Source organism: Stegodyphus dumicola, chromosome 3 (assembly GCF_044657685.1).
Source record: "Stegodyphus dumicola isolate Sdum_Otavi_A_Nest chromosome 3, ASM4465768v1".
NCBI lineage: Eukaryota > Metazoa > Arthropoda > Arachnida > Araneae > Eresidae > Stegodyphus > Stegodyphus dumicola.
In genome coordinates, this window is record NC_140770.1 from 88,461,687 (window position 1) to 88,605,865 (window position 144,179).

The following is a 144,179-nucleotide window of genomic DNA, read 5'->3' on the forward strand; positions in this document are numbered from 1 at the left end:
TATTTTAGCAGGGTAGTCTTGGTCTCGGTTTAGATTCGGAATTAAGTTTCAGTTCTATTTCAGTTCTTTACCTCGCTGCTGCTTTCAATTGTGTCTTTTTTTTTTTTTTTTTTTTTTTTTTCCGTAAAATTACAACTGGCGCTAATGTTTTCTTTAAAACACATCTTTTGAAGCAAATGTGATTTATATGTAAAAAGTACAGTGATCTCAGTAAGCTTTAAAACTGCTTAATTTTACTGATTCCTTATGCATTTATGCGACTGCTTGATATTTACGGACGAGTAATTTAAAAAAGGAACTTTAAAATACAAATTTTATTTTATTCATTTATTTATAAGTCTCGCGAATTTTTCGGTAACAAAGGAAAATTTGAACTGCCAGATATGTTGCCATTACGAAGTAACTAAACTTCTGTAAATGTTAACGTTCGTCTTTATCTTTTCTGAAGATAAGCGAAACTAAAAATGTTCATTAAAGAATGTTTTAGCTCAAATTCGAGTGTTTTCATTAATTAAATGTTGAGTCAATTCTAGATTATCCGCAAGCAAATTAATTGAAGTTGCGTATTAACTGGGTAATGTCTTTAAAAAAAATTAAGTCTGTAAAATTATACTTTTATTTTTTAAGCAAGTTTGAAGTCAGTGACATACATAATTCAAGTTCTTTTGCAATTGTTATTCTTTAATGTGATTTATAGTTTATTTTCTTCATTTCTAATAAATTTATTCTTCTGTCATTTACATTTTTTTAAAAGCTGATAAAATTTACGTAATCAAGTGAACTTTTTTTCCAAATTAAAAAGTTTGAAAATACAAGATTTTGTCAGTATAAATTATAGATATAATTTTTCTATTAATTATAATATGGGTTATTCATTCTTCTTTACTGTATTTCTTAACTCTCACGGTTAATGCGTAACCGTGATTTTGATTTAACCGTAGACCTTCTCTTCTGTGTCACCCGGCAGTCGCATACATTTTAGAATATTATGGAATCTTTGGAAAAGTTATTTTGTTTTAGCAGTCTCAAAAATTTAATTGTAAAATTCATATTGTTTTCATTTACAAATGAAAATCATGCTTTCAGAACTATATTATCACTCGAATTTTGTTGAGAGGACTGTAAACATGAATCATGCCCTGACATCTGTTATCAGTGTCAAAAGAAATGTGAACTTTGAGAATTCTTTTACACGCACGTTTATATAACGAACTGTTGCTCAGCTAGTTTCCAGTCTTCTCTTTTTAAGTGGCAAGCTATATTATAGATGTTTGACTTTCGTAGTTTGTTTTAGAGAATTTACTTGATGTTCATGCTTTTTGACATAATTAATTAGATAGACAGGCGTTTTTTTAATAATTTTTCTTGGAAAAAGTGTACCTTAAAAAAAAAAAAAAAAAAAAAACACGTTTGAACTTTTTAAACTCGTCGCCAGCAGATGCATTGTTGTAGTATTGAACGTAACAAAATAAAAATTCAGAATCAAGTTTGCGTTCAAGCTGCGATGCATCTGGATATGATTTATAATTGTATAAATACTATCTGGATACGATAAAGTATATGAAGTAAATAAATTCTTTATTATATCAGTTACATGTGTTATTAAAGAATTTAAGGTGCAGAATATGAAGTTCATTTATTGCTTTTAAATCGCCCCTTTTTTTAACGAAAATACAGTTATGATTTAAAATTTATATTGAAGATCTTACTTCCCGTCGAACGGGGCAACTTTTTGTGAGCTGGATTTGTTTGACAGTCCGTATGGAACTTAAAATATTTCACATTTATTGGTACAGTAATATTTAACAGGTCGCGTGATATATGGATGCCTTGGTAACGTTAGCATCCACAATCTGGAGTAATCTCATTATAGACGTTTCTAAAGATTTCGCATAATAAAATATTTCCCATCGTCGAGCTTTGTTGTACAGATTTCACTCATTACAGTAACGATGGTAGTTATTGTCTAGTTTCGACGTTTTTGATATGTTGATAGTTTTAAAAAAAATCTTTGATTTTTCTTCCTAACTTTTATTATTGTTATTGGCAAACCTGATTCGCTTTTGTTTATGAAGCTAACGAAAATACAGTCGAATTGCAGTACGTATCAGAAAACATCCATTTTGATGCCTTTCCTTCCACGTACAGCGAGTGAAATAAAAAACTGACTTTTAAAACATAGCATTTTACATATACTGTACACCAATGTGTGAAGAAAAATCTCCGCTTATAATAAACTGTCAGCGAGCTATTGTTCGAATATCTAAAACACACGCTTACACTTCATTACCTTTTAGTTCAGCTCGAAAACCAACTACATGTTTATAACGTTCAGGAACAATGGAATTCCGCAATGCTTGGGCGATAGTGAGGGAACTATTTTATAAACATTGAGGAAAGAAAGGGGGGAAATTGTTGCTTGAATAGAAAAGAAAGCATTTTGAACTTATGAAGTGCTTTGAACTTTTGTCGTTGAATTTAATGTTGAAGTAAAAGTTTTCCCTTGTTCATGTATTTTAAAATAAGTTTCTTAATGTTTTCCGCGTGGTACTTCTTTTGAGAATTTGTATCATTCACGCATTTTATTATGCGTTCTACAAGAATTTAATGTCATACAATGCACAAAAATAAAAATCTGAAAGCGTTCAGATTTTACATTACGCTCAAAGGGAGCGCTTTTTGACGTTCTGTGTGTTACCTTTATTAAATATCATGTTCCGCACTTAAACCATTAAATTCAATTCAACAGCAATATCTCAAAAAGTAGCATATCTTTAGAATTTTAGATATTTTTTAGAGTTATCTTTTTTTCGTATTGTCATTCCTCGCTTTGAAATAGTTGAGTTTATCAATCAAAAATTATTTAACGTGTGACAAAATATGCCATAGATAATAAAAGAATGTTTCCAGATGCCCATATTCGGTGGAGGATTACGTTATTCAAAATTGGACTATCACAATGCAAGAAACATACGTAGATTTATGCAGATTCTTCATTATTTATTTAATTTCTTTAAATAAAATACAGGGCACTAAAATTTGGTGGCAATAGTTTGAAAAGTAAATCAACGCAAAACATCAAAGCGAAATTAATAGCCGTTCTGGGCTAACGCCCTTTGGGCTAACAAAACAAAAAGATTTCTCGAGTACCTGATATAGTAAATTTATAATTAAAATTATTCTAAAACACTATTATATTAAGAAGATTACGATGGGAAAGTTTGAATTTATACAAAAAATATATTAATTTTAATTCACTTGATTTTTTTTCCTATAAGGCAGTACTGATATTTATAGGATAATCGAATGCTTGCCTAACTTCTAATTAGAGCTCTTGCCAACTGAAAAACTTGCCTAAAACTCTAAATATTTTAAACTTTTTTATTCCTAAATATGTTTATTAACAACACCAATTATTGGCAAATTATATGTACTGTGTAGAATATGAATTTCAGCTCTGGTGTGTTGAATTATTGTAGTTTATTATTATTTAACTTACATTTTATATGATAATGTCAATTGTTTTGGAATGACATTAGTCATGTGTCATTCCTATGTATTCTGGAGCTCATCTGCCAATTTGGTTGTTGTGGTTCTCGAAATTCACAGTTGCTGTTCTTTGTAAAAACCAATGTTTATAATGTATTCTTCAGTATAAAAAAGTAGGAATGTTATATTAATGTGAATGTAATTAACCGTTTGTAAAGAATTTCGGTTATATACTAAATTTTTAGCCCAAATAGGAGTTAGTTCAGAAGGGCTATATTGGTCTCAAAACGGCATTTTGCGTTCTATCACTATGAATGTCTGAATCACTTTTTCAAATTGTTCCCACCAAATATTGCCGCCCTGTATTATATTTCAAGAAATTAAATAGCGAAGAATATGCATGAATGTTCCCCCCATTGTGAAAATGTAAAATATGTATATATATATAATTTAAATTAGCAATAGCCACTTAATTCCGCTTTTTTTATTTTGGTATTTCCCTTCTGTTCTAAAAATAGTTATAATATATCTGGACTGCGTCATTTCGAAATCACTCCATATCATATAACTTGCATGACTCTGATGACTTATCTCTTTCGGAACCGAAACCGAAATTTTCTCTTAATAAGCTGCCATACTAGCTAACTGCGCACTTCGCCTCTTCCTGTATTGTCCTTAAGACGCTGCTTGATGCATTTCTTCCTGTTGTAATAATATCTAAAATGTAACCGTTCAGAAACAAGCACGGTTAAAGTGCCAAGTGAATATTGTGGCGCAAATGTCAATTGAAATAAAGATTAATATTTAGTATGCGTCGGTTGCCAATTTTGCTCCTAATTACGGATTCAATATTCTGCATTCTGTGCTGTCAATGCTTCTACAAGATTACATACAAGTTTATTGTTTTATCACAAATATCTGCTTTATTACAGCGAACGAAATGCCATATTTCTCCATTTACGTCATGAACTATTTCTACATTATCTACAGCTAAATTTCTTTCATTACATATATACTCACAAAACTGATCGGAGATGATAAACATACGAAGAAGTCTGATAATGTAAGATTTCGTTTAGAATTAATAATACTAAGCTAGTAATAATAATAATATTCTTTATAAGTACATAAGCTTCTTATAGTTTTAATAAAGAATTAAAAAAGTCCACTTTATATAAAGAATTTAAAGAGTAGGGTATTCCAGTAAGGAATATTGGCAACGTTATCTTAAATTACGTTCCATATGCGTTGGTTATTACCAGAAAAAAAATGTGTGGGAATAAAATCACATCTTTATCTTTTATAAAAAGTGCAACCCGTTAAACAACGTATATTTTCTCTTAAAAATGCACAACAGCTATTTTTGAAATTATATTTGGTGCGGTTCTCGAATATGCATTTCTTCATGAGATCGTAAAAGTTAAGATTCAATAAAAGAAAGAGAGGCCTTTTTAAAATTTCCGTAAAGGAATTCAGTAATTCCTCCCCCCCCCGTAGAAACCGAGAAAAAGTTTTGTTACAATGTGATTTGTCCCTGCAGCCTGATATTTCCAAGATATTGGGTTAAAATGATAACATTCGTGCGGAAAAAGAAAAGAACAATTGTGAACCCAAGAGTATTTTAAAATTTAGTAAACAAACACTGAAACAGCATAGCTCATAGATATGTATGCAGTAATAATGTATTAACATCGGTCCGCTATGACTAGAACATACTCGTAATTGTCAAATTATTGAAACGGAATACAATAAATTCTCTAAACATGTGATATTTTTCATATTTTTTTATTTTAATTAACCATTTAACTACCAATGTTCCCTGTTGAGAATAACAACATTTGTGAAAAGCTAATTATTTTATACAATTTACGTAAAAATTTTCTCTTTCATTTATTACTTGAGGGGAAATGATTCTTCACAGTCGAAAAATAATGTTATTGTTATATTTATTTTTTTAAATTTTGAATATACGTTAATGTGCAGTTATTCATAATTTATTATGAAGAGACGCTTTCGGGTAAATTTAATTTTCTTCATTCCTTTTTGTTTTACTTTGTAAACGATAGAAATTAAAATAATGAATTTAAAATTAAGACTAATTAATTACTGGATGCTTTCTTAATAAGAAAGTTATTTATTAGTGGAATAAAATATGTGTGAGTTAAACGTGGCAGTTCCCAGTTGGGAACAACGTAAAAATAAAATGTGTTACGAAAAACAATGTGCAGTAAAATTTTTAAAAAAAGCGCGTGGTAGGTAGGTTGTAAGTTTATTTCTTTCACGATATTTATATTTTACCTCTGATTAGATAATTAAATTCCCAAAATAAACAATTTAATGAAAGGGGGGAGGGAGAATAGATAAATTCTAAATGTGCCTGAATTTGACTAAGAGACTATGAATCTGTTCAAAAGACTTTAAAAAGATTTTGTTCTTTTTTATGATTGACATTTACCAATTTTTATGTTAGACGTTTACCAATTTTTATGTTATTTATGCTTGTTCTCATTAGAATATTTGAACTTTCAAATCTCTTCGCGATAAACGAAATGCAACAGACTCTGCATATCGTAATGGCTATTGTAATTAGCTGTCTTATAACTAATGTATTCTAATTAGCTGTCTGGCTGTTGTAATTAGCCGTGTGACTAAACATGTCGTCTAGTCTTCGTGTGAAAATATATGTTAAAAGCATATGAGGTATTTCTCTCGCCTTCTTAGCATGCTTTCGTAGTGTAGTGGTCAGCACGCTGGGTGCGTATTTCAGAGGTCCGTGGTTCGATTCCCGGCGAAGGCGTTTCTCATTTTTCATCATTCCTGCTTTAAAACTAACCTAACGACTCTACAGTGGCGCCCGAACTAAAATGATGGTGGATGAAGATTCTCCACACCCAGAATTTGGCGATTGGGTCCCCTAAAAACTTTAGTCACCCTTTAAAAGGGGGAGTATATAAGGTATTTTTCCCGCCTTCTTAGCATACTTTCTTAGTGTACTGGTCAGCGCGCTGGTCGCGTATTTTAGAGGTCCGTGGTTCCATAACCGGCGAACGCGTTGCTCAGTTTTCATCATATCTGCTTTAAAAATAACCTAATGACTCTACAAGCATAGCGTCGCTTGAGCTAGAGTAGAATATTCAGTTAAGTTCTACGACTGTATTTTCCTTATGAAATTCATTACTAGCAGGTATTTTCTTTGTCTTCAAAGTTATTTCCTGAAGGGAGTTAGCTATGAAAATATGTATTAAAACATTCGGTCGCAAATACATAGCCGACAACTGTTAACCGGCCGGCTAAATGTCCTGCTAAAACCTACTAAAATGTCGTTTCGGATAAATGTACATATCAGGTAACAGCTGTCGGCGTGTCAGAAGCTTCAGTAGTCACAGTTTTCTTCTTGTTTATTTTTGTCTGAATATCAGTTTTCATGCCTTGACCTAGCTTACTTATCAGCGCTGAATTCTGTTGTTTTGTTTTCTGAAAATTTACCTGTCAAGATAAAATATAACGTTTTTTGAAAACTTCAACCGTAATTCGAGATGTTTTATGTTTATTTTAAGATAAATTTATTTTTATATCAAAATGCTAAGCCTGCTATGCCTGACTAGCTTCTGTTTCATATGATAAATTCGAACTTGAAGATCAGATTGATTGCTGTGTTATGATTATTATTTCTGTTATTTTCTTGAGATTCGACACCCACATAAATAACATTTAAACAAGTTTCGAAAGAGTATATGAGTTATTACTAAATACGAAAAAAAATTCTGCTCTATTTATTTTTCACCTAATACTGTTACTCCACATTTTTAAATGCGTGGTAGATGCATAGTGGTTTTTCTTTTTATTAGGTTTAAATGCAGTCGCTGAATACCGATGAAGTTTATCACTGCTGGAAAGCTGCGTGTGCTGAACCCAAAAAATTAATTAGTGCGCGATGTGGATTTTAATTGCTTAGATTTCGAGGAAAGTTAAATTACTGTGAAGCAAAATTTCACACTCTTAAGTTGTTGCTTATATATGACAATGCCTCTTTTGTATTTTAAATTATGAATTCGACTTTGGACGTTAGCAGAGGCTTTCCGATATTTTGGGCCGTTATGTTACGTTATACGGCATTGCCATATTTATGACTTATATTATTTGGCGAGTGTTACCATTGCATTAATTTGCCTTTCAAGCAACATGGCTAATGTATTGGCATTCAACATAACATAATAAATATTAAATTCAGCTTTCACATTATAACTACTTTAGAAACAGCGATTTAAAAATCGTAAAATAAATATTTTAATAATATATCTAATTAATTAAAATATATTTCGTTATAATATAACGAACTGGTAGTTATGAACATGCGAGCAATTATCGTAACTGAAAAATGACATTCCAGGCGCTGCATATTACGCAAATAGTTTAATCTAGAAAATCTATTCATTTAGTTACAAACAGTAAATCAGCATTTGAAACACAAAGAGTTCATTGTATCACTGAACAATAAATAGTATTAGAATTGAGGAGGGAGGAGTATTAAAATATGAGTGACATTCGAGGACGATATTTACAAGAAAGCTTTAAAAATGGAGTTAAAATTTGCATAAAAAGGGTCGGTTAGAACTTTTTATATTTTACTACACGTTGTTTTTATAATTCGAATTACGTAAAATTATGTATCGAGGACAAAAACAATTCTTAGATAATGTGACATCGTTGGCTATCACTGCTTATTATCCTGCGAATTTTTTTTTTTTTCCTTTTTGGATTTTCCTTTTGATGATTTTGTGATTAGTAATTTTTCTATCGTTTTGCTGTAAACGAACATTTTTAGTTCTACTAAAAATATCCTAGACTACTAGAACGAAAGACTACTAGTCTGGATCGTCACTTTCGCGTAATTCACTTTTTCAGCCAAAAATAGTTCATACATAATATGTAGGATCAGATTATATAGTATGTATGATCAGAAGTTTTACCAATATTCCCCAAAACATAATGATCATACATGTAATGATCAGATGATCATACATATAATATGTATGATTTGACGATGCACAACATGTATGATCAGAAATTTGCACTTCATATTTTTATCTAATACACATATTATATGTACGATAAAAATCTTATTTTTTATCTTACATATAATCTATATTTAACTTACGTATACATCTTTGATTGTTATAGATTGTATCTGATATATGTATATATTCTTTATCGTTGTGACTTATATTATATATGTAAGATAAAAAAAAGGTTGTAGATTTTATCTTATATAACAAAGTTTTTTTATCGTTGTAAATTTTGTATCTTATATATTTTTTATCTTGCATATATATGTAAGATAAAGAATACGTAGAGCAAACTTCTAATTTTAATTGGCAATAGCTCCTTACATTTTTTCATTTTTATTTGGGTATTTCCCATTTTTGTCCTAAAAATAATAACTGCTTATAATGTTTCAGTCTAAACTGCGTCCTTTCTAAGTAACCTATATCATCCGATCTTACATAACCTTGCAATGCAGGTACGTCTTAGCCAATGAGCGAATAAGATTTCTGTGGAAATGAAAACTTTTTTAAAAACCACACTTTCCCAAGTCTTCCTGAATGATTCTTGCTTGTGCAGATCGCACCGATAAAGATGTGTGACGCGTCTCAAGAATTATTTTGTTCAGAAATAAATTACGTGAATTTACAGCAACGTTTGTCTGAAGGTTCATCATTCTGCTACGTAATTTGTGTACATGTCACCAGCACCGACAACCATGGACTATTGATTAAAATAATTTGCGTTCTTGCAATCCTAAAGTACTAGATATACACAAATAAAAGTACCGCTATGTTCTCGAATCGGTAAGTAGAATCATATGTTCTCGAATCGGTTGTTGCAAATTTCTGTAAATATTTAAGTACTGTCAATGAGACTAGTAACGCTCACAACACGTATAACACTCAAATGTGTCATATTGTCTAACGTTTACTTTCCGCACGATAACGTATATCGCTAAGAACTCTTAAAATGCATTTAATGCTTATAAAGTATTTTCTTTCCTCCTTCCAGCATGCCTTTATGGTGTAACGGTAGCACACTCGACACGTATTCGAGAGGTCCAGGTTCAAGTCCCTGGAAGGGCATTGCTCATTTTTCATGTATCCTGCTACCAGATAAACTAATGACTCTACATGTTTACAATTTATTCTCACTTTTCGTGTGTATTTCTGTGTATGAGAGTGTACCAGAGAGTTTGAAAACAGTCTGGTGCCGCTTTAAAATCATAATTGCTTTCAATTTTTATTATTATCACTATTTATTTTTATTTATATTTATTTATTTATTGACGAAACCCCGGATTGAGCCACCTCTGATTTAACGAGAGTTCACTGTATCCTTATACTACCACTGGGCCTAAAGTCTTATGAGGTATTTCTCCCGCCTTCTTAGCAGGCTTCGTAGTGTAGTGGTCAGCACGCTGGGCGCGTATTCCAGAGTTTCGTGGTTCGATTCCCAGCGAAGGCGTTGTTCATTTTTCACATCTCCTGCTTCCAAAAATAATCCTTATGTCTCTACAGCCTGTGCTATATTTATTGAGAATCAATCGAAAAATGCTGCTTTTGTTGACGCTTTTAGATACTGAATTTTTTATATAGTATGAAATACGGTTTAAGAGTTTTGTGTGGAAAATATATTTTATTATTTTGTAATATAATTCATAGTTTACTGCAATCAGAATAATGGCTTTTCTTTCGCAGACCAAGATTTTTAAAGAATATTAATATTTTGCGAGAAGTGTATTAAATACTATATTATCTTTGATGAAATTGAAAGCTGCATTTAAAATACCCACAACGGAAAAGACTTTGATTCCATTTATTATTGCGGAATAGATTACTAACGCGTTTATCGCTATAACTGAGTAAGCTGTTAAGATTAAAAGCATCGTTTGATTTCACAGTATATTTAGAATTGCAAATTAAAAATGCTAATCTTCCGTGATACTAGAGAATTTCGTGATGTTTACGAAAGGAAGTTTCAGTTGAAAGGTCTTTTCAATTTTCGTGCGAGTATGCGGAACTTTTTTTTTTTTCTAATTTTTAAATAACTCTTTAATTGTAAAATATAGAGCTACTTTAAAAAATATGTAATAAGATGTGATCTGAGACTTACGATAGTAACTGAATAATATTCATCAGATATTTTCTATTCCGGATATTGATGAAAATTTAATATAATTTCCTAATCATTTTCCCTTTTGTTTACTTATATTATAGTAGACATCAGATATCGAAACTGATAATTATGTGAAAAATGGTAATTATGTGAAAACTGATAATTATGAAAATGATAATTATGTGAATTTTTATGTTATCGAAACTGATATTTGTGTATCATTATTTATATTTTTTCTAATGCCTTCATCTAAAATTAAGATAGAAAGTATATAATGATTATAAACCGCCGTTACCAGCGCAGTCATAAAATATAAATACCATAGGCACATTTGAGCTCATCAGAGCTCATTTGAGTACAAACCATTTTTAACCATTTTAAACCAGTGTTTTAGAAAAATATTTATTGTTGTTTTTGCGAATATTGGTATGTGTAAAAACCTCAGAACACCAACAGCTGCTTTTCAGGATTTGATTTCAATGTTTATTTAGTCAAAGCACTTTTTTATTGCTCGAAAATCATTTGGAAGTAAGTATGTTTGAAATGATAAAGCGTCAGCTATTAATATAAAGTGCGAAATACCAGCTATTTATTGAAAGTTTTAAAGCAGACAATTTTTACCTTCTAGAAACAATTTTAAGGCTCTAAAGCAGTGGCTAGAAAAACATGAAAAGGTCTTAGAAGTAAAAAAAAGAGGTCTTTCTGAAGATCGATTTCTGCTCTCAATAGCTCGTCGTTACAGATAATTACCTGCTAAGCTAGCTAAGTTTAGAGTTCGAAGCCGCAGCTAGAACATTTATACGCGGCAAATTCTACATATGACGCAAAAAATGAGAGATAACTTTATGACAGACAGTCTAACAATTTGTGTCTCCCGACCTCTCAAAAAAGAGAGCGCATTTAATTGGTGCGGAGAACATCACTGCTGGAGTCTTCAACAACGGCCTTATGTCCTTTCGATGAAGAGCTAAGCATCAGAGTCAGGAATACGAAATATTTCCACTAGCATTCAAAAATATAAACCTTACTGCGATGCAGATTCTGATGGTGTGAAGGATGGGCTCTGCTGCACATATTCGACAAAGAAGGTATTGTGGGAGACTATGTGTTACGATTATGTTGAGTGACGGCAGGTAGCGCATCTGACTCCTTATAATGATTCGTGCGTTTGTGCGTTTAGTGCCTCCTTAAACGTTGTCTCTCTTAAATTTCCAGATTTATTTGTTTCATGATAGTTTCTGCCCTCTGGATTCATATTCGATTTTTTAGTTTATGTATATTATGATGCTAAGTAACACGTCAAGTAAATGCATTTCGTTTTATTCAGCATTAATGTGACAGAAAAAAAAAAAAAAAAAAAAAGAAAGAAAGAAAAAAGAAAAAGAAAAAAGAAAAAAAAAAAGAAAAGAAAGAAAGAAAGTTTATTTAATCGTATATTTTAGTTTTCTAAAATGGTAATTTCTATATTGTTAGTCTATTGATAAAAAGGCGAGAAAGTCAATATTTCTCTTAAGCTTTATTATAATCGTACTCCATATATTCTAATAAACGACTTTTTTATATTTATATTCCGTAAGCTCGGAGTATTATTTTAAATTCTGAGCCTAATGAAAATTTACTACAGCTGTAGCTGATACGTCGCGATGACAGTAATATAAAATTTAATAAAGAAAATGAATGCTTGTAGATGCGATGGAGAATCAGCGCTGAAAATACATCGCGAGGGGAAAATATAAAACTTCATTAAAGAAACTAATCCTTATGGGATAAAATACTCAACTGTATTAATATTATTTTGTTTAAATAACTGTATTACAATACCTTTTCCTGTTTTAACGTACAAAAACTGTATATACTATACATTACGTAAAACTAAGAAATGCATAATATTTATGCAAATATTTCTTGCCAGTATGAAAGAAAAATAAAATACACTCTAAAGATATTTGAAACAGTCTGATGAAAGTTAAACTATATAGGTAATCTTTTTATACTATAATGTTACATATTTGCCGATAGGCATAAATTTGGTAAAAATAATTATAATTGTATTTACACGCTGACAAGAAGTATATTAATGTGTATATAATTTGTATCTTCAGATGTACAAACTATAAAACTTAAAAGTATACACTTTACATAGAAATACTATTAAGACAATGCGAAACTGAAAAAAAATGCATTAATATAAGTGGAATGTAACATTTAAAATGAAGATATAAAGAAGATTTGGTTATATAAATATTTTTAAATAATTGTTCAATGCGTACTTCTCATCCCTGATTCCATTAAATTTTCTATGAAAAAATATAGTAACATAAAAAAATGCCATCGAGAAAAGTTGGGAAAGAGGGGAGTGATCAAAAATCCAAATAATCATTGAAGAGGGGAACGGAACCCCCAACGATCAAAAAAGACATATTGATTATTGTTTTTTAATTTAAGACTTCCCATCAGCTTTATACATCTTGATATGATATTCCGATCTCCTCCCCCACACCCTTGATGCTTTTAAATCTTTAAACGGATTGATTAAAGAAAAAAAAATATTGTAAAATGCTATTCGATATGTTAATGTGTTTAGATTAAAGTTGAAGGTCTTAACATTATTATATATAGCTTATATATTTTTTTTTTCATTTAAATGCTCATCATATTTACTTTCTAAAAATAAAAATGTAAAATCAATTTTTGAAGGCTAAACAGCTCTGAATTTTAGTTTAACCGTTTTTCCAGTTAAGAATATTTAAAAATGAATTATTTAAATCGATTTAATTCTGCTTGATAAACCATTCATTTCAATTACTGCTTGAGTGACATTTAGTTTTAAATAAATTATTCTAGATAAAAATGTACCGCTATTTACTTTTACAGGAGTTTTTGAAACATTTAATTTTTTAAAAATATCTTGACACGAAACCGCAGAAATAAAAAAAGATTAAATTAAAAATTTAAACTAATAACTTGATGATTATATAATGAGTTTATAGGAATTAGATTTATGAATGTGCAATAGAAATGAACTCTGTAGGAAAAATGCGACTGGATCTGACTTTTCACAAAATATTCAGAATTTAGTATTCCAAAATAGAGAACATATCAGAAAGATTTGGTTTTATGAGATTACGGCAAAACCTCGCGGGCTATCTGCCTAAGGAGAAAGATGCCTTCGTGGAGGATGATCCTTCTTGAAGAGGAAGAATACTGATTGCGTAGAATACTGAAATTTCGATCCACAATGAATAAGAAATTGGGTAGTTAAGGCGGTTTCTATTCCATTTATATTTAAATTAACATTTAAAGACAGTTCACTTAGCAGTGCCTATTTTAAAAACATGTACAGTTTTGAATATTATTGCGATAGGAATGAAATGGCGTCCGAGCAGCAACAGAGATACAAGCGAAGTAAGCATTTATGCAGTATGGTAGCTCACCTAAGAGAAAGGTTTTGGTTTACAGTTTCAGTTTTCAGAGTTTAGGTTCCGAAATAAACGAAATCATCAGCGTTACGCAAGCTTTGTGGTATAGATTAATCTAGAAATGTTGTTATTATTTAATGTGTCCATAAATGTTGTTGTTATTCTTGGAATAAAGAGGAAATAACCATATTAAAAAGCTATTTAAAATTAAATTATAAAGCTGATTTATATATTTTTATCTTACATATCCCCCCTTCAAAGAGAAAAAGGCTTGGAAACAGAAAAGCCCCTTTAAAAGAAAGCATTGTTGAAACAAGGGAAATACAATGTTTTTTTTTAAAGCGCATAAATTTTGATCTAAATGTTTTAAAATATCATAACCTTGTAGACATAATTTTAACAATAAATGCAATCTGAAAATGCTATTGAAATTTGGACAGTCTGCAAGTTCATTGTTCTGTAAACATACTGTAAAAAATGACCCAATTTTTTCAAGAAATAAGCATAAAAGAAACAAAAATTTTCTTTTATATATTCAAGAAAAATAAAGAATATGTAAATGATAAAATGTAATTTAAATTAGCACCGTAAATTAATTTCCCTTCTCTATTCTAGAAATAGTAATCTCTCTTTGCACTTCCTCATCTCGACACTAATCCATGTCATATGACTTTTACATAACTCTGATAATGTAAATGGAACTAAAACAACCAATAATAATTTTACAGCAGTGTTTAATCATCCAATCAAAATGCATTGAAAACCAAAACTAACTCAGTCTGAATTAAGATTTCACCTTGAACATAACGCACTTATGCTAAACTCTGCGGCTTAGAATGGTCTGCTGGCTACTGCTTCTTTACTGCGCAGTTATCAAAAATGTAAACCTCTTGAAATAGGTACGAATAATTTGTCAAGTTGTTTGTGGCTGCAACATGTTTACTGAAATAAAATGAAGACTTAATCTGCCTTGGCTGCCAGTTTCCTATTCATTATGGATTGACATTTGGTACTACGTCATTTTCTCTGCTTTCTTCACATATATATTCTGTTTGCATACGAAACTATAGATTATTTATTCATCTAATATCTATTTGCATAGAAACGTTTGAATTCAAGAGGAACAGAAATCATGATTATTCTATCTGGGGCAAAGGTATAGGGGAAAAGATTCAAAATGAAAAAAAAAATTTAGAGCGGTCGAAAATGTCAAGTTCGGCTTTCTGTACGGGAAGTTAAAATTTGTTTTTAATAGGAGTGTAATCTTTGAAATTACCATAATAATAGCAGTGAAAAAATTAATACAAGTAGTAATATAAAATGAAAAAACATATATATATATATATAAATAATGTATTAATCACCCCTTTTTAATATTTTACACAGAACTTGTCAAGAGGTAAGTATTTGAAACACTAAACTGGGGAGCTTAATGAGCACCGAGTAACATGTTTTGTTCCTCGCAACAAAATGAGACTTTAAAACGTTTTAAATAAATTTTCTATTTCTGAAAAATATTACCACAAAAAGAGTCTCATAATTTTCACTGAGCTTTCCTAACGTGTGATTCGTATTTTGAGAGTAAAACAGATAAAAATAATACTAAAAAATCTTTTTGACGTAAAATACCCCAAGATTTTTTTAAGTAAAATGCACAAAAAATGAAACGGAAAATAAATTCCAAAATTACTGTAAGGTGAAAGACAAACTTTAGAACTGTGCATAAGAACTTAGAAGACGTATTTTATTTATTTATGTATGTTATTGAGCATTTACGATTAGTCTCACTTGCAAATAAAAAGATGTAGCCAAAATTTCGTTTTGTTTGGATTTGTTTTTTATCTCTGTGCAAAGCGTAACTTATGGCTAGTACAAAATGAAATAAACTACCATACTAAATTTGGCAAATTCTTGCTTTTTGTAAAATATGCGCTACATAGTAAATAAAGCATCCTTAGATTCCAAAATCTTTAGAATGGAAGAAGGGGAAAATTGGACATTTAAGTTGCCTTTACAATATATTTTCTTCTCTGGCCCTTAAAGTCGTGGACGATTTCCTTTGCTGCTGCCATTCACCTTAAAGTAAAGTTCCCCTGAAACTAGTTTTACGGTCACATCGTCGAAGCTCATTCGTACTTTTCCTTAAAGAATGATGAACTTTCTTCCCTCCTTCTTGAAGTCAATGTGAAAAGTTTCATGAAGCATTTTTTAAAAGAGATGAAACACCCTAGTTTCGCTCATCTTTGCGCACTGCTTGCCATAGAAATGGATGATCTCATAATTCTTTCATGCAACAGACGTTGACTTAGTTTTTATTTTGGCCTGTGAATTATATCGTCTGAATTTCTCTTTGAAATAAAGTATATTTTATGTCTGTGTTCTTCTTGATTTATTTCTAAATTCCATAAATGTATTTCATTGTGAACATTTTAACCTTTATAGATACTTTTTGTCGATTCTGAGCATTTAAATTGCTTGTATCAAGCATGTGATTTTTTTCCAACATTTAAATTTATTTTTACTTTGCAGTGTTTTCAAAATTTAAACTCTATGCAGTTAGTAGAGACGAATGTTCTAGTTCAAGAAAAAAAGAATACTGAAACTTAAATTATTGCAATAACAGTTCTGTTAAAAACTTTTCAAGGACCAGGGAATTCGAATTTCTTACAAGGAAAGATTTTAAATTAAAGAGGAAGCTTAATAAAAGTAAGATGCTAGTTAGTGAACAATTTAAAAGCCACGAAGATCATCCAAATAATAATTTAAATAAGTGCATAAGTGCGAAGAACGTGATATTTTATAAGTAAAGGTAACAGACAAAATGTTAAAAAACGCCTCTTTGGACGTAATTTAAAATCTGAAACCTTTCAAATTTTATTTTTTTTTTAAATTTTTATTTTTTATTTATTATTATTATTTGGGGGGGGGTGTTGTGGCTTATCTCACGTGTCTGACAGTAACATCAAAGCAAGCCCGAGAAATTCATCGTGGTAAATGCAATTTTGCACCTGCCGTTGGCAAGAGCCTTGAACGCCATGCAGGAACAGTACGACTTTGCTCAGTTCCGCCCCCAATTTTGATGAAGAGCACTCAAGGGGGGTAATGGGTCCGACGGTCTACCATCCATCTTTCCCCACCATTAACCTCTCGAGAGGACTTCCGGCTCTCCGCATATTTAAAGTGTTCCCTTGCAGCACAGACACTACACAAACATTCATGTCTTCTTCGGGATTCGAACCCAGGCCCTTCCGTATCGCAGTCAACGTCACTAACCACTATCCCGGTAGGATAAATTATTAAAAGAGTGTATTCTTATAACTCACTCACTACTATTTCAGGCATTTTTACAGGATTCAGTATCATCAGATTATCATTTAGATTTCAGGTTCTAGTATTGAATGTTTTTAATCGACTGTGTAACTGCATAGAGTTTTTGCATTTTTCCCATATAGAACGCAAACGAGAGCCAAATTTTGTATGGTATTCATTCATATAGAGAGCGCTTGCATGCTTTGCATTAACCAGTTAACCAAGCGACTAACTTAAATAGTAAAACTATGAAAACATTTGATAAACGAAATTAAAAAGTTTTTTTGGGGGGAGGGGATTTCTAAAGTGCGATAGTTTAGAAACATATCAATAATTTATTATTGATTCTTCATTACTTTTTAGTGTTCGTAAAGCTTAATCCATTATAAACCGATATCAGCAATTTACTGTATCATTTAATTTTTATCACTTGTCTTTGGATTTGAGTGTAACCATAACGAGAGAATATTTCTTACTTTCATTTGACTAAATTATATTTTTTATTTCGTTCCATATTTTATATAAATGCATAGCTTGTGCAATGCAAATATCTTTTGTGCATGATGTATGTTTGTATAGTGTTTGTCTCTACAATATACCGTGTATTACGTAAAATTTATGTATATTTTAAACGTATAATATGCGTTAGGAAAGCAAAAGTTCATGCGATTCGTTTTGTTATGATATTCGCTTTAGATAAACTGGTACTGACACTGTAGTATCTCAGGTATAACTAACCATATTGATGGTTTCGCAGAAGTTTCGCGTTTACATTGAAAAAAAAAATTGAAAAGTTGGATTGGTCCTTATTGTTTTCATTATACATTTTCAATCGAAATACATTTTCAGTATCAGCAACTCAGTATCAAGCAGCCATGAATGATAGAGATAATATGATGAATTTCTGATCTTTCAGTGATAATGAATTTTTAGTGATAATGTGATGAATGATCAGAAAAGATATAGTCAGAGAAAGTATTCAGTTATTATTAATGATTTTAGGAAGTTTAATAAAGTTATAGAGACATTAGGTTATTTCGAAGCAGGAGACATGAAAAGTGAGCAATGCCCTTGCCGGGACTCGAACCTCGTGCCTTTCGAATATGCGCTGAGTGTGCTCACCACTACACCTTGAATACATGTTAAGAAGGCAGGATAAATACCTAATATACTCCTTTTTTTAAGTAAAAGTACAGTTGACACCTGGGATTTTTTTTTTTAAATTCTTTAATTATTTTTCATATTTAACGTAATCGCATTGTTTTTCAATCAGTGAAAATGTAAAGTATTATTATTTTTTTAGATATTTGTTTTTACCGTTTCTTTTTTCTTTATTATTTGGCAATCACTTTATAATGTTCTAAACACTTATTAAATAATTATAAAATGAATTATGAAAGGTTTCAGATTTTATATTATGTCCAAAGGGACGTTCTATTTACGTTTTGTGTGTTATATTTGTTTATTAAATAACATGTTCTTCTCGCTTAAACCATAAAATTCAGTTCAACAGCAATATCACAAAATATTTAAAAAGAGCATAGCTTTTGAATTTCCAATTGATATTCTCGCGCGTTGGAGAAAAAATGTTTTTTGCTGTACAGTGTTGCCATTGCTGGCCTTGAAATCCTCGAGTTTGTTATTTAAAAATTCGTTAATGTTTCACAAAATATGGAATAGATAACAAAAGAAAATCCAAATTCCAAATTTTGGCTTCCAGATGCCCATATTTGAGTGGAGGACTACGTTATTCAAAATTTGATGTCTTTAGGTACCATCGTTTTTTCTCCTGCAGATTCTTCATTGTTTAATTGCTTTATATATAATGCAGGGCAGTAAAATTTGGGGACAACAATGTGAAAAGTGAAAAATTATTTCTTAATTATTATAATATCACAAAGAGATTTCAAAAGTAAATAAAAGATTGTCAGTACTTGTTGAAATAGTTTTCCAGTTGGTTTTCCGTTCCAGTACGTTTTATAGTGGACGACACAAAATGAAATTAATAGTCCTTCGTGACAAACATCCCCTTTGGGCTTATAATTTATGAGTGCAAAATATTAAGGATTACATCAGAGGAAGAATGTGAATCAGATTTCTTCGAAGTGGAAAAAAGGACATTCATAAAGTTCACTACCTTAATAAAATCTTTTCCTATCGCCCTATGCCAATTTAAAAATTCATAGGAAAATTGCGTGGTCCATTAAAATCTACAAATTTTTTATACATTTCCCTTATCTTACAAAATCCTTTTACAGTAATTTCTGCTATCATATCTAACGTATTTTAATTCCTTTCTTAATTTCTTATTTCTTAATTATTATAATATCACAAAGAGATTTCAAAAGTAAATAAAAGATTGTTAGTAGTTGTTGAAATAGTTTTTCAGTTGGTTTTCCGTTCCAGTACTTTTTCCATTTGTTGAATGGTGGCACAGTTTTCTCATTCTCTTTAGTTAAAATCTGCGCGATTTGAGTTTTACCAAATGATTCGCTATAATAACTCAGTTGGTCGTAAACTTAGGCATGCATTTATCTTGCGAAAGAACAGCGAAACGTTTCGTGAGTACTTTATTATGTCTCCTATGAAACTGATGTAGGTTAATTCTAGTATAAGTCGTTACCCTTTAATCATTAGTAGACGATATGTGAATTTAATTGTAGTTGCTTGGTTTCACGAGCTTCAACGTGCAGCATAATTATTCAATAGTTCCGTCGCTCTGTTAGCTGAGTTAACGCAGTGTTCAGACTCTGTGGGTGAATCAATATTTTGCTTAAGATGACAGGGGCCGTCAAAATGAGAGAACGTAATGAATGTTTGTTCAAGCTTAACCATTCTTTGGATAGATTAAAAGAATAGAGCGTGGAAATGTTTCTTCTGTATTTATTGCGGAGATCAGTTGTTACGTTTTGTTGCTTTTGTTAACGTCAAAGTTCGTTATGTAATGTTTAAATACGGAAACAACTAAATTACTGTTCTCAATCAGTAGTTTTTGTTAAGGTACTTTAGCTAATTCCGACTGTTTCCTAAAAAAATACTTCAGTGTAAGACGTATACATTAATTAAAAATGTGATTGAAATTTTAAATTAAAGAAAAAGATTCTGAAAATCAGCGTTGATGTGTAATATCCACCTTTTACCCGTATGTATAAAAAATGTATGATAATGATGTTCAGAAGAATTTTTATCAAATAATACATCACTCAATAATTTTTATTGTAAATGACTGTCTTTATCATAAATTCCGCTTTAATATTTTAATGTATATTATAAATACTTTCAATTTATAATTCGAAACGACAAATCGTTCATAATTGCCATCAAAATCAGGAAGATAAATTGTGATTGATTGCCCACAGAAGAAAAAAATCAAAGTTTTAAAAAGTTATCTGCCTAAGGGAAGTAATGCCTTCGTGGACGACTTCATAAGGAAAACTGGCAAGTATACACATTACACATAGGGAAAACCACGAAAGCGCCCATGCAGCCAGCCCATTTGCGGTATTCGAACCCCGGACCGAACTACCAGTGTTTAGTGACCGCTCCGTCTTCACTTGAGATATAAGTAGTTGTTGCTTACATTGCATCTAAGGTACATAAGATTAAGAGGTGAAATATTCGTGCAATAAGGTGCTGAGTTTTGAAACGAGGTACTGTGAGAAAATAAATGTTACGTATCGGACTGCCTAATTGAATGTTTTCGTACCACGAGCACATGAGGGGAATACATTTATTCCTTATACTCTTCCCTATCTAACTAGTAAAACTAATATAATAGGAATTAGGAAATAGGAAAAATCAGCTATAATTAATTAACTACTCTTAGTACTTTTCTCTATTGAATTTTCTACTAATTTTACCTTCTTTACAGTTTAATTGTACTTTCTCCGCATACGTTCTTACAGTGTAACCAATGCTGTCGGGTATTTTAAAGCAAAATAACATTCGGAATTTTATTTCTAGTCCCTAATGAATGCTATGTAGGTAATGTTATTTACACCGTATGCACAGTAATATCCTGAAGTTACGTAGTAATTCTAGTAGTTTCTAGATCGATGACATTATTCGAGATGACATAAATTTGAGACATATTTTTCCATTGATGCGGGTTCGTAATGTTAATCTTCCCCCGTCCGCAAAAGCGTCCAAATAAGTTTATATTGAACATAGATCTTATTATTAATGAAATTAAAAATTTATACCAGTTGTTTATGATGTAAGGATTATTTCTGAATTTATGTATAATGAACACTATCGTGGCGACATTTCCTTAAGACGAGGACCTCTGAATGTGGCAATATTTGTAAGGACATTAAACAAATATTGATACTGAAAATCATCAATAAGTGACGATCACCTTCTCTCAAAATCAAACTCATTTGGAACCGAAGATGGTCATTTTAGAAACGGCTCACTGTAATTAACATCGTAGTTATAAAATTACTAATGTGTTCGGAAAATGAAGAAAATGATATCCTGAAGTGTGAACCAACAGAGGCCTTCTTTTTCCCTTAGGAACTTTTTTCCAAGAAGCGAGAATACTTATATCCCTTTACAGTTGTTAATTCCTCTTCTGGTGATTTCTTCTTGTTGCTTGTTTGAATCATTGTCCTCGACGAATACCATATTAAGTTTCGATTAGATTTAACCCTCCGTTTAATTTTGAAGTGGTCACGATTTTTTTTCCTCCTGTACGTTTAGAGTAAGATTCTTCAGTACACCCCCGACCCCCAAGAAGGGCATTCGACATTCCAAAATGTTGTCAAGCATATGTTCCTGGTCAGGGAAATTCAGGAGTTCTACGATTTATTCAGCATGTACTTCGAAATTAAATTCTCTCCTCATGGCAACGACTTCATCTATTAAAAGAGAAACGAGATAAGTTTTCCCCCTCCCTAAGAGCGTAAACCCCACACACAGACCCTCCTCCACAAAAAACAAAAAAAATTCTTCGTGCCGCTTAAATCAGCCGACGTAAATGCGGTGTGACGTGAGTTAAAAACAGCGTATGCTAGGATGTTATTGTGCACGGCTTGCGTCTGATGATAAAGATTTGAGACTATCAAGGAATATTTATATGACTGTCAACTGTATCTGCTACTAAATACTGATATTTATTTAGCTTTTCATATTTGCCATTGTTATTATTATTATTTACTTGTTCCGCCCTAAGGCATTACACGAAAAGGAGAAATTCCTTCGTGGAGGACTTTCTAAGAGAAACTGTCTCGTATTAACATGATACACATTGGGAAAACCACAAAAACGTCCATGCAGCCAGCCTGTTCGCGGGATTCGAACCTCGGACCGATCTACCAGTGTTCAGGGATTTTACCGCTCTGCCGCTGCTGGTCCTTTGCCATTGTTAGTGAAATTTAGTAGTTAGTGTAACAGGTATGACTTTCCGCATTCTTTCTATTCTTCCACAAAAGTCCCATGAAATATTCTCCCGTATCAGGATAGCCAAAGTAAAGCATAAAAATAGACAAAGCAACAACCTTGTGTGTGGCTTTAGTCAAGACTGTATCGATTTCGAGGGCAAACAGGTAAAGGTTCCACTTCATCAGGAGCGAAGAAATCTACCTGCCAGGTTTCTTTACTTCTGAAAATGACGGACACATTTTAAAAAGATAGAGCGATTTTTGCCTAATTTTGTGTCTGTCGATAGCTGCTAAGCTAAATATGAAACATGAAATATTCTCCCGTATCAGGATAGCCAAAGTAAAGCATAAAAATAGACAAAGCAACAACCTTGTGTGTGGCTTTAGTCAAGACTGTATCGATTTCGAGGGCAAACAGGTAAAGGTTCCACTTCATCAGGAGCGAAGAAATCTACCTGCCAGGTTTCTTTACTTCTGAAAATGACGGACACATTTTAAAAAGATAGAGCGATTTTTGCCTAATTTTGTGTCTGTCGATAGCTGCTAAGCTAAATATGAAACATGAAATATTCTCCCGTATCAGGATAGCCAAAGTAAAGCATAAAAATAGACAAAGCAACAACCTTGTGTGTGGCTTTAGTCAAGACTGTATCGATTTCGAGGGCAAACAGGTAAAGGTTCCACTTCATCAGGAGCGAAGAAATCTACCTGCCAGGTTTCTTTACTTCTGAAAATGACGGACACATTTTAAAAAGATAGAGCGATTTTTGCCTAATTTTGTGTCTGTCGATAGCTGCTAAGCTAAATATGAAACATGAAATATTCAAATCTAGTAAGTATGAAAACAAGATTCTGATTTATAAAACATTTTGTCCCGAAAGCACGACGAAAATAAGTTACGTTCAAAATGCAATATTCAACTTATGAGGGCGAATTGGGAAAAATAATCCGATTTCGATAAAAAATGATATCGAAAAGGAATTAAATCACTAAAAACACACAATCTTGAAGCTCGATTTATAATATACGGAGGAATGTGTCATTATTTCTGCAATAAATCACTTGCTGTATCGCTTTCTCGATATTGATCTACTTTTGGGAAGGAAACAGCAGCAACGAGGATGGATCAGTTTATTAGCGGTTGGGTTTTACGGTGACAAGTTGAAGTTTTTTAAATTGTGTGTCATTCTCAGAGCGGAAACAGCTCTAGTAACCTCTATTGATTTGAATCCCTTTATATGCCCAACTAGTGTCGTGCAAAGGTAGCTAGCTGTACTGTGCATTCTGCTTAAATTGTTTTGTACCAGATTTTTTTGGGGGGGTGGGGATTTGAAATGACACAAATGTTTATGTTTTGACATTTTTATGCGTAAAGACATCAGTTTTGTAAAAACTACAAAATTAAACTTTTTATATGTACTTTCTGTCTCTGGCCTAATATTAGAAAAATGTTCTGTACTCATTTTGAAAAATTAAACACAAAACGTTTGGCTTCCGTATGACAAAAAATAATTTATTAACCCTTAAATGCATGTAGTTGCCATTTGGCAACGTACTCATATTTAGTCATGTAAATCAAATCAGAACACAAATTTTAGCTTACTGCATAGTGTAACGAATTGCATACATACTGTTTATGTATATAGTTTTGAAAGTCTCAGTGTGGTGTAACGGTCATTATTGTGAGTTGATGTATAAGGCGTGGACATCATTTGCGTTTACGAATTTTAAATTTTGCGTTTGTTGTTATTTTGATGTATTAAAAGTTTTAAAATTGAACAAGTTTATAAGGTGGGGAGTATTACATAAAATTGTTATTACACATTTGCCTATCATACTGTTATTATAAAAGTTAATAATATTTTTTTCGAAAATTGAAATAAAAACTTAGTTTAGATTTTTTTAAATACTTTTCCTATTTTATTTGAAATCCATTCTAATGTATTTTTGACTTTAAAATAAAAATTCATGCATTTAAGGGTTAATTTACTATTTAATTTCAAATTGTTTAACTTAAATTTTTTTTAAGTGTTTCATTTCAAAATTTGCGATTTTTGACGTCATATTCAACATGCATTGAAAGATGTAACCGATCTTTTAAATAATAATACGAGAAATCGAGTAAATAAATTAGAATAATTCGAGGATAATTATTACCTCTTAAATGACATTAAATGATATTGTTTCGTGTTTTATTAGTCTCTTTAATTTATAATTTTGTTAGTTTGGTATGCCAAAAAAATTTCACACAAGTAATTTGTGATTTTGATGAGTCTTAAAATATGTTTTTAATTTTTTCACGAAATTTTTATTACTTAAAAATCATAATCAGCTGATACAAGAAGCTCGTTGTACTACAAATACTAACCTCAGCTACAAATGTTTTCCATTTTTACATAACACAAGTAATACTATGTAGGAGTTAGCTGCGTGCCTGAAGTATGCCATTGTTTTCTAGAACATGAATTCTCCAGTTTGAAAAACAAATCATAATGATGAAAACTTTTCACAATTATCTGCTTAGCAATGTTCCTCGTGTAATCTCTTAATACCATAAACATATTTCCAAACTGATAATTTTTTTTAAGTTACGTACACGTGCAAATATTTTTCTCTTTAATTTGTGTGCTTCCACTAACTATAATCATAATCCCCGACATTAATGCCAAAATATCTCGGAAAATTATTGCCATACGGCAGTCACACATTTTGTGATTTATTTTTGTATGAGCAATATAAATTTGCCCTAAACCTAAGCATAGGAACCGGAGAAACGTATAAAAAGTCAGATTTCGTAATTTTTACGAAACTGATTTCTTTAAATATAAAACTGTCAAAACTTGATTATTGGGGTCATTTAATACATTTTAGTAATTGGAAGTATATGTCCACGACCAACGTTTACGGAAGAAAAAGCAGAAAAACAGAGTAAGGACTTTTCTGCGACATGGTGTATATTCTATCACATAGATCACACTTACATTCTTTATTATTTTTTGGTAGTTAAATATCAAATGAGTTTTCAAGATCCTTTTCCCCAGATATCATTTTCCAATGTCAAGTTTTCAAGATTTTTGCATTTTAGATGTCGTTTTCAGGTTTTCAAGATAGGTGTTTAACAGAGTGTTTTATAGCACGATGTTTTTAGAACTTGCTTTTTAACCAAGGCGCGCTAGCTCAAAAGGGATATTAATTTCGCTCAGGCATTTTGGGTTGGTTCAATATAAGAGTATGAATCACTTTTCAAATTGTTGCCACCAAACATTAGAGCCCTGCATTATATTTAAGGAAATTAAATAATGAAGAATATTGCATGAATGTAGTATGTTTTTGCAATTGTGAGAAAACAATGGTACCTAGAGGTATCAAATTCTGAATAACGTAGTCCTTCACATGAATATGGGCATCTGGGAACCCAAGTTTGGAATTTATTTTATTGTTTATTTCATATTTTGTAAAACTTTAACGAATTTTTGATTAACAAACTCAACGATTTCAAAGCGTTCCATTAACCTTAACATTAACATCGCATGCATCTTCAAGCATAGATATTTTATGTGCGAGGTTTTTTTTTCCTCCCTCCCTGTGATTATTGCTGTTGAATTTAATTTGATGGTTTAAGAGCGAAGAACATGATATTTAGTAAGTAAAGGTAACAACAAAACGATAAAAAAAAAAAAAAACGCCCGTTTGGGCGTATTTTAAAATCAGAAAGCTCCCAGATTCTGTTTTATTTTATTCTGCCGCGATATTTTGTACGACGATGTTTTCATCTGCGTTGAATTTGTCTCGATGTTTTCACCAGCAACCGTGTGATACAATACCCTGTAGTATAAAGCATTTGAAGAAACTGTTTTTCGACCAGATGGCTTAAAAATCATCGTTCTAGATAATAATGAAGAAACGTTAAAAATCATATATATTTATCAGGCGATAAGACTAATGCACTTTCAGTTTCGTCCGTCCGCTTTACAGAAAAAAAAAAAAAACTTTTAAAGAATGCAGTCACATTATGTAATCGCTACGTTTTGTGTATGTTTCCTTTTAACGTGAAAATACAGAAAAAATGAAGGGGCGAAAAATATTTAAAAAAAAAATAATAATAAAAAAAAAAAAATCTGAGAGCTTACAGATTTTATACACCCAAAGGAGCTTTTTTTTAAACGCTCTGTGTGTTACCTTTATCTATTAAATGTCATGTTCTTAGCACTTAAATCATATAAAATTCAATTTAACAGTAATGTCCCTAAATATTTTAAAACAGCATATCCTTAGAATTACCGGCAGACAGTTTCGCGCGCGCTGGAGATAAAAATTCCTCCCCCCTCTGCAGTATTGCCATTGCTTGAAGTCATTCAGTTTGTCAATTAAAAAACCTCGTTAAAGTTTTACAAAATGTGAAATAGATAATAAAACAAACTCAAAATTCGGGCTTCCAAGGTGCCCATGTTCGGGTGGAGGATTACGCTATTCAGAATTTGATGTCTCTATGTACTGTTGTTTTTTCACAGCGCAAGAAAAATTCATGCAGATTCTTCATTATTTAATAACTTTAAATATAATACAGGGCGATAATAATTGGTGGCAACAAGTTAAAAAGTGATACGCCGTTTGTAATGAGCGACTGGCTAACGCTCCTTTGGGCTAATAAATAATTTTGATATAATTAAATGTTCATTTTCATGTATGACTCTGGTATGGAATTCAGAACTGCTTTTTGAATACTTGTACATAGTTTAATAATTAGGTTCCTTCATTATGAAAGAAAAACTCTTTAAATAATTAAAAAATTATAATTTAAAACCGAAAAATTAAAAGACGATTGATATGTGAATTAATAAATGTATCGTAGTTAGATAATAATTTATGATTTTCGATGCACAGACTTTAATTAAATGCAACTCCGAGTTCAATTGAGAAATGTTTTTTGTCGACCAAAAGCAATTTATAACGAACATTGCTTTCAAAATTCCATCTTTATTGCACACATTCTAAAACGAGGCATTAGGAAACAGAAATTTTAGCAAGCAGCTTCAATATTTCTTAAGATGACATAATCTAGGTAATCACTAATAATATCAAATGGGCCCCTTTAATGCTTACATCATCATTGTTGCTTTTTTTTATTTTTATGAGTGGTGTATAAACTTTTATGAACTATAAATTTCAATGACCGTCGTCAAAATGTTTTTTTCGGCTAATTTCATCTTAACAAACATTAACTCCGCTTTTATTTGCATATTAAAAATTTTATTAAAAAAAAGAAAAGAAAACGAAACCCATCACAAGAAACAAACCATTATAAAAGCCTCCAAAAAATAGCAAAAAAATATCGGTTAATCTTTTTTTAAAACTTCTTTACTTTCGGATCAGTGGATTTTGTGTAACGATTCATCGTAAATTATGCTGCTAATAAAAGCCCGGTGTATTTTTCATCAGTCTTAAACCATCTATAAAAATTTTCACTCTTTCATGACGGACTATTAGTGACGCTAGCGTTGCCGTGACAACGAAGAATTCGCCGCCGCCAGCCGGTTGAAGGAGGAAAAGTAGTTTGGGGAAAAAGAATTCGGTTAAAACTGATTCCGGTAGAGAGCTCTTAGAAGCATACGTTCTTTTTCTTTCGCCATAATTTTTTTTTCTTTTTGCTACTTTTTGTATTTTGTTGTTAAAGAATTTGTTAACTTTCTGAAAGGCTAATTAAAATAACTGCGCTTTCAAGTCTGCTGATCTGTCTACATTAACTATGTAATTAATTAACGTATGTATGAATTTGAAATATTTGAAATTCTATACTCTGCTTGATATATCATCATGAAGAAGATCCATGGACAAATTTAAACAACTTGATTAAATTTACATGCATGGATGATTTTAATAGGTTATAAATTTCGACTTTCTGAAAGTGCAGATTACAAAATTTGTTTAAAGAGAGATGTTTAAGAATTTTGTCATTGATTGTCTTTTTGCTAAGATTTGTGTTTGCTTTAATTCTGAAGAAAATTTAGATTATTAATAGAATTTTAATTTCTATCTAAATTGTCTTGACATCTTTTTTTTTTCTTCTTTTGATGAGAAAAATAATATATATATGTAGCATACCTTTACGTCATTTCAATTCCCTTTACCCACTTGATTGCACATATGTTAAAGAATTTATTTAATTATTTATTTAATTATTCTAGAGCATCCTTTTTCACCTCACGATGCGCGCGCATTACAAGCATAAATAATTTCACGACATGCTGTAAAGGAACATTTTTCTAATTAACTTAATTTATTCGATTTCGTACTATGAATTTAACTTACAAGATCTTCCTTTCAGATAACTGTGCTAAGTTGTCATCACTTTTTTTTTTTTTTTTCCCCTCCATTATAGTGCGTAAACAGTCCAGTTAGACAAGTCTGATAAGTCTTCTTTTGAAGTTATAAACACAAAGTAAACGAAACAAAGAGAATGAAATCACTTAATCAGTATATCTTCAGCGATTGATATTTAGCAGAATTTTTATATTGCATCTGCGAACTAAATTGCGAGATTTAACTGAGAGAAAATGTGATTAAATTTTAGGAACCTATTTTATGAAATTCTGATGTAATATAATACAAAAGTAAAACTACTTCTACTTAATTAATGACTGTGTATAAATATACTGCTAATAATAACTTACTACAAAATTAACATTTTAAGTATATGCACTTTTCTTTTGCCACAGTTTAATTATGCATTTCTTTTTCACTTCAATGAGGTACTTGGCTTTTTCTGCGACCACACCTTTTTTTATACCTGAGTCTGGTGACTGAAAGTGCTGGACGTATTTCATGAACAAGACTAAATTCTTCATAGTGAGTATAGAAGAGAAACTTCATTTGCAAATTGTAGATTTTCCACCCATGTGTGGAAACCGTTTTCGTAGTTATAGTTCGACCGTCTCAAACGCAACCTTGGAAAACACATAGACTCGTCCAAATGGGGCATTATTATTTGCTGCGACATGGAAGGTCATGTGAAACCCTCTGAAAAGACAGATTTTATATGCTCGAGGGAAAGAACTGACCCTATCCATTCCACCTTATTTTGAGAATAATTTGGTCAGATGGCGCATGCGCGCTTGCGCTCATGGTCGCGAATGAGGCGATCGAACTATACTCAGAACTTGTAAAATGTGACATTAAGGATAATGTCACAAGTGAATTCTAATAACTTTTACAGTCAGAATTGATATTTCCGTTGAAATATGACACCCGAAATTTTTCGCGATTATAATACTTCCTGTACTTCGTACAAAAGAATAAAAATCCAGATGAAATGATTTTACTTAAATAAATTAATGCTGTACTGAGCAATGCATTTACATATTGAAGATAAATGAATTACTGTATGCAGCTAACTGACAAAAGCATTAATATCACGGGTGTGATTTATTATAAACTAACTTAACAACCTGAAGAAGTTTCAATCTGTTTTAAAACTGTCAGGAAAAAATTTAACTGTGAAAAGATACAGCGTCATAAGAATGAAGAAGGAAGAATTGACTTTATTTTAGAACAGCGTTTCTTAAAATTTGTGTTGACCCCGAATGGGGTTGCGAAGCGAAACGTTGGGGCCGCAAAAATTTAATTCGGATACGTAGATTTGAAAAAAACCTTAGTTGCAATCCGCTCATTAGGTTAGTATATTAAGTTGTCTGTATAACGCAATTATACGTACGATCTTAATGCTGATTAAGTAGAACAGAGCTGTAAATTGTATTTACATATTGAAAAATACCACTATACGTATCGTAGTAGGTGTGTCGCATTGCAATTTCAGTATATAAGTTATTTCAGAATCAAAATATGCCGCTACAGTACATAACGTCCTGCGCCACATAGGCGTGCCGAGAATAATGTTCGGCGCCGCTGCGACTAGTGTAGCGATAACGCTTTTCCAGTACAGTTAGTGTTTTCTGTTTTCGTTGCAACAAGTGTGTACATCACAAGAACAATGGCCTATTGTATTTTATTGTTTAACTCGACTAAGATTTGTATTTATTTGAATAGCTATTATGAGAGATGTTTTTATTTATAGTTTAAGATAAAAGTATTTTTGCTCGTGAATAAATGGTTGAGCTCGAGTAACATAGGTAGTGAAGTAGATGGTAAAGTTAAAATGTCTGCAAACTGAAGCTAGTAACTAAAATGAGACATTTTAAAATGCGGAAACGGAAATATGATGAAACGTTTCTCCAAATTGGTTTTACTTTCGATACTTGTGATGTAATGAACAACCTCTTTGTGTAATGTGCAATAATGTTATGGCTATGAAGAGTATGAAACCATCAAATTGGAAAAGCCATCTTCAATCCAAGCACACTACGTACTCAATAAACCAAAACAGTGGTTAGAAAGAATTTTTAAATAATAGTAATACAAATTTAACAAATATCTGAACTTGTATTACTCCCAAAAGTTTTTTTTAAGCGTTTTGAGTGTTAAATGTTTTTATTAAATATCATGTTTTTCTTACATAAACCATAACATTCACAGCAATATCACAAACTATTTAAAAACAGCATATCTTTAGAATTTCCGATAGATAAGTCTCTCGCCCTGCAGATAATTTTTCCGTTCTTGCTCGCTTTAGAGTCGTTCAGTTTGTTAATAAAAAAATTCGTTAAAGTTTTACAAAGTATTAAATAAATAATAAAACAAATTCCAAATTTAGGTTTTCAGATGCCAATATTCGAGTGGTGGACTACGTTATTCAGAATTTGATGTCTCTAAGTACCGTTTTTTCACATTCCGAGAAACATACATACATTCATGTAGATTCTTCATTATTTCTTTAAATAATGAAAGGTTCTAATATTTGGTGGCAGCAATTTGACAAGTGAAGCTGTGTCATTTTATAGTGGACGATGGAAAATGCCAAAACGAAATTAACAGCCCTTCTGGACAAATTGCACTTTTGGGCTAAAAAACAGAAACAAAAATCTGAACGCTTTCAGATTTTATATTACGCACATTTTTATTATTATTATTATTATTATTTACGCATTCATACACGTGTCAAAAGCATTTGGACTAACGCCCTTTAGGGTTAAAAATTTTTTAAAACAGCATAATTTTAGAATTTCTGACAGACAGTCTCGCGCGCTGGGGATAAAAATGTTTTATTGCATACACTGTTGCTGCTGCTCGCTTTGAACCCGTTTTTCAATAAAAAAATTCTTTAAAGGGTTTGCAAAATATGAAATAGATAATAAAACAAATTCGAAATTGAATATTCGGGCTTTTAGATGCCCTGATTTTGGAGGATTACGTTATTCAAAATTTGATGTCTGTAGGTACTTCCACCCCCCCCCCCAATAGTGCGAAAACATACATACAAACATTCTTCATTATTTAATTTATTTAAGTATAATATAAGGCGATAATATTTCGTGGCAATATGAAAAGTAATTCAACGCATTTAGTGATTCGAGGCAAAATGCCGTTTCGAGACTAATAGGGTTAAAAAAAAAAGTGTTTTGCAGAAATTTATGGTTTTTAGCAAAAAATATTTACTCGCGTCATACGAAGCTCATGTCTGATTGCTAAAAAAAATGCCATACACCACTGGAGAAGATCTTGCATTACCTGCTGCTATTAAACTAGTAAATACTTCACGAGAATAAAGATGGCGATAAAGTTTAGAAAATTCCTTTATCAAACGGAATTGTTGAAATCAGCGACGGGAAATTCTAGCAACTTATTACTAATTTTCAACTTACTTGGATGAAACAACTGATATTTCATACAGCTCCGTTGTCAAATATATTTATAAAGGTAACATAGATGAAAAATTATTTTGTCGTTCCTTGGAAGAACATACAAGAGCGAAATAATAAAGTTGAAAGTTTTTGTGAAAAAACTTAATATAGAATGGGGGGAGGGATCTGAAAGGTTTCAGATTTAAGATTACGTCTAGATGAGGGGCGTTTTTTTAACATTTTGTGTGTTATCTTTATTAAATGTTCTTCGCACTTATACCATAAAATTCAATTCAACAGCAATATCGCAAAATAATTTTAAATTCAACATATCTTTGGAATTTTCGATACACAGTCTCACGCGCTGGAGATAATTTTTTTTTTTTTTTTTTTGCCATAGCTCGTTTTGAAATCCTTGAGTTTGTTAATCAAAAATTCGCTAATGTTTTACAAAATATGAAATCGATAATAAAACATATTCCAAATTTCAAATTTGGGCTTTCAGATGTCCATATTCCCAGTAGGATTACGTCATTCAAAATTGGATGGCTGTAGGTACCGTTATTTATCACAATGCGAGAAACATACACACATTTATGCAGATTCTTCATTTTTTAATTTCTTCAATACAGGGCGATAATATTTGGTGGTAACAATTTGAAAAGTGAAAAGGACATTCAGAATTATTCGGCATAAAATCTCAAAACGAAAACAATAGTCCTTCAGGGACAAAGCCCCTTTGGACTAAAATTACATTGAAATATGCAGAAAATTATGCAGAAGCGGATGACTGGCGAAAATATCAGTTTAAATCATTTGTTAAAGCTGCTGATAGTGATCATGAAACTTTTACACATTGAGTAATCTATTGAGAATCCCGTGCAACAAAAACATTAGCCGAAATTGAGCTGCGTACCTTAGGATACTGTCAGTATTATAATATTTATTAAAAAACCGTGTCCCTAACAACCGTTTGTTTTCAAATTTCTATAATGACTTGGACTTCGAATACAAAAATATATTGTCAAACGCAGAAGTAAGATGAGTGACGAGAGAGAAGAGTAAGGTTATTGCTATTAAAAGCATTATAATATTTTTAACCGAATAAAAATTTTATCTTGCTGCTGTTTTTCAAAATGGCTTATGGCTGTCAAAGCTGTGTTATATATTAGATATTTTTTGGAAAAGTAAACGATTTCAACTATTCTATTCAAGGAACAAATAGCAATACATTTACTTCGAATGGTGAAGTTAAAGGTTTTGTTATTAGAATAACATTTGGAACATTAGATCAACATTTGAAAGAACGGAGTGGAAAATAAGTCGTTCGATATGTTTTTGACAATTTTATAATTGAAAAAGATAATTTTAAAACTTTAGTTGAAAAAGTTATTATACAGATCAATTAAACACTGTAGAAATGTTTGTAAATAAATTGTTTTGTAAACTTAAATCGATTCTTGTTTTCAGAAAGTTATCGTAGGTTCAAAAGTATTTCTAATTAAAATTGATGAGATTAATAACCCGCCATGTAAAGCATAAGAGGAATTTGTTCAAGTTTCAAGGTGACTCAAAACTTGAGTTTCCACAAAAACCCTCGATAGAATTCTGGATCGGACTACTGGATGTTGTTCAGTGCTGAAAAACGCTGAAGATGCTTTACGTCCAGCAGTGTCAAATATTGCACCAAGATTTAATTTGTTGTACACCGAAAAACGAGCACAGCCGTCTCATTACAACCTTATTTTATTTCATTAATTTTTGTATACTGAAACAAATCCTAAAATTATTGCTTTACGTACACATACAGGGTCTACCGTAAATGTTGCAACAAACTTCTAGGGGAGGTAGTGCACATCATAAGGATTAAGAATTGCGCAGCAACCCATGCCCGGAAATTTTAGGGGTAAGTGGTAGCAAAGGTAGAAGATGGGAAAAGAAACAAGAATGATTAATTTGGAAACATTTATTGGACGTGAATACAAATGGTGTACGACAGCTTGAATGCTACAACAGATGCTCGAAGTTTGCACCATCAGACGCCAAACATGCCAGACACCGAATGACCATTTATTGCGGGACATGTTCAAACACATCCGGAGTTTCTTTGATTGTAGCAGCTGTGTAGGCGAGTCTTGCCACGAGATCCATTTCAGACACAACAGGATCATGATACACAATACTTTTAATGTCTTCCCACAAAAAGAAATCAAAGCCTTGATAAATCCGGTGAGCGAAGGGGCCAAAGAACTAGTCCGCCACGCCCGATCCATCGGTGCGGGAATGATCTGTTCAAATGGCTACGAACATCCAGTCCAAAATGAGTAGGGGCCCCATCATGTTGGAATCACATGTTGCGCTTCGCGTTTGGTGGCACATCGTTAAGCAAATCGGGAAGAACCTGCTGCAGAAAGATCTAATAATTCGCGGCATTTAAATGGTCCGTTGGTGTCAGGCATAATTGACGTTCTGATGGTGCAAACTTCAAGCGTTTGTTGTAACATTCAAGCTGTCATACGGCATTTGTATTCATATCCAATAAAAATGTTTCAAATTAATCACTCTTGCTTCTTTTCTCGTCTTCTACCTCTCCTACCACTTACCTCTAACATCTCTGGGTTATAGGTTCATATGCAAATCTTAATCCTTATGATGTGCCTCACCCCCTCTTGAAGTTTGTCGCAACATTTACGGTACACCCTGGATTATTTACCCAAAAATAAAATTTTTGTAAGAAAATATATATGTTTATATCTTTATTATATCTGGGATTTTTATTTTAATCTCATTCTTAAAAAAGGCCGGTCCAGTTGCTAACCATTTTCGTTAGCCTCTGTGACTTCTGGTAACAAATATTAATCGTTACAACTGCCAACTTAAATACAAAAAAAAAAAAAAAAAAAAAAAAAGACAGAAAATTTAAATCTGTCGTTTCCGAACGGCTCCCCTTTATTTTTTATTATTTCTGATCTACTATATACTTCGCCAAGCATAATGTTCTTCATTTTATTTTATTTTAACTGTTGATTTTCTTAATTTTATTATTATTCATAATATTAATTCTTTTTAGGGCACTTTTCTTATTTAATTTTTCTTAAGTTGAAAACTGTTATTTATTATGCTTTTTTTCCGTCCAGAACAAACACGTTTACTAACTATAAAAAGGTACGTGTGTGTTGAGCAAATGTATTTGCCTTGGAATATGTATATGAGTATTCAAATTTGCAAATTTGTTTAGTGCAGTGGCTTTAAACTCAAATTTCATGCTTGCCGAATCCACGATGAAGACATTTGATTTTTTTATTGTGCGTTTATTTTTTCCCCTTTATTTCTTCTTCTTCTTCGCTTTTTTTTTTAACAAAATCGGAAAACTGAAATATTTATTAAGAAATTAAAAAATATTTAAAGTAATTTTAGATTTCATTAAATATATTTATCTAAACATAGATAAACAATAATAAAAGTACTGCGAAGGAAAAAATTCAAATTTAAATTTATTTTGTATGAGAAATCTAAAGCTTTGTAGCAGTAATATATTTTTTGTTGATTACACTGTGTTATTCAAATATATTAACAGCTAAATATTAAATTCTATATATTAACAGCTAAATATTAAATTCTATATATTAACAGCTAAGTATTAAATTCTTAGACTTACATTTGTTTCAGATAATTCTATACGTTTAATTAATCATCAAATAATTTGCGTTAATAAACAAAGTATAAAAAGTTCTTAAGTTTTCAGAGAAAATTTACGAGATGAGATGGTGAAAATAAAATTGTTCACGTATAAATATATTCGCGAATAAAACAATTATTCTTCATGCAGAAATTCGAAACTAAGCTTATTTATTTGTGACAAGTACGGAGGAAAAGTTAATAAAATCTGCAGCTTTTAGTCTTTGGAAAAGATTTATATCACGCTGTAAATTAATTAATTCCACTTTTAGATTTTTCTAGTGCGTTATTCATATTTGTTTTTAATGTAAGTGAAAATAATATAAGCCAATAAACTTAACCTTAAGATAACTAAAATCTTGAAATCTTTGCAACGGCGTATTTTCAGAAAACACATAATTGAAATGCCCTCGCGGTCGCATAAAATTGCTTCTTGGGCCACCTGCAACACGTGGGACGCCGTTTTCAGAACACTGGTTTAGTGTATTTTTGAAATAGATAAACTTCTAATCGTGAAAGTAGTTATGTGCGTGACTACCAACAGGCTGTTTCATATATTTAATAAATAATATCTTAGCAGATATTATTAGGCCCTATCGTCTTTGCTATTAGTGTTCAGTAAGGCCCTACCTTGTGATCTTTTCGCCTTAAGAACAAATGTACATAAATGATAATTTGAGAACAAGTAATTTCCTTAAATGGGAATACTAGACCAGCTCAAAATATACAATCTAGTATCCTCTAGTATTCTGGTATCCTAGCATCCTATATAGAAAAATCATATCTAGAATTATGAATCACAGTAATTTGTTTCTAATCCCCTCAACTTTAAATGGCTTCCGTAGAAGTGTAAAATATCTAGAAAACTGTGCCCAGCAGTAGCCGAATGAGCATACACACTAAACATTGATACTATATGGGTTCGCGTGGGCTGACTTCAGGAGAGTTGTGAAAACTCGTGTGTCATGTAAATACAAAGCGGCTTCCATCAGAAAATCCTTCATGAAAGTATCCTTCCCATTGGGCAGATAGCTCTTGTGTGACTTGTCATAAAAAATTACACAAACAAATAAGCGTACCGTAGACGTAATGAATTATTTCTTTTTCATAATATACAATACAATACGTTTTGCTTAAAAAAGTGTTAAGGATATAGACTTTTTATTAGTTGTATAAAATGTTTATTCATTTTAATATTTGAACAATTTTTTATATTTTTCTGAAGATAGTATTTCTTTGCAAATTTTGGCAAAATCAAATTGCTTTAAGGAGTCAAAACCTACATCCTTTCATCTTATATAGTGAGGAATAAGTTCTTTTGTTATTACTTGCAACATAAAAGAATTAACTAACAAAGTTATTTCTTTCGTGTTGCATTGGAATTTCTGTAATTTTAATTCATGATTTAAATAAGCCTGATGTTCCATTAAAAATATTAAAAACTTTTTCCTTTAGGAAATTACCGAAATTATTTTCTTGTTCCACGTGATTATTATTCAAGCAAACGACAAATATTTATTTTGTCTTCAAATATTAACTGAGTTGTGTTTACTTAAAATAGGAATATCATCAATCTTCTTCATGAAGGAAAAATCGTGCAGAATTTAATTAAATTATATTTTTTAAACTTTTAATAGAAACAATATTTTAACTGTAATATTGCTAAGCATAATTTTTAGAAGCTATTTTATATCGTCTGTAACGATCACATGAAGTGAATAAATTGAAAAGTATTCGGAAATATGCATTGTTTCTGATTAGCATTTGGCAAAAGGACTTATTTCTTACGCTATGTGTGAAACATTTAAAGAAATGAATGTCTCGTTTCTAAATTATACTCTTTGCTGCTGATGAAATTTAAATTACTCGGGAGGGGGATAATACTACATTGCTAGGCAACATAATGGAGATTCTTTTCAAGATTCTTCCTTATACAATGATAGTTTAAATTTATTAAATAATTCTTGCATTTAAAAGGTGAAATAAGATCTTTGTTAATTGCGTTAAAGAACAGCAATAAGGTAATGTATAAATAGCAATCGCAGTTGCAAATTACGTAGTTTGTCTTCCATTTGGTTTTCATTTTCGGTCTAGGAAGTACGTGGTCGTCTCGGAAATCATTGCATCAGTTCTTTTAAAAATGACTGCATGTTCGTGAACTACTCAATAATTAAGAATCACACACACACTATTAAGAATCACTAACACAAAATTAATTCTGTTGATCAATTTCTAAAATAAAGAAATTTCAATTTTGTCTTGCAAAGCATTATTTTTCAGTAGTTTATTATTTAGTATTGTATTAAACTATGTGTTAAAACATCATGCATATTTATCAACATCTTGCTGAAATACTGTGTTTAATATCGTGTTTATATTGATAAATTATTTGATACTAACTCTACTGCCGTGTTGACAATGGCGGCAAAGGAGCAAGTTGCCATAACCTCGGGTGATCGTTTTTGAATCATTAAATATTGTCAAACTGAAAGTTCCCTGAAAAAGTTGTGGTAAAGGAAGCGCGGTAGGAGACTGAAGCTTTAGAGCAGGCTGATGGCATTGGACCAATGTTAGCTTGGTTTCGTTTTAGTTAGGTTGCATATTTAACTGCAGCATTGAACTCAAACATAGTTATCATAAATCTACTAGAAGCTGAACATCGTAACAATATCAACTATTTAATAAATATTTGAATGCATGGGAGTAATTATATAGATATCTTTCTAGGTAAATATAGTTATAGTCTTCGTTATGTGAAAATCTTTCTAGCAGCAAAAGTCTCCCTAGTCGAAACTTTCGGGGCGATTTATCTACTTGGGCTATCTGGAACATTCTGAAGACTAAATTGAGATAACGTTTTAATTTTTCGGTTGTAGTTTATGTCCTTTGATTCATTATAGTTGAATACGATATCAAAGGAACTGCGCAATTATCAGTTGGTCAGCCCTTGGAAACTTGAGAGCTTTTGATGACAGACGCAGTACAGATCGTTAAAATCTTCTGGCACTGGTCAGGACGTTATCACTCCTGTAAAGTCTGTAAAGTGAACAAGTTACACTTAAGAAACAAAACGTTATGACCACCTGTCAATAACGAGTTGGGCCACCTTTGGCAGCAACACAGCTTCAGCCCGCCTTGGCATGGATGCCACAAGTCCTTGATAGATGGCCGGAGACAGATTGTACCAGATGTTGTAGCAACGGTCACGCAAATCCGAGATATTGCGCATTGGTAGTCTTTGACCTCTGAGCTGCCGTCCCATGACATCCCAAATGTGTTCTATCGGATTGAGATCCGGTGAGTTAGGCAGCCAGGACATTAACTGGAAATCAGCATCATGTTCCTGGAACCACTCCAACACAATCTTAGCCTTATGACGCGGGGCGTTGTCCTGTTGGAACATTCCATTTCCAGCTGGAAAAACAGAGGCTATGTAAGGGTGCAACTGGTCCACAATGAAGTTCAGATACCCTATAGCATTCATGGTCTGTTCTACCACAACCACGGGTCCCAGAGACGCTCAAGAGAACGTCCCCCAGAGCATAATACCATCCAGGCGTGTTCACCACCGGCCTATGTATGACCTACTGTGCATTGAGGGAGCAACTGTTCGCCTGGAAGACGGCGTATCCTGACATGGCCATCGGCTTTATGAATGTCAAACCGTGATTCATCTGAACAGGCAACTCTCTCCCACTGATCCATGGACCAGTCGCGATGTTCTCGGGCCCAGCGCAGGCGCAGTTGGCGATGACGCTTGGTCAGCAAAGGCACACGAGTGGGACGTTTGCTGCGTAGCCCCATATCCAACAGTGTCCGCTGAACAGTGTGCTCCGATACTTTTCTACTTGGGCCCTGCATTGTATTCGGCTGTCAGCTGAGCCACTGTCTGGCTCTGGTTTTTCTTCACCATGCAAAACAGTCTCCGAAGACCTTTTTCTTTGACAGCGTGTGGACGTCCAACACCATGTCGTCTACTGCTGGTTTCACCGTCATTCATCCACTTTTCATACGTACTAACAACTGTAGATCGCGAACAACCCACGAGTCGTGCAGTTTTGGAATACTTGTTCCGAGCCTTCGAGCCATTACAATCTGCCCTCTATCAAAGTCGCTTAGATCCGCAGCCTTTCCCATCACACACAGAAGTAAGTGAAAGAATGATACTTCAGACTCTCCAGCAGCAGTCAAATACCACTTCCACCTGATCACGTGCCTTCCACGTCATCCAGGCGTGTTCATCGCAAAATGTAGGGCCGGTCATAATGTTTGGCTCTTGAGTGTAATGTTACTGTAATTCTAGAGGTGTAGTCTCACACCTCGTAACTGTTGATGTCGTGACTGATGATGTCGTGTTTTGTATTGTGACTGTTGAGGGAACCCACACACATGAATTTCTTATCGTTGTCTAGACTGCCGCAATACACTCAAGTCCATACCGTAAAGAGTTCTCCATCAAAATTTAGGCGAAGCGGGGCAAAAGTTTTGTAAGTTTTCACTTGTAAGACTTCAAGGCTTTGGCCAACGACAGCCCCTTTCTACTTCTTGGTTATGATGAATTTATGGAGTTGATCGAGATATATTCTCAGATCAAGAGAATTAAAAAGAACGACTTATTCGCCTAGCTTGTTTCTAGCAGCAAGCACAGTTAAATCCTTGTGATCTTATATTGCGTCACAGTATAGATTATTTTAAAAAATATGCTTTTGTGGTACTGTTAATTGTAGCATATATGTATTTCGGAACCGATATTTACAGCATTGCACAAGTAGAAGGGTTCCGCCTTCCAAGAAACCTCCAAGTCATTAATTATTTAAAAAATATATATATATGGTGAGCACCTACCAAGAGTTCAGGTGAGATGGGCTACAGTAGTGTATATTTGTAGACATGAAGCTTATTTCCTTCTTTTGAAGTGAGGTATCCTTCTAATAATCATCTTGATCGGTACAGCGGTTAGTGTTCCTGAATACCATATCGTTGGGTGCGGATTGGAATCCCATATTGCATGGATCTATGTTTTCGTACAGTGCCTATGCGGCATTGGGGGGAGGCTTTCCAAGCTGATAAAGATCGTCGTCTGTGGTTTAATGGTAGGAAAAGAGGGATGGAAGACCGTCGAACCGTTCCCTGGCGTATTCTTCATCAAAATTAGGTAGGAATTTAACGGTTAGGGTGGCGGAACTACACCTATACGACCAATGGCCCGCTACTTGTCTTCCGCCCCACTTATGCCTATACCTATACCTGTAGTTTCTTGTTTTTTATCTCTCTTTTTGAAATACTGTGTGCTGGCAATATGCTGTGCGCTGTGAAATGTTGTGTACTTTTTGAAATACTGGCATAAGCAACTAAAAAGCATAAACTGGGTACACCGTTTCTTCGGTAGGCAATAAAAAAAGAATGCCCTGCAGCATTGGAGGTGTATTAAAAATTTCTTCCCTAAGTTGGGAATCGAACTTTCTTAGCATCTTCCAACTAGACGTCTAAGTTTAGTGAATTGGACTTGTAGAATATGTCTAGAGATTAGAGCATGTTTCGTATTACGAAGACATAACGTGTTGGGCCTTGTGTTGTAATACAAATCATTAAATAGTCTAGACATAGGGCAGGTTTACTTCTGCGGAGACAGAACGTGTTGGGCCTTGTGTTGTAATAAAAATCATCTAATAGTAGTAGTTTTCTATTACCGTTTATATGATTGGATATATTTAGACACGGTTATCTTTTTTCTTCTGCAACTCCGTTTCATAATGCAAACAAGACTGAATTGTTTTCATACTGTTGAACGATAAGATGCATCAGACATGGAAAATTTTTTCTTCACGTAGATGGCTGAAAATAAAAATCGATAAATTAAAAAAAACATTCATCCAAACTATTATTAAACAGTTAATTGCCTTAGAATAATGACATAAATTTATATTACTTAGAGGCTTTATAATTACTATTATTATATCGTATAGAGAACTTTTCAATAATTTAAGGTCGTAAAACATTTTTAATTGTAGCCATTAGATGCGATTATATTTTTCTCGTAAGAAATGACGCGAATTATTTTGCATGAAGAAACAGAAAGATAATTCTCTGATAAATGCTGTTGTTGTTTAAAATTTAAAAGAAAATTCTTTAAAAGAACTTTTGAAGCTTGTTAATTCATTTTTTATCCTTATTTCGAAATAATAATAAAAACCTTTCATGCCAGTCTTAACTAAACAAATCCACGAGTACAACATATTTCACCATTAAATGCCGACAGTTTACGTCAAATATCTAAAAACGAAGCTGTCGAAAAACAAAGCTTCTTATCTTCTGCAGTTCAACTTGCAAGATCTATTGTTAGGTGTCAATATACGATCTTCTTTTTTTCCCCTTACAGCATTCCAGATGTTTCATAACGCCATGTTCCTTTATTAATTCTTTTTTCCTCGTTTCGGTTGGACAACGAGCGAGATATAATGTAATGTACCGGTTGCTTCGTGGCTTAATGAAAGGGATTTGGAAGATTTGATTTTTCCGTCCCTTCACTTCGTTCTCTGAATGCATACTTTTAGACGGAAGTTCATCTTTATATAAAGAAAGAAATTATATTTTAGTGCAATGCTGGTATAAGAATAAAACTTACATTATAATAAACCTTAATTTAGTATGGTTATTATATGATTTATATATTATGAATATCGTAACTACTCTTAAATATATTGTATCCGTATTGCATTTAGAGGGCAAGTTCAAGATGCCAGAATTATCAAAAATCTCACTCTAGCCATCTTCATTCTAGCCGTCTTTCTGTACTTTAGTATATTTAATCTCCAACCATTTTAGTTCGTATATCACAAAGGCCTTCCAAGTGTGTAGTGAAGATTCAAACTTAAATATACAGTATTACGCCATTCAAAAATACCCTGTACAGAATCGCATGGTGTATTTACCGAGCTATTAATTCATTTAATTTTGGGACAGATTCTTCAAAATGTCAGCGTAGTAGCATAATGATTAGGTTCAGTTCTGTTATGTTATTTGAATATGAGAAAGCATACAAGAGCTATCTGCCTAAGAGAAGAGTTGTCTTCATGGAGGATTTTCTAAGGGAAACATTAGGTTCGCAATGATGTAGTGAATGTATAGAATTTACTGTACTCATTATCATCAAGTTTGGGCTTTTATCATAAAAAGAATAATATCATAATTTCGATTGTTTTAAAATTTTTTAGACTTGTGAATGATTGTAACTACTTTAATAACATTCTTTTGGTCTTAAGCGTGGTATTAATATTGCATTGCTACAGACAATGCAATAATAATTTTACTTTCGCTTGCAACATACTGTTTTCTATTTGTACGAGTCAGTACTTTCTGCTGTGAATTGAAACGGACAAAAATATTATGCTGTGATTTGAATTATTAGTTTATCAACCATATAACGCTATTTTAGTAAACCTTACAGCACGGTACAAACACAACCATCACTCAGTTGCGCGTCAATATATTATTAAAAATAGAGATAGTGATAATAATAATTCAGCATCCCGATCTCCCTATCGCAAAATCCATGGATGTTCATTTATATGGATCCTTTATCGAAAAATAATAGGATTAACTTGTTTAATCGTATGCAGTGAGAAGGAAAAAAAATCACTAACAAGCATACTTTCTGCTAAAATCTCTAATCTTGTATTGTATTTATATGCTTTACCTTTGCAGAGGCTACAAGAGGACCTATTTTACATCGATCAAACTGTGTGGATCCTTTTAAAAAGATAATTTATATAATTGCTCATTTTTCATATCTCTTGCTTAGAAATAATCTAATATCTCTACAGTGGCGCCCGAACTAAAAAATGGTGGTGGATGATGATTCTCCACCACCAAGATTTGGCGATTGGGTCCCCTAAACCCAGTCGCCCTTTAAAAGGAGAAATATATATGGCATTTCTTCCATTTTCTTAGCATGCCTTTCTGGTGTAGTGGTCAGCACACTCGGCGCACATTCGAGAGGTCCGTGGTTCGAGTCCCGGCGAGGGCATTGCTCATTTTTCACATTTGCTGCTTCGAAATAACCTAATGTCTCTACCAGTTTATCAAAAGCATTTTGTTGATCTTCAGTACTGAATGTTCTTAAAAGATCCAGATTCAAAACGAGTAGAACTACAGTGGATGGACAAAAATATGGAAACACCTTGTGAAATGCATGTTTGAAAAGAAAGATTGATTTTAATGAAATATGTAGGTGGCGCTGGCGTTTTTGACTACTAACGCCACCTATACAACTTCGTAAATGTGCTAAACAGTTCAGTTGTTGTCGGAGTACTGTTATGTGAGGTTGTCATTGCATTATGTCAGAGTTAACAGACTTCGAACGTGGGCAAATTGTTGGAGCACGTATGGTAGGTGCTTCCGTAAGTAAGGTAGCCGAGGTGTTTAGTGTTTCAAGAGGTACTGTATCGAAGATTTATTCCGCATATTTGAAAAGCGGAAAAACATCATCTGCTAAATCACAACGCGGACAAAAGTGTGTCCTGAGTGATCGTGACAGACGATCATTAAGGGCAATTGTGACGAAAAATAAGAAGACCACAGCTGCAAAAGTTACTGCTGAAATGAATGTTGTGTTACCGAACCCTGTGAGTACCAAAACAATTAGAAGAGAGCTTCATAAACAGGGAATTGCTGGCCGTGCTGCAATTGAGAAGCCACTCATCAGTGATGCTAATGCCCGTAACAGGAAAAGGTGGTGTTTAAGTCATAAAGCCTGGGCTATAGAGCAGTGGAAGCGAGTAATATGATCTGACGAGTCTTCTTTCACATTGTTTCCCACTTCTGGCCGAGTTTACGTCTGGAGAACGCCATCTCAAGCCTATAATACATACTGCTTGTTGCCAAGAGTGAAACATGGCGGGGGTTCTGTTATGGTTTGGGCAGCCATATCGTGGTTCTCTGCTAGCCCCATGATAACTGTGTCAGGGCACATGACTGCCAAGACTTATGTGAACATTTTGGCAGATCAAGTTCATCCCATGATACAAACTTTGTTCCCCGATGGTGATGGTGTCTTCCAAGACGACAAAGCCCCTGTTCACACAGCTCACATTGCCCAGGACTGGTTTTCTGAGCACGAGGATGAGTTGTCCCATCTCCCCTGGCCACCACAGTCACCAGACCTGAATATTATCGACCTGAATATTATCGAACCTTTGTGGTCTACATTGGAACGGAAAGTGCGTTCTCGTTATCCACCGCCAACATCGTTATCTGAACTTGCCACCGTTTTGCAGGAAGAATGGTATAATATTCCCTTGGCAAACATACAGAAATTGTATTTATCCATTCCGAGAAGACTGCAAGCTGTTTTGGATGCCAACGGGTTTCCTACACCATATTAAGCAAAGAAACATGTTTTTTTTAAAGGTGTTTCCATATTTTTGTCCAACCCCTGTAGAATGCATTGTAAAATTGGTTGTAAAACCAAATTAAACGAATCTGTTTGATCTTATTGGCTGTAAACTGTAACTGTAAGCATAAAGGGGAAAAAAAAATATGCGCTATCCTCTGATTCAAGCTATATTTTCCAAGTACATTTATTGGATTTAGCATAATACTGGTTTTTTTATAGTGCAGAAATACATTTTTCTGTTATTGAGAAAGTTTTATAATTTTTCTCGTAATATTTAGATTGCTGGTTTGGGGGATAAAGTATTGCAATTACTGTCATTATTGTACGTTTGTTTTCGTAATACGAATTAACTTATTTAAAGATAACTTATTATAAAATACGAGTTCATTTGTATTTGATTTTTCGGTGCTTTAGCCAACCTATCGAAAGACAGACATAATTTCTGTGTTGATTCCGGAATTACTTTTGTTATTCGAATTTCTATAGATCTGCGTCTGACATGAATACAGATGTCTCATAATGACAGAGAAGACTGCACGCATCAATCATACGAAAGAATTGTAGTCACTCACTAGAACCAAAATGAATTGTTCGCTATTTTTTTTTTATTTCGTTCATTATATTTATGTTTTTTCTCTGCTTTAAATGAAATGTCGTTATATTACTCGTTAATGCTTAGGTGGGGAATGCTTGTCAGTCAGTGATTGACTGTTCATCGATTTCTATAATAAAATCGTTTTAGTTTTTATCGATTCTGTTTTAATTTGATTCATTGAGGAATCTTACCTAATGCAATACCTAATGCATATACCTAATAATTGATTAAATAATTTCCTGTTAATTTAAATAATTAACTTTCCAAATGGGACAAAACTTGAGAATAGGTAATGGCAACGTAGTCTCTTTCTTTTATCTATTAAACTTTTCTTTGACACATAAATTAAAGTAAATATGCTTATATGTAAATTACTATAATTTTTTATGTGTATGCCCCCCCCAATTTTTTTTTTTTTTTTTTTTGTATAATTTTTGTGCACTGGAGAAAAATTAGTATAAATTACCGTCATTACGGATTGTAAATGCTCATCGGTTAATCAGGCTCTTTTGTAATTAATTTTCAACTGGGGGTAAAAAACTGTTCACATGTATATGTATTCCGAAGCAGAGCAATTCTTCTTAGCGCAAAAGCTCGTAATTGAGAGTACTTATGTTTTGACAAGCACAAGTAAAAGTTAATGGAATCTGTATCATCAAAACTTTGAATAAGAGTTATATCACATTGTATTCTATAAACTGTTTCTGAAAATTTATATAAGCACAGATATGTGATGCTTATTCCCATTCGTTGTTAGTGATAACAAAAATAATTTAAACGCGGATTTCAAATAACTAAAATCTCGAAACTTTTGCAATACCATATTTGCATTAAATACATAATTATAATATTCTCGCGTGCGGTTTAAAATTGCATGGAAGTTCGCCTGTTTAAGGTCACTAAATTATAATATGTGTCTTGTTAAGCATGCGTTAGTCAAAATCGTTGTTTCTTCATGAGTAATGTTTAACAAATATACTCAAAGATATCTTTAGTTCATTTATATGTATTGAATTCATTTATATATACTAAGCTCATTTATGTATCTTATTAGCCGCTAGACGGCCAGCTTCGTCTGGCTTTTAATTGTAACGGAAAAATGCCTAAAGGGAACACCCAGAATTAAATTTAAAAACTGCACAGAATTTTACTATGCAGAAAAACTTTAAGCTCCCCCCGAAAAAAAAATCAATTAAAAAGTATTACATATGAAAAAATTTACAATGTAATAAGCAGTATCAATTAATACAAATATTAATTATCCTAATGAATAAATTTACCAACTGCCCGTTGCCTTCTCTCGACAAACGTTCAATATCCAAGAGAAATATTTAATTTAAAAACTGCACACAATTATCGCCCTCATTTTTCCCAGTGGTAGCAGTGCTGATATAATGAGAGAATTATCGATTTGATTCCATTTCATCAAAAAACATTAAAAAAAAACTCATTCGAATTTTGAAAAAGTTGCTTCGAGGTGCATTGGCTCTTGTCTAGATACACCCCTTGTACCAAATTTCTTATCTCTGGGCCTATTAGCTTACGCGTAGCATAAACGAAAGACACACACACAGACAGACTCTTCCCTTTATTATATATTTCTGCATCCAAAATGTATTCGTTAGATCATTGTTACACTTACGTATTTTACAATTGTTAACCCACGTGTTAATTTTTTTTTTAATCTGTTCTAACTGCTGGCTGTAGTGATAGACGGCGAAACAATACCATGTGACAAAAACAACTTTGGCAGACATTAATACATTGACATCAGTACAATATGGCAAAAATTACTCAAGAACAGTGATAAAAGATCCGCTTCAGCGCCAAGAAAGAACCGGACATTAAAGGGAAACGGAAATCCGAGACGGGCATCTTAGGAAGTCTTACAAGAAAGCGAACTAAAGACGTTGCGATTCAAATCAATAAATCTTAACTGCGGAAGTATAGGTCTGCAATTACAGTTTAACGTAGCAAGCTTTAACGACGAGAATATAAAGAAGTTTATGAAAAATTAAATGCTCTTAATAATGATGTGTGATCAACAAAATTAAATGTGATTAGTCACGGAAGTAGATAATGATCCAATTAATTTAATTTTCATCGCGATAAATTTAGCAGATCCGATATATGCTAATATCATCATCGATGAAAACACATAACAATTTTTGATCTCGGTTTTATTGAACAATACAAATAATCGGGAAGAGGAATCCTTTTGATAGTAATATTATACGATTCTCATACTAGATTTTTTCCCCTGTCAGAAACGCAGTTTACTTTACATCTGATTTTTTTTTTCGGTTATAAATTAAAAGAGCTCTGAATTTTGCATTTAAGAGACAAACCCGTGAAAGATGTGTTGCTGTTTTCCTGAACATTTTAATCATATTTAACGGATGATTCATTGGTGGCCTTCTATATGTATTTCAAATAGCAACAAAACAGTATAGCAAATTAAATTATAGGTAATCTGCTGTATTGCGAAAGCGATAAAACAGCTGTAGCATTTTACAAAAGGAGAGACGTGTAAAAATTTTAAGTTTCGAATTCTATTAATTGCACTGGAATGTAAAAAAGTACAATTTTTCAAATTTCATGAGACATTTCAAATCAAATTTAAGTATTTATTCAAGTATGTTGAATTAAGTGTATTGATATGAAATATGGGTCCGAAAAATAAAGGTCTAATAAATTTATAACTATATATTCGTCACTTAGAAAATACCATACTGTAATTGATTTGCTTTGGTTTAGTTGGTTACAGCAAAGCACACGAGGGTATCTGCCTAAGGGAAGGGGATGCTTTCGTGGAGGACTTTCTAAGGAAAACTGATTCCTATACAGGTTACACAAGAGGAAGATCACGAATACGCCCGTACAGTCAACCCATTCGCCGATATTCGTCTGTCGGAGCGAACTACCAGAGTTCAGCGACTTAGCCGCTCAGCCGCTGTTCGGCGTGCTATACTGTAATAATTCTATAGTGATTGTGTGTATATGTATATGTTACATACTCTTGCAGATATGAAAAGAAGAAGGCATTTTAAAAAGTAATTGTTACATTTTATATGAACAGGACATTTAAAAGTACTCCCGAAACAGATAAAAAAATGCTTCTGAAATCTTCACAAAACTCTGGTAAAAAATTTCACCGAATTATGCCACTTATCAAAGTCCGAGATCTGTGTTAACAATAAATCACGCATTTATTGCTGTTTTAAATGCATGTTGTGTAATTCCTGGATCACTGTATAAACCATTCTTTCTCACTGAGCCTCGTTATAATTGGCAGTAAGAAAGGAAAGCGAAAAGTGAGCAGTGATCCCTTGACAATCCTCATTAAATTTAATATAATTGACAAGCCTGATTGCACATTGTATCGACGGAAAACAAGCCTGCCCGTTCACGATTGAATCTTGCTGAAATGTGTGCTAGTCGTAGCGGAATAATAATTTTGTAGGAATTTGTTTAATCCTGCCAGCGCCGTAATTACCTTTTGAACTTAGTTGTATCGTTGTGTCAATCGCTTCTTGAGTTAATCTTACATATTGCAGTTCCATTACAACGATCGATAAGCAGTTTCAGTGCCTCGCTTATGCATTGGCTTGTGAAAAGAATGCCCCCGGGTACCGTTTAAATAGATTAAATCATTTCCTTTAAGCTGATATCTTTATAGTAATTAAATTTCCCGTTTGTTTGTTACTTTCGTGTAAATCTAAAAGGAAAACTCTGACTAAGCATGATAATTTCGCAGAAAAGGCTTATAAAATTCGATTGGATATATCTGCACTCCCAGTCAGTTTTCTAAATTAGCCGTAAATGATGAGCCTAGAGCATGGTAAAAATTTATCCAGATAATAACCCATTAATTTATAAATAAGTAATTGTGCTTTCATTCCGGCTATAACACTGTCTATGTAGTTAGTTTATGCTAAATAAATGGTCTTACTTTAGAGCTGAACATATACATTCGTTGAAATTGTGAGAAATTTGTCTCTTGTTTGATACCGCTTGTGTAGCAAGTTGACTGCATTTATCGTTATGGTGCTTCTCCGTATAATTTCATTCTATATTCAGTAATTTGGTGGTTAATATATTATATTGTTACGGAACATTCGAAAACTCAGATGGAACAAAAAAGACCCCAATATGAAATTTAAAATTAGTCATAAAAAAGTAACCTTTGGTTTGGCATCCTGTCGATTTCGAGGGCAGTCAGATCCAGGTCCCTCTTTTTCAGGTGCCTATTCAACCGCGAATCTCTAAAATTTTATTCAAAATCTACACCAAAATGAGGTTGCTATTTTTCCCTAATTTTACACTTGAGAACTATTTGTTTTGGAGAGAGAACAACTTTATAAACAGTGTTTTCAAAGGAAGCAAATTCCTACTCTTTTTTTCATCACCATCTGTTCAGTTATAATTATACATGAATATATGATATGTATAATTAATCGTACTTTATATAAATATAAATTGCATGGTTTGTCACATTTTTAAGAGTTCCCCCCGGCAAAAAGAATTGTTTATTTCATTAATTTTTCCCTTTGGAAGCAAAATCTTTGCTTGTGATTTAATAGAATATATTTTTATAATTATACTTTACTACTATATATATCAGGCATGGCCAGAGTGACCTTCTTTAGTCCCTTGAATGCGACTTGCGTCTTAACAAATTTTCGCCGCACCCCAGGAAGTATCATATTAAAGCGAAAGAAAAATCGAGTTACAGCATATTTTTGGAAGATAATCACTAATTTAATTTTTAAGTATATGTGTATGCATTTTAAATAATTCCAAACCGTATGCTGTTTCTATCATTTATTACTGTGTCGATACTTCTTCCAGAATTCGGAAGGGATAACGGGATAGCAGAAAAGGCAAGTTTACATTTGCGGTATACCGCATTGATGATTTACTTTACCTTAACAAAATGAAAGCGTACGTGACAGCCCAATGCATCCAGTTAAATGGTTTCTGCTTAGCTTTTTTTTTTTTTTTTTTCTCCATATGTTGGCCGTCGCCTTAGTTCTTTAGGAAAACTATACTTTTGTCTTTTATGCAAAACTCTTGCTAAGTTGGAAGCTTATTTAAAATAATATTCATGTATCGAATTGCAATTTCTTTGGACACTATTATCTGTCATCTTATTTGTTTTGTCATTAAGAGTAAATTAACATCCTCAATTTCTTTTCCTTCCGTTTTCAAATCATTGCATTATTTGGCCTTTGCTCCTAAGCCAGCTGAAAATTATAATTAAAATTAGAAAAAAAAGTTTTAAAACTTGAGGAAATTGCTTTGTCTAATTTAAAAAATAATATCTGATGTGGACAGCCACATGACTACCTTGCACGGTCTATTGAATTATACACATTTTTTGCTGCACTTCATTGAAACGTATTTCCTCGAATTATTCTAACTTGAATAACCGATTTCTCTAGGCAATTTGAAAAGTACATCAAAAATTGCAAATTTTGAAATTACATATCCAGGTCAACTTTTGGCGTACTGGATCAAATTTCTTATAATTTTATTTTTTCACAACGAATATAAAACTTTTTCAAATATAAGTATAGGCACCAGATTTTGATATTTGTCGCCAGTTAATTTTTTTCAAATTTGGCATTGCCCAAACATGAATATTTTCCTTCTGTAGTTGAAAGTATTTTACTACGACCAACGAGTGCGAAAATAAAGGCCGAGTAAAGGGTCGGATATATATATATATAATATGTGTATCAAAATTATAATATAGACTAACGGTAAACTCTTTAATTCTTCCTCTCTATTTTGAAAACCATAATAACTTCTCTGGATTGCGTCCTTTCTAGATCATTCCATTTCGCATGGCCTGCGCAGCACTGATGACGTAATAATCGGGAACTGAAACTTTTGACTCAAACCAAAACTTTTCTCTTCGTGTGCTTCCATATTGCATAACTACGCATTTCAGCTTCGCTCTCTACCCTGCTAGGATGTAATTTCGCTGCCTTGGCTGCTATCGCAATAATATCAAAAATTTAAATGTTCTGTGAATAGGCACGACTAGAGTGCCAAGTGATTATGACCACAAAAGTCAGTTGCAAACAAAAATGGAATTAAAACTGCCTCGACTACCAAATTTCTAAGATATTACGAACTCAGCATATTAGCATATTACGCAATCAGAATTCTTCCTCTTCAATCAACCGTGCTTCATCATCAGTATTTTGCTGCGTTTCCACGTCTTGGCATTCCTACATCAGTACTTCTAAATTTTGCGTTTATTATAAGTACGCACATATGTTAACTTTTTAAGAAAGCTACTTACTTTCTAGGAAAAGTACGCACATATATCACTCCCCCTCCCCCCCAAAAAAAAATTCAGATTTTAAATTACGTCCAAAGGGGCGTTTTTTTAACATTTTGAGTGTTACCTTTATTTATTAAATATCATGTTCTTTGCACTTAAACCATAAAATTCAGTTCAAGAGCAATATCGCAAAATAATATTAAATTAAGCATATCTTTAGAATTTCCGATATACACAGTCTCGCGAGCTGGAGATAAAAGTATTTTTTTTTTCTATATAACGTTGCCATTTCTCGCTTTTAAAGCATTGAGTTTGTAAATCAAAAATTCGTTAAAGTTTTACAAAATATAAAATCCATAATAAAACAAATTCCAAATTTGGGATTTCAGATGCCCATATTCGCAGTAGGATTTCGTCATTCAAAATTCGATGGCTCTATGTACCATTGTTTTATCACAATGCGAGAAATAGACAATCATTTATGCAGATTTTTCATTATTTAATTTCTTCAAATATAATGCAGGACTCTAACATTTTGTGGCAACAGTTTGAAAAGTGAACCGACGTTTATGAGTCCGACGCAAAATGCCAAAACGAAAGCAATAGTCCTTCGGAACTGAAATCCCTTTGGACTAAAAAAAAAAAACCCTCGAAATGGATGCATAAATTGTCAAAATGGACATTTTCGTGGAAATATGATACCCAAAATTTTTCGCGATTACAATGCTTTCTTTGCTTCGTACAAAGTAGTAAATAGAATTCAGTATATCAAACAAATGGTCTGGTAACAAAGCAACAAAATTATATTTGTGCTAATAACCATATTAATCATAAAATACGATATTGCTGTCAGGTAACATAAAACATTTATTTCTATTAAGAAATGCTTTTCTGCTTTTAAAACGGTATAAATATCTAGTTGTGATTTGGGGTAAATTTACTTGTGGCTCTTCAGTTTTCCTAGGGTCTTTTTACATGCGTCAAGCACTGACGCAAAGTTTAGCCATTCCTAGTAAATATTTCAACCACATCATTGTTATTACGTAATGATAACACACGTTAAACAAAAATTGTGAAGCCTCCTTAAAGTCCTTTTGATAAGCTTTTGTATATTTCAAGATATTTCATTATATAGCCTGAAGCTTGCTAAATTACAGTTTGTAAAAATATTTTTAATTGCTAATTTAAAACGAAAAGCTGTCTTGTTTCCAATTTACAGCAGTTTAATCTGTTTGAAAAAATTAATTTTTTATTTCTGAAAAATTGTATTGAAAGAGTTTTAGAAAGCGTAGTATTTAGAACTTTCATATATTATTGAAATGATGGCGAAAATTTCATAAACAATGTATGACTTTAATTATTGCTGTTATGCATTTTCTTAAATAGCTTGTAGCTTATGTAAAGCCAGTAAAATGCTCATGAATAATCATGCAGATCATTGGCGACCAATTTCTTAACCGATGTGTTTTTAACTGGTGTCTGTGGGCAGTGGGCCGCGCAATATGTTTAATGTAGTAAATATTTAGGATCACATAAAAAAGGTAATAATTGTTGGTTATTTCAAAATTCTTGTGATATTAAAAATAATCTGAAAGCTTTCAGATTTTTTATGCCCAAAGGGGCGTTTTTTTTTCATTTACATGCATATACATTTTTCGAGAGCATCTGGGCTAATATTAATATCCCTTTGGGCTAAACGTATTTAAGAATAGCATAATTCAGAATTCCCTATTGACAGTCTCGCGCGCTGGATATAAAAATGTTCTTTCCTGTGCAGTGTTGCCATTACTCGCTTTGTAATCTTTTGTTAATCACAAATTCGTTAAAGTTCTAAAAATATGAAATAGATAATAAAACAAATTCCAAATTCGGCCTTCCGGGTGTCCATATTCGGGTGGAGGATTACGTTATTCAAAATTTGGTGGCTGTAAGTACCGTTGTTTTTTTAGAATGCGCAAAACATGTATATATTCATGCAGATTCTTCAGTTTTTAATTTCTTTAAATATAATATTTGGTGGCAGCGATTTACAGTAAACCGACGATAAATGTCGTTTCGAGACTTATAGTCCTTCTGAACTAACGCTCCTTTTGGGCTAATAATCTTCATGAAGAGTTTTCTAGATAGAAGAACACAGACACCAGAGTAAAGATTTCACTAAAACACTGTAAGTGCCGTCTGAAATATGGTTTCTTGGAAAGTAATTTAGTTCGGAAATCTTAAGAAAATGTAAAGAATTTATTTGAACATTGCGGGCGAAGAATGTATTCAAAAAAATCTGTTTTCAGATATATTCCTTATTGTTTAAATCCTCATGATAGTTTTAATAGTTTTAAGATTATTAAACATATGAAAATATAGACGTAATCCGAAATCCAAACTCAGTAAAGATTTTTTTTTAACCACAAACAACGGAAACTTCAATGGCCTCTAATTGGCCGTAACTAATGTAAATTATATAATAGCCTTATTTAACGACTTGTACTGGTATATTTAACTTCCGCAGCATTTATAAAATGATTGAAAATTAATGAGCTTTTAGCTTTGTTATATCAGATTGTTAGTTCAGTATTCTAATTTAGTCCAAGCATCCATATTATTTTAAAACGCGAGTTCGTATTCCCTTTCGAAAAGCAGGAATTTATAGCTTGTTTGCAGTTAAGTTAAGGTATGGGCAGAAATGTTCAAGCAAGTCAATGTTTAAGTAATTGAACAAATCAGAGATTGTTAATATTTTAATTTACCGTGTTAGACTTCATTCATATTTAAAAAGAGAAAAGTAAGTGTATAATACACATTGTAAATGAATAATACGCCATTTATTTCAACATTTAAATAGAATAATATGTGTGAAATATATTTTGAGTAAATAGTAACTTATTTTAATTATAGTTCTTTTACCGTGAAATGTTCATTAAGAATACAAGGCATTTTTGTTTCCGTTATAAAAATGAAGTATCGTTTCAAGCATTATTCATGAAAATTATTTCAAAGCCATTATTTACGTATCGTACTACCTTCGAAGCGGTTAAATTCTCACAAAATTTTTAACAATCACCTAGATTTGTCAAGTACACGATATCGAGCAATTACGTTTACCCTAGAGAAAGTAGGCAGAGGAAGTCACGCTTTAGTGGTATCTTTTATTTCTATTTTTTCATTTGCGTGATCAAAATATGTTCTTTGTTTGTCACTCATGTTAAGATTAATATGCAGACTGTGTTTAGTTGTCTAGTGGTGAACAGTGAGATGACGTGATGTGACAACATGTTAACAATATACGTATCGTGAAATGCATTTTTATTCTTCACTAAACAATTATTCTATGATATAGCTTAGCTTTCAAGACTTTATCGTATTATTATATTTTTATTTTATTACTTATTTATTTTGGATAATTTTGACTGCTTTCTTGACTTCGTAATTATTTCTTTATGGTCTACTTAGTTTTACTTAGATTTTTTCGCTGTAACACTAGCTCTGAGGTAAATCTTTTTTTTTTTTTTTTTTTTTTTTTTTTTTTTAACACTGAAATTAAATCGTACCTGGTACTTACGATTTTCAAACTATGGTATTTTAGTTTTCTAATAATTGCTAACAGTTTTTGATTCCATTTAGTAGTTACCTAACAAGATTAGTTAAATTTCACCCTAAAAATATTTATTGCCTTTTATTATAATCTATTTAATATGCAAAAGTTCTTACGTCTTCAGTCAAAGAATTGTATAATTTTGTATAATTGGCTTTTAATCTACAATTTACTATTCATTATTATAAACTACGCTTCCCAGACGGTATAGCGGTTAGGGGAGCCTGACTGCGATACCGAAGGGCCTGGGTTCGAATCTCGGATAAGGCAGGGTTGTAACTATCCGTTCCTTCATAGGAGGTAGTGGTGGCCCACCTATTATGTGCATCCATCAACCAAGACCAACCACATCTGGCCTTCATATAGATTAATAGACTCTGTTACACTGTAACTGTACACAATATGCCATTGGGGGGGAATTATAAACTACTATTTTCTCTGCTGTTTGGTTAATAAGCCTTCTTAGTCAGCTATTAAGATCCTCTATAGTACCGTAAAATGTTCGTTAAGATAATTATTTCATACCGAAAGAGTTGGTAATATGTGTGTAGTAATAGCCGGTTACCCAAACTGATGTAATTTCCCCTTGAGTCCGTATATAGTATATATATGTATAGGATCTTGCGTTATTGCGCTGGAGTACAAGTTCCAGACGATTCATTAATAATACCGATAACAATTTTTTTTCAGGTCGTCACGATGAGCGAGTTGCGGGTTTATTTCTCCATTTAATGTCTTATCAGCTTCCAACAGACCACTTTTCTGAAATCCAAGTAGACTATCAGCAAAACGTTTTGTGAAGTAATCTTTATTTTGGAACCGTGGACATCTGCCGATGAACCTTGGACATCTGCCTAGCTTACAAAGAGTCTGATGTCAATTGACATTCTCTTAGAGAACCAATTTTTCATTACCAGCTACTGTGTGATGCTGTGGGAGCACGACTTGCACGAATCTAGTTCCTATTTAAAATATCTCCTGGTAAAGAGATCTTCGAGATGCTTCTCATTATTACAGAGACATCTAAACTCCGACTCTTGCCTGAAGCCAATTCGTTCAAAAAGGTTCAGCTACTAACACTTTGTGTGAAGTTTAATTTTGCTGGTTTAAATACTTAATATGCTTGACATCCTAACGGACAATACATTTCCAAATTATTTCAATATTTTTAAAGTAATCATTTAAGAGAATACGATAGTTGATGATTTTAAATATCAGTACTTATTTATGTTCTCGGAAATACTTTACATTTTTAGAATTAATTGCCATGAGACGGTTTAGTATCAAACTACATGCTACGGTTTTACAAATGTTCTTGCTAAGCGGAGTTAAGTTGTTAATTTTACTGATATGGAAGAAATGTCATTATTTTGATTATGGAGAAAATCTTGCTCTATTTCGTTTCCTTTCAGTTTCATATTCGAACAATGCTTTAATTTTTCAAGGATTTCACATCTTTCTTTATACAATATTTCATTTAATAATTTATTGTCAGATAAATAAACTTTGTCAAAATATATTCGTTCGGAAGTTAAAGTTTTCTCTCTGTATTTACATCATGCATAATTTGGCCATTTAAAATTCTTCAGATACTTTACTTCATTACCTATTTTTCAAGTACTACATAAACCTGAAATACAAGTGCAGAAGTTCTTTCACAAATTATTTTTTTCCGTACCTTACGAGCTACGAAAGCGTATATCCAGAAAGCACAGTTATTTGATTATAATCAATAAGGAAAAAAAACATTAGTGAAAAATTTGACCTTAATATTTTTGTTTACTGTGTGGTATAAAACTTAAGTATTTGTATGAACAAAATTTAATTTGCAGTAACTATGCGTAGCCTTTGTATGAATAAAACTAGTTCTTTGTAAAAGTTACCCATTTGGTAAGTTTTCTTTTTATTTATTTCCCTTTATATGAATATTTTGTATGACTTTTGAGACAAAGAGAGGATTATCCTGTAACTAAGGAAGTTGACGTGATAAACAGTAACTGATATTATTTTTAGATTGAGAAGCCAAAAGTTAGTCAAAACATGTAACAGATCTAAGAAAACGAAATTGCTATTCTAATTCTGATATGTATCTGAACAGAAATATTGACTCCCCTCTTGTAAAATTCAACATAATTATGACGCATTGGGAAGCACATATATGTTTGAACTCGTCAGTAGTAGTGCTAGTATCTCATCTGTTCACTCTTGTTAATTATAATCAACTTTTCAGAGCAGGAGATTCACAAAAATGCTGCGCAGCGAAACATTATTACATTTTTGACTAATAATGATGTCATTCTGTTTCGCATTTAATCAGCACTTAAAAAGCAGTTTAGAGATAAATATTTGCCTCGGTTTAGTGAATATGATTGGCACAAGGTTTTTATAGAAGGCCGGCTGAGAATTAAAAATGAACTACGTGCTTAGTGGCCAAAGGCCCCAACCGATGATAATTATAAATTAATTAATTAATTAAAATAAAATGTATAAAATAAGCATTTATTTAAAGCTGTTAAAACACTTAATGAATTAAAAGCAAGAAAAACATTGTGACGAATAACGGTATAGTAAATTTGAAAATCAGGCGAAACGCCACTGCAAGGAGAAACCGCAGCTTTTTCTTTTACCTAGAGTCTACAGCATATTTTAAAAAAATGTAGAAAATCGTCCAATTATTATTTTTTAATCATTCATGTCATAAAAGAGGGCGAAGAGTTTGTTTCATAATTTGTAAAAATTTCAAAACCTAATAAGCCGATTCATTTTTAGATGTTGAAATTTTAAAATAATGAACGTCAAATAGTTGAAAAAATTAAGCGATTTTTGAAAGTTCTCTAAAAATATCAGAAATGAAGTTAACAATTTATTGCAAATTTCATTTCGAAGATTTTTCTTTCTGTTTATCCGAGTGGGCAAACAGTAAAATTCCGAGATTTTTAGTTCATGCCTTAAACGAAGATATAAGGGAAAAATCGTTTTAACGTAAAATTTTAAGAAATATTTTTAGAATTCTGAAAACATCACTTCACCACATTGCATTGTCACTCAAAGTGTATGTGCAAAACTTGAACTCGATAGCTTATGCTGTTGTTGTCGAGTCCAAATTTCATAGAAAAATGGTTGCCGGCGCCACAAGGAGGTTGGACTTCTAGTTTCACCCAGGTTTGAAGGGAGCACCACTGTGGACGCCGAGGATCTCCCACTCCTCTTCTATGCCACCAAACCGCACGAAAGGACTTTCGGCTCCGCTTGCCGCAAAGACCCTACACATTTACAAGCGTCGGTACAGTGCGTCAAAGAGTCACTAACCACAATCTCCTGTGGGCGGCAGTCGAGGAAAAAGTGTAAAATACATCACAAACTATTGACCAAAGCCACGGACGTCGTGAGTAAACTAATTAAAAATTTGTAAGTTTAAAAAAAAAAAAAAACAAGCTGATTGTCGTTGATGCATTAATGGATTAAGATCCACTGTCAGAGAAATAGCTAAGGAACTTTTAAGTAAATGTTGGTGATTTAAGTAAGTGTTGGAAATAGGAGTTTTAACTGGAACGTATTATAATGGCAGGCCGACTCCACAGAAAATAGCAAGTGTTAACTAGTAATAGTATATTCAATAAATAATATTTAGCTGAAAACTTCTTGTTTATAATTGAACGGTCCTTGTTTATTAACTTTTAAAAAGTACTTAAAATTAAATATAAATGCACTGAAAACAGTACGAGTGTAATTTCATTCTTTTTTTAAATTCAAAACTGCCATAGAAATATTGATTGCATTGCCTATTCTAATTTCTAAATTAACCCCGCCAATATAATTTAAAAGACAGCATTATTGAAACAGAATTGTAATTAATTATGTAAAACATAACGCTTTGAAAATTTGTCTCGAGCTTCATTTGGGAAATGCTTTCCTGGAAGCTGATTTGTTAATGGATTATTGAAGTTGAAAAGTTAATTTATTTGCATAATTTGACCAGAAATTAATTCAATCACAGTTTAGAATTAATCACTCCAGAGTAATGGCTTTATAAAAGGATATTTATTTGGCTTTGAAGTGGATTTTCGATCCATTGTAAGCTTTCGCTGGATTATGATTTGAAGTTACGAGAGTTGATATTATCCGTATGGTAGTTTGAGAGTTTAATCATATCCTGAGAGATAATCGCCTTTTGAAGTAATCTTGTAAATAGTGAAATGAATTCTGTGTGATAAACTATTAGAAGTTAATTTATTAATGCAGCTGCATAGAATTATGTAATTGCTACAATTTGTTATTCCTGTAGATGAATATAAATTTAAGAACTGTGATTTTTCATTCCATTATATTTCTGTAATAATTTAAAAGGGAAGCAAATTAAAATATTATTATTAAATATCGTTTATTTAATGAATTATATTTCCGCACAAACTCTCTCTGATTTATGGTAGCTTTTGTTTTCCGACATAATAGTAATGCGAATCCGATGTACAGTTAATTGAATCATATTTCGAATTTTGTGCCTTTTTATGTTAGCTGCATTAGAGTAGCATGCATTAAATGCAGAGATGTATTAATCAGTGTCATCTTATCAGAACATACGCATGAGATGTGCGGGATATCTAATCAGTAAAATGGTTAACTGTGCTGGCTTTCGTATCATTGGGCCAGAGTTCGTATCTTAAAGGAGACTTGGATATTTGTGATTTGAGTATGTGCTGCGTGGAGGCACTTAAAATAACTAATGAGTCGAAAGTTCCCTCGAGAGGTGTAGTGGTAGTGGAAGAGGGATGGGAGGCCCTCGTGTCTGGCTTTCCAAGTCATGACTGGGACAGAGCTTTTCCTTTATTACTGGTATAATTCGGTCGCTTTCTGTGGTGCACCCTGAGCAACATTCTGTGATGAGATGCTAAATTACCGATGTGTATTGGCCATTCCCGACGAATGCTAATGCCCGGCTATTTGAAATAATAAGAACACCTTTGCTTAATATATGTAGTTTTAAATTTAGTTGAATCTTGACATGATCTTGTCAAAAACTATACGTGATCACCAAACACAACAAATATTCAGTGCTATAGTTCTACCAGCTACTCTTCAGCTTCATGAAAAGGTGTTCACAAGCCAAACCTTTTGATGCCAATACTTGGGCTGCAGCGTATGGCAACAATGTGTTCTTTTTCTCTCGTAAGAAATGTGAAGCCGTAACTAATAACGAATCTGCATTTTTATAAATAAATTTATGTTTTTATTGCTCATGTGGAGAGCTTTTTTTTTTCCACATAACATGATTTTGTCGAATCTTGTTTTAAAGAAAGTAAATAATCGTCGCATTTTCATAAAAGAAAAGAAATTCATCACGTTGTTTATATTTACTTATAATCGATTTGCTTTAATATACTGTTTAAAAATTTAAAATTTTACACTTCCAGTGTTCTGTAAATCCAAGAAATTGTACAACGGTTTATTTTGGTAGTGATTCCAAATAAAGCATGTTATCAACTTTCGGTACAATATTCAATACATGTTGAATTCCATTTTACTGTAAAATATACGATGTATTAAATGGACGTTGTCCAGTTTGTCTCTGATATAATTCAGATAGAAAATTAGATTCATTTTATATTTGTAATATTTTTGATTTAAGAACTGATGGTTTTCGTGTATGCACTTAAAATATACAGGTCGTCCTATAAATTTAGACGTTATTAAAATACTTAGTAAAATTTAAAAGAACTGGCGTGTTAGACTGCGATTTGCACCTAAAAATTTATTAGAAGAGCAGTTTTGTTTTTGGCGTGCTGAGAATTAATTTTAACTAAGATATTTCCAATTAATCTCACTGCTGGTATCGCATAATAAACAAAATGGGAAAATTAAGATTCCATTGAATCTACCCATTTGCATTTGCTAGCGTATGAAAATAGTCCTTTTCATCTTGAGGTTTGAGTTTCGTGTAATATTCATTACAAAGAAATTGAATTTGAAGAATTTACGGCATTAACAGTATAGCGCCATCTGTTAGTGAAAGTTTGAACTACAGTGTACCTTATGGCCCCAGAAAATTCGCCTATATGATTAATTTATAGATTCAGACTTCATTCTGATATGCCAGTTAAATGCTTTTTCAAAATGCATCCAAATTTATAATGCATTCTGCACATCTCAACATGGAAAGGATCTTCTGATCAACAGTGTGTCGTTCACATTTAGATGCATTTCTTATGTAGATCAGCTTTCATGAGATTCCTGTCTGCATAGTACTTCCTCGTGACTGAGTTATCACGATACCGTATTTCCTTCCCTAAAATGTCAGTTTTCTTTTACATATAACATACTTTTAATAAAGTGATCTATTTTTGCTCCGGAATGTAATTCCTTAGTTATGAGTTGCAAAAGTTTGGCTAGAAATGTGAATTTGTTTTTCTCATTCTTTTAGCAGCTATTGAAATTTATTATTTAAATTATGGCAGCATACGCAAGGACCATCTGCAAATAAGGGACAAGATGTCATCGTGGAGGATATTTTAAAGGAATTGGCTCTTCTTTACATTCTGTATGAAGAAAACCAAAACAACTCCCATGCAGCCCGCCCATTTGAAGGTATTTGCACTCAGGTCCGAACTACCGGTATTCAGTGATGTAACCACTCAGCCACTGGAAAGACAGCGGAAATTAGATTACAAATTTCCAGCAAAAATTTCAGATTTGATTAATACTATACATCTGTTAGTGTCACAAGGAGATTTATTGGAAAATTTAACTGGAAAATGCCTAATATCAAATAATACTGTATATATGGCAAATAATGCAACATGTTATGGAGTTCACATAGTTGTATATTGTATCAAAGGCATTTTATATAATAGTAATGTACTGTAAAGAACAGATTGTAACCAGATCAAGTGTGAGGTCTATATGTAAAGAATAACCAAACTGGGAAAAAAAGTCGGTGTATTTAAATGTATATGACAAAGAAATAATGACAATATGACTGCATATATATGATAGACAATGCAAAATTCAGGAAAGTCAAAGTCAAGTGACTCAGTTGCTTATTTGGGAGAAGACAAAGCAAGTATAGTCAGAGGTAACGCAAGTACAATCAAAGGCAATCAATACAAAGTGCAATCAAAGGCAATGTGTTTCAATAATGATGTGTTGTAACAGTTAGCATTTGTAAATGAATTCAATTTACCTGGAAATCTGATTTCAAAAATAAAGACTCCTGCAACTCCCAAAGGCACACTTCGTGTGAAGAAGTTTTATTCCCAATAATAACCTCTCTCTTCTTAAATTCAGCAATTTGAATTAATGGGGTGGGGTTAATTCTAAACATTAGGGCTATTCATTAACCTGTGCGATCCATAAAGTGTGATGCTCACTTCTGCGTACCTTGATGTGAACTTAAAACGTTAGGATGATATAATTTTATCAATGCTTTGAATATTTCAGTAATCACTATTTTTTTAGAATTTTAATTTCAGCTAAGCGGAAACAATTAAATATTGCGAGATCGACGCGCGACAACATCGAAACCTCGACTGCCTTCCACTTTAAAGAAATTAATTTCATGTGAATAATTTAAGCGGCTTTTAAATTAAATTCAATTCAATAAAACTAGCTGTAACATAACCAGTTTTTTGTATAAGTTTATCTATATGTATACATTTCGGTAATCATCCCTAATCATTAGTTAATAATCAGTACGTATAATAATCACTGTACAGAGAAAAAGCCTTACTATTTGGTTAATTGTATGGATAATTACATGATGGGGGATTTTGAGGTTAATGCATTCGATATGACGTGCTTAGAATTAGATGATCACTAAAGTATATGAGCGGGAATGTCCGTCTTTATATTAAATAATATTTGATATTTTATAATTTGTATTAATTTTGCGTACGGAATGTTGACAAAATTAGGTACAGGCTTCATTTCCGTAACCTTAATCTCACATATATATATACTTCCGATTACAAAATTTCTCAAAACAAATTTGAAAATTTTATGAGAACAATCTGTAGCGTGAGGGAATTCTATGGGCAAAAAGAAGTAACTTTCTGTATGATGCTTGTACCCTAAAATTTAGTTGAATATTCATTGTAATTTAATAATTTAACTATAAAAAAATCCATTTCTTCATGCGCAAGATCAAAGCAGTATTCGAGAAGGAATTTGTTTTAATCACTTTTTAGTGTTTGTCATCACCGAGTAAAACTGAAAATTCTTTGCTCAGATAGAAGGAGAAATTTTGAAATGGATATTGCTCGTTTTTGTGATTTACATTTCGTATTGGGGAAATTAATAGTCGTTATTAAATTTTCAGATAGGACTGGGAAGATATTGCTTATATATCTGTGAAATTTGCAGCACGGATAAGAAGAGCATTTTATGTAACTTATTAAATACCAAATAGATGTTTTTCTGATTGAAGTTTTTGCTTTTCGGTACTAAATAGAAAGTTAGATTTTATATATAAAACTTCTCATCCACATGGGGACATTGTTTTCATAATAGGCAGTACTTTATTGCAAGGAACTTTGTTACCAAAAATAATAGCTAGAAAATAAAGATACAATTCAAGGAAATAAATTGAGTAGCTATCTTTATTAAACTTTTGGATAATTTAATATTCAGCTGCTTCAGAAATTTCGTACAAACTGTTTGAAATATACGTCAAATATGTATTTCCTCATGAAAGATTCTTTAATTCTTTTAAAAAAGCTATTTTAAGTTTCATATCTAACAAAAATAAAAAAACAAATAGAAGAAGGACCGAAAAATGTTTATTATTTTTTAAATTAAAATGATTAGATTTCAATTATTTAAGGAAAATGAAATTTGAAGTTAGTATTTACGTTTGGTATAAGATTGGCTGAACTTCCGTCTAAAGTAAAAAATTGATGGAAATGTTTTTCGTTACTTGTCATTAAAAATGTATTGTACATTTTACATGCATCCGAATTTTTGTTTTGTAATGCAAAATTTTTTATTTCCATACCTGATATTTTCTGTGATTACTTTTTTACTCGCAATTTATTCATTTGTTTATGCGATCTGGTCTTTTGAGAAACACAATTTTAAAGACTTCATTTTCAAAAATAACAGTTTGAAATGAAGGACCTAAATCAATTATTATAATAAAAATTATAACATATTGTTAAAGATATATAATATATGATAAGATTATTATTCTATATTATAAGAACAATATTAAGGATTTATTAAAAATGGAACACTTTTAGTTATTACATACGCTATTTTAGAAAAGTAATAAAAGATTGCAATGAAATTACAGAATTTAAAAATTTATAAAAGATTAAAATAAATAACGCCTTAAAAAGTATAATAACATTTTTTATCTTATACACAAGCAAGAAATGCGCAGTATTACTAGTAGAGATAAAAGTACAGTCATCCAATTATCTATAAAATAATAATAGTATAATGATAGTTGCCAGAAAATAACAAAGGCAGGGTTGCCAGATTTGGCGCAAAGTAGCCCATTTGGCGGCAAAATTGGCGATAGACGGAGAGAGAATATTCTGGGACGAATTCTTATCGGTTTGCCATAGAATGTTCTCGAATGCAGGCCAAAAGCTATATAAACCCAGCCTGTACGCGGGGTAGAAGTGTAATGTCGAGTGCATCGAGAGTTTTATCGTGAAAAGCATTTTGAGTGTGTTGAGCTCCGAGAGAGTTCGGGAGCTGTATTTAATGTTTTGCCGTGAAGCTGTCTTCCCGTTAAAGCCTGATAGTCTGAAGGCTGTGTTGCTGATTGTTTCAGTGTGTTTGTCGTAGTTTTCGACGACTGTAACGCGTTTTTGGAACTGTCCTGAGTATTACTGGCAATAAATGTAATAAATTGTGTTTTCATTCTTCATCAAGTGTTGTCGTCAATCACTCCAAATCCACGAACCCGTAGAACGCAACAAGAGTAATAAAAATAATAATAACGTTTAACTGTGACCTCTGATAATTTTTCCGCAGCCTCTATTTTGAGGCGTTTTAATTTAGTGCGTCAGTGTGTCTGTAGATGAGTAATATTAAATATTATATAAATTACACTAAATCTTGTGTTAAATATGTAAAACTGAATGTCAAAATAAATAATACATATTTTAACAAATATGTAGGTAAATATGTAGTTTAACAGTAACTACTTACGTTTTGAAATAAATATTGTATAAATTATGTTAAATCTTGTATTAAATATGTAAAATTAAATATCAGAATAAATATTACATGTTTATAATTTAAAGATATTTTAATATCGGGTTGAAGGGAAAGTTCTGTCGTATTTTAAAGAAAATATTTGAATTCATTTATAAAAATATGTGTTTAATATTAATATGTGTTAATATAATATGTGTTCCGTTATTTGTTACAACCTGTTGCCATCTTTCAGGTAACCTGTAAATTCCTGTTTTGTTGAAGTTCTCGTCTTTGGAGTTAAAATAGTCAGCAACTGTCTTAGAAACACTTTCAAAAGACTTGCATTTTTTCCCGTTAGATAATTTTGCAGAGATCTGAGCAGGTAATAATCAGATGGTGCAATGTTAGGTGAATACGGTGGGTGACTAAGGACTTCCCATCCTAACGCATTCAGTTTTTGTTTTGTCACCATTGCAGTATGCGGTCGTTGAACATTATTCCTTTTCCGGACGCTAATGCTGGCCTTTTTTCTTTGATAGCTGCATTCAATTTATCCAGCTGATTGCAGTACAGATCCGCGTTAATGGTTTTTCCCTGTTTCAGCAACTCGTAGTACACTGGACCTTTCCTGTTCCACCACAAACAAAGCAGTACTTTTCGTCGATGGATATTTGGTTTTGGAACTGTTGCTGATGATGTACCTGGTTTGCAGTAAGATTTTTTTTCTCTTAATATTCTCGTAAAGAATCCACTTTTCATCTCCAGTAACCAGCCTGTCCGAAAACGGCTCCACATTGTGTCTAATCAGATGTGATGAACACATTCTTACACGATCAGACAAATTCTTTTCCGTTAATTCATGTGGAACCCAAACACTTTGTTTTAACAAAAAAACCAAGAGATTTAATGTTATCTCCAACAGTTGTATGATGAACGCCAGACTCTTCTGCAATTTCTCGACTTGTTAAATGTGGATTATTTTCTAACATGGATCGCAAAACATCATTATCGATCTTGGATGGTCGTCCAGATCGATCACTTTCTTGGAGACTCAGATCCCTGGAACGAAATTTGCTAAACCATCTTTGACAAGTACGAACATTTACAATCTCTTTTCCAACCGCACATAAATTTTTACATGCAACCGACGCGTTTCGTACTTTTGGGAATTGATACAAAATGCAGTGTCGTAAAAATGCACTTTATTTACTGACATGTTTTTCACTTTAAATATCACAAGTAAATGATGAACGGTAAAAAAGGACTCATTTTATATTATACAGCAGCTGAAAAAAAAAATTAAAATTAAAATAATAATAATAATAATAATAATAAATCTGAATGACTCACTAGGCAGATGTCTTTTTTATTTACAAGAAAAATCACCTGCCTATTTAAAATACGAAAGAACTTTCCCTCCAAGCCGATAAATATGTAGTTAAATAATAACTACTTACGTTTAGAATTAAATATTGTATAAATTGTAAAACTGAATATCAAAATAAATAATACATGGTTATAATTTAAAGATATTTTAATGAATATTTAGGTAAATATGTAGTTTAATAGTAACTGCGTAGGCTTAGAATTGGTAGAATTGGTTTTAAGAGTAAGAACTGTATTAAAAATTCTGACGTATTGTTGTGTAGAGAATGGTATAGAAACAGAACAGTATTATATTTTCCCAAGAATATTTTGACAGCTACATAACCATGCATCATTTATTCTGAATACTAACGTTTCTGAAATAATCTTGGAATTTATTTGCACCGCGTAGATTTAAAATGAAAGTACATCAACTTTCAGGTTTTAGATAACGATAACAATGTTTTATCTCATATTTTTCTTTAATATTGGATTCCGAAGCCCATCTAGCCAAGAAATTCTCAAATATGTCCTTTGTTGACGCTAAAAGCTGTTTCTTTAAATGCGTACTTCTGAAGACAAATATATATTCCCTAACGTATTTGAAATAAATATTGAGTTAAAGAAAAATACAACAATACTTCCAGGAAATGCTTCATAAGCAAAGGTCATCACTCCAACACGTTTGTATCTTTCTGTCAGCTATTCAGAACAAGAAAAGATAAAAATACAAAGGCAAAGAAGAAACTGAAATAGCTCAAGTTTCAATAACTTTTGAGTTGTATAAAATGAAGATGAATTTGGCACATAAAAAGAGACGGGTAAGACCTCTTGTTATACAATAAACATTCAGATGGTATCAGCAGCAGCATTACAAAAAGGAAATATATATATATATATATATATAATATTCGCTATGCAATGGTGCTTTAATATTTTGTGTCTTTAAAAAATAAAATAAATAATATAGAGCAGTGATCTGTAATAAATGTTTTTGAATATATTGTATCAGTAAAATGATTTATAACCACGACGATTTTTGATTACATTTGTGTGATTTTTAGAATTGCTATGTTGTAAATGTTGATTATGTTTTCATGAGCAGTATATTGAATGTGCATTTTTTTTAAACCTAATTTGCCAATTTGCCCAGAAGGGCTATTGATTTCGTTTCGGCATTTTGCGTTGGTTCACTATAAACGGCTTTTCATTTTTCAAGTTATTGCCCCCAAATATTAGAACCCTGCATTATATTTAAAGAAATTAAATAATGGAGATTCTGCATGAACGTATGTATGTTTCTCGCACTGTTAAAAAACAACGGTACTAGAGACATCAAATTTCGAATAACGTAGTCCTCCACTCGAATATGGACGTCTGGAAACTCAAATGTGGGATCTGAAATTTGTTTTCTTATCTATTTCATAATTTGTAAAACTTTAACGAATTTTTGATTTAAAAAACTCAACGATTTCAATGCGAGATTGTGTATCGGAAATTCTAAAGGTATGCTGTTTTTAAATTATCTTGCGATATTGCTTTTGATATGAATTTTATGGTTTAAATGCGAAAAACATGATATTTAACAAATAAAAGTAACACACAAAACGTTAAAAAACGCCCCTTTGGGCGTAATATAAAATATGAAATCTTTCACTTTTTTTTTTTTGTTCGTTTATTCTTTTTATTTACCTTATTTTATTTATTAATTTTTTGCATACGTATGTATTACATAATTGCGAACACGACTGGAGATAAACTATCGTATTTTAAAAATTTGTTTTCTTCTTTAAAAGCAATCATTGTATATGAACTAAGAATTAGATTTACGATTTAGAGCTGCTAAAACTGTAATCCAGCGATTCTCAACCGGTGATACACGTACCACTGGTAGTACGCAAGGAAAAAAAAAAAGATGGCACGCAAAGAGACAAAGTATTTTTAACCATTAAAATTGAAAATTAAATACCTGAACAACCTGTTTAAGTTTTTCTCTAACACTCGTAAATTTATGACATCTGAGCGTTGTTCAAAGTCATTTCCCGCTTGTATTTTTACAAGTATTCTTTTAGTCATAGACATAACAACATTTATCATAAATGAGGTTTTAAAAAGAATAATAGAAATGGATGTTGTACTTAATAGGAAATAGAAATAAGTTCCTATAAAAAGATAATAGTATTTCATTAATTCTCTTAGAGTTTATCGATTTATTAGCTTGTCAGCACTTTATATCACCATTTCCGGGCTCATATTGCTCCATTTTCAATGAGAATCATTTTTTACGTCAGTTTGTTGTCTCCCAACAGCAGGTATTTTGTCTTCTTCTTGCTTTGTATTCCTTACTTTTCTACGCAATTTGAGAATATCGTCTTCTGTTTTTGAAGAATTCGTAATATATTGTGCATTTAAATATTTGTGGGAAAAAATAATAAATCAAACCTGGGCTAGGATTGACTAAGCGAAAAAGTGACTATTCACAGGTGATGGATACAGGACAATCTACTAGCACTAAGAATATTGAAAAGAGAAAGTCGGTTAGCAAAATTGTTTCCAGAAAATATAATGAAAGTTATTTATCATTTCGATTTACTTGGAATGGAGATGAAATAGACCCTCAACCTTAATGTGTTGTTTGGAGTGAACTATTATCCAATCAAAGTATGAAACCATTGTTTCTTAAAAGACAGCTTGAATCTAAGCATGCGAATTTAAAGGATAAATTTGAAGGATATTTTAAGAGAAAACGTTAAAAAAAGATCCTTTGGGCGTAATGTAAAGTAAAAAAAAATGTCAGTTTTTTTCTAATTTTTTTTTAATTCAGAAATTGAAAAATAATCATTGTAAAATGAAGTGATGGTACTAAAGTTTTTCAATTTTTGTTTAATATCGTTAGTCAAAAGGTTTAGAACCGCTGCTCTACACTGTTTTAAAATGCAAACGAACAGCTTTAGTGAGGACTGATGGCTGGAACGGAACAACGCCGACTTGAAGTTAAGATGTATATTGTGAGCGCAACGTTCTGAATACGCACTCTGAGCATGGACCCCTTGGGGTGGGTTTTCGAAATCTTATGCATTTAGCTTTATGTAATCCTCTTATTTTTAAGGTTAAGTGTTCAAAATTTAATCAAGGTCCTAATAAAACTGTAGATTTTTATGACTTGCACGGACACTGTTCTCTATACTCTATACAGAGGATTTTAATGAATCTGGTTTGTATAATGTCATGGCTCCAGCTAGTAATTAATAGTAAATGAATTTCGTTCATTGCTTTTAAATCGCTTAGTTTGTTAATTAATAACAAAATAAATTTAAAGAAAAATTAAATATCTTACGCTTTTTCTGAACACACTGCCGCTTGAAAGATAAAAATATTTTGATTTAAGAAATGGCAACACAGTTCTCTTAAATCTCTGTGTTCGGTCGTGTGAATTAACTTCAAATTTGTTAATCGCTTAAATCATGTTTATTAAATTCGAAAGACAAATAAACATATTCCATTTTTCTGAGTGGCAACACACTTGTTTTATATCGCCGAGTTTTCTGATTAAATTTTAAACGTAAATATAATATGCTTTGCCGAGTGGCAATACAAAGCTTTTAAATCGCTGAGTTTTTCATTAAATTAACATAAAATTTATGTTTATAAAGAATGCGGAACCTTCGGGATGGCTTTTAAGAAATCTTGTGTAGGCAGCCACCATCTTTTCCTCTTGTTTCGAAGGCCCAAGTGTGCCAAATTTCATCAAGTAGATTTGTATGAAAGACAAATACGCGAACTCTTTGCTTTATTTATATAGATAGAAGGTAGATTATTTTTAAAAGTTGTTAACTTTGTTGTAATAAAAGCTTCCTCACAGCAGTACGTTTCTAGAATGAATGAGCTAAATATTAAAGCTATGTTAAACTGGGACACATGTATATGAAATTAATTGCTCTTCAGTAGTCATTATTACAGATGAAGAGCGAAAGGCATAAAGTCACAGCTTAATGAAATCCGGTAAGACTGCGGAAAAATAGGATTGTTTCTAGAATTCACCAACTAAATAATGTCATTTATAAGATTAAGTCACGTCAAGATTCCCCTATACCTCGCAATACCACATAATGAAAATAAAAATGGAAAAGCTTCGTTGCTTAGAGAAATCTTATAACCAATTAAATAGAAACGTAATACATTGCGTTGACTATAAAAGAAATATTTCCTAGAATCATCAAACGCTAGCAAAATTTAAATACAATTTATGCTTAATTATTCAAAACTTGCTATGAAATCAGTGTTTTAGAGATTTAAAAAGAAATGAATCCTAATAAAATAATATGAAACGTACTTAGACCATGTTTCTGTAAGTTATTGAATGGAACATAATGTATATTTATTTAAAATTTAAATGACTATTAAATGGAAGGAACATTTATTAATTTACACGATGCTCTCCTCTCCTTTCTTCGAAAGTGTTTATGAATTGTGCTGGAAACTTGTCAATACAATTTAACAATACTATTTCAATTACGCTGGTGTCTTTGGATGTGTATTAAAACCACTTATATAGCTGCTTTCTAAAGAAAGCTACTACATGAAATAAATGCGACTGTGTATTACTACATAGTCAGTCATTAAACAAATGAATTGGGCTTTCACGTGTCTTCTCTTAAGAGGAAACATGTAAGCGAGGTCTAGCTCATGTGCTTAGTACCAATACATGGATAAAAGTGCAAAAGCATATTCAAGTTAATGGGTTGTTGGTTTAATCATCACCTTTCAGCACTAAGGAAGAAACGGGCGGAAGCTGTTTGCTGAAGGAAATGTGTTTCCGTGGAGGACTTTTGAATAAATACTATTCATATTCACACCATGCCCGCCAAAGTCCGAGTAGTAAAGTCGCTGAACACTGGTACTTCAGTCCGGTCCTCGACTCCCGGCGGGTTGCATGGGCGTTTCCTTAGTATTCTCCATGTATATCCCCGAAACATATTCACATTATGTAGGGTGATTCAAATCTAGAGGAACAAACTTCTAGTACGAGAGGGATACATTAGACGACTCGGAATATCATAACAATACAGAGTCGGAAATGCGGTCCTAACGAAACAAGGGTGTTTGTTAGGGACTGTCGCAGGAAAACCGTTGACAGCGCTCCTCAAAAGCATTAGGATCCGTGATTGCAAATTGATATGTAAAGACTATAAGTTTAAAATAAGTGATGACTTTCTTGATAATGAAGTTGCCCAAAGTTTCGTCACGTGGACACAGCATGAAATCTCGGACGTTTTGAAATGCTCCGGGTATACGTCGGATGTTCGCGGGTAGCCACGAAGATGCGGCATTTCAAAACACACAGGGCCATCCAAAACATCCGAAATTCCATGGAGTACGCAATGTTACGAAATGTAGGGAACTGTTATTATCAGGAAAGTTAATATTTATTATTTATGGTCTTTAAATGTCAGTTTGCGATCACGAAGAATTACAAATTTTTCCTTGTTACCTCTGATTAACTGGAGGACAAACAAAGATGCAGAATGACAAGTCAATAATGGATGGAAAAACTCTTTATTTAAGATAATTTACAGTACGTATACATTTTAAGCTTCATAACGCGTGCTCAAAGTTCCGACTATTCACCGTTATTCGGACTTCACAACGGCGACGTATGGATTGTCGAATCCTTTAAAAATAACTCGCATGTCGCAGACATTGGCAGCTGCCACTGAGTTTCTTGCAACGAGGGCGGTGTTACAGTTAACAGGAGTCTCGTAGACCATGGCTTTTAGAGTGTCCCACAAGAAGAAGCCTATTTTAGATAAATCGGGTGAAAATAGTGACCATGGAACGGTCCCTCCACGACCAATTCACTGCTGCGGAAATGTATTGTTCAAGTAATCTGTACGACGCCATTAAAATGAGCTGATGCCCCGTGGTGCTGGTACCACATTGCATGCCGAACAGACGTAGGAACTTTGTCAAGTAATTGTGGCAGTACCTTTCTTAGAACAATGCAATATTTTCGACCATCTGGTAGATCTGGTAAGAGACATGGCCCAATTAAGTGATCACCAATAATACCCTTACATACATTCACGGGAAACCGTCGTTGAGCAGTATGTGGATGCATACTTTGTGGGTTGTTGAGCTTCCACACATGAACATTGTGTTGACTGAAGATCCCTTCACGACAGAAAATAGCTTCATCAGTGAAAAAATGCAGGATCGCCGGGTTCTGGTTGCATTTGCCCACGTACCGAATTCCACGCGTCGAGGATAATCCTCATGTTGCAATGACTGGACCGATTAAATGCTCTTTGTGTATTGTGTACTATGCACTGTATTGAGATGCTGCAATATCAGGGTCAATGGTTCGTGTGCTTGTATCAGAAATTTCTTCCACTCGAAGCAGTATATCTTGTCTTCTTGTGTACGTGTCATTCGTGGCCCCCCTGTATTATGCTTGCTCTTGCAGAATGTCCCGTATTTACATAGGTTGTTATTTTTACGTGTTCTGCCCTAAGGCACGACCCGGGTGTGGGGATGCCTTCGTGGACGACTTTGTAAGGGAAACTGGCTCGTATTAACACGTTACACATGGAGAAAACCACGAAAACGCTCATGTAGCCAGTCCGTTCGCGGGATTCGGACCTCAGACCGAACTACCAGTGTCCAGGGATTTTACCGCCCCGCCGCTGGTGGGCGTTTACATAAGGTGCAAATTCGCAAGCATTCGGTAATTCTTTACACGTCTGTTCAGATACCGGTTGTCTTACCCGCTCAACCGCTGATTTCCCAATTACAGATTGGGGAAAGCTGTGATAATGTGGATGTGCAAATTCATTAAAAATTTTAATTTCTTGTGAAACTTAGCTAAATTTCAAATACAGCTTGGTTGTAAAACAGATTGTTAACGTCCTTCTTAATGATGAAAGAGAAAATTTTTATTAATGGATAATTGCATATGCATTGAATGATTGTTTTTAATTAAAGTAAGGCATTTTAATTTTGACGGATTGTTAACTAAGGTGTTATATTAGTTCACTGAAATCTGAGAACGCATTTCCAAAAAAAAAAAAAATGAAGCAAATAAGCTAAATATAAAAAGAAACCCGTGAGGTATGACAGATTGTTACTGACGCTTAACTCGGCCCTGCCACCGCGAGTTGTTCCGAGGTATTGGGTCAAGTATGCCTTAAAGTATAATTTAATGAAAGGGTTATCCAGTTCGGAAGTTACTGTTTTTTCGCAGAGTTATTTGGCTTACTTTCTATAGTAATGTAAACATATCTACATTGACGAGCAGTTAATTTGATTTAATCCAGTATTTGTTAATAATTATAAATTGATAATTTATGATAATTTTTCACTAACGTCTGCAGTGGTTTTACCTTGTTGTTTAAAGATACTATAAATTATTTAAACCTGCGAAATATTTCTTCCTCTCTTTACATACTGTTTTCGCTATTCTTAACATTATGAACTCAAATTTGTAGAGTATCTTATGTTAATTAACCCATTATCTTCTTATATGAATTATAGTTTTATTTCGACTTTTGATTATCTCTAAGTAGGATGTAAATGAGAATAGAAGGGTGTTTAAGAACAGATTTATGGAAGTTAGAGAGAGCTTTTAGCAGGATGCTGGTCGTAGTATTATTGTCTCGACCAGTCCTGCAACTACGTTATCCAACGTTAGCTGTGTTGCTGGTCGAATCACACCCTCAGTCACTTAGAACTAAACACAACGCTTGCCATACTTTCGTACTCTAATCTCCAGCCTCTAATTACTTTGAATTTTTTTTAAGTTCCCATTTTTGTTGTATGAAATCCCGCAAGCGGAGGAGATTTAAATGTTGTGGCGGATGCCCTGTTGAGAAAGTTATACGAAGAGGCAAAAGAAATAAAAATGTGCTTTTTTAACTTCAAAAATTTTGAACTGGCCAAAAGAGTAACAAGTAGTCGGAACAAGAATTCAAAATTATTTTGGTATGTTAAGAAGATCCTGTTAATTTCGAGAATAATTATATCACTTGCATTGGGAAAAAGCGCCGCGAAGTCATAGATAACCATCAGTCTCATTCAAAGGGGGCAGACAAAAGTATGGAATTATGACAGGTTATTTTAGGGAATTTAAGATTTAGTATTTTACAAGAATTGTATGATGCATCGTTCATTATCAGACCATCTTCAAATCAAGAAAACAGTACAGAAAGTCAGGGAATCAGTTTATTCCCCCCCGCTACATGTATTTATGACTGAATATACCAAGTCCTGTAGCATTTACTAGTGAATTAACGATATTAATTACAGGTCGGCTGTGATTTCTAAATAGGAGAAAAGCCATTTCGTTTAAGGAAATAGTAGAAATTCATTTATTAGGCCTTTACATTCGTTGTGAAAACAAGAATAGATATTTGTTTGTTTATGATCGATCGTTTCTCGAAGTGGGGGCATAGTTAGTTCCACTCTGGAAGGCTTTCGTGAAAACTACTGTCATTTCTTAATAAATATAAAATATGAAGGCTCGATAAAAGCAATATCCGATTAAAATCAGCAATTCGTTAATCAGATTTTTCAAGAAAATGTGCCTTGGTCTTAGCATCAAATATTTTAGAATAGTCGCTTATCGACCGCAATCAAATACGGCAGAGCGAGTAAATAGAAACATAGTTAAAATTATCCGCAGTTACGTAAAAAGTATCACAAAGGCTGGAATGAGTTTCCTTATTTACTGAGATCGGCTAAGCATGATACAACTGGCTTGACATCCGCTGAGTAATTTCTAAGCAGGAAGTTGATATTCCGCTTGATAAACTGTTTCTGTTGAGAAGAAATCAGTAGAGTTTAAAATGAAAGATATGCTGAAACTTCTCAGCGAGGTAACAAATAACTCGACGGGCCCTTTGCCAAGCAAAAATTCTCTACTAATAAAAAAGGCGTGAAAAACATTTTTAAGGTGGTAAATAGGGTTCTGAAAATAAAGCATTCTCTTTCTTTAGCGCTACAGGTTGGAATATTTTTCGATAAATTCGAAGGCCCTTTTCTGATTCAGCATAGTAGAGATTAGTGTTACATTCACGGAGTAAGGATGATTAATCCAAAACTTGAATGTGGAGCAGGTAAAGAAATATTATCAGCGGGCTGAGATGCCGCTCAGAAGATGTAGGTTCTGTAAAGAGTAGTGCTGGCTCGTCGGATTAAATTAAGCCGGAGAAACGTCAGAGGAAACAGAAGTTACACGAGACAACCACAGAGAGCAAAAGGGAAAAGGCCAATCAAAAGAGAAATGGAAAAGGCTCAGGATTTAAAATTTCCCAAGAGTAGGGCTACAGATGAGGGTGTGTCACAAAGACTAGCGAAATCAGTGAAGTTCCTAGACGAGGAGGAGGCCAAGGCCACTTGAAGAAGAAGGGGTTCATCGAAAATCTGAAAAGACCATGCGACCAACGACGTCAAAAGGAAAAAGTTTGAAGATGTCAACAGTACCAACAGGGGTTCCAAAGGAAAAGGCCAAGGCAGCCTAAAGAGGAAGGAGCGTTTAAAAATTCTGGGATTTTGCGAAGGTGAAGGTCAGATAAAGGATGGTAACAATGGCACAAGAGGTCACCGACCAACAAGCTATATTATTTAGTATTATTAACAAGCTTGGTATGATCGAGGCGACCTATATTGGTCATAAAGTCTTCATTGACAAGGGGAACCGGGTCGTCCTACAATCCAATCCAATCACCAGCCCCAGCAAAGGCTCCAGAGAAAGGTCAAACTCCCCAGAAAACATTGAAAGGTAGAGGAGTTCGAATACAATCAGATAGTGGGAAAAGAAGCGGATAGGAGATGATCAGTCTGACTGCAGCCGAGCAAAAGAATCAGGGTCAGCAAAGTCTGATCACCTATTTGGCATAAAATGAAAATAATAGCAGTTAGTGTACAACCTTATGAGTTTGTTAAATTTAAAACTGATCAAACGTAATACCACTGATGAATTTTAAGTACTTATAAAAGTACTTAAAATTCATCAGTGTACTAAGTAAGTACTTAGAAAATTTACTATGTTTGAATATATTTTAAGGATTAAATCTTGTAAAAGAAAACATGTTATTGCGAAGGGAGTTACTGCAAGTGTATCCAAGTGAAAAAGGTATTGAGAAATTAAGGATAGGCGTTCTAATAAACACTATGTTAAATTTTAAATTAGGTTAAAGTGTTTAACATTAGGCACAGATGTTGGGTGAAATAGGGTGCTGTTGATGTCCTGTAAAGAAGTTGCTTTGATACAATAAGACACTCAATGAATTACCCGACACAAAGCTGGAAAGCGGGGGAAAGAATTAAGTTACTGAAAGTAAAAGATGAATGTAAAATGATTTTCACGTGTTTACGTACTTAATGTGATCAAAAGTACCCTTGTGTAAATTACTTTTCCTTCTGGAAGGAAGTGATAACCAAGGTAAACTTTCGGAAGCAGAAAAATCTTTGTAGTGAGAACTTCAGTTGTAATTATTTTTTGCGTAAATTGAGCTATTGTTTTCAAAGTGTTGACTCAAGGTTTAGTTTTAGAAATAAATTTCTCCACCTAGGAGCTAGTCGAGTCACTCCAGCCGTCAGTTAGGATTTGAGCCAACGTTTGTCAGGCTTTGTCAACGTTTGTGCGAGTTCACATTTCTGTTACCTGCTATTCCGCAAGCTGCAGAAATAAATTATAAGGACAAGACGTGAATTTGCTCAGTTTAAAGTTTGAGATAAAAAAGGCTGTTTTTTACCTTCTTTTTACAAAGTTGTTTTCACAAATGGCGCGATAACTGGCTTGATGATTTTAGTAGGGTTGGAGAAAATAAGTTAAGATTTAAAATCCTACAAATTACCCATTAACAGTTTCCCCATCACTTTAAAAATATCCATTAGATCTATATTGGCATTTATTTGTATGTTTCTATCAGTTTACCATGGCAATATTATCGTCTCAAAAAATTATTTGCGGAAGATGTCCCTTTTCTTGAGTTTTCTGTTTTTTTGTGGATCAAACGAATTTAAATACAGTACCGTAACTTTTCAGCAAATGATTATCTAATGATTTATGATTCGAATTTGATTAAAAATAAGTACGGAATAAAGTATGTATCGTTTTCGGAAAGTTTCCCTTTCGAATGTCTATCTGATTTGATATTGATTATCTGATTTTATCCATTAAATATGTAAGGAAAATTATTCAAGGTAATTATGTAAGAAAGTCATACATTAAATTGATACTTCAGCATCGTTATATCCATGCGTTTACGCATTCGACATAAAGTTTAATTGATTTATGTTTATGATCTTGAAACTGATTTTTATCTTACTGCTAGCGGAAGTACCCAATGCCAGTTAAGTTAAATTGAGAGCTATGTATTCAATCTGGTGCAATATGGAAACCACATAAAAAATTTCGATTGAAAAATTAACTAATTCTCTCTCATTATATCAGCAACAATGGCACGCAGTTTTTAATGATTTTCGTTTATCTAATCAAATGGTTGTAAAAGTTCAAGTTCCATCCAATATTTCACTTATATTCAATTTTAGTGGATTAAATGTGGCAGAAAATTGATCAGAATTGTTTAAAAATCAATAACGCGAGCAAACAAACAAATACACATTCTTCTTTATATATATAGATTTAGTAAAATTAACAAATTTTTGATTAACGAAGTCTACGATTTGAAAGCGAGTAGTAGCAACACTTTTCGAAATAAAGCATTGTCATCTTCAACGCGCGCTACTGTTGCCACCCGGAAAAATGAGTGCGAAAATTAGTGTTTTCAGAGTTTTTTAATAAATATATCTGATTTTAGCTACTTTTTTGTGGACTTCGACCTTTTTCAGGACACAGAAAAGAATTGTAGAAAGTTTGGTGACGATAGCTATGGTAGTGACTGAGTTAATCGCGAACAAACACATACACAAACAGACATTCTTCTTTATACATATAGATTGTCTTGTCGTCTACAGTGAAAAGAAATAATCTCTTCATTGTAAATTTTGTTTATGAATGATTTCTCCTCCCCGCAAACCGAAATTCATATTTTTTAATTTAATTCACGCATATATAATGAAAACTGCTTGAGAATTTTGTAATGAGAATCAATAAAAAAGTACCTTTTATTTCTATCCCTTCTTCCTTTACGATTGATTGTATGAATATTAGAACAGCAAATAATTTTGCATTTTACATTTAAAAGAAAGTTTTAAAATATTTTTCTGAATTTTAGAACTTGTTACAAATGATTATGATAAAGTAGATTTATTTTAGTTTTCTTTTAATATTGTGTCTGTATGTATCTGTTCATATTTTTGGATTAGTTCACATAAGACACGCGTATTTAGTCTGAGAGAAAATGACTGGTTACCTTATGAGTTTAAACTCAGTTCAGCTAAATCTAAACACCAATTTAACCTTCACATACTGCTGGACGAATTATTTCTCTCTCTTTGTTGAACGATTAGGAATTTATTGGAGCTGGAAACAACAGCGATGCCTTCATTTTGATCCGAACTGTGGACCTCCTGCTTACTGGCTTGCCGTGCTTCCAGTTACACAACGAAGGCATTTGGACGAAGGCATTATTTTAATTGTAACTTGAAGTTGCATAAAAGTAAAACATTTCAGTTTAGTTGACGATGAATGAGGACACCTGATCTTTACGATTGGTTAGCAGGTATGCCCCACATTCATCATTAAATAGATTTATAGTAATTTTAAATAATAATAACCAACTTAATTGCATTTTCCATATTACAATGCATAATTTAAAAGTAAATATATTTTAAATTTTTAGAGGTATATTACAAGAAAGAGGAATATGAAAAAAAAGCAATTGCTTTAACTATAAAGTTCATGGAATCTATAAAACCTTTTTAAAAATTAGTGAAATCGATCCTAGAAATAATCATAATGTCTTACACCTTAAACGCACTAATTAATCCTTTATTCCTTCTACATAAAGCTGCTGTGAATGAGTTTTTAAATCAAATAGTGAAATTTTAACGAAGAATAAAAATGCTACTATTATATTCATATTTTTAAATGAGGTAGCCATTTCAGAAAGTAGATTCACAATTTTACAAATGCTAAGAAATATATACATATCTTTTCATAATAAGGAATCTTTTGAAAGAAATGACATTAGCTGCATAAAATTTAATATAATTCAAAGAACTAAAACAATGAATGAAATTAACTGCGTCTTTCTGCGTGTTGCATAGACAACAGAGACTCAGTCAAAGTGAAAATTTAGAAGTCGAACAACTTTATTGTGTTTTATCTAATTTCAGTGAAAGATACTCTTTAGAGCTCTTAAAAGGAACACTAAATGTAGACAGTAACAGAGAAATTTCAGCACTACAGGTTTGGGATTGCCAATTCTTGCTGTTTCAAACTTCGCGCTGTGTATGTAACAATCTCATTTGTTAAATACAGAGTTCATTGTTAAATAACAGTCATAAAAATTCTCATTGTATAACAATCTGATTTGCACATTCTGGTGGAATAGATGAAACAGTGGAATTACAGGAAAGATTTAACTTAAAAAATAATGTACATTAATGAAAATCGGAACCTTTTCGTTAATATCAAATTACAAGGCTCAGTGTGTTTTGAGAAATTATTTTACATAGTCTGTCTTCTTCAAGTAACCTGCGCATGTGATTTGCTTCGGTTTGATGAATATGGAAAAAAATCAGTGCCATTTATTGAGCAAAATAGAAAAGCAATATAAACAATTTACGAACTAAAGTGTATAAACATTCATAAAGGATTAAGATTAAATTGAAAATGCTACACATATTTACGTACTTGAAAGTATCAGTAAATCTAATTATTTCTATGAAGGTGTCTTTTCAGTAACTTGGAATTGGAGGAATGGTTCTTAACCAATATGTAAGTTTTTATCAGAAAAAAAATTATTGTATTTTGTGTTTTTTGTAAAGGAAGTATCGTAATCACGAAAAATTTCTGTTATATTTCGACAAAAATATCCATCTTGACCGCTATCGAATGCAATTTCACGATGTTTTAACGTGACACCTGTACATATACGTACTGAATAAAGGATTTTTTCCCCCAAACGGGTTGTAAAATGGATTTAAAATGAGTTCAGAAGAGATTTTTTGTGACGTTCGTATTGTAAAAAAAGGTAAATATGGTAAAAAAAGGTAATTTGGTGAATATGGAGGATGAGACATAATGTCGTGTCCTAAATTATTACTTTGCTGTATGGTTGGCACTGCAGTATGCGGTTGGGTTGTTCTCTTCTGGAAATAGGACTTCATGTTTCTTCGCAAGTGCTGGTTGCTTAAGGCACAATTTCCGTGCATATCTGTAAAATATTGAGCTGCGTTTATCGTTGGCTCTGTTGGAAGGAATGAGTAAACGCAACCATATAAAGAGTGATATCGACTTTGGATGCAAAAACTGCCTGCGTAATCTTTCCCGGAGCATCTTTCATTTCAACCGCTGTGCCGAATGTGTGCGATTGTCGTAGAATATCCACAGTCACATTTTGTTACAGAAATCTAAGAGAGAAACGCATGCTTTATTTTCATCAAAAACTTTGACAGGCACCCATTGATAAAGCTCGTGACATGCCATTTGCACTTTTTCTTATTATTGCTACGTTCCATGAAGTAGTTAAAAAGTGCACATTTTTAAGTGTAGTAGTAGTAGTAGTAGTAACGGAGGACGTGGGCACCAGGGCCGCATTAAGTGTATGGGTATTCTTTTGTACAGTTTATCGATGATCTGATTTGATTAAATCCTTTAATTCATTCGAATCAATGGAGGAAGAATTATGGCCATGGTTTCGTTTGTTGCCTTATCTCTTCAAAGTGAAAATTTTTAAACACATAATTAGTGGATCTTTTATTAATTTGTTCATCAACCGAATGCTTTATTGATGTTTTTTAACTGCAACCGCTGCAGAATTTCGTATTTTGCACGCGGAGTAATGATATAACAAATTTAATTAACTGCGTTCCATGGCATAACTGCGTTCCATAACTGGTTCACTTGGTATCGGTAGTGTTCAATGTTTAATGTTCGTTGAACGAAACCAATACTGTGGTTGCATCACCCATGCGTGACTTTATCTTACGACATAAGGAAAACTGCCGTAAAATTCAGCGCTTAATTTCTTCGGCAATCAGTATAAACATGACGCCATTCAACTGTTTCATTTGAAACAATCAAGTACTTTAACTAATGATCCACGCGTTATCGCCAAGTAATTATAACGCGAATAGTAATCTAACTAAAACTTTTATTATCCTGACTTGTGGATAGAAACATGATGCCAGTATAAGCATCACAACATCACAACAATAGAAACATGATGCCATTCAACTGCTTTTTCATTTGAAACAGTCCTGTATTTAATAATCTGCGAGTTATGTGGTCAGATTGAAACTTTAGTCTCCTGGACTTCAGTGACTGTAGAGTCTGGCTTGAAGAAATATAATAGAAACTGTGTTTGGCAGATCAAGTACACAATTTAATAATTTAAAAAAATCTGAAAGCTTTCGGATTTGACATTACTCCCTAAGGGGCGTTTTTTTAACGTTTTGTGGGTTACTTTTATTTATTAAATATCATGCTCTTCGCACTTAAACCATAAAATTCAATTCAATAGCTATATCGCAAAATAATCTTAAAATGAGCATATCTTTAGAATTTCCGATACACAGTCTCGCGCTCTGGATATAATTTTTTTTTTCGTACAGTGTTGCCATTGCTCGCTTTGAAATCGTTCAGTTTGTTATGTTATTCAAAAATTCGTTAAAGCGTTACAAAATATTTATTTCAAAAATCGATAAATAAAACGAAGTCCAAATTAAGGCTTGCAGATGACCATATTCGGTGGAGGATTATGTTATCCAAAATTGGATGGCTCTAGGTACCTTTGTTTTATCACAATGCGAGAAACATACATACATTTATGCAGATTCTTCATTATTTAAATGTAATACAAGGCTCCAATATTTGGTGGCAAAAATTTAAAAAGTGATTCGCCGTAGCGAATCAACGCAAAATGCCAAAATGAAATGAATAGTCCTTCTCGGCAAATCGCCCCTTTGGACTGAAAATGTTCTAATATGGAAAAATTGTAAATTAGTAACAATAAATCAGACTTATTTAATATGTGCATCTGGAAACATTCCAAGCCTGAATATCAATCAACAACTATATATTCAAGAATTCCCATCTATCACTGTATATCTTCGTGCAAGTCTAAATGTCAGCGAAGGGTGTGGAGTCGGTTTAATTCAGAGGATTTATTTTGATGCAACTGGAATTTAAAAAAAAAAAAATGTCTGTTGCAGTAAAAGTGCAATATTTATATCGTTCTCTAGACATTTGTTTGCGTTAGTTAATTTATAAAATCAGGATAGACAACACAAAAAAATAATTTGAAACAAAAAGTTTGGAATTTAGGATAAACATAACAAAACGATACGCCTTTTAAGGAAGAACTAGAATATTTCTGTGAAACATATTTTCATTGTGTGTCATTTTTAAGATCATTTGTATTAATGCAATGTCTGTTTAATACTTTCTGCAGAAATTTTATTATAAGCAGAAATTCTGTTTTTTAGCCTAAGGAAGCGTTAGCCCAAAAGGGTTAGTCTCAAAACGAGATTTTGCCTCGAATGTCTATAAAAGTCTGAATCGCTTTTCAGAGTGTTGCCACCAAATATTATAGCCCTGTATTGTATTTAAAGAAATTAAATAATTAAAAATTTGCATCAATGTATGGATATTTTTCGTATTGTAAAAAAAAGGTACTTAGAGCCATAAAATTTTGAATAACGTAGTCCTCAAGCCGAATATGGACACCTGAAAGTACGAATTTCTTTTACTGTATATTTCACATTTTGTAAAATTTTAACAAATGTTTTATTGAAAAACTCAACGACTTCAAAGCGAGCAATGGCAACACTGTACGAAAAAAAAAACATTTTTATCTCCAGCGTGCGAGACTGTCTATCGGAATTCTTAAGATATACTGTTTTTAAATATTTATTGTGTATTTCAAATTTTTTAAAACTTTAGCGAATTTTTGGTTAATAAACTCAACGATTTCAAAGCGAGTAGTGACAACACTGTGCGGGAAAAACACTTTTATCTTCAGCGCGCGAGACTGTCTATCGGAAATTCTAAAGCTAGACTGTTTTTAAATACTTTTAGCCCAAATGCTCTGGAAACGTGTATGTGTATGTAAATGAAAAAAACGCCCGTTTGGGCGTAATACAAAATCTGAAACTTTCAGAATTTTTTAAAAATTTTATTTATTTATTTCAAACTTTAAATCAAGTTACTCTAAAAGCATAGTGTTCGCAAACACAAGTACTATTTAAAAATGTATTCATTTTAAATGAGGTAACTTTGATATCATTTAAATGTAAAGGAAAACAAAAACAAAAAAGAAAACTTCTATCTGAAAGCAGATTAAGGGCACTTAAAAGGAAGGTTTACTATTAAGTTTCACACACATACATAAGTAAATCAAATAAACTGATTCTAAAAAAAAAAAAAAAAAAAGAAGAAGAAGAAGAAGAAATGTTTAACTGTATGAAAACTAAAAACAGATTTAAATCTATAAATTTAAATTAAAAAATAAATAAAAATTAAATTAAAATTTAAACATAATTTTGTATTAACAAATTAAGAACAGAAATTCGGTACCATTTATATAACACATGGCGATAGAAATATCATCCGTCAATTACAACAAACCAGCATATGTGCACGAAAATTATAATTTGAATTAAAAAAAAAAAAAATCTGAAATGTTTCAGATTTTAAATTACGTCCAAAGGGGCGTTTTTTAACATTTTGTGTGTTACCTTTCTTTATTAAATATCATGTTCCTCGCACTTAAACCATAAGATCCAGTGCAACAGCAATATCGCAAAATAGTTTTAAAACGAGCATATCTTTAGAATTTCCGATACAGAGACTCACGCGCTGGAGAAAAAAATGTTTTTTCTGCACAACGTTGCCATTGCTCGCTTTGAAATCCTTGAGTTTGTTAATCAAAAATTCGTCAAAGTTTTAAAAAATAGGAAATCGATCATAAAACAAATTTCAAATTTCAAATTTGGTCTTCCACATGCTCATATTCGTTGGAGGATTACGTTATTCAAAATTCGATGACTCTATGTACCGTTGTTTTATCACAATACGAGAAATATACATACATTTATGCAGATTTTTCATTATTTAATTTCTTCAAATATAATGCAGGACTCTAACATTTTGTGGCAACAGTTTGAAAAGTGAACCGACATTTATGAGTCCGACGCAAAATGCCAAAACGAAACTAATAGTCCTTCGGGATTCAAATCCCTTTGGACTAATAATGTAAACAAAATCTATTTCCGTATGCATTAAGTTAGATGCAACATTACAAAAAAAGAGAATAAAAACTTAGATTATTAAGAAATGCGCTCCTTACATTTAAATCGCTCAGTTTGTTAATCTGTAACACATGATTAAACATAAAAAATAAATTAAAAATCTTACGCTTTGTTGAAGGATTGTTCTGATAACTGACTATTCAAATTCTTCAGCTTATTATGCAATTACATATTAAATAAATTTGAAAGATAAACAAACGCCCTCATGTTTGTGTCGAATGGCAACATTCTAAAATTCAGCAAAAGCACCTAGAAGATAAAAAATGACGCATCCTCTTTGAGCACAGTAAAAGTGAACTAAAATAAGGTGGCTGTGTATAAGGAGAAAAAAGGAAATTGTTGCTGTATTGTTTTATTATTATGTTTTATTCAATGTTAGCATAGAATTTTATAAAATATTAATTGCTTAACAATTTGAGCGATTTAAAAACAATAACCGCCCTCCTTAATAATTTAAATCTAAATATTTAAATAAATTATTTATTTTATTTTATAAACTTACTTTATTTATTATAAGTTATTTTATCATTTCATTTATTATAAATTACTTTACTATGTATTATTTAATTTTATAAATTATTTTATGTATTAATTTAAATAAATTTTAATTGAAATAAATTTTAATTTTATCGTTATATATTGAACTGCTATAATATAAAATAGATTTGCAGTGTTAACATGGTTAATAAAAGACTCTATTATATTTTACAAAGGTTGTTCCTGAAAGATTTTTCTAATTTTTCTGTTATGTATCTCAGAACAACGTCTGCTCTCATTTCTATTTCTAACCCTTCAAGACACAAAACTGTTCTACGTCGTGTAGCAACATTAAAGAAAATTTAAAGATACCAACCTTAAAGAAATGTTTTTCTTTCACTGAAACACAAAATGTGCTGGAATGTGGAAGGGTCTTAAAGGATAAAACTCAACAGAAGCTTAAAGTTAACCACATTTTATTGAAGACAGTGTAATTTTTCTTTAAACATGCACAAACATTTCCCCTTTCTCTAGTCGCCATGAAAGAAAATTCCCTAATGTACTCTTAATTTTTAAGTCCTTCTTTTCCTGTTATACGAAAATATTCTGTACTTTCATAAAAAGTTCGTATTTTTGCAATGGAAAGCTTTCAGTAATAAATATGTGAAACCAAAGTTCTTCTACAGTGTATTTATTATAGTACATTTAATCAATGAAAATAAACGAATTCCTTAACAATAAGAGGGTTCTCGGTAGAGTAATTTAAAGCAAACAAGATAAATATGAATATTTTATACGAAATAAAATTGTGAGGAAATATTTTTTAAGGTTGTAAGTTCTTTTTTATGTTAATTAATCAGTTATTTTATGTTTGGGGATCTTTACTATCAGTAGGTACTTTCCTTCGGCTCCGACTTTCTGTAAGTTAGATGTTTTTGTTTCCACGTGATGTATTACATCTTACATACTTCTTTCTTCATCAACATTCCTGAAGACTCAATGCTTGGTATGTTTTGTAGGTGTTGGTATGTTTAACGAAAGTTCCACTAGTATTAATAAATCACCTGGTAGTGATTTGTTTCTCTATCGTCTGTGTCGACTCAGTTTTCCTTTTTAGTCTCCTTGGGAGGGAATGTGATTGGTCTTATCTAAGATTGTGACCATGAAATGTAAGCGGAACGACTGCCAGTCTAAGCAATTTCGTGATTTGGTTATTCTTGGCAAGAACTGTAATATATATTTAAACAATTACAATAATTTGTTTTTTATTTCGTAGAGAAAGAGTAATTGCTTACATTGAGAACGATTAATTGCTTACATTAAGCTGTATAATTTTATTATGAAGAGCTAAACATACATGACAGAAGTTCTTGATTTTAAGAATTACCGGGAAGCGGTATAATTTCGCAGTAAGGTTTTGGAAAGAAAGAGACTGTTAAATGAGGGTTTATACTAAACCGCATAAATTTTTACTTCGTGTTACGCTTTGACTGATGAAAGCGGTTTTGAAAATGCAGACGGAATCAGTCAACGAATGCCAAGAGCGCTTCATCAGTTTTACTTGGAAAATTACCAAAATCGCTGTCGGCCTTTTTTTGCTTTGTGTGTCATTTGACGTTTCCTTGGTATTCGTCGTTGATAGCTCTTTAAGTTGGTTCTAGACTTTACATAATGTCAAACGTGCAGAATGAGCCTGGGTATACGTAATACACTAGTTATTACTTGTTTTTCACAAGCAGGACCAGCTCCAGAGCCCATTTACTTTGAGTCGAACCTAAGTTGAACTACCAGTGTTCAGCTACTTTACCGATTTCCGTTGGTGGGCACTTCCTAAATGTAAGTGTCCGTCAAGCAGACAGATAGCTTCAGTAAAAGTAAACAATTTTCTTACGCTGTGTTTCTGCTAAAATTTTCAAAATGCGTTGCGAAATTTTCTAATCTAAATATGCATTTCATATCATAAAAGCTTTGTATTGAAATAACAAAAGAAATGTCCTTTAATCTAGTAAAACCTGACCCCAATAAAACACTCATTATACTTACCAAATACATTATTTTAAACTAGTATCATATTTGATTTCTAATATACATCACCGTTTTGCGTGGATGGATATGAACAAATTAAAAAGGATATGAAACTTATTTTTTAAATCTTACATGCTCTCAAAGCTCATACACTCGTTTTGGAATCTGGTGATCTCATTTACATCCAAAATGTCAGTTTGAAGTAAATTTTACTCAGAACTTATTTTATATTTATTGTGAAAACAGTAATGCATTTTATTTTGAAATAAGCTTTACTAAATTGTCAACAGCTGCTGCAATACTTTAGTTTGTTCTTGTTACATGTAGTAGAATTTCCCCCTTAGAAGTAATATAAACTAACGTTCTTTAGCGTCTCGGAAAGTTACTTTGCATTAAATTGGGCACAGCTTGTTGCATAATAACTGTACGTTTACTGTGAACGCGTAAATGCATTTTATTTTGAGGTAAACTTACCAAGCTCTCAACAGCTGCAACAACATTTGATTTATTCTTGCTTATTGCTTGCTTGTAAATTGATGAATTATTAGATTCTTGCAAAACAAATTCGGACTATCTGCCGTAGGGACGAAATGTCATCGAAGGAAACCTTTCTGAAGGAAACTAGCTCGTATTCACGTTATTACATACGCGAAAACCGCGAAAATTTCTATTTTAAATCCCAGTCCATACGCTGAGATTTGAACCTGGTTTAAACTTTAGTGTTCAACTTTCTTATCCATCTGGTGACTGGAAGGTGAGTCTCCACGTACAGTCCTGGTTTGAATAGCTTCATGGAGATAAAAGGAGGAATAGCCGAACTCTGTTCCTCTACCCACCGAGACACAAGCATACTACCACTCGGTAGATCCACCGGCACACTACACATCATTTCGAGAATGTTCCCTCCCAGAGCTGGCGCCCTTGAATACAGATCTCTATGAGCACAATAAACGACTCCATAGGAATATAAAATGTAGAAAACAGTTTATTACTTGAATAGTGTTTTTTGCTTTTTTTTAGTAAATATGTCATATTTACTGATCATAAATATAGTGCACACGAACGTTTATGTTTCCATACACATATGTTGATTAAAAAGTGTACATACTCTTATATTTTAAGCAAACTCTCCCCTGACTGTCAACATTTTTAAACTGTGTATTATTTAATATAAATATTAATTAGTGCATTCACAATATTTTATCAAAAATCGAATAAAAAAATAACTGGAACTTTTGTATTAATCATATATTATTATTATCATCATCTCCTGTTATTTGGGATAGGTATTTACATGTATTATATTAATTTTCTGTCCATTTCGTGGTATTACTATGACTTGCAAAACTATGACCAGAGTCCTGTATCGGTTCTGTCTGTGATTTATCTCGGTCTCGCCTGTGAACGAGAGGGTAAAACCGTTAAACACTGATGATTCAATGAGCTCGAATCCTGGTGAACCAGCTGGTTGCAGGGATGTTTCGTCGATATTTCCGAAGTACTATGCGAATGCAAGCCAGTTTCACTTAAAAAGTCTTCTAATGTAGACATATAGGCAGATGTCCCCTCGTGTGCTTTCCAATAATTAATTTAACAAACTAACAAATGTTTCAATAATGAGTAGGAAATGAAGGAAGCAAGTTGTGTTTCTGTGGTAGATTTCATAAATCGTAATTAGATCGTAATCAGCCCACGAATTTTATTGTGGTAAGGCGTGCAAGTCTTGTATCTTTCGTTAGCATAATCTTTGAGCACCACATATGTGACAGCGTGACATTGCCCAGTTTCACCGTAATTTTTGAAAGAAACACCCCGAGGGACGATTCCCCTACCTCCTTTCCTACCACTAAAACACTCGAGAGGCTTTCAGCTCGCCGTATATTTTGAATACCCCCTTGCTTCACAGACACTATACAGTTACAAACATTCATGTCTTCTCCGGGATTCGAACCTGGGCCTTTCGGTACGGCAATTAGCATCATTGACCATTGTTTCGTCTGGGCGGTGGAAGCAAGTTATAATTCATTAGAGCCATGAAAGTAAGTAGAATTTTCTTTGCCTTCTTTTATTCAAGTAATCTTCTTTCCGAAATCAAATATGTGCGCAAATTTAGTAGACAAAACTTCTGGGATTAATGATTATGTGTCTAACTTTAGTGGCTTGTTCATTTTTTATCTGAATGGAAATACCAAGCAAACTAAATAAAGAAAAATAATTCTTTTTGCTATTATGCTGCTGCTGTTGTTCACATGGACGGACACTTCAAACATGTCTGGAATTATTAGGTTTAATAACTCTGTTAATGAAACTCACGTCTATTAAACAGCGAGTGTAAACAGAAGAGAAATTAAATTATGGAGCGACTTGATCTAAAAAGGTTGAAGCTTTCAAAGATTAGATAAATCGCAGTCACTACATGATGGTCAGAACTGCCAGTTTGGTATTTTTAAACATTTGCGTATTACTGTGCATTTTTACGAGCTAAAATTGTTTTCATAAAAATCCCATGTTGTTTTTATCTTTGGGTTTTTATTTATTAAACACTATTCCGAAATGTTTACTGTTTTTAGTAATCGATTTTGGTGTCCTGGCAATGACGAAAGTATTGCCATTTTTGAGGGAAATATTTGTAGCTACGCTGGTGCACAAGCGACTCAGTAAAATAACTGCCCAGTGACCTCTTTTCCTAATTAAATAAGCGCTTAAATCTTCACATGGCTATAATCAGTGATGTAATAAATATGAAAGTAAGTTTTTAGCAGTAGGAAATGGGAACAGTTGTTTTAAGTTAAGGATTTTATGTTCTGTATCCTAAATTTCTAGAAGAGTAATTCTCATATAGGAAACTAACTGTAACTATTTGTTTCAAAGGTTTATTATTATTTGAAACCAAATCTAACTGCGAGAGAAAGAGCTACAATGCGCGAGATTCATTCTAACCCGGATATTGTCATTTCAAAGGCCGACAAAGGTGGCCAGATAGTCGTCATGGATAAGAACACTTACATCGATGGTGTCACTAAACTCTTAAACGTAGGACCATATAATCCGATCCCTAAAGATCCTTCACCTTCGGACTTATCCAAAATAAAAACTGCGATCAAATCTTCGCAAATCATTTCAAGCAACTTAAAACATTCGCTTATCCCATCTGTTGCGAATTGTGCCAGATTATATGCTCTTCCCAAAATTCATAAAAGTGGTATTCCTTTCCGCCCTATTGTATCAAATTTAGGTACTGCCTCGTATCCATTAGCTAAATATTTAGTTTCTAGATTTTCCACTCTATTAGACAATAACATTTACACCATAAAAAATTCAATAGAGTTTGTAAAAAAGGTTAAAAACATTTCTCCTCGTAATTTACTCATGGTTTCTTTTGATGTAAAATCATTATTCACCAATGTCCCAGTGGAGGGTGCATTAAGATGTCTAGAAACCAGACTTCGCGAATTTCATTTCTCTTGCATCGAAATTGATGAGCTAATTTCTCTCACTCAACTCTGTTTGAAACAAACACATTTTGTTTTCCAAAATAAATATTACAAGCAAACTGAGGGATTAGCCATGGGAAGCCCCCTCAGTCCCATCCTGGCTGATATCTACATGCATTATTATGAATCAAAATTGTTTGAAACTTTAAACTTCCCGGCATGGTTCCGCTACGTAGATGATACTTTTACCCTGTTTGAAGGTAATAAAGATGATTTAAATAGAGTTCTTTCAACAATGAATTTTATTGATCCTGCTATTCAGTTCACTTTTGAACTTGAGACTTGCAATTCTCTTCCGTTTCTCGACATTCTGGTCACACGTAACACATCCAACTTCATTACTACAGTTTACCGTAAACCTTCATCGGTTTGCCTTCCACCACACTTTAAATCATGTCATCCGACTAAACAAAAGTTAGCTTCATTTTATTCCTATGTTTTCCGTGCTCTTCAAGTTTGCTCCTCCAAACTAGCGCTTGATGAAGAACTAAATTATTTAAAAGCAATAGCTATTGACAGGGGCTTTTCACCCAACATTATTAATCAAGCAGTTAAAAAATTCTCATCTCAACACACTAAAAGCCACACTCTTATTTTAGGAGATTATAAAAATTCTGTTGTCATTCCCTTCTTTCCATCAATTAGCTATAAAGTTGCACATATTTTGCAGAAATTTAACTTTCGGGTTGTTTACTCTCCCATCAATAAAATTCCAACTTCTATACTCAAAGACCCCATTCCGGATATGAATTCCTGGGGTATTTATAGGATTCCTTGCCAGTGCGGTTTAATTTACATTGGCCAAACTAAGAGAGCCTTAAAATTTCGCGTCAAAGAACATGAGGCATATGTTAGAAAAAAGGAAACACAGAAGTCTTCTGTTGCTCAACATTGTTGGTCCGAAAATCACACTTTCAATTTTTCTGCTGCCAAAATTATTCAAAAAACATCTTCCATTGGATAACTGGATTTTCTAGAGGCATTTCACATTCATAAAAATCTTTCTGTTCTAGTTAACGATCCTAATTCCAATCCAAATTTCCCTTCGGCTTTTAGAGAAATTATGTTTTAGTTCTGGTTTCGCCAACAGATGACGCCACTTGCTTATTCTTGTCCAGGCTTTCTTATCTTATCTAAACATTATTTCCTATCTTGTTCATTTGCGGTTTTGCAGCTGAAGATGATGGTTCGGTAAAACCATCGAAACTAGTCCTGTGAAAATTTTGTAAATTAACGCTGATTTTTGTTGTTTGACTTCTGAATTAGTACTTATTCGGCGTGTTATTGTGTCTTAACTAATCTAATATTATTAACCTAATTTTAATTTTATATTGGCATTGTTTCTTTACCAATTACTAGCACAAGCTTCAACTTGCAATTTTAAAAATATATTTCATTCAGAATTTGTGTTTTAATATTTTTATGTTCATATTTCAAGTACTATATGTTTTTTAAAACGCATTATTTTATACGTAATACATTTTTTTTTTTTTTTTTTTTTTTGAAAATTTGTCCGGGGCGAAATTAAATTATAGCAATAATCCGTTTACATCGATACGGCACTTTATCCAGTGTTGAATACATGTATATTTTGTAGCTGCTAAGCGAGAAAATTTTGCCGGAGAATTAATGCCTTTCCTAACTCTCTTTTCTATTCGCCTCTCGTAAACTTTACGACATTAATCTTGATCGTGGCATTAAGCATTAACTCGTTGTTGTTTACTGCTTGAGTTCCCGTTAATGGGTCTCATTAAAAAAAAACGAAAAAAGGTCCTCTTGCTCCTGAACAAAACATTTTTCCTGCTTTAATGAGACAACGGAGGAACTTCAAGAAAACTGTACTTGAAGCATTATTTGAAAAGAGATTTAACTCTTACACATATGTTTCTTAAATTATAGGATAAAGATTTACTTCTGTAAAAAGAAGGAGAAGTTTGTACTGGTTGTGATTATTATGGCAATGGTAATTTTTAGCACTTTAAATGAAGTTATGTTTTTTTATTTCTTGCTTAGCGTATTTATAATTTACATAAAAAGATTATTGTTGGACATAAGTAATTTTGAGAAATATGTATATTTTCTTTTAATTTTTAACCCAACGGGGCTGTAGCTCAGAAGGGCTATTAGTCTCAAAACGGCATTTTGTGGCGTTTCACTATAAACGGCGATTCACTTTTTAAATTGTTGCCACCAAATATTATCGGCCTGTATTATATTTATAAAAAAATTAAGTAATGAATAATCTGCATGAATGTATGTATGTTTCTCGCATTGTGAAAAAACGACGGTATCTAGAGCCATAAAATTTTGAATCCTCCATCCGAACATGCGCATCTGGAAGCACGAATTTTGAATTTCGAATTTATTATCTTATTTCATATTTTGTAAATCTTAACGAATTTTGGATTAGCAAACTCAACAAGAGCGATTTAAAATCGAGCAATGGCAATACTTTACGGGGGGGGGAGACATTTTATCTCCAGCGCGCGAAACTGTCTGTGAGAAATTTTAAAGATATGCCACTTTTAAATATTTTGTGATATTGCTGTTGAATTGAATTTTATGAGGTTTAAGTGCGAAGAACATGATATTTAATAAATGAAGTTAACACACACAAAAAAAAAAAAGTTTGAGAAGTTTAAGTTAAATGAAAGTTTAAGTTTTAAAAAAGTTTAAGTTAAATGAAAAGAAAAAAAAAAAAAAGTTAACCAAAAAAATATTAAAAAAAGTCCCTTTGGGCGTAGTTTAAAATTCGAAAGCTTTTTATTATGAATTGCCTTCGAAATTGCAAGTAATCGTTAGACATTAAAGTAATTGAGAAAACTAGCGAAATATTTGAGTGAATATATTTTACATGAGATTAGGTGTTTACGCACCAGTTTGAAAAATAATTATTTAATTACTTTATAAAATCACAACGTTTATTAATGTATTTAAATTAATTATTTTTCAAAATTTACGTAATAACTCATTTATTTTATTAGTTTTGCTTGAGTGAAGTTGATTTTAAAAATAATTTGTTTAATTAAATAATAGTATTGTTTACAATTTTTATTGAAAATAATATTTTTAGTAAATCAAATAGATCTTTTTATGATACCTTCCTAGTGTTTTGACGTAGAAAACTATAGAAAATAAAAATGTCAAATTAAAAATAATTACCTCGTAATTTTTTATGATATTCTAGTGATTAAATATATGACTTAACCTTACAAGTGTATTCATGAATGAGTAAAATATAAGCGTGCCGAAATGAGAATGTGGGGAAAGAAGGTAAAGCGTTAGAGCAAATTCATTACTTTTTCGTAAGCTATACTTTCTTCTAACGAAATGATATACTTTCTTCTAACGAAATTCAGACTGTATCTTTAAATTGTCGAACATGCGATTAATACGTTATGTTGCGGCGTCATCAAATCTAGTACTGCTAAAATCGACAGTTTCATATCAGTTTAACTGATGAAAAACTATTTTTTAAAGCGATTGTATTAATATTATGTTGGCAAAAAAGTAATTTCGATTTGCACAAATAAGATAGCGCTGTGTTCGTTGTGTTATTCTTCTGTCAATCTTGTAATTTTTTTTTCTTTTGAGATTTGGCAGCTGACACTTCTAGGTTGCTGTAGAAACAAATTCCAAGTATTTTTGTTTACAACTGTTAGTTCACACTCAGTTTTAACATAGGGTGCAAAAATAATAATTTTTGACTTATATTTTACTTTTTTATTTTCATAAAAGCAAGAAAGTGGCTGAGGCTCTCAGGCAGATATGTGAAGTTTATGTTGTTGATTGCGTAATAGAACGCATGTGTCAGAATTGGTTTAGATAATTTCTGTCTGGAGATTTTAAGCTTGAAGATGTCAGCTTTCTGGCCGAGCTTCTGAAGTTGATGGTGTAACAAAATTAAAGCCATAATTGAATCGAATCGTCTTATAACTGCGCGAGATATTGCAAACAGATCAACTTTATCACACACAACAACTAAAAATCATATACAATGGCTTTACCTCGTTTAGAAGCTCGATATTTGGGTTCTGTATGAACTCAAAGAAATTCACTTAACATAACGACTCAATCTTTACGATATGCATTTCAAACATAATGCATTCAATCCTTTTTAGAAAAGAATTATCATTGGTGACGAAAAATGGATCATTTGCAATAACATTAATTAAAGAAAGATCATGTTCTAAGCATAATGAATCAACACAAATCATATCAACAGTTAAATAGCATTAGAAAAAGGCTGCCAATTTGGTGGGATTGTATATTTTGAACTGTTTCCCACTAACCAAACGATCAGTTCAGATGTTTACTTCCTTATGAAATCGGAGAAAGCAATCAAAGGTAAAAGGCCAGAATTGGCAAATCGTAAAGGAATCATGTTCCAACCTCGACAATGTCAGGCCTTGCACACCTTTAGCAACGCGTACGAAATTATTGGAGCTTGGTTGGGAAGTGATTTCGCATCCCCATATGGCCCCGACCTTGCAACATCGCATTATAATTTATTCCGAAATTTCTTAAATGGTAAGAATTTCAGTAATAACGATGACCTCAAATCGCACTTGGTTGAGTGTTTTACTCAGAAGTTCTATGAGCGCGGGATCATGAAGTTGCCAGAAAGATGTCAAACGGTCATTGAACAGAATGGAAGATATCTGATTGATTAGAAGTCATTTTAGGTATAAAAAACTGAGTGTTATATCAAATTGAAAAACCGAAATTACTTTCTTGCCAACCCGATTCATGTGAGTAGCTATCACATAATTATTTGGTTCTTCAAAATTATTTGCATAAATCTCAATAATTGAGTGCAAATAATCCCAAAAATAGTTCTCATTGTTCAAATGAGTAATCTACAAATGTGAAAAACTGATTTTAGAATTCTCAAAATAATGGACTTTTTTTAATTTATTTAAATTAAAACATCTCTTGCGTTTTACTCCCTTTTTACCGCTCTAATGAAATTAACTAATAATTATTACAAATTTAAAAAACTGAGCCGTTTTCTCTTAATTAATATTGGGATTTAAGAAATAGTTACTAAAAATAGTCAAAATAAATTTTATTATACTTCTTTTAATTCTTTCTTTAAGGCCTAATGTCTGTTTCACTTTACTAATATATGATTTTAGAAATTTTGTTAGTAAAAGATTTGTATTTAATCATCATCTAATTAACTTTACTAGCAGGAATATAACTTGTGACTTATAATCGTTCTATTTTCGCTACATAAAACTTAACTGTTTACCAGCAGTTTGTACTTTTTCGTTAGTTAATTGATAGCTGAATCTATCTGCTTGAGGAGGGATCCTTTCGTGGAGAACGTTCTAGAGAAAACCGATTTATGGTCACATCAACGATGATGAAAAACACAAAGTTCCCTTGTATCTTGTTCTTCCACTGGGAGCCGAACCTTCTATGTTCAGCACTCTACCACTAGTGGGCTCACGCTCCATTAAAATCTAGTTGGTGAAAGATTTGTATTTAAAATCTTTTACTCGTTCGGATAAATAAATAATAGTAATAATAGTGACTAGATAAACATATGTTGGGGCATACGTTTTAAAAATTGTTTAAGATGTTTTAAAGATTTAAAGTTTTTTTTCCTCTTTCCCGATATTAGGCATGGCAGTCTTGTACTCAGTTTTGTGAAGTTTACATATATGTACTGAATTTGCAATTAAAGAACCATGGCCATTGGTCACTAGGTTTAGCATTTAGTACGTTTTGTTGTAGAGGATCAGGAAGATGTTTCTATGGCAATACCATAAATGTGTGATTGAGTTTTGTGTTAAACTTGGGAAGAGCGGTAACGATGCACTTAGAATAATATTACGACATGCATATGGTGGCGAAGCACTTCATTGTGTTTCAGTGCAGGTGCAGCATTTTGAAGAATATATCATTCAGTAAAATGTTATTGTTAGGCCACATGTTGCAGTTATGGTTGCCAAAATTACCATCTATGGGCAAACTGCAAATGCTGACTGGCTCTTAGGTAAATGTCTTGAAAACACATTTACATGAGGCCTTGAGGAAGAAGAGACCGATTTTCTTAGAAAACAATTCTTTTTGTTGTAGAACATAGTTGTTGTTGGAACATTGGCGCTGTTATTTGAAATCGATTGTTTGGATTTGAATTTATCGGTTTTTTGCAAAATACTATAAAATTATCTGCCTAGAGGAAAGAAACACTTGTTTGTGGGAAACTGTCTGCTGTTGTGGTAACTACATTATCATTCTTTAGATTTCTGTTTAAAATACAGAGGAAAGTAACCATTCTATTTGTTACTAACACTCATACAAATTTTATTTACATGTAATACAACAATAATTACGATCATAATTATTAGACATGCGCTTTACAAACATTTTTATTAGGGTTCGTTAATGTTAAGTAATCAAATCACTCCAAAGACAGGGCGCTGTCAGTTCGTAACATGTCTTCAACATGTAAACATTCGTAACATGTCAACGGAGCAATGCTTCTTCATTTATATTAAGTCACCTCTGTTTTATTGTTTAAATAGTCTACTTCGTGCTCCCTTATTTTCGTTATTATTTGGCTTAATAGTTACTCCTTTTTCTAAATTTAATCGCGCTCGATTCCGTACAATTCTTTCCCCTCCCGCCAACCCAAGGTATTTTTTATTAACTCATACTTTCAGCCTATAAGAAACTCTTTACTCCTGATGTCATTACTACGCCGATGCATGTCTTTACACCTGGTGTCTTTGGCGGTTTTGAGGCGAGTATTTAGCTTCTTACAAACTTATCGGAAGTCTCAATACGAGTTCTTCTCTGCATCTGGAGCAATTATTACGCTCCGAATTATCACATCACCTTCTGAATGCTAGCCATAATTGCTATCAACTTCTCACCTCTATAGGTATATTCTCACCTCTCATATCTATTACACACAGGAAAGTCACATGGAAAAAGCAACGAAAATGCCCATGCTGCCAATTCGACCGTACTATGTCCCTATTCATTCATCACTAGGGAGGACGTGAAAGAGATACGATAGCACTAGAAACTTTCCATGCAACCGAGACTGCTCCAGGTTGATTTTTGAGCAGTTTCAACCCTGAAAAAGACAATCCTATGAAAAGCATTGCATTTCTCTTGAAATAATGAAATTGAAAACGACATGGACACGATATCAAAGACGTCATAAAATAGTTTTTTCTATAATTAAGATACAATAACACGCCGAACAAATATTAATTTAGAAGTAAAACTTGAAAATATAACGCTGATTTTTGCTGTTTGACTTTAAATTAATAGTCTTTTCTATGTTTTTTAATCGTGTATAAAATTTTGTAGAAGTGCAATTCAGTTTTTTAGTTTTTTCAAGAAGAATTAATTTTTATTTGGGGGCCAAACAAGACCGTATGATCTTAAATAAAATATTGTTGAAAATTTTAATTCAGCTTAGATGTAGTTCATAAAAAGAACTCTCATGAGAAATTTTATAAATGGAGGAAAAGAAAAGAAGAAAGAGCTAGAAAAGCACTATTAATAGAGACAATAGACATGATTTAGAGGTTAATTTCCAATGTTAACTATAGAGGTAGACTAGTTGGATAGCTAATTAATATTATTCGTTTAAATGGCCAAATTTCACTAAAGGTTATCAACGAACTTGCCCTTGAAATAAGCTAAATAACTTGCAATAGAAATATATTGTAAAATCCGCCTTAATTCTTAAAAATAATTTCTGATTTTGCAAGGCGCGTTCATACTAATGCGCTGAAACTTGTTATGTAGAATGCTAAGCTTCTTAATATTATTTTTAGATGCGGTATTTAAGCCACTATGCCATAACTGAATATGAGATGAGTAACTCTTAAATACATTTTGAACTATTAATATAATCCTCTTGCATTGTAAAAATTGTTGACATTAAGCGCATTCTTAATTGCAATATATACTAGTGACACTATTTACACTTTCGATGAAAACATATATATTAACCCTGTACTCATAGACAACCGCGTAATTGATGTTTTTAATTGCTTAAAAACCTTTACGGAAGTTAGGACTACCTTGCTTCAAAAAATCGTATTATGTCTTAATTTAATTACAATTTCACGAGCAGTGTGTGGTATTTCAGTGTCTATTAATTTTAACAAAGCTTTATCGTGGAGATCTCTGCCAGTCGCTTGAAAACATATGACAACACAGGCTCAATTCAGGCTTAGTATTAACAGATGGATAAGGTGGGTCTTTCGGACATAATATCTGAGCACAACTATGAAGGACAAGAACTGGGAAAATATTAAATTCTCAGGGATCCTTTACTTTTATGGACTTTTAGAAGAAATAAACCTAATTCGCTAAATTCATATATTTGTTAAATAAACTTGTATAGGAGTGATATTGTTGCTACACCTTTAAAATATTGTTGCGTGCGTACGGATTCGTAACAGATGGAATGCACAGAGAACTTAAAATAGCTTGATAAAATTTATTTTACCGAAAGAGACATTTCACAGTTCTGAAACTTCCCACAAAATAAATACTCGTACAGCTCTTCACAATATCTTAGAGTGCAATCAGTAGTTACACTTCAAACGACTAAGAACGTTAAACGCAGTGTAATGCAAAGGGCATTTAAAAGGCGAAACTCCCACAGAGATCTCTTAATACTCCGTACTCAGTGCTGAACTAAAAAACTGAGAAACTAATGATCTCCTATGCCTCATATATGTAGTTTTACACAGCCGCTGAGAAATTTCTAGTACCTTCTGCTTATCGAAATTACTGGAAGGCATACGAGGGCTGGATACGGTTACAGTACATTCATTTACAATACCAATTAGCTAAAAGGGACGGACCAAAATGGTCGCCATGTTTGGCGACTATTCTCATGTTTTCAGATTTCCCATCAAATTTAGCGACAAAAGTTAGTCGCCAAAACCCTTGCCAGCTTGGCGATACCTCACCAATTTAGCGAGATAGCGATTTATTCACCTCGATGTGAAGCAGACTTTCTCCTGTATTCGTATATTTCCGGCAAAGCTTCGTCTCTTTCAAGAATTCCAAGTTACATAATGCAAAAAATGCTACAGTTTCGCATATAATTTTACTAAAATTATTTACATATATAGAAAATTCGTAACACTATTTTTAAGAGCGCATGTTTAATTTCTCTGTAATTTTCATTTTTTTAAGAGTAAATTATAGATCTTTCGTATTTTTTCGCAGCATTAAAAGTGAATATTAAAGCAAAGAATTAAACATAATTAATTGTCTTCTTTATGTCTGATCGTATCTTCTAAACCCCAAAAATGAACGTTAATCGAGATATTCCTTTTTTGTTTGCTGGGTTTCTCATTTTTCTCATTGAGTTGTTAGTTGCGTATAACAACTCCCTGGGTAGCTCTATGATCAACTTTATAAGCTTCCCATACAGCTGCTAATAATTTTTGCTACGTGCAGGAAAAATGAAACAAGAACGATAAGCGTTAGTGGTCTAAGGCGGCATAGTGACTACTGCACCACCCTGTTTATTATCCTTTTGTGTGTGTGTGTGTGTGTGTGTGTTAACTGTTTTACTCTAATCTTTTCAACGGTGCTTCCGTCTGAGGAAGTCCTAAACTTCAAGCTAAAAAGTATTTTCACTCTGGCGCTTCGAAACGACCTCCGTGTCTTTCCCTCTGTTTTCCTTCTGTTTCTGTGCTTCATCTCGCGGGGGAAATAGAGGTTAAGACCCTACGCTCTAAGCACCTTGTCGCCAACATAAACTATGAAGGTTGGGAAACGGGCGTTCCACCCTGCCGTCTCACTATCTTTATCCAAGTACTACTTATCGTGCTTCGCATGACATCTAAAAAAGGACAAGGATTTGAAAAATATTTCACGGATTTTTAAGAAATGACGGTGGCATCGTCACTTGGGGCCCAACTGGTAACGCAGTGAATAATCGACGGATCGTTAACGCTTGTGGAGTAAGTCGTTCAGCTTCGAGCGTAATTAAACAATTTCATGCTCGGTCGACTATGACTGTAAATGTAAATTATTCCCTCCTAAAACACAACTCGGGTGGTCTGGAAGAATGGAGGCTGAGAAAAACGTACTTTAGGTTACAATGCTGTAATCTCTAATGGCTTTTAGTTTCTTTTTCTTCGTGTTACGCTTTCTTTTCGTTTGTTGTTTACTTTGGGAAGTCTATTCTGTGATGTTTGCGTGAGGATTTTACTTAGTTTCGCATGCTACCTTCCTTTTTCGGTATCTTCAGAATCGTGTTTTAATACATATTTAACATCATAATTCTACATGCCCTCTCTCTTTTAAAAGGTTTTTTTTTTTTTTTTTTTTTTTTTTATACTTTGGAAGAGTAACTAGAGTAAGTCACGAGAAGTTCGTGCAAAGTATTTTGTTTTAGTTTGTTTATTCTATGATTAATGGAAGTTATTTCTCCTCTTGAAAACTTAGTATGGGTAAGAGTTGTGAAAGAAATTTTGAAGTCTCTTAAAATATCGCTAGCTCTTGAATTATGCTCTGCTGAAGGTTTGTTTTCAATAGAATGTTCGCTATGTCTAAAATTAGAGACCGCTTTTAACTGTTTTAATAATTGTTGCATATAAATGTTCCTTGCACATCATTCTTAGTTTGGGTGTTGTATGATTTTAGTTTTTTTAGTATTATTCATTATGTCAAATTTTATCATTCATTTCATTCCGATCATTTTTTAGTAGTTTCTGTGCAAACTTTTGAGCCTGAATTACAGTATTAAAGACTTGTTAATAACATTGTTTATTAGATTAGCCGCATCGCCTCCTAAATATATATTAATATTATAATGAAGAATTTAACACAAGTGCTAATAATTTTATTCGAGTTTTGTTGTTCAGAGAAACGAAGTGATTTTATAAAAGCTGTATTGCTTTCACGTGTACGTAAAATAAAAGTCATTTTCTTCATTCATTTTTAAAAGCTGATTATCCGCATGTACAGTTAGTCACAAAAGTCTGCGTGCAGACTAAATTTTAAATTAAAAAAGCACTTAAAGCATAGAAAAATGTATTTTAATCATTGCATTCTTTTCTTCTATTAGCTAAAATTGTAAGCTTAAATAAAAAGTAAATAATATCAGTGTAATACTTTTTACATTTTTTCAAAAATATATTTTGTCAAAAAAACTCAGAAATTCCCTCCAATAAGTCTGCGTACACTTTCAAAAAGAAAAAGCAAAATATAAGTTTTTTACATTACTTCAATACTTTGTAGGATATCCTTTATTCTTCAAAACAGCTTGCAGACGTCTGGGCATTGACTGAACTAGTTTTTCAGTGTCATCCGACGTAAATTTCGCCCATTCTTTCTGCAATTTACTAATTAGCTTATTTCGCGACGTAATATTGTGTTTTCGAATTCGTTTCTCCAATTTTGCCCACAAATGTTCGATTGGATTGAGGTCTGGTGACTGTGGAGGAGTAGTACGCAACTGTCTTGGAGTGTGATACAGGAGATATTCCTCCACAAATTTAGTTGTATGTTTCGGGTCGTTGTCTTGTTGGAAAATAAAGGTATTAGAAAGGTTTAAATTTCGGGCACTGTCTCGTAGATTTTTCTTCAGAATATCCAGATAAACATACTTATCCATGACTTTATCAATAATGTGAAAATTTCCAACTCCTTTCGACGACATACACACCCCATACCATCACACCGCCAACTCCATGTTTGACAGTTGGATTTAACTTTCTCAGATTCAGTTCTGTTCCTGGTTTTCTCCATACAATGGGGTGGCCACTAACTTTAAATATTGTAAATTTGCTTTCATCTGACCAAATTACATTGTTCCAGAAGTCCTGCGAAGAGTTTAAATATGTTTCGGCAAAAGCAATTCTTTTCTTTCTATTTGTCTCGGAAATGTATGGCTTAGACCTAGGTTTGCGTCCATGATAATCGGACTTTCGCAGCACTTTTCGTACAGTTTCAGGAGAAATTTCCTTGTTGCTAGTTAAAAAAATGTCTTTTGCAATGCTTTCAGCAGAAAGTTTAGGATTTTGTTTAATTCGTAAAAGAATTTTTCTTTCTTCTCTCTGCGTTAGCTTCTTCGGTCTCCCACATCTTGGTTTTACAGCAAGACTACCAGTGTCAAGATAGTTTTGAATAACTCTTTGCACACTAGAAAATGGTTTCCCAATGGTTTTACCAATATAACGAAGAGTTTACCTTCATCTCTCAATTTGATAATTAGCTGTCTCGTAACTAAAGGAATTTCTTTATTGGTTGTCATTTTCGTCAAAGAAAATAGAAATAGCAATTTCTAATCAACGTGAAATTTGCTTCGGAAGTCAATGACCTTGAAAGTGTAACCTTCTTTGCATTCTCAAGTTTGAAGTTTAAAAGTTAGATAAGAAATCCCCCGCCTCCTTCGCGTTGTACGCAAACTTTATTGGCTTTGATTTCTGGCCACTTATCTTTTAAAAATTAGTGTGGATAAATTATTAGATATGAAAATATTACAGTTAAATAATTTCAAAGTCCCTTATTGAAACAATATTTAAAAAATAAAACTTTAAGAAACTACCCTTTTCGCACCTTAAAATTTGGATTTGATATTACTTTTTTTGATGTACGCAGACTTTATTGACTAACTGTAATGTATACCCAACAATGGTCGAGTGGCTGAAACCACTGAATTCTGGTAGTTCAACGTGGATTCAAGCTCAGGCGAATACGTTGCCTACGTAGTTGGTTTTCGTGTTTTTTGCGGTGCGTTACGTCAATACGCTTGGTTTCCCTAAGAAAGTCCCCCACGAAGGCATCTCTGTTGTTGGGCAGATAGCCCTTATTTGCTGTCAAATAATCTAATCAAATAACTTAACCGTAAGAAATTTCGTATTTTCCAATTAGCTATACGTACACTCTTAACTAATTTTTCATTTTTGACGTTAGTCAAAATTTGACTATCTTTAACGAAATCTTTTCAAAAATTTCGTATTGTTACTTTTAGGTTCGCTACCGTGTGAACATCGCCCACTGTTTTTCTCAGTATACATATATACAGTCTACGTATGCGAAACATAAGGCCTTCATTTCTACCGTCGTGCATATAGCTCTCAGAATGCAGCCATTTTATGAAATATGAGATTTTTAATTTATCTTTCACATTTAATTATCTATAACTGTTTAAAAAACACGGCTGGTTAAAAGTAAGAAACACACTTCTTAAAAATTTAGAGCTTTAAAGCATTTTATATAATCCAATTACTTAGTACTGTTTTAAGTATATTTAGCATATAGTCACTAACTCATAGTTTTTGCTAACATTTACAGGATTACTTTTAATTAATTAAAAGTCTTTTCATCGCTTCATATTATGAAGCAGATACAGAATTGTTCAACTTAAATTTTTCTTAAATCTTTGCATTTAATTAATTAATAACATTAAATTACATTAGATTTAATGAAATAATTTCATTTAAATTGTATTATTTTAATTGCAAATCTTTTTATTAAATAACAATATGAGAGCAGTATTTTTTTCATTACACCTTCACAAACATAAAGCCAGTGTAAGAAAAAAGTACAAAGGGCTAAACAAAAACATTTTTGATCATTTAGTTCGACTTGTGTGAATTATTAATACTTGACACATTATGGAACCAGAATATTCCTGCACAAAGAGCGGGCTTCACCAATGACATTCGTGGGGTCATTATTACCAGTCGGACACCCAACGTTACACAGAAAATAAATTTTCATTATATTTTTTTCTAAAAACCGTTATTGAAAGCTTTCGAAAATTTGATTATAATAAACTGTTTTAGTGTCATTTTCCTTTTGATTTATTTTTTCTGTTTGTACTACAACCCCCTAAAAAAGCTCTATACATCCCTCCTACTGCTGTGGATTGTATTTTTATGGGATTTAAACGAACATAATTGAAATTAATTGTTATGCATTTATATCACTGATAAAAGAAAGAGTATTTTTGAGGGGAGGGGGAGGATAACATGACTTTCCAGTATTTTCCACTAACGACAGTATCAGAAAATTCTTGCTCGCAGAAAGCGACCGTTTGGCAAATTAAAATTTGCAGCATTGAATGTTTAATTTTTGCTCTCCCAAAATGCAGGAAAAAAAATCTTTATACATAGAGAAACCCATTTTTTCAATTTAGTTTACTGTTATTCTTTTTTTATACTTGAATATTTATTCTTCAAGAAAATAATCTGGTAGTGTTTTAAGGAAATTTATAAAACTATAATTCCTTATCACAAAGTACAATTCTCGCTGTTCGGCCAATGAAAATATTTAATTAAAACAATTAGCATTTTCTCATGATTGGCCAAAATTATCCTTAAATAAAGATAATTTTTTTTTTTTTTTTAGTCCAAAGGGGCTCTGTTCCCTGGAGGACTATTGTTTTCGTTTTGCGATTTTGCGTCGGAACCCTATAAACGGCATATCACATTTAAAACGTTGCGCCACCAAGTACTATCGCCTCGTATTATATTTGAAGAAATTAAATAATGAAGAATCTGCGTAAATGTATGTATGTTTCTCGCATTGCGTTAAAACAACGGTACACAGAGCCATCCAGTTTTGAATGAAGTACTCCTACTGCGAATGTGGTCATCTGAAAGCCCAAATTTGGAATTTGTTTTATTATCGATTTCATATTTTGTAAAACTTTAACGAATTTTTGATTATCAAACTCAACGATTTAAAACCGAGCAAGCAATACTCTACGGGGGGGGGGGACCTTTTTATCTCCAGCGCGTGGAACTGTGTATCGGAAATTCTGAAGATATGCTCATTTTAAAATTATTTTGCGACATTGATGTTGAACTGAATTTTATAGTTTAAGTGCAAAGAACTTAATATTTAATAGTTCAAGGTAACACACAAAACGTTAAAAAAACGCCTCTTTGGACGTAGTTTAAAATACGAACTTTCAGGGTTTTTTTTTTTTTTTTTTTTTGTTTGTTTGTTTGTTTGTTTGTTAATGAATGGAAACAGTCTTTTTTTTTTACATTTTAACATAATACGGTTACTTTATTTCGACAAGGCACGAAATCGCCGAAAAACATATGGCGACTTCTCATACTTCGCAACAGTTTCTTTTTTGATGTTAACACTAATGGGAAAGTTTACTAATTTTCCACTGTAATTTTTCAAATTTAAATAAAAACCAACGCGCGAAAAACTACAGCACTGTAGGTCATATCTTTCCTTTTTCGTGGTAAATTATTGCGAACAATGATTAACTTAATTGCTATAACTGTTATAATTTAATTGATAACTTAAACTGTTAACAATGATAAAAATATAACTAAAATGCTAGCACTAATAAGTAAGGGAAGGGATGCCTTTATGATTTCCTCATATCCGTGTCAGCTCACCAGCGGCCGAGCGGTAAAGTCGCTAAACACTGGTAGTTCGGTCCGAGGTTCGAATCCCGCGAACGGGCTGGCTGCATTTGCATTTTCGTGGCTTTCCCATGTGTAACGTGTATACGAGCCAGTTTCCCTTAGAAAGACCTCCACGAAGGCATCCCTCCCCCTTAAGCAGATAGATACCGTAATCTCAATAAACCAATCATATCCATGTCACGCATGAGAAAACCACGAAAACCAACCCATTCGTCTGGTATCAAACCTAAGTCGAATTATTCCACATTACACTTGTATTTAACATTACATAAGCGTAGTTCAGGATTGAGCTTACGTAATAGTAACTAACTATGATGCAACTGTTCGCGAGTAAGTAACTGCAACTATTAACCAATAACGTAACTGTAACTATTGCCGTGCAAATTATTTAACTTGATTATGTGCTTTTCCATAATCAAACCAAACCAAACGCAAGCCTAAAATGCTTTAAATCGTGGTACAACGGAGTACCGTTCTTAAGAGAAGGAAGAATAAGTATTTCAGCAATATCAGGAAAGAAAAATCCTTTTGTAAAAAAGATCCTACCTTTTTCAACAGCAATTTTAAAATATGTGTCTGTATTATATAAGTATGCATATGCGTATAGTGGGTAAGAATGTAATCAAAAAAAAACAAAATTTGCCTTAAAATAATTTATATTTTATGTTATGAAATTAAGTGGATTTTGGATTTGCACAAATTTATATAAAGATTACTGTGATTTTTTTCAAAAGTAACGCAAATTTTCAACGCCTGTGTTAGATGATCTGCTTCGTTAATTGCAAGGCTATTAATAGTTTTTAAGGTTTATTATTATTTTAAATAACAACTCTCATTTTAGTTTCAGCATTTAACGTTTTAATCACGTTGAAATTTGAATGAGAGAAAATGCGTTAAAAATAACGGAGGCGAAATAAAGAATTCTCGCTAGTTTTAATAATCTTACTAGCAGTAAGCAATAAAATAAATGAATAAATAAAAATAAAGAGGGGTGAGGATTATGTCGTTGGCCTAATTTGAAGAAGATTACCTCCATATATCCGATTAGTGTGGGTTAAAAAGAAATACTTTCGGAGTAATTCTCACTGAACCTACAGTACAGTTGAGTGAAACAATTATTGATTTAGGATTAACGTTCAAGACGCGAAAGCAAATCCTTTGACTAGGCGTTACAACAGATTTAAAAGAACTAACTATAGAAATTACAAAACATGATTTTTGAGTGATCCTGGTAATCACTGTTTCCTTAGCCTAAAGTTCAGTATCTTTTTAATTTTACTTCTATTTATTTTTAAAATATACTTAATGAGATAATAGTGCTTATGCATATCGGATTTTTATGTAAAATAAATTTATTTCCTTTTTTTTAACGCTAATGAAATAACAGTGCTTTCAAAAAGAAAAGAAAATTTCTTAATTTGGAAAGGAAGTGCAAAGAAATGCAGATGTTGTTTACTTTAAAATAAAGATTAGCAAAAAAGGGTATTTAGTGCCCATCTGTTTAGCTATAATTTTCTGTGGAAAGACCTAAACGTTAAGGTTGCCTATTAGCTACCATTAAATGAAATGTGTTGTTTCCTATTTCTTAACAATGTCCTTTTTTTGAAGTAAGTATTATCCACAACAAGTTTCTAAAAAGAGTCATCCCATTTCCTTCGTTGTTTATTGAAATAACTTACCTAAGAGATGTGTTTCTTACTTTTAAAAAATTTTACTGGAGTCAAAATTAGCTGATGCCGAAAGTATGTTTTCTCTCTGGAAATATCAAGTTGACACATATGTCGTTCTAGAGTAAACCGTTTGCTGTTTGTTGTCCTCTGATGAAAAAAATCAGGTATTTCCAAGCGTTATCAACAAAGCTTATGTTCAGTGTGCAGCTAATTAAAAAAAAAAAAAATATCGGTTTAAATTCGATTGGAAATCTTTATTACGACATGGAAACTACGCATTAGTGCGAGTTACGGGTTCGCTGATATTTGTTTAAATAAATAACTCCGGTTAAACAGGAAGAAATGGACAATTTGTTAAAAAACATTCGCGACATAAACAATAAATAACTAGAAATAGCTCTGGGAGAACGTGGATATTATTAGCGGCTCCTCCTTAGCGCACAAAAAATTCCGTCTGTTCTCAAAATCCTTCACAGAATAAAACTTTAAGCTACAATTCAGCTAACCGCTAATCTCACAGTTGATTCATACTGAACAATAGCTCTCGGAACTGTATTTATATTCTAAAGCATAGGCCCTGGAAGCTTCTGGAAGAATTTGTCGTAGGACTTCGAAAATGTGTTTTCTCGAACCTTCTAGAAAGTCGCCATTTTGGCGAGAAGTCCCCAAATAATGCTAACTGAGCAACAGAAATTGTCACCAAGACCCTCAGAAAGACATTTGCTCATATCTTGAGTTTTACTTGAGCTAGTTTTAAAATCACAGTGTGTTTGCCTTCAGAATTGAAAGATCTATAATTCTATATAAGGAATAAACTCTTAAATATGAAACGTGTGGCCACAGATTCGGTTAAAAAACACTTAATTTCATCCTAAATCCAACCAATAAACAGTAACTAAGTAAAACAATATACAGCGCTAAAACAATACAAGAAAACAGCAATGCTATTTAAAAAGATTTAAATATCTGCAACAGTATTTATGCCTAGAATAATAAATATTTGTAACAATATTATATTATTTGCAAAAGTATTACGCTTAATTTTATGCAGCTTACGAATAAATAAATAAAAAGTTTTATTGAAAACTATGCATAAATAATTAAAAAATGAAAGCTTTCAGATTTCTTATTACCCCCAAAGTGGCTTTTTCAAACGTTTCGAAAGCATTTGGCCTAAAAATATTTAAAAATAATCTATCTTGAGAATTTCCGTCTCGCTGGAGGTAAAAATGTTTTTTTTTTTCCCTTACAGTGCAGCCATTTCTTGCTTTGAAATCATAGAATTTATTTGTTAATCAAACATTCGTTAAAGTTTTACAAAATATGAAATACACAATAAAACAAATTCGAAATTCAAAACTCAGGCTTCCAAATATCCATATTCGGGTGGTGGACTACTTTATTTAAAATTCGACGGTCTAGTATCGTTGTTTTTTCATAATGCGAAAAACATGCGTACATTCATGCAAATTTTTTATTGTTTAATTTTTTTAAATACAATACAGGCTGATAATATTTGGTGGCAACAATTTGAAAAGTGATTCAGACTTTTATAGTGATTGAACGCAAAATCCTGTTTTGAGATTAATAGCTCTGCTGGGCTAACGCTGCTTTGGACAGCTTTGACTAAACACACATATATACAACTAAGACTGAATACGTAGAATTTTTTTCAGAAACATTTCAATACTTATGTATAACACATTTTGTGATATTCTTTACGATTGCATCGATCCTAATTGCATACTTTTAGCTTCTTTGTATTTAGTTAATTAATTAACTGTGTTAATAATTAAAATTCACAATAAATATTCTAGGAAGCAATAAACGAAACATATGTGAAAGTAATTTTTTGGCCCGCGCCAATATGGGAATTTTTCATTTACATGCGTAATATTTGCTTAACATCTGTAAATGTTTATGTGACACATAATTGAATACTTTTTACATTAAGTACATCTATAATTCTTACCGTAAATAACTCATCGTTCTTTCATCTTGAAACCCTGTTGAGTTGGACATGAACTATGCCACCTGTAGCATCAATAATTTCACCTCTGGCGACCCCGAGGAATTTGCCTCCTTGTTATTTTATGCACCCATCCCAAATCACCATTGGCCTTATTCATGGGAACTGACCTAACCTTTCAGTAATGTCTTTTAAAGAGGTAAAGGGGGAAAATCATTTCTTTGCATAAAAGTGTTTGATGCAAAATAGCGTGAATGGAATAATACAGAAAAGAAATTTTAACAGCTGGCAGTAATGTATTTAACGCCATCAGTGTATAACGTTATGTAAGTTACTTTTAGTCTTTTGGTAGATGAAAGAAACATCAATATTCAGTAAATAATATATTTTTTTTTAATTTAATAGCTAGTAATGAAACCCATTGTGGAGAAAAGTGCACCTGGATATATAAATGCTAACCGTTCATTTTAATTCGTATGGATAATATTTAAATACGAAATGCTGAAATGTTTTAGAATGATAATCTTCCCAGGTCAAACACACTAATGCGAACTCCTTAGAGGTTTTGATAGTTGTTTGAGTGGTTCTGTGTTTTTTAATGGTTTCATTATTTTCTATTTTAATTGTTTCTTTTTTATCTCGAAATGAACTGTCGAGGTGTTTATCTTTTCAGCTGGAGGATTACAGATTAACTCTAAATACAAAATATATCCACTTAAGGAAATGTTTGTTGCAAACTTTGTATACAACCGATCATGTGAAATAAATGCATAACTACGTCTTGGATAATTAAGTCATGACGTCACTTTATGGCAAAATAATGTCTAAGCAAATTTTTCTATCATTTGATATTGTCCCTTTAAATATCAGATTTTATGCTCCATGTCTTTAATTTCTAGGGAACTAATTCTTAAATCAGTTTTCAGTTATAACTTAAACTTGTTCCAGAGGTTAAACTGAAATTTGATTTGTTTAAAAGCTTTTTGTATTTTTAATGGCATCCTTTTATAAATGTTAGATTGTAACTGGCGAAGATTACAAATTACATTTTTTTCTTCTTTCTTCTTCCGTACTTTTATTAGTTTAGTGTTGTTAGAAATTATACGACAGATCCTAAAAAGTCTTCACCTGGTCTTATTTTTGCAACCGTAGATCGCAGACAGAGATTCAAATAACAGAAGTGTTTTAAACGATACAAATATTCGTGTTTTAGTATTTTTTAAAAATCCAAAAATTAATTTTACAAACATTACGAAATCTTCACTTTTTATACTTTTTTCCGGTACCTATCCTTATATTTGAGAAAATTTTATATTCATAATAAAAAAATAAAACGCAAATTAAATTGTATATCTATGCACTTATTTAGCATTCAGTTTAAATATCCAGTATGATGTCTTTCCCGCGTGATGAATTCACTAATTAAGACACAATCGTCATCCTTTAATCTTCTATTATTCGGACGGGCGTACCGACTAAATACGACAAATTCAAGTATTTTCTGCTAGTACTTAATTTAAATATAACAAAGAAAGAAATTCAAAAGGGCGATAAATGAGTCAGACACAGTCATAAAATAATTTTCACGTTATTGTTTATAAATTAAATAAATTCAAGATATTTTGTAATGTAATATAATATGTTAATGAATGCTGTTTACGAATAAGATGTTTACAACCGCACGCTCATCTTCTTCGACTATGCGTCTGCTCTATATCAAAACTAAACGATCCTGCTGGTGTTGCCAAACATACGTTTCAGAATCTTCGACTTAATGCTCCATACAGCGCCCTGTTCACTTTTTATAAAATCCAATGTAGTGCTTTCTTTTCATGTAGTAAAATGATTAAACAATAATAGAAAGTAACAATATTTAATAACATCATGAATGGGGAATATAAACTGTAAAAAAGTAGTAGGGGAGAATGTGTCTATGCCTGTGGGCTAGTACAGAAAAATTGCGTTTCTATATAGGATTTTCAGAATACTTAAATCCGTAAGTTTAAGGGCAAACCAGCGACTGAGCGATAAAGTCGCTGAACACTGGTAGTTTCGAAGCGGGCTCGATTCCTGGCCAACGGGAGGAATACACGTGAGTTTTCGTGTTTTTCTTCATGTGTAATATGCGTATACGAGCCAGTTTTTTTTAGAAAGTTCTCCACGAAGGCATATATTCCCATAGGCAGATGGTCCTTGCTTGCTTTGCCATAATTAAATAAACCAAACCAAACCGTACATTCATGTGCTGTCATGCGAACCGAGTTGTAGAAAAACATGAATACGAGTTGGATTCCATCGCTTCTGGTGTTCTTGATTTGAATTGGGCTTTGCAAAGTCTTCCTGTCACTAGTAATGCTGAAGATTTGTCATAATGATTAATGTAGATCCATATACCATAATACGCTATGTACGTGTATCTATGTCATGTAAGTGCCGATATCTGTGGTTCTGATATATGTCAAGCCTTTCTGCATTGAATATCGTGTAGGAAACAACTTTAGCATTAGTGGTATGCAAGATGACACGAAGTGCAGAGTTATCTGATTTCGAGAAAAGTGTAATTTTCGGGGATCACAAAAATGGCCGATGCTTAAGAGGCAGATCTAGTGAGCTGAATTACCCAAATTCGACAGTGGCGTATGTGATTCAGAAGTGGAAGGTGAGCGGCGATTATCGAAATGTTCTTAGAGTCGGCAGATCCACGAAACTGGGAGACAGGGACGGACGGGTGCTGTTCAGAGAAATTCGGAGCCCACATACTCTAGGAGTTTCTGCAAGCAGCCGACAGTGTTGTTTCGATGAATACCATCCGTAAGAATCATCTTGCTTTTTATAGTCGTGCTGCTGGCAAGGCCCAACAGCGCTGCTCGATTAATGTGGTGCGATTCACGCTGACAATAGATCATTGATCAGTGGAAACGAGTTCTCTGGAGTCATGAATCAAGATTCACCCTCTACCGTTCGGATGGCAGGGTCTGGGTTTGGCGTGTGCCTGAAGAACGCCTCCGACAAGAATGCATTGTGTCCTCAGTAAAGTTCGTTGGAGGTGGAATTATAATCTGGGCGGGGGTGGTTTCCTGGTATGGACTGTACCCTTGGTCCAAATTCATGGTAAACTGAACACCGACACTTTCTGCACTATTTTGGATGACAGTGTGCTTCCTGTGTCAGTTTTACAGGTACGACCCATGTTACTTTCAGGACGACATCGCCAGCTGAATGACTAGAAGGCTAACCGAATAGACTGACTTGCCCAAAGCCCACACCTGAACCCTATCGTGAACATTTAGGACGAGATGGATCGCCGAATTAAAAGGTGGCTACAACCGTCCAATATAGGTGAAAGAACTGACAATATCTCAAAGTCGGGTGGAAGAAATGTCCAAAAGCTGTCGTACAAGGACTTGCGGAAAGCATGCTCGGGGAGGCTTGAGGCTGTAATTGCCGCTCGTGGAAGCGCTACCAACTATTGAGTTTGAAGAGATTTTGTTTTTCTTTTTTATCACAGGCGTCCAAATACTTGGTAGATAGTGTAATTTGTGAGATGTAATCAACTGATAACTTGTACCGTACTTAGGATGAACAACAAGAGAAGCAAAAGTCTTCCCATTTCATAGCGAATGGAATATGCATATAGAGAGACAATAACATATATTTCTTAGTAAAAGCTCGCATTCATGTATGATTTTCTAACGAAAATTTGAATAATGAATCTTTTTCGTATATTTGCATTATATGTAAGATGTATCACTTAACGAATTCCGCACTTTTTATGTCTATTAGTCTCGAACAGTCTATTAATTTCGGAACACCCAGTGTTTCGACGCGTATCCGATCTGCAACGAAGGAAAAATGATGTCGCTTATTAAGCGAAAATGTTTCAACTCAAAATAACTGCAAACAGGAATTTCCAAGTTGAGATTATTTTCGCATAGTTCACGAGTCTTATTACATTTCAGACTTTGTTACCGTTAACTGCTATTACTCCGAAAGTGTACTTTTAAAATACTCTTAGAATTATGTTTAATGGAACGGTTTTCAAGTTTTAATGAAATGCATTTAATCCTTTAAATTCTGGAAGAGTATCAACTGCTTGACTCACGTGACCTCTCGTATGCTTGCTGACTGTCAAGCGAGTTAACTTAGTCTCATATAAGTGGAGACAGCATTACACAAATATGAGTTTGAAGTAGCCATTGAAGAATTAAGATTGGATGCATACATTTCGCTTAGCTATTTTCACTAGTTTCGGTTGAATTATTTCTTAAATGATTAATGTATGTTTTCGTTTGCTTATTTTAAGCAGTTCGCTCTGAATGATTAAAAAAAAAAGGCTTTCATGGTTTTACAGAGTTGTCCGGGGGGGGGGGAAGTTGTGTTTTGTTACCTTGACTGTTTAGGTATTAAAAATAAATGCATTAAAAATTTAATTTCACAAACTCTGAGTCATAATTCTGAGAAACTCTTTAAAATGAATTGCCCTTTACTTCTATTTGTAATTCTTATGTGCTTTAAGATACGTCAATGCAGCGGTGCATTAGGAATACTGAATTGACTTAATGCTAATGAATTAAATAAATGCTTAATTGAATAATACTTGCTTCATTTGACAGGATTATTCATTGTAGAGAGGCCGTGCTTAGAGTTAAAACGTCTATTTTAAGTTAAACTCTTATTTAATACAACAGTGGCCAAAATGGGTATGCTGCCTGATGCGTCATAGGATTTTACAATGTGACATCTTCATATATTCATACATTTGATACATGAGCTTTCCTATAAATATGTGTAAACTGTATTTGCACCTTTTTTAAGATATTATCTACCAGTAAAATATAAATGCAATCATGATATGGCTTTAAAAATTTTGTCATATAGGAGAATATTCTGTAAGTATTTTATGTCCTCAAGGATACTTTAGTGCGTTTCAAGCTCCATAATATCCTAAGAAATACGATGTAGCGGCCTCGAGGACCAGTCGTCGCACCGGGAAATAGGTAAAATATCGAAGGCGATCGCCTAAGTGCACTTTTGCGATGGTGGTACTATTCTTGATTGCTACGAAATAGGCCCATTTCTAACTCCAAAGGGACTAACTCTGACCATCTTCAAGGATGTTGAGGCTATCTAGCGTAGCAATCGCAATCTGTACCAATACATAGCATCACTAACAAACAGCAGAATACCAAGGAGCACGCTAGGTAATATCAGGGATCGCCACACTAACATCAATAATAACAACAAATATGTCCACCTGCTTGAAAGCCTTCTCGAGAAACTAGACCGTTCATTTATCAACTTGTTTATAAACAAACTCTCCAAGAAGACACTTGCTATGCAGGCAGTAAAGTAAAACAATGACTAGTGAGTCTTGAGCCTTAAAGCATTTTCCGTAGGGGTGTCTTGAAGATTTACTTTTCAGTTTGTCATCTTGGCGCATTTAAGTATGAATTGGCAACCTTTCATTCGCCCCTATTTGAAATATACTAGTCGTCTAGCTGTAGCGACCACCACCAGCCAGAACTCTAGACTTTTTGGAAAGATGATATAATTGAATATGATGGTAATATATTGAATATGTTGATAATATATTGAATATGATGGAAGTTAAAAAAAATCATGAAATGCATGCTATTCCATTTTTAGATATTATATTAAGGAAAAAAGAATGTTATGTTTTCTTACTGTTTCTCTTATGTTTAAAAAATAAATTTAATAAGATTAAAAAGAAAAGACAAATTCGATTTTTGAAATTTTTTCTACTGATAATTTCTGAAAGTGAAGTTCTATGCTATTATTTCCAGAATGAACACATTTGTAATTTCTAATTTCGAACTGTTAAAAAACATATTATTGTTCTAAGATATCAGACATTTGCAAAACAATATTTTATCGTACGCAATATGTTTTCTGGAATCTTCTTATACTTACAACTATCAAATGGATAAAGTAATAAACTTAAAGGAGATGATTAAAGCCAGATTAAATGTAAAGTTACCTATCGAGAAATTGTCACAGAAATTTTCACGAAAATCATAGATGTTTATAAGTAGATAATAAATAAGATTAAATCCTAATGTAAAAATTGTCCTTGGTGTACAATGTTTTATATCCGTTACGGGAATTCTATAAATTTTACGAGTTCTATAAATGTTACAATTTAGGCCACACAGAATAAGAATTCTGATCGCAAGTGGCAAATAAAATTTATGAACGTCGTCCCTAAATTACATTACCAATTCCATTATGGTAAAATACAATAATTCTATTACAAAGAATCTAGGCTTATCGATTCCTTAAATATTGTATTATAGGGGATTTCAGGCATTTAAAAATTATTTTCCTCTGAATAACTGAGTGAATAGAATTTTTACCTGCAGCAATAATTGGTGCGCTTTATGGTGCTGGTGTATCGTCAGTCTGTTTCAAAGATATTTACTACTTTTAACTAATTAGTTTATACTTGTATATATATTGATGGGATGGATGGATGAATATTGCATTTACTCACGTATTCTTCAACCCCCTTTTCCTCAACCGAAAAGGAAAGGAAAATAAAGCTAATAATTAAATTTCCGCAGGATGTGGTTACAGGAAGAAAATAACAAATGAAAAGTATTCATGGATAAATTACCGGTAACTATCGCAACATTATTTATAAAAACCTGCATTTAAATTGGAATACAAACTGAACAATGTCCAATACAGTATTTTCATTTTCACTTGCCTGACTTTCGCCCGCTCTTATCGTTCACTACTACTACTCCCTAGGCCTCAAATCCTTATTGGCCAAGTAGAACGGGAGATATTAAACTGTCTTCTCTCTGTTTTTAGCCTAAATTGGCGTTAGGCCAGAAAGACTATTAGTCTCGGAACAGCATTTTGCGTTGAATCACTTTTCAGATTCTTCCCACCAAATATTGTCACTCTGTGTTATATTTAAAGAAACTAAATAATGAAGAATTTACACGAATGTATGTATGTTTCGCGCATAGTAAAGAACCAACGGTACATAGAGTCAAATTCTGAATAACATAGTCCTTCACCTGGAAGGACGTCCCTCCTTCCAAAGTGGCCACCTGAACGCTGGAATTTGGAATTCGGAACTTGTTTTATTATCTATTTCATATTTTGTAAAATTTTAGCGAATGTCTGATTAAAACACACACACACACACACACACACACAAAAAAAAAAAAAAAAAAAAAAAAAAAAATTATGTCCAAATGTGGCGTTTTTCTTAACTTGTTGTGTGATACCTTTATATATCATGTTCTTCGCACTGAAACCATGAAATTCAATTTAACAGCAATATCGCAAAATAATTTAAAAAGAGCATATCTTTAGAATTTCCAATAGAGTCTCGAGCACTGGAGATAAAAATGTCTTTCCCCCCCCCCATTGCTCGCTTGAAAATCGTTGGGTAATAAAACAAATTCCAACTTCGGGCTTCTATATAGTACCTATATTCGAGTGAAGAACTACGTTATTCAAAATTTGATGTCTTTGGGTACCGTTGTTTTTTCCCAGTGCGAGAAACATACATACATTCATGCAGATTCTTCATTATTTAATTTCTTTAAATACAATGCAGGGCTTTGGTGACAACATTTTGAAAGGTGAAACGCCGTTTATAGTGAACCAAGGTAAAATGCCAGAACGAAAAGTAATAGCCCTTCTGGACAAATTACGCCTTTGGGCTAAGAATTTCAAAGCGAGCAATGGCAACACTGTAACGAATAAAACATTTTTATCTCTAACGCGAGAGACTGTTTATTAGAAATTCTAATGACATGCTGTATTTAAATGTTTTTAGCCCAGTTTGGAAACGTGTGTGTGTAAATAGGGGAAAAAAACCGTCCGTTTTAGGAGTAATATAAATTCTGAAAGCTTTCTTTGTGTGTGTGCAAGTGTACAGTAAAGGGCGGCGAAAGTTAATAGAAATTGAACCATAGAAGTGAAAATGCATACTTATTTGTTTAATTTACTTCTCTAGGAGGCTAGAAATTATTCAATACCATCTCAATCGTTATTCTAGTTTCCTCTACCAGAATAAAATAAGGGCCAAGCGAATATGAAAGCATGACATCTCAGCATGTCATACCATTTAAAAAGTCGAATATTTTTGCTATACATATCAAACAAATACGAATGAAGGAAAAAAATAGGTAATGGCACAAAAACGTGATGTATAACAGAGTGGATATATAATATACTTTTGGTGCCGGACGTTTCGGGCGACTTCGCTGTGAGAGAGTTTTAAAATTGAAATCCTTTAAAACTGATCACAGCATGTGGCCAGAGTTGATGTCAGCAGTAATTCAGTGTTGATAAATAAACGTTAAACTGCATGTTTATGAAATTCTAGATTCGGGAAAATAAAATGGAAACAATTAGATAACGCGTACATGCGAAATCGCGTTCTGCAAATCCGCGCTTGGCAAGGGTTTACCATATAAAATCTTTTATAATGTATGTAATTGCTGTAATTTGTGATGTATGCAACAGGCAAATTTTACGAACGCCATCATTTTAATTATTTCTTGTACGGTGTAATACATACTGTGATACCGATCAATCATTTGCGTAGCGTTTTTGATATTTTAAAATAATTTTATGTATTTATAAAAACAATGTATTAGAGAGAATATTACTATGCTTTAATTTTTATTTTATGTATTTATAATTTTCTTTTCTCTTTTATAGGTAAGAAATTTCGATTTTGTTTTGTCGAACGAAACACTGAAAGCAAGTTACTTTTCAGTCTTTAAAAGTAATGTATAAACATTCTCTTTTATTATCAATGCAGTTACGTAGCACATGTTTGCCCCATTTTTATTTACAGATCGCCTAAAAATTTTTTTAATTAATATTCCTTTTCTATAATTCAGTTTTATATATTTAGAATTATTTTTTTAAATCAATCCTGCCAATAATATATATTGTAAATACACCGCAGTTTGTATATATTCGGATGAGAGGCGTGCGGCTAAAAACAGAAATGTGTATTTGAGAATTTGTTTTAAGTAATACATAAATTAGTAATTTCCATTCTATATAATGCTTGTATAGAAACCGCCTCATTAAGCTTGAGGTATTAAACACACGAACACACACACACACACACAAATATTTACTCAGTTATTAAATTTTTAGACGCACGTGTTTTTTAAATACACGAGTACTAAATGATTATTTTTACTTCCTTGTACGAAGTAATTAAAAATATGTAATCATTTAAATTACTCATGTCTTTGAAAAACACGTGCCTCTAAATCTAATAATTGAGCAAATAAAATTTTTAAATATTTTTTTTTTGGTGTGTGTGTGTGTGTAATATCTGGCCGTTAATGAGGAAGTTTCCATGCATAAGTATTATATAGAAGGGAGATAACTGATTTACGAAGTAAATTTTTTTTGTACGAAGTAAAGAAATATTGAAATCGTGAAAAACGTCGTGCATCGTATTTCAAAGAAAATATCCATTTTGACCGCTCTCGAGTCCATTTGAACGATGTTTTTGCGTGGCGCCTATACGTGCGTGTAGAATAAAGGACTTTTTTCCAAAACGGTTTCTAAAATGGATTTCAGATGGATTCAGAATTGATTTTTTCGTGACGTCTGTACATACATATGTACGTACTAAATCAAAGCCGATTGGGCGTAGAACGTTGAAATTTTGTATATGGGACTATTATAACATGTAGTTGTGCACTCCATAGTCTTACCCGTCTCGTTAAGCTCTGTGTTTTTATTCCTATATGTGGCAAATTGTGCATTTTTTGCTTTAAAAGTAATTGAATTGTGTTGTTCTTATGTTATGATTAAGGTTTTTAATGCCTTTAGTTAATCTTCATGCACTAGTTGTACAATTATCAACACTTTAAATGTTAAAGCGGCTCTAGATCTAACGAGGCCGCCATTTGTTTACATTTGAGGCTCTTAGTAGAATAGTGAATAAAGTCGGTTGGTGCATCGCATTCAATGTCTTTTGTCCAACGGGAACGAAAATTAAATTTAGGTTTTGTGCACCGAAAATTTTGTTTTCCTGCCAGCTGTCCGAATTGCTTTTTTTTTTTTTTTTTTTTTTTTTTTTCGTAGAAACTCTTATTTTAATTGTAACTTTTTTAAACTGATTTTAACTGTATTTGGTGTTTTATGTTTTATTTTACAATTTTTAATTAAGCTGTTTTGAGATTTTATGTATTTTTGCCTTTCCACGAAGTAAGAACTGAATTTATTGAATAAGAAATACATTTTTAAAGGAATTCCAGAAAATATGTTAAAATGAAGGGCAGCAAAAATGTGTGTAATTTAATAGACCCATACAAGGAAGTCGTGGGATGATCACATCAGGTATTTTTTAAATATGACTTCTGAAGAAAGAAAAATAGCGTTTTTATATGATAAGATTGCATTATTTTACTTATTATTTGTTGTTTAAAATTTTCGCAGCCAAAAACTGATGTAGCAATCGTTAAAAGGTAATGTTGGATCCTAAGTGATAAAATATTTATCTCTAGACAAGAGCATTTTTCAACCCTAATGTGAAGTAATCTGGATGCTTTTAATGCTTTTTAAACCTTGTGATGATCTTGGAATTAATCGGCCGCAAAGCAGCATTATCTTAGTTTTTTTTTTTGGGGGGTAGAGACATTAATAGCAGTAACTGTTGCCATAGGGATAAAGAAATATTAATTATTTTTAAAAAGAACAAGAAAGCCAGATAGTATTGTCGATTTTTGTCCCTCATAATATTCACTGGCTTTTAATATCACAACCGTCAATATTGTAGACGTTCGTTTCCAGTTGTAAAAGTGTTTCAAATGATACAAATATTCATATTATGGCTTGCTGAAATTTAAAAAGTCAGTTTATTACAAAATTTAGCTTCTTAGACTTTCTCCGGTCCCTGTAATTTTATTCAGTAAAAGTTTATATTGATTACAAAAAATAAAATATGAAAGGTTCAGAAACAGTCTAGTACCCAAATAAAAAATAGACCGAAAAATCTGATTCTTAAGGTTTGAGATTTTTGATGTCATTTTTACTTTGGCGTGAGGAGTTGGTTAAAAAAATAAACTAGAATAATTTGAGGTTTTTTTTTTTTTTTTTTTTTTTTTTTTTTTTTTTTTTTTTTCTCATGTTAGGGCCATTCACTGATAATTGTTTGTGGTTTACTAGTGTATAACATTATGAATTTATATTTTTTTTTACATACGGTAATCTCGAACGAATCTTCACGCAAGTAATTTCTAAGTATCCCAAGCGCTAAAAATGCGGTATTAGTATTCTTGTACAGTATTGTTCTTTTAAGATTGTAACCTAATAAATATGCAAACGATTTGTCAAATTAAAAGTTCTTTTCTTTTAAGCCCAAAGGGACAGTTGGCCCTGAAGGGCTATTAATTTCGTTTTGATATTTTGCGTTGGTTCGCTAGAAATGGCGTTTCACTTTTTAAATTGTTGCCACCAAATATTAGAGTCCTTCATTATATTTAAAGAAACTAAATAATGAAGAATCTGCATGAATGTATGTGTGTATCTCGCGCTGTGAAAAAACAACGTTACCTAGAGACATCGAATTTTCATAACGTAGTCCTCCACTCGAATATGGGCATCTGGCACCCAAAATTTGAATTTGTTCATGTTTTTTTTTTTTTTTTTCATATTTCTATTTCATGTTTTGTAAAACTTTAACGAATTTTTGATTAATAAACTCAACGATTTAAAAGCGAGCAATGGCAACACTCTACCCTCACCCCCCCAAAAAAAACATCCCCCCCAGCACTCGAGACTGTGTATCGGAAATTCTAATGATATGCTCTTTTAAAATTATTTTGTGATACTGCTGGTGAATTGAATTTTATGGTTTAGTGCGAAGAACATGACATTTAATAAATAAAGGTAACACACGAAACGTTAAAAGAACGCCACTTTGTAAGTAATATAAAATCTAAAAGCTTTCAGACTTTTTTTTTTTTTTTTTTTTTTTAATTTTCTTTCAACTGTATCTGCCTGTTGAGGATTAAAATATTAAGCTATTCGAAAGCAGTAGATGGATTTCTTGAGTATATTCGTTTCTTACTCTTGAATCGGATTGATTTGGATAATAAAAATGCGTTTAATTCATGATTTAGCTAATTAAAAATATTCAGTATTTTCATAGAATGACGTTAGATTGTTTTTAGTTTTTAATGATTTTATTTATATTTTTATAAACTAAATTATTACCTTATTAATATCTAAGAAGTTATCCTGTTTTGCCCTCAATATGCGATAGCATAAAAAGTGTTATCAGCTACAATACTTCTCTTTAACTATATAGATTTGATACATATTATACGTAATTCATCATTACCTATAAATTAATTACCTTAAGATTCATTTCCTGTGTAACAATCGCAATGTCGATGACACTGATAGTGCAATAACGACTGTGTTACAGCACCTACAGGAATTTCAGGATTTGCGAATATCTAGCCAGCATGCTGATATATTAAATTTCCATACATATCTCTCTCCCTCTCTTTCCCAACCCATATATCGGCAGGCAGAGTAAATGGGTCCATAAACTTCAACACGCTCATTGAATTGTAAATCGGAGCAACTGTTCGAGTATTAGACTGTGGGCTACTGATCATGTGTTTCAATGAAATCTTTATGCGCAATATCCTTTCTTCCCACTCAACGGATTAAGATGCTTTACTTCTTGCCATATATTGTCGTGAGAAATACAGATTGGACATGTAATGATAGGAAAAACAACACATTTGTTTTTATTACTTCCTGTAGGAAAATTTACGTAGTTGTAAATTCAGCTTTTTATTGCTAAAAATATATATTACGTGTTTTATTCTTAAATCGTATTTCCTACTTTTAAAGTAGTTTCTGTGCCATTTATTTTTCATTTGCTTACCTACTCCAAGAAAAAGGTACTTAAAAAATTCATACAAATAGATCGCGAAATTTCGAGCATATAATATTATTAGTCCGCTTTTGAACCTTGGCGATTTTCTAGACTGTTATGTAATCCGACAACTCAGAAAAGAAACTCGGGACTGTTGGAATTTCAGAATAAACTAATTTAGACTATATAAGTATTGTCAGTACTCCATAATACTTTTCCCAAACAATATCTTTATGGTTCTTGCTCCACTGCTTAATCCTTAACCATAGTTCTAAAATGGGACCGAGTCCACACATAATCATGAATAGGAGAGGGAATGCATCCGTCATCGATAGTAGAACTTGAAGCCAGGAGTGACAGTTTGCCACCACTGCTATCCAAGTTCTACGACTAAAAACATGACTTCCTTTTCACAAGTGGTATCCAAACTATATAATTGCTTCATAGCAATTTCCATTGAGAATAACTGAGTGTATTTTATCTATTTTGAATTTCCAACAGCTTCTCGACAGAACTTCTGTACCGACAGATAATAAGTTCCGTTTCGCCTAATAAACACTTGTCATAAGTGGCCTGTATTCGAACCCCCATTTCTTGAATGTCGGAACATAGTTTATGCCTATCCAACCATATTATGGGGCACATTCTTTATTGTCGAAAACATTTAAAAATAAGTTTATAAAATAAATGTTCGAAGTTAAATTTTAAGTATGGGAAACTTTTTCGATTTATGTATATTTTCCCAACTGTTACTTTTTTTAAGTTACTGTTTTTGACTTTACATAGCGTTTAACACAGATTTACATATCTATTTTAAAATAATACAAAGATTTTGAATCCTGTACAGAGCTTTTTACAAAGGTTTTGAATCGCGCTTTTTAACGTGCACTTAATTTACTTTACAAAAAGGGAAAGGATGTTAATATGATTAATTTTCTACTAATGGCAGATTCATGCATTTGGTAGAACTCTTTCATTCTAGAAATGAAACTCTTTCAAATAATATTATCCGTACATGTGTATCTCATTCTTGACCGTAAGTGAGGAAACTTTGAAAATTTTAGCAATCAGTTTATTTGTAGAATCACACCTAGACAATGCATTTTCACAATATTTTATTGCCATATATGAAATTTAAAATATGACGTAAAATACTAATTAATGAAAATATTATTTTTGTGAGCGTTATAAGTTTCATTCAGTTAAAGAAATAAGAAATTATACTAGGCTGTATTTGATCTAATAACTTCATTCTCGTAGATTTCAAAGTATTGTATCTGTCATTAATAAGATCGTAACTTTAATGTGGGGAAGGGCAAAATTCGGAGAACGGTATGTGGGAAATAGTTATTTTCACCCTCAAGTATATATTGTTGTTGTGAGTCATCTTACTTGTCTGAGTGTGACATCAGAACAAGCCCACGAAGTTCATATCGTGAAAATGAGTGCAAGATTGCTCCTGCCATTTGGCAAAAGCCTTGAGCACCATAGAGGCGACAGTACGACTTTGCTCAATTCCGCCCCAAATTTGGATGGAGAGCATCCGTGAAAGACCTGTCCAAGGGTCTCCTCCCCTCTTCCTCTACCACCAACCTTTCGACTCACAGCATATTTACAGTGCCCCCATGCCGCATAGACACTATACATTTAAAAACATCCATGCCTTCAGGGATTCGAAACTGGACTCTTCGATACGGCAGTCAACGTCGCTAACCACTATTCCGGTTGGGCGGCTTCAAGTATTTTTAAAGAAGTTGTTATATCTTATGTTCCTCAAACATATGTTCTCACGTTATATGTTCGCATCTATGTTTTTCTCTCTCAAAGAAGGATTTACTAGTAACAAAGCAGTAATATAGATGCCAACTCGTAACCAAATACGCGTTCTATTGTATAATTTTAGTACTAAAACTTAATATTTATAAATCCCTTTAACTCAACATAATCTGTTTTGTGAGATCAAGATTAATGTATTTTTTTTTCCAATGGCAGATTGTGAACAATTACAGTTTTGTAACAGAGTCCATTAATCTATACTAAGGCCAGATCTGTTGATCTCTTTATTATGGAGGCACCTAATAGGTGGGCCACCATCACCTTTCCTATGAAGTTCGAACAGTTACAACCAGGCCTTCTCCGGGATTCGAACCCAGGCCCTTCAGTATCGCAGTCGGGCTTCCTTAACCTCTATAACGTCTGGGCGGGAAGATTCCTATTTAAGTAGAGGGCATTTTGATATATTCCATTCCAGAGCGCGTTTCTAAATGTAGAAAATGATTGTTAGGCTTCGAAATTGTTTGTCTGTCCTGAAAAGATCACCGAAGGAGATCTTATGTACCTTCAAATAACGGTTTTCATTGTTTTGAAGAAGTTTACCAAAATATGAAGAGGTAACTGAATAACTCAAGCTTAATGTTCTGGTTTAGATTTGACACCATATTAAGTTAACGGAGTTTTTTTTTTTTTTTTTTTTTTTTTTTTTTTTTTTTTGTTTGTTTGTTTGTTTGTTTTTGTTTTTTCCCGTGATTTTAACGGAAGTTAACATTTAAGTTATTTAAATGTGAAAAGCACCGCACAGTCGAGATAGTGGTTAGTGAGTCGGGCTGCTGTACCGAAGGGCCCGGTCTCGAATCCCGAAGAAAGCACGGATGTTTGTAAATGTGTAGTGCTGTGGCATGGGGCACTGCTAAATATGCGGCGAGTGTAAAGTCCTCTCGAAAGGTTGATGGTAGGGCAAAACGGGACCCTCGAACCCTTCTTCCCGGTGTGCTGTCCATGAAATTTGGTGGTGGAACGAAACGAGGTCGTACTCTCACCAGTATGGTGCCCAAGACTTTTGGCCAATGACAAGCGCAATATTGTCTTCTTGCCACAATTAATTTCGTGGGATTGCTGTGATATCAGAAGAAAGAGATTTTCCACAAGAACAACAGCAACAACATAAATATGAAAAATAATATAGTTATAATAAAATTCAACGTTTAGGAAAAAGCCTAAATCCATGGTTATATTTTACAAATTGGATACTCATGTTACCGTCAAATTTGATACTCGCGAAGTCTTAGTTTATTCCCTAAAATTCGCAAAAATAATCGCAGTAGTTGGCGCATTAATAAAATTATTACTTCAATTATGAGCCTCGTCGCAATTTTCTTTCAAAATTCAAGTGCGAAACGCTGTGAAGCGAACGCTGTTGAATAAGAAGGAAGGATATTGTTTGTAAATATTGACACTTCTTATTTCTCTGACAGTATCTATGTTCTCTGAATAATGAGTAATCTCTTAAGTTTACCAAACAATCGTTTTAAAATTTATTTTATTTTTTATTCATTAGGGACACTGTAAAAGCATTTATTTTAGAAGCCTTTTTAATTGCTTCTTTTTTAAATGAGAATCTAATTTCCTTTTGAAAAGTAGTGTTTTTTCTTTCATTGTAAGAAAAACAATGTAGAAAAACAAGAATGTGATATCGTTTGCACAGTGCGTGTGATATTTGCTCGCTTTTAATTTTTAAAATAAAGCACTAGATGAAAAATCTTATTTTTGCTATTTTATTACTACAGGAAATGAAAATTGTAGTTTGGGTGTTTGTTTTGAAAATTATTCGGCATTATTAAGATACTTTTCACTTTTAACTCTTCGAGCTATTACGTGTCTAACAATTGCTTGACTTTAAATTGAGGGTTTTTTATCTTTCTTTTGTTTATTTATTATTTATTTATTTATTTTTAGTGCAAAAGGACTGTCAGTCTCGAAAGGCAGCTTTGCGTCGAATCATGCAGCGTTTCACTTTTCATTTGACTCCGTTGCCATTTCACAAAGTGTAAAATATTTATCTTTTTAATTGAATCTGTCAGTTATGGATTAACAAACTAAAGTGCTTGAACCCGATAGATACAGTTCTTAATAATATTGGTTTCTTACTTTTGAAGCGGATAGTTTTAAATAATAAAAATGCATTTAATTTATGACCTATCTAATTAAAAATAGTCAATATTTTAGAGAATACTTTATACCTCTTTATTATTTATTTCATATTTTGTAATACTGAATGAATTTTTGATTGACAAACTCATCGATTTGAAAGCGAGCACTGGCAACACTGTACGGAATGAAACATTTTATCTTCAGCGCAGGAGGCAATCTGTTGGAAATTATAAAAATGTGCTGTTTTTAAATATTTTGTGATTTTGCTGTTGAATTTTATGTGGCACAAGTGCGAAGAAATTGATATTTAATAAATAAAGATATTAGACAAAGCGCTAATAATAAAAAGAGAAAAAAATGTAAGTTACTTAGAAAATGTCTTACTAGAAATGTCTTACTTAGAACTAAGAATGTCTTACTTAGAAAGCTGAGCATTGATAAGATGAACTGAAAAAAGACTGCAAAAAATAGGAAAAAAAATGTATGCCATATCTTAACACTGCATCGGGAATTTTTAAGTTTATTGTAGAAATAGTTTATTGTTATTCGATGATTTCGAATTAAAATTAAACGAACTTCTTCATCACAGTTGCCAGTTTATGATAGAAAATATTTTAACATATCAATTAATGCAGCAAAAGGGAGAGCTATTCCTGTCAGTTTTTAGCGCATTATGTGTGTTGTTTGAAATGGCCGCCTTCCTGCAAACATTCGTCATGAACGGTAAAAACCCATCTGTCTTATCAGCAAGAATGTTGCCCAGGGTGCATCTACTGGGGCGACCGAATAACACGCTCCTGAAATGGAAAGCTCCTTACCAATTTTGATGGAGAACAACAACCCGTGGGGAGAGAAGATCCGTAGGTTCCCTGCTTCCTCTCCTGCAATACCACCTCCCTCTCAGAAGAATATTCGACCCAGCAATATTTAAATTCCCCATGCCATAAAGATATTGTTTAGTTAAAAATATACTTGCCTTCTATGGGATATGAACTCGGGCCCAACAAAAGTCGTCCGTATCACCGTAACAAAAGCGCGATAGCTCATTTGTATGTTATTCATCGTATGTAAATACTGTGAATCCTCTCTGAAATGTTACCTAGTGTTCTATGTGATTTTGATTTTCTCCAGTTGTAATCGTCTTTGGTGATGTTCATTATTCATATTTGTTTATGTTTTAAAAAAATAGTCATTTTCATGTTGGTGTCCTTAGGAAGGTGGCCGTTTACAAATCTTATCATAATAAATATTTTAAAATTTACGATTTACGTAAATGCTTCTCAGTTTATAGTAATGCTGCTCTAATAAATCTCTTATTGAACGTTTATTTATTTTCCTTTTCCATTTGACATAATTTTAAAATTGTTTTCTTTTATTTTAGGCTTATGTTTGATATGTTTTTAAATTTAATCATGTATTAACTTATCCACGTATAATGATGGCGACACCACTTTTCTATAATGACCACCTCTGAAAGTATCCGATATTTCTGACAGTATAAATAAAAATCGGCAAAGAACATATCTTCTCTTAAGACGACCATCTTCATAGAGAAACCACAGTATTTGTTACTATAGGTAGTCGTCTTAGAGAGGATTACACTGCAGAGGCAGAACATTATGACCACCTACTCAATAACGCTTTGCGCGACCTTTGGCCTGCAAAATAGCTGAAACTCGCCTTGGCATATATGCCATAAGTTCTTGGTAGATTTATGCTTCTCCAACCATTCCAAGACAGTTCGAGCATTGTGACATCGGGCGTTGTTCTGCTAGAGGAATTCATTTCCAGTTGGGAAGACAGACGCTATATAAGGATTCATTTGATCCAGAGTTATGTTCAGACAGTCCGCAACTTTCATGATCTACCGCAACTAAGGGTCCCAGAGCCGCCCATGAGAACGTTCCCCAAAGTATAATACCGCCACGACCAGCCTGTGTATGACCTGCTGTACAGGAGGGAGCGGCTATTCGCCTGGAAGACGGCGTACCATGAGACACCATCGACGTGAAGTATCAGAAATCGTGATTCATCCGACCAGGCAACTGTCTTCCACTTATCCATGATCCGGTCTCGATGTTCTTGGTCCCACTGTAGGCTTGGTTGATAATGACCTTTGGTCAACAGACGCACATGAGTGGGACGTCTGCTACGCAGTCCCATGTCCAACGGTGTCCGGTGAACTGTGTGTTCCGAAACACTTGCAGTTGGACCCGCACTATATTGGGCTGTCAGCTGACCCAGCCTCTGACGCCGATTTTGCTGTACCACGTAGAACAGCCTCCGATGTCCTTTTTCTTTGATGACATTGGGACATCTAGAACCTTGGCGCATCTACTGCTGGTGTACTCATTTTTTCTTGGATACTCATTTTATCCACTTTGCATAAATACTAACAACGCAGATCATAAACAACCTACCGGTCATGCAGTTTAGGAAATACTCGTTCCGACTCTTCGGGCCATTACAATCTGCCCCCTATCATATTCACTTAGATCAGCAACCTTTCCCATCACTCGCAAAAGTATATGCGAGAATGATTCCTTATTCCAACTCCAAATATTTGCCGTGATAAGCACGCATATTGCGTGCTGTGTTCCAGCTATCATAAATTAATTTGTTATAACTTCCTTACCTTCTACAGCAGCAGTTGAATATTATTCCCACTAAATCATATGACTTTCACGTCATCCAGACGAATTTATTGAAAAATGTGGGGATTGTCATAATGTTTTAGCTTTTCAGTGTATATCTCTTAATTTATTCATTTTCATAATTTATCTTTTAGGCTACTAGCGTATTTAATATCCACAACGCCTGGTAAATTGCCAGTTTTCAGTTGTATTGTCATTACCAGTTGCTTAAATTCTTGAATTATCTTTCACGTGAAAACCCAAAGGAGTGTGCATCTTACTTAATATTTTGTATCTTAGTTTCGTTTTCAATAATATCTAATGTAATTTATAACACATGTAATTATGAATTTTGCGTCAAAGACGATTTTTGCGAAACAAATTTTTGGCTATGTATGACATAAAATAGAAGAGCTGGATAACTGTTAAGAATACTAACAAAATTTTTAATGCTTTCTAATATACACTGTGTTTATTTAAGTCCTTTTTCGTCCATTAGTTTCGTAAGCATTGGACGTAGGCATGTACTTCTAACTACAAAAATGTTAAAACAAATCAAATATTCGTGTTTTAACATTTTTTAATGTACATCCTTTGTCAGAGAAGTTCCAGAACAATGTTTTTTTTATTTCTGAATTTGCAGTACTAAAAAGAAACAAATGACAAATGTAGTTTTTATGTTACTTGGTAAGTATTCTTATTTGACATGATCTTGGCCATGTTTCCACGCAAACTTACAAGGGGGCAGGGCTTGTGTTTAGCAACACACTGTTCAGATTGTTGTCATATTCGTTAAATAAACAGTAATTCGTTAAATAAACAATGGATGATGATTGTGAGCAAAGAGTGAATATTAAGCTCTGCGTTAAGCTCGGGAAAATCCCTAGTGAAACGTGGAACATGATTAAGCAAGCATATGCAGGCGAGGCACTTTCAAGAAGTTGTGTTTTCGAGTGGCGCAAAAGGTTTCGTGAAGGCAGAGTGCAAGACTATCCCAGAGCTAGTCGCCCGTCTATAGCACATATCGATGCAAACGTGGAGTGTGTAAGGCAGTTATTCCAAGAAGACTGTCGTGTAACTGTGCTTTGATATCAGAAGACTTGAATTTGAATCATGACTAGTGTCCTAAGATTTTACGGGAAGATTTAGGGGAACAGAAATTTAATGCAAGAATCGTCCCTCACTCACTAACAGACGAACAGAGAGAGGAAAGACGGAAGAATTTCTGCTGAACTATTGCATAGAACCAAACGTGACCTCACATTTGTGTCAAAGATTATCGTGATTTTTTCTTGTTTCCGTGAAGGAAAAGGAAAGCTTCATCAAGATTATTGAAGACATCCAACGGGCTGTGACAAATGAGCTTGCAAGCATCGCAATTGAAGATTTCTCCGCTTGCTTCCAAGAGCTCCAGAAACGGTGGCAGTTTTGTATAGATAGCCCAGGAGACTACTTTGATAGCAGCTACGATCATTACTTAGTAAATGCAGTTTTCTATTTTTTTACGACCTTTGTCCCGGAAGTTTCCTGACAAAGGATGTAAAAAGACCTATTTCATAAAAATTCATCGCTTTTACACGTTCCTTCCATACCTGTTCTCATATTTAGAAAAATTTCATACTCATTATGAAAAATAAAATACAAAAAAATTCATGTAATTTTAACCGCTTATATGTAAGTAAGTATCCGTGTTATAAACCAGAGTGTAGAACAAGCTTATGCATACCGTCTATATTTAAGTGTTGTAATTGGGAGGATCTTGAAGTTAAATTCTCTAAAGGCTATATAGGCTATATTCGGCCATTACAGCTTGAAGTTAAGTGAGATAATTGGGGAGCTCTGGAGCTCCAAGAATTTAAAAATTTACGAGAGAAGTAATTCAGGAACTTTGACCTCGAAAAGTCAGAGAACTGAAGCGCATTCATGCTGTAGTCGGTTTCATGGACATTTCAGAGTTTCGTTATTGGTCTGATACCCTCCTTTTTATTGGTCTGATGCCTTCTGATACCTATCGTTATTCATCTGATACCTTTTTCGTTATTGGTCCTCTGATACCTTTAGTATTCCAATTAAAAAATACAGATTTTTTTCTCTTAAGTTTTTTGCCTGAAATTGTGATTTACGTTGTATTTTTGAGGTATTAAAAAAAGTAATTAAGTTGATTAAAGAAAATTACCATACAGGATGAGAAAATTAAACTTCCAGCTTTTAATGTTTTTAAGAACTCTGAAAACAATGTGCAGCTTTAAATGTAAGTAAGATATGCAAATGCGTGCAAAGCGTCATTTAAGAGTAGTTCGCAATGAATGAGCCAATTAACTTAAAACGGAACCCTAACGTAGAATTTCTTCATTCATCGCTTTTTTTTTTCTTTTTTGTAAATGCTGGGCGTTCCATCCGTTATTGTAGTAAATGGTGCTTTTTTTTTTTTTTTTTTTATAATTTTTTTATTTATTAAGTATACCTTCTTATCACGTGATCGGATATTCATGTGCAAACTGAGATTAGCGACTTGGTACGAAGAGCATATATTAATTGTTTAATAATGTTAAGAAAAATTAGACTAGTTTTCCAATAAAAGGCGTTGTGATTAAGCAACTTTTAGTAGCTAAAATTTGTGATTGATTTTATAAACGTTGTAACGCAATTGTAGTACTTTTTTGGTATAATGCAACATGAAATGCTTTAAAGAGACGATGCTGTGCCAGAAAAATAAGATTACAGAGGGTAAATACTTTTGACATTGAGTAAATGACTATTTTGTGAATTGGCGAGATATCGCCAAGCTGGCGACGGCTTTGGAGACAGATTTTTGTTGCCTAAATTTGGCGACCACTTGGCGGTATTTTGGTTTGGTCCCTTTATAACAGTAATTAGTATTGGGCTTGAATAAATGTAATTAAACCGTATATATAGTAATTGTTACCGTATCTGGCCCTCATACGCCTTCCAGTAATTTCGAGAAATGGAAGGTACTAGAGATTTCTCGGCGACCGGGGAAAAACTATTTAAGACTAAGAAGCGCCTCAGTTTCTCAGTTGTTCAATTCAGCTTTGGGTACGAACTATAGAGACATTTTCGTGTGCTTTTTTTGATGCGCTTTGCATTGCATTATGTTTAACGTTCTTAGTAGTGGGAAGTATAACTGCTAATTGCAGTCGGTGATACTAAAAAGAGCTGCACAAACATTTGTTGTGGAAAGTTCCAAAACTGTAAATGGTTTCTGTTTGTAAAATAAATTTTATCAGTCTATGATTCGTTCTCTGTGCATTCAATCCATTACAAACTCGTATGCACGCAAAACTATTTACATATTTTAAATATATTTCCAGAAGCTTGTAATTACATCGCTTAGAAAATATTTTCAAGATTATAATGTCATTACGTCACATTATTTTTATTGCTTGTGTACATATTTCTTTGCATTTACTATTCGTTTCGTTTACTGGTTTCAAAAACAACCGATTTCAAAAAGTGGTTGGTGCTAAAAGTTATTTGCAATACAATCTCCCATGTAGTTTTGATTTTCTTTCCATTTCATATTTACATTTTTTTCAGCATTTCATATTAAAAGTTGATTTTTAATAGGTAATATTCTTTTATGAGACTTTAAAATTCTAACATTAAAAAATATACCCCTGATAAAATTTTGAAATTTTCAAAAACAGTATTTTATAACCGAATGTTTATAAAACAAAATTTTCACCGTCTTTTAAAACACAAATGATAAAAATATTAATTAAACGTATTTTTAGGATTTTTTAAATTACCGTTGTTTATATAAGCTTTTTCTAACTCTCTCGCGGTGTTTATATCTCTGCGATCCACTATGTCATCGATTTTTAAAACTATTTTCTGATAAGCTATCCAACTCAAATTTTTACATACTTATTCACTGTAGATGACAACGCAATGTGGTGCAAAAATACGTTTTTCAAAACTCGGTTTAGATTTTTAGTGTTGGAAAGATTTTTCTTACTCATCTTCGTTTAACGAACAAACTAAAACTCTTGAGAATTTTGCTATTTATATCAATGTATAGAGTGAGGATAAATATTTTCAATGAAATTGATATGAACTTTCGTACTTTCGGGAGGAATTTTGGAAGATACTCGAATTTTTCAACCTTTTGATGTAACAGTATTGTTGGAAGTACAAGAGCTATTTTTCTTTGTTGAAAATCGACATTGAACTGAATAATTTTAACTGATAACGTGTCGTTGAAGCTAAAAAGATTAAAATAAAGTGAAAAAAATATTTTTATACTTAAGTTTTTATTTAAATCTCATAACGTAATTAATGAACTAAGAGAAGAAATATAATCTGGTATAGTTTCATGGGAATAACGAATTAAATAATTCCCTTTACAAAATTTGTCTACAGTTTCAGGTCACGAATAATAATGAGCGCGCACGTAACGAAATCTATCAATTGAATTGCATTGCTAAAAGTATAAGCCAATGTGTTTATAAATTTATTAAGGACGACACACAGCTGTGATTCTGTAAAGAAATGTATTTACTTTCTTGTTGCCATACGCACGTATAAGTACTGTATATCATATACTTCCCCATACACTTATATGATAAATTATTTTTCGTCTTTTAACTCGTTAATTATTTTATGAGTTTAAAAAAAAGTTTACCTTATAAAAACGTTTCTAACCTCATTTTATTGTAAAAGATTTAAATTACCTTCGTCTTAAATAAACATTCGTGTTCATTAAAAAGCCAAAGTTGTGGATGGGCTACAGTTTAACTTTATCCTATCATAATCTTAATCTTGAAGTGCCTTCTTTAAATTTATTTCGTCAAAAGACAATACTTTTTCTTTACTTTGAATCTTGAATGTTAGTTCGCTGATGAGCTACAGCAGCCTTCTTGTCAAATCTTATTTCCACATCTTCGTTATACTTGACTACCTGCCAAAAAAAGGGGGGAAAGAAAAAAGAGGGGGAGAAAAGATTAAAAATTTATCTCACAGTATGCACATGTCTGAGTACATTCTCCATGAGTTTTCGTGTTTAGTCATCTCAGCGGAAGAGCCTATTTTTGTTGACGGTGTAAGCGGTTAGAAAGAAACAGAAAGGGTAAAAACGATGGCTTGAAACTTTATCTCTCTCTTTTTGACTGTGTCTCGCTAGGGGCAGCTGTTTTGAAGCCTGAAGCGAAAAGAAGATAGGGAAATACTTCTTGGCGGAATTGAAGTGCTTGCTGCTGCCATTTGTTCCAATAAAATGATACCATGCGGATGGAAATTTTGGAATTTGATTTGTAAAATGCCAGTTCTATAGATAAGGGTTGGAAACCGGAAATATTTTACATGTCTGATGTTTTGGTTATCCACTAGGATTTATTTTCTTGTGGCGAGGTAAAATATTAATTTCTTAGTGATTGTTTGGGGAAATATTTCGTTCTTTATTTTCGTGGAAATGTTTTGTTTTCCTGTTACTCTCTAGAGCTCTTTTAGTAAGATATTTCAGTTCCTTTTACATGAGTGAAATTAGCAAGCTATTTATTACATCTTTTCTTAAAATTAAAATAGTAAAAATAATCACTAATATAATGCTGCAATCTGTATATGCTGACGAGTTAAAACATTATCACCATCCCCACATTTTTCAATGAACCCTTCTGGATGGCGTGGAGGGCACGTGATTAAATGGAAATGGTATTTAACTACTGGAGAAGAATCATACACCAGGAAAACTCTAGTGTCAGTCTTTTATTTTTATTATTATTATTTTTTTTAGCAGCCAGTGCATGTTTTTCATAATCAACTGTTTCTCAAAAATTCAATAATTCGATAAGCATATTCTAATAACAGCATATTTGTGTCCTTTTCTATTGACAAAACGTTTAAAATTATTGGACGCCTGCATCAACCAACTTTCTTTTTCCTGAAATCTATTTCTTTGATGTTTGTTTAAATATAATAAAAAACATTTTGTTACTTACGTGCTGCTCTTTTCTGGCTTATCCTGTTTACACTCTAACTTATGAAAATGATTCAGATTTGTCTTTCTGCTCCATACTCCTCTTAAACGTTTGTACAGGCTTGGCTAAATTATCCTCTATTTCTACTCAGCCGTTTTCTTTATTCCTTGCTGTGCATCAATATATAAAATTCCAGAACAACAAAAATTCATGGAAACTAAAGTAACTATACGGAATATAATATACTCATTTCAAAGTAGCTTTCTAACATAGAAAAGTATTGTTGAAGAGATAGTTTGACACTCTAAAGAGAATCTGCTCCCTCCTACCCTCTTCCATTCAGCATGTCGGGACAGACAAAAGTTTCTCCTCATTTACGTTGGATAAGAGAGGAAAGCTGCCAAGATATGCATGTCACAGCAGGAAATAATTCATTTAGCGCCTTGTTCATCCCATTTAAAAAAAAGGAAGGGGAAAAAATACGTATTTTTTCTCACTATTGTTTCTATAGTTTAACTGTATTTATTATACATAATAATTTAATTTTACGAATGTGAAATAAATTATAGGAACATCAAAGAATTCATTCCAATTGAATATTTTTTACAGTGGATCACAGTTGTTTTCCGATACAACATATTTTTGAAACTGGATTGGGTGTACCTTGTATTAAATTCAGACAGAGACTTAAAAGTTGTTTTAATATATTTTGTCCAAATTTTTAAGCCTTGCTTGTTGCAAATCAAATATCATGAAGTTATTCCTTGTAATAAAATAAGTTATTTAGGTAATGCCAAGTTAATAATTCGGGCACTCAAAAGTTTGGTCGAGATATTTTAGATGATGATGTTTCTTGTAATAGTTTTTTCTTTTAAATGAAAATACATCACAGTTATCGTCTGCATTTAGAAATAATTATTTGTTTATCTAGCTGTATTAATAATTACATATCTCAAGTGAACATACCAAGACGCTACGAACGAACGTTAAGTTTTGTTAAAAATTTAATTCCTCTGGGGAGCAATTTGTAATGCAGTTTCTGTTGAGTTCGATTTTTGAGCTGTGTAAATTTAAATCGGCATGCTGATTTCAAAATGGTAGTTAGTTTTCTTCTATCACTTCAAGTTTTTTTTCCTCGACCTTATGTTAATGTGACCACTCTCCGCGAGGAGAATCTTAAAAAAAGCACTACTGCTCTGCTATTGGCTAACATACGCCATCCGATTGGCGACGGATATATGATGCCGTAGAGGACCAGCCACAGGTGCATACTTCTTTAGAATAGTTCAGTTAATCTTGAGGTATTGTACTGAGACGTGTGTCGTTGTTATAGAGTAAAACGCGTTCCGAAGTGGAATCCGAGTTCTTGTTTGCATACAAGGTTAGCAGTGTTTAGTTTTTAATTGTATGTGAACTGAAACATTTCCTTATGTCTGCATCAGATCTTTTGCGTCCTAAATGATGAAACAGACTCCATTCGTGTTGTTTCATGGATCGAGCATACTATATGGGGCATTTTTGCCATTTCCATTCAAAGGACAAGCATTAGTACATTTGTCAGGCAAGCCTATTTTGCCTGTTTTAAAGTGAAAATTGATGATCAGGATAGATCGTGGGCCTTTACAAAGTGTATGAGAAGTTTACGAATGGGGATGAAGGGAATACGTTCTAAATTTCCATTTAGTATATCTGTCAAACACCACTCAAGTAATTGTTACTTTTGCGTTGTGAAAACGTCAGAATATAACAAGAAAAATAAATATGAAATAGGATATCCTAGTTTACCATCATCTATACGCCCACTGCCTCACTCAGTTGAATCCTCAGTGCCAGTTTTCAAAGAATTACTCTCTTTAGAAATACATAAATACGATTCTGGTGAATATCGAATTGACCCCAACGACGAAGATTTTGAAACTGAAGTTGATTCCGTTGGTAAGGGATTTGACCAGCACAAGTTGAATGATTTGGCACGAAATTCGGGACTATCCGAAAAAGCTTCAGAACTGTTAAGATCACTGGCACGAGAAAAACTCGCTTGCAAAAGAGATGCGGTATCCGTCATACTTCCAATCAAGGAAAAGTGCGTTTCTGCAATACTATCGAAGTGATGATGGATTTGTGTATTGCTATAATGTAAATGGCTTAATGGAATAGTTGGGAATTTTAGCCTAACGTAACTCAAATGTCGATGGTTCATCGATAGCTCAAAGCGGAGCTTGGAAATGTGAACTCCTCCACAATAGAAATTCATTTGGTGCAGTCCCAAATGAAAACATAAAACGAGTCATTGATTTGTGGCAGTATCACAGGCACCAATGGATCATCTGTATTGACATTATAATGGTCTGCTTCCTTCTTGGCCAGCAACGCGGATATCCTTTTTTCGTTCTGTGGGACAGTAGAGGTCATGAGAAGCATTGGGTGCTGTCGAATTAGCCGCCAGGATTTGACCCAAAACCTGGTGATCCAAACATTCTATTTCAGCGACTTGTCGACAGAAAGACCATTATATGTCCGTCTCTGCATATAAAACTGGGTCTCCTGAAACAGTTTGTTAATGCTTTGCCAGCTGTGAAGGAGACTCTTTCAAGTATCTCATTTCGGCATATCCTAGTCTGTCACTTCAAGAGATAAAGGCCTTTGTGTTTGATGGTGAACAGATTCGACATCTCCTTAAAGATGAACATTTCATCAGAAGAATGACATAACTACAAAAAAATCTTTGGTTAGCATTCAAAAAATTTGCCAAAGACTTTCTTCGAAATACACGACCGCAGAATTACAGCGAAATTGTGTAGCAAGTTTTGGAGTGCTTCAAAATATGTGGTTGCAACGTAAGCATCAAAATGTATTTTTTTACATAGCCATCTTGATAATTTCCCTAAAAGTCTTCGTTCAGTCAGTGGTGACCAGGATGAGTGATTCCAGCACGATTTTAAGATTATGAAGGCACGGTACCAAGGTAGACGAGATGTATATACGATGGATGACTGTTGTTGGAACGTCAAGCGAGAATGTCCATAGATTAAACACTCCAGAAAGAGCCGCAGGCAAAACTTTTTTACTGTATGGCTTGTAAATACCTTACCTTATGGCCTTACCGTTTACCTTATATTATAAATACCTTACCTTTGTATTGTAAATACCTTACCTTTTACCTTATGGCTTTTAAAATTTAATGGTTACCTTTTTGAAAAAACCTTTATTATTTGTACATACGGATAAAATTTAACTTGCACTAATTATATATAGCCTTTGTATGAATAAAAATGTTATTTGTGAATAGTATATTTGGTAAATTTTCCCTTTATTTTCCTTTATATATATATCCTGTATGACCTTTGAGACAATGAGAGTGTATTCAGCAGCTTAAAAAATTGGCATGATAGGGAAAAATTGAGTTTATGTTCGAATACGAAGGCCAAAAGTTTGTGAAAAATAAGTCAGAGATCTAAGACAAGGGAATTGCTGTACCCCAGTGTTATTCATCATTTTAAAGATGGTAAAAGTTTCCTAAATATCCAGAAGACACTTAATGTAAAAGTTCAACTATTTTAGACATTATAAAAAGATAGAAATCGCAAGAAAATGAAAATGCATCGAAGTCAAGATCTCATTCTAAGCTATCGCCGAGGAATTGAAAATTTATACTGTGGCAAAATAAGCAAGACTCCAAAATTAGTGCTGTAAAACTTTAGGGCATGTGGGTAAATGGACGATCAGCAAGGATTTTTTTATCAGTGAAAAAACAAAGAAAATAGGCTTAGCATTGGCAAAGTCCATGGTAAACTAAGATTTATCATATTGGAACAGTACTATGTTTGCAGAGTCAAAATTTAATATATTTGGATCCAGTGGACGAATATGACGAAAACCGAAATACACTGCTGGCCACCGTAAATGCAACACCCTAAAAGAAGCATTCAAATAATATGAAATTTACAACATGCATTAGTGGAGGTGAGATATGCAAATGATTAGAATTTCAGCGTAGACGGACATCACGCGCGCCTGTGGCGCACCTCAAAGCGCTATTTAAGCGCTTGGAGTTTTCGACGATTTCAAGTTCGGCAATTGTGTTTTTCTTGTAATTTTTTTCAGAAAAACGATCAATTATGCCTCGTAGTAAACAGCGATCATCGTGTGATCAAGTATCCGAGTTCGACAGAGGAAGGATAGTGGCCCAGCGAGAGTGTGGATTATCTTTCAGGGAAATCGGTAGTCGTGTTGGACAAAACCAAACAACTGTAATGCGGTTATGTGACCGTTGGATGCAGGAGGGTACGACGGACCGACATTTTCAATCGCATACCTCAGGGCACCACTTCACGTGATGACAGGAACATTGTGCGCATGGCTGTGACGGATCGCTCAGTCACATCACGAACTATAGCACAGCACATTCAATCTGTAACGCATCATCCAGTGTCTGCACGTACCATTCGTTGCCGTTTACAGCAGAGTGGTCTGTCAGCAAGACGTCCGTTGCTTCGTCTACCCTTGACGCAGAATCACAGACGTCTCCGCCGCCAATGGTACGACGAAACAAGGATGTGAACGATAGAATGGAATGAAACTGTCTTTACTGACGAGTCACGCTTCTGTCTGTAATACCACGATGGTCGGATTCGAGTCTGGAGACGCCGTGGAGAGAGGATGCTGAACAGCTGCGTTATGCACCGCCACACTGGTCCGGCGCAGGGTATTATGGTATGGGGCGATATTGGATATCACTCTCATACTCCTCTATTTCGCATTTCCGGTGCTTTAAACAGCCAGCACTACATCTCCGAGGTGTTGGAGCCAGTTGTCCTTCCTTACCTTTAGGGCTTGCCCACAGCCATATTTCAACAGGATAATGCGTGACTACACGTGGCACGCTTTGTCCAAGGGTTCTTCGTCAATCGCCAGATTGAATTGCTTCCCTGGCCGGCTCGCTGTCCGGATCTTTCGCCGATAGAAAACATGTGGTCCATGGTTGCTGTGACCCAGATTACTTCCCAAGCTGCCACACCAGATCAACTTTGGCAACGTGTGGAAGCTGCTTGGTCTGCTGTATCCCGAGAACACATCCAAAGCCTTTTTGAATCAATGCCGAGGCGTGTGGCAGCCGTGAACTCCAACAATGGCGGCTACTCTGGTTTCTGATTCTGGAAGGAACCACACTTCACAGAAGTCTATAAATTTAATCATTTGATACTTGGTCAACATGTTATCTACTAAATTAATTTAATTGTGATATCTCTTGTCTTTCTTGGCGTTGCAATTTGGGCGGCCAGCAGTATATATCAGTAATCCTAACGAACATCTGAAAGCATTTTGCAAGCAAACTTAGAATGCACTCAAGTTCGATCAAAAGAACGATTCTAATCGCGCAGTCTAAAATGTTTATTTGTGGTTATTATACAACTGCCCTGAAATTATCAAAACTCCTGTATATTCTCAAGCAAGTGTCAGTATGGAGGAGCTGCAGGAAAGGAAAAGGAAGCATGATAGTTCTCCGCAAGTTTAACTACAAGTAATTCTTACGGAGGAATGGAACCAAATGGAACATTCTTACACGAGGAAAATAACTGATTCCACGGCAAACCGTATAAACAGAGTAAGTTTATCTCATATCCAAGAAATATTGACTTTCCCGGTATTTTCATGCCTGTGAGACCGAATTGTTTTGAATGACTTTTTTTGTCATAACAGTCATGTTTTCAAAGAGATAAATCAGGAATATATTCATTTTGCTAATATTTAGTAACAGATATTTGAAAATAAAACTAAAAACACAAGTGTCTAAAAGCAAATATTAACCACTGTATGTCGGTTTGAATGCCTAGCAAACACCAGACCATAATATGATGAAATATTTGTGCGTTTACCAATTAAAAAGATCAGTTTTCACATTTTAAATCCTTGTGAAGCACTTTATGTGCGTCTTTCTATAATAGAAATGTATCTAGTATACACCTTGTCCACAAAAGTCTTTACCGGCTTTTATTTTCGCAACAGTTCATCGTTTGCGTTCTACGGGTTCGTGGATTTGGAGTAATTGATAACACTTGATGAAGAATCAAAACACAATTTATTTGCCAGTATTACACAGAACAGTACGAAAGACACGTTTACAGTCGTCGAAAAACTACGATAAACACGCTGAAACAATCAGCAACACAGCCTTTAGGGTATAACGGTGAAGACAGCTTCACGGCAAAACACTAAAGTATAGCACCCGACTCGGTCATCGCTGTCAAGCTAATCTCTGAACTCAAGGCACTGTTCTCTCCGAGGACAGTCATGATACATATACATAGCTTTAACCTACCTTCGAGAATATTCTCGAAAACCGTTAAAATGTTTTCTAGAATGTTCTTGCTTCATCTATGACATATCGCCGATTTTGTCGCCAAATGGGCGATTTCGCGCACCAAATCTGGCAACCTTGCGTTTCCCTGCCACTTTCTGGCAACCCTAAGCCCGCTTTGTGGGGGAAGCTGTCTTACCGCGTTTCGCAAGAAGTAGGTTCAACGTAAGGACTTTTATGTTTTTGTATTTTGAAATAAATAACAACTTCATAAAAAGTACAAAATCTAACTTTTTACGTTCTAACTAACGTAATTTAACTTAATGTTCCTCCGGCATATATTTACGTTTAAGATAATTCTGTGTTCATCATCAAAATTAAATACAGGGTACAATAAAAATTGACCGAGGTATTTATTTTCAAAATTTGCGATATTTGACGTCATTTTCACTGTGCATTGAGGAGTTAAGAAATTTAAAAATATAATTCGAGGTGGTTAACTTTCATGGTAAATGAAGTTAATAATATTCCTTTGTGATTTACTAGTGTCTCTGTTTATAATTTTGTTACAGCTGTTATTCCGAAAAAATTTTCCGATGAGTAATTTATAAATTTTCAAAACCTTAAAGTACGTTTCTAATATTCTTATGAAGTTTTATTACTTTAGAAATATTTTCTGGTAAATGTAAGGAATTCATTGAAGTACATATACTTCTCATTTTTAATTAATGCCATTAGACTAGTTGGCAAATTGCCCATACTGAATCCTGCCAGTGTTTTTTTAAAGCACGAATTCTATGAGATTACGTGTTTAAGATTCTGTTTTTTTTTTTTTTTTTTTTTTTTTTTTGTGGGGGTGTTAATATTTTTTACAAGAATGTGTATTGAAATGCCACGTAGTCTCTTAATATTAGAAACACTTTTCAAACGATACTTTTAGTTATGTTGTAGAGTCATTAGACTATTTTTCAAGCAGGAGATGTGAAAAATGAGTAATGCCCTCGCCGGGACTGGAACCTCGGATCTCTCGAATACGCGCCGAGTGTGCTAACCATTTCATCGTTAAGGCATTCCAGAAGGAGGGAGAAATAATCATATAACGTACAAATGCAAATATTTCGGCAATGTGCATTGTCTTAGAATAGGATTTCTGATTTTAGAGTGAATTTTTTTTCGTACTGAAGTTAAACATTTTGTCATTTATGTTTGGAAGCAAATGCGAAATTTTCCTAAATATAGGAACTTGAGGAACGCTAAGATTTCGTAAGATTTACAAAAATTATTTCTTTAAATTAAAAAATGCCAAAACATTTTCTGAAAGCATATGCGTACGACCAACAGTTGCAAAAATACAAGCTGGGGAAGAACTGTATATTGAATAACAGAATGTATAGCCTTTCACTTTCGCAAAAGAAGTTCTTACCTTTTTATTTCCAACGAAGTCTTAAT